At 37.2% G+C, this 144,179-nt stretch overlaps 8 protein-coding genes and 3 pseudogenes across 8 annotated transcripts; all 11 read right to left on the bottom strand.

The window, feature by feature from the left end:
• Positions 1-8,730: 8,730 nt before the first annotated feature.
• On the bottom strand, positions 8,731-9,691 carry LOC101672434 (annotated as a pseudogene).
• An 11,905-nt stretch (positions 9,692-21,596) lies between these two features.
• Positions 21,597-22,535, bottom strand: LOC101684532 (olfactory receptor 52A1). The gene has a single exon (XM_004779030.2). The coding sequence runs from the start codon at positions 22,533-22,535 to the stop codon at positions 21,597-21,599; it is 939 nt and encodes a 312-aa protein (XP_004779087.2).
• An 18,362-nt stretch (positions 22,536-40,897) lies between these two features.
• LOC101684243 (olfactory receptor 52A1-like) lies at positions 40,898-41,836 on the bottom strand. Its single transcript, XM_004779029.2, has one exon. The coding sequence runs from the start codon at positions 41,834-41,836 to the stop codon at positions 40,898-40,900; it is 939 nt and encodes a 312-aa protein (XP_004779086.1).
• A 1,898-nt stretch (positions 41,837-43,734) lies between these two features.
• On the bottom strand, positions 43,735-53,591 carry LOC101672146 (olfactory receptor 51I2-like). Its single transcript, XM_045071358.1, is given in 5 exon segments — positions 43,735-43,822; positions 44,094-44,287; positions 51,149-52,064; positions 52,679-52,712; positions 53,516-53,591. Coding segments are annotated over 5 exon segments (1,308 nt in total).
• Positions 53,592-61,477: 7,886 nt separating this feature from the next.
• Positions 61,478-62,449, bottom strand: LOC123389588 (olfactory receptor 52Z1-like). The gene has a single exon (XM_045071499.1). The coding sequence runs from the start codon at positions 62,447-62,449 to the stop codon at positions 61,478-61,480; it is 972 nt and encodes a 323-aa protein (XP_044927434.1).
• A 12,193-nt stretch (positions 62,450-74,642) lies between these two features.
• Positions 74,643-75,581, bottom strand: LOC123389594 (olfactory receptor 52A1-like). Its single transcript, XM_045071510.1, has one exon. The coding sequence runs from the start codon at positions 75,579-75,581 to the stop codon at positions 74,643-74,645; it is 939 nt and encodes a 312-aa protein (XP_044927445.1).
• A 6,596-nt stretch (positions 75,582-82,177) lies between these two features.
• Positions 82,178-83,149, bottom strand: LOC106004341 (olfactory receptor 52Z1-like). The gene has a single exon (XM_013049234.2). The coding sequence runs from the start codon at positions 83,147-83,149 to the stop codon at positions 82,178-82,180; it is 972 nt and encodes a 323-aa protein (XP_012904688.2).
• An 11,650-nt stretch (positions 83,150-94,799) lies between these two features.
• On the bottom strand, positions 94,800-95,738 carry LOC101683950 (olfactory receptor 52A1-like). Its single transcript, XM_004779028.2, has one exon. It carries the CDS (start codon positions 95,736-95,738, stop codon positions 94,800-94,802), a length of 939 nt encoding a protein of 312 aa, XP_004779085.2.
• Positions 95,739-103,450: 7,712 nt separating this feature from the next.
• Positions 103,451-104,422, bottom strand: LOC106004340 (annotated as a pseudogene).
• A 5,524-nt stretch (positions 104,423-109,946) lies between these two features.
• On the bottom strand, positions 109,947-110,885 carry LOC101683676 (olfactory receptor 52A1-like). Its single transcript, XM_004779027.2, has one exon. It carries the CDS (start codon positions 110,883-110,885, stop codon positions 109,947-109,949), a length of 939 nt encoding a protein of 312 aa, XP_004779084.2.
• A 6,740-nt stretch (positions 110,886-117,625) lies between these two features.
• Positions 117,626-118,586, bottom strand: LOC106004342 (annotated as a pseudogene).
• Positions 118,587-144,179: the final 25,593 nt, after the last annotated feature.

The following is a 144,179-nucleotide window of genomic DNA, read 5'->3' as shown; positions in this document are numbered from 1 at the left end:
CCTACTGAAGCTGTTTCAAAAAATAGAAACAGAAGGAAAACTTCCAAATTCCTTCTATGATGTCAGCATTACCCTGCTCCCACAACCAGGCAAAGATCCCATTAAAAAGGAGAACTACAGTCCTTCATCCCTAATGAACATGGATGCCAAAATATTCAAAATACTATCCTATCTGATAGGATCCAACAGTACATTAACGGATTATCTATCATGACCAGGTGGGATTTATCCCTGGGATGACAAGAGTGGTTCAATATTCATAAATCAATCAACATAATAGGGCACATTATTAAAAGAAAAGACAAGAACCATATGATCCTCTCAACTGATGCAGAAAAAAGCATTTGACAAAATACAGCATACTTTCCTGATTAAAACTCTTCAAAGTGTAGGGATAGAGGCAGCATATCTCAATATCATAAAGGCCATCTATGAAAAGCCCAAAATGAATATAATTCTCAATGGGGAAAGCTCTTAGCTTCTAAGGTCAGAAACATGACAGGGATGTCCAATTTCACCATTATTGTTCAAAATAGTACTAGAAGTCCTAGCCTCAGCAATCAGACAACAAAAAGATTAGGGGAAAAAAAAAAGGAAATTGGCAAAGAAGAAGTTAAAATCTCTCTCTCAGATGACATGATACTTTATGGGAAAACCAAAAAGACTCCACCCCCAAACCAGAACTCATACAGCAGGATACAAAAAGAATGCATAGAAATCAGCTGCATTTATATACACTAACTGAAAAAAAGAGAACTTAAGGAATCAATTCCATTTATGATAGCACCAAAACCATAAGATACCTAGAAATAAACCTAACCAAAAAGGTAAAGGATCTTCACTCTGGAAACTACAAAACACTTATGAAAGAAATTGAGGAAGACACAAAAAGATGGAAAAATATTCCATGCTCATAGATCAGAAGAATAAGTATTCTTAAAATGTCTATGCTGCCCAGAGCAATCTACACATTCAATACAGTCCCTATCAAAAGATCATCAACATTTTTCACAGAACTGGAACAAATGATCTTGAAATTTGCATGGAACCAGAAAAGACCCCAAATCCCCAGGGGAATGTTGAAAAAGAAAACCAAAGCCAGGGACATCACAATGCCTGACTTCAAGCTACATTACAAAGCTGTGATCATCAAGACAACTTGGTACTGGAACAAAAACAGGCACATACATCAATCGAAAAGCATAGAGACACCAGAAATGGACCTTTAGCTCTATGGCCAACTAATCATTGGCACATCAGAAAAAAATATCCAATGAAAAAAAGACAGTCTCTTTAGTAAATGGTGCTTGGGAAAATGTACAGTCACATGCAGAAGAATCAAATTGGACCATTCTCTTACACCATACACAATGATAAACTCAAAATGGATGAAAGACTTCAATATGTGACAGGAATCCATCAAAATCCTAGAGGAGAACATGGGTAGCCTCGTCCACATCAGCCACAACAACTTCTTTCAAGATGTGTTTCCAAAGGCAAGGGAAACAAAAGCAAAAATGAACTTTTGGGACTTCATCAAGATAAAAAGCTTCTGCACAGCAAAGGAAGCAGTCAATAAAACAAAGAGGCAACCCACGGAATGGGAGAAGATATTTTCAAATGACACTACAGACAAAAGGCTGATATCCAAGATCTATAAAGAACTTCTCAAACTCAACACCCCAAAAAATACATATTCAAGTTAAAAGAATGGATAGAAGACATGAACAGACACTTCTTCAAAGCAGACATACAAATGGGTAACAGACACATGAAAAAATGCTCCACTTCACTTGTCATTAGGGAAATACAAATCAAAACCAGAATGAGATACATACAACCTTACACCAGTTAGGATGGCAAAAATTAACAAGGCAGGAAACAACAAATGTTGACGAGGATTTGGAGAAAGGGAAACCCTCTTACACTGTAGGTGTAAATGCAAGCTGGTATAGCCAATCTGGAAAAGAGTATGGAGGATCCTGAGGAAGTTAAAGATAGAGCTACCCTATGACCCATCAACTGCACTTTGGGTATTCACCCCAAAGATACAGATATAGTGTAAAGAAGGGACACCTTCACTCCAGGTTTCATAGCAGTAATGTCCACAAGAGCCAAACTGTGCAAGGAGCCATGATGTCTTTCAACAGATGAATGGATATGTGGTTGTGGTTCATATATACAATGGAATATTACTTAGCCATCAGAAAAGATGAATACCTACCATTTACATTGACATGGATGGAACTGGAGGGGATTATGCTAAGTGAAATAAGTCAACTGGAGAAAAACAATTATCATATGGTTTCACTAATATGTGGAATATAAGGTGTAGCTCAGAGGACCATTGGGGAAGAGAAGGAAAACTGAAGGATAAAAAATCAGAGAGAAACAAACCATGAGAGACTCTGGACTCTGGGAAACAAATTGAGGGTTACAGAAGGGAGGGGAGTGTAGGATTGTGGTAGCCAAGTGATGGGTATTAAGGAGGGCATGTGTTGTGCTGAGCACTGAGTATTATATGCAAATATGAATCATTGAACACTCCATTGAAAACTAATGATGTACTATATATTGGCTAAATGAGCATAATAAAAAAACTAAAAAAATACATATTAACATTTTCTTCCAAGTGCAGATAAACAATTTTTTAACTACAAACAATTGCTCCTTTGGAAAAATGGAGTTAGAAGTATCTTGAATAGCCAATAATCTGAATGAAGTCACTATGTAAACAAACAAACAAACAAAAACATTGCTTTTTAAAAATTGCATATATTGAATCAAGAAATTCTCAAGCTGTAAAAGAAAGAAATTGTTAGACTGTTAAAAAAAAAATTCAGTTATGCTTTCCTAGACTCTCTAAAACTATTGCTTTATGTCAGCAACTTCAGGATCATCTAATCATATGCTGAATATCACCAAATATGCCAATAATGCAGGAAGAGTTGTGATTTCTGTGACTGAATCTCAGATGAAGGAACCCAGTCAACAAGGACCATTCTATGAAGAGAGTTTGTGTTAGCAGATATATATTTAGAAAAGACCAGTTAGTCAACCAAATCCCTGATTTTCAAAGCTTTGCTCCTCAGTGTTCCATTCTACAGGTTCATAGATCATGGATTGTTTCATTAACTTTTTCTTTCTACATTAATCAGAATTAGAATAGGAATCCTTTAGTAAAAAATCACATCGCTTGACTTATTTAAGAGAAAGGAGCTGCCATGGGAGTAGTACCTGACAGGTACAGATGGTGGTAAGGTAGGTAGAAGAGGACATATATGAGTACAGGGGAGGTGGGATGATGTGCCTATCTTTGGAAAAGCTGGTAAAGAAACAGTATGGGGTAAACTTAGGGATAGTGAGACTTCCTCATCCTTTGTTGTTGGGAGCCAGTTCTGCTCTTACCAGACACCTGGAGACCATTGTCAGTCTTCATAGCACTACCCCTCATTGCTTACCTCTCATCCACCTTTATTCCTCCTGAGATTCTGGTCTTGTTTCCTGGTATCTTGTGCTGGGCAATGACCCCTCTTTCTGTTTGTACCCTCAGCAACAGCCTTCATCATTGTCAATATCATGAACTCTGATCCATTTGTTGCTGGGCCATCTGCCAATATGTGGAGATCTCTGGGATAGCCTTTCCTGCTTTTCTTCCATCCCTGAAAAAACAGCCTTGCTCCCTCTACTATATTTCTGTCTGAGATCAAGTTCGTGTGTTCATCTCTAACAAGATTTGTAGCAAAGTCAGTATCATGCTGAGGCAGTAGCATAAATTTATTGAGCTTGATTGTAGAAGAAAATTGCTGGCCACCAATTGTAATGTTCCCCAGTGAATGTGGAGGAGGAGAGGATCTGAACATGGACTAAGAGATTTCCTTGCCACTAGCCCAAGGCCCCAGGGACTCAGGAGCTCAGAATGATGCCCTCTAGGGACCTTACACACTCAATGTCTCAGAAATAATTTCTACAACTGGCACATTGCTCTCTTCTTTTCTCCCTCCTCTCTTCTTTTCTCTTCCCCTCCAAAGTAAAGGCAGACAAATTCATATATATAAATTATATTTTGATGAGTTCAGTTTGTTTTCTGCTGTACTCGCTTAGAGATCATGTAAAGCACATGTAAAAGTAGACATGTTCCATTGCCATGAGATCTATGTAATAAACATCCTTGTGACCCTTTTTCACTGAGTCTCAAAAGAGAAACTGGTTTATACAATTCTCTGATATCCTTCACATTTCATATTAAATGGTTTTCATTTTCCAGTTATGAGACCACTGGTTATATAGCTGCTTAAAAATCAGTTTTTAATTGGACTGTCAAGTTTTGCATCCAGATTCTTCCACTACTAAGCTCTGTACTGGGGACATTACACTTGGTTTCTCCATGTCTCTGTTTCCATATCTCAACCTTCAGATACTTGTTCTGTGGATAAGAGATCTTCACCTATAAAATTACTCGGTACGGTACACTGGATAAAGCTTTTGTGAAACAAATATATAACTAATTATTGATGTTTTTGAACTTAAAATTAGGATGTAGAGCTATTGCTGTCAATAAAATATAATGTGGTTAAGTTATTTGAAGTAGTTAATAAAATGTGATGTCAGTAAGTTATTTGAGTTTGGAACACCTCTTCCTCTACTTGTTCTTCCAACTGGAAAATTTGGAAAAAATGCTATTGTGAGACTTAATGTTTATTTATTATGGGAGTTGAAAAAGTAATGTGTATTTGTTCTCTCATTCCTTCATTCAATATACATTTATTACTAAAATGTGTTATGTGTTATCCAGGTCATGAGCACAGAGAAATTTCACATGATCTAGGGGGAAGAAGCAGTTGCATAAAGAAGAAATGGAAGGGTAAGTGTATGTGATATCTGTTGTGAAAGTTTTAGAAAGGGTATGCAAAATGAAATAAATTATCAATGTTACTTAATAAAGGACATTCTTCACTAAATTCTAAAAGTTTAACAGCAGTTTGGTTAGCAAAAATGCATACATGTTAGCATACACAATAGAAGAGTCTGCAGATGCATTAAACACTTATTTTCTATTAAAAAGGCAAGAAATTTAAAACAACTTGAAAATGATTTTTACATAATATACAAATGACAGACTAGTTTTAAAATTTAGAAAGCTAATTTTCATAACTTTCAGAATTAAGACATATAAAAGAAATACCAATAAAGGTATCATGAAAAATACTTTATTTCTCATAAGATTTCATGAAAGATTAAAATAGGAATAAGTACTGATATAAAAAAGAGATCATATTCTGGGATTAATACACAGTCTCTAGGATTGGTAATGGAGTATGTCTACAGTAGAGCCCAACAACAGAAGCAATGATTATATTTCTGGAATGGACTAGTAAGTAGGTGTTGTACACTTTCTTGAATTAAGAAAATTTTCAACAATGCTGTTTTTTGAAAAGTTTTAGATTGCTATAATTTGAAATGTACGGAATTGTGCAAGAATCATTCAAGGAAATCCCTTATAACATCTACCCAGTTTTTTATATCATTTCCAGTTGGCCCCATTTTGTTTTATGATTTGCTAGATAATGTCTTTGTGCAATGTTTATGAGTATCTTGTAGAAATGGATTACTCCTAAATTATTCTACGTTCTGGACCAAGGACATGGACATTCTACTGCATAACTATTATAATCAAGATCGGGGCACGCAATATTGAAATTATACTATCACTTAATCTGCAGTCCATGTTCACATTTAGACAATAATCCAAAGAAGGACTTTTCCAAGGTAAATTTTTTCTTACCCAGAATCTGATCCAGAATTCCTAGTGCATTTCATATTAACATCTTTGGGGATCCTTTCATGTTCAATGAATATTATTATATCCTTTTCTTCTTTTTCTTTTGTTTCATGTTGTTACTGAGCAATTATTTACTTATTTTGAAAATCTTTTACCAAATTCTAACATACAAACAAAAATCATTTCATAAATATATGTTTATAAAAAATTAATTTAAAAAAAAGAAAAATTAAAAAAAATCATATGTTGTCCAGCTTAAATAATTGTCAGGAGGTAAACATAAATCACTAAGCCCCTGAATGAGGACTTAAAGCTTACTTGTACCCTACAATGAAACACCTCTCCCTAGTCCTTAATAGTCTCCTTCACAGTCATCCTTTCTTCGAGGAAAATGACTCCCATGACATTTTTTTTTAAATTGTGGCTTAAAAAACAAAAAATCAGCTGTATGCTGCAGCTTATCCAATTTGTGGGCATATTGCCTTTCACCAAGGTCTCTTAAGAGTGTGTGTGTGTGTGTGTGTGTGTGCACGCACACGTGTGTGTGTGCTCTCAGTTGTAATGTCTCCTTTTTTACTTATGATGTACTTATTTCAGTCTTGTCTCTCTTCTTGGGTTTAATTAAAGGTTTGTCAACTATGTTAATCTTTTCAAAATAAACAACTTCTTACTTCTGTTGTTTCTTCTCCATTGTTTTTTCATTCTCTATTATGTTTATTTCTGCTCTAATCTTATTTCACTTCTGTTAATTTTGGTTTAGTTTGTTCTTCTTTTATTAGTTCATTGGTGTAAAGTTAGATTATTTATTTAAGTTCTTTTATCTTTTGAATGTAGATATTTATTCTTATTAAATTCCAACTTAAGTACTAATTTTGTTGCATCCCATAGGCTTTTAGTTTGATGTGTTTCCATTTCATTATTCTTTTTTTAATTAACATATAATGTATTATTTGTTTTAGGGGTACATGTCTGTGATTCATCAGTCTTACACAACACCCAGTAGTCACCACAACACATAACCTCCCCAACATCCATCACTCAGCCACCTTATCCCCGACCACTCCAGAAAATCTGTTTGTTTGGTAAGATTAAGAACCTCTTATGGTTTGTCTCCCTCTTAGTTTCATCTTGTTTCATTTTTTCTCCTATGATCCTCTGCTGTGTTTCTTAAATTCCGCATATCACTGAGATCATATGATAATTATCTTTCTCTCATTGACTTATTTCACTTGGCTTATACCCTCTAGTTCCATTCCTGTTGTTGCAAATGGCAAAAATTCATTTACTGATGGCTGTATAATATTCATACATATATGAATATTGCATATATTAAAAAAATATCTTGGGGAGCCTGGGTGGCTCAGTCAGTTAAGCACCTGCCTTGGGCTCAGTCATGATCCTGGGGTCCCGGGATCGAGTCCCATGTTGGGCTTCCTGTTCAGCAGGGAGCCTGCTTCTCCCTCTCCCTTTGCCTGTCACTCTGCCTACTTGTGCATGCTCTCTCTCTGTAAAATAAATAAATTAAATCTTTTAAAAAAAATCTTCTTTATCCATTCACCTGTCAATGGACATCTGGGCTCTTTCCTTAGTATACATAAACATTGGGGTGCATGTGCCCCTTTGGATCACTACATTTGTATCTTTGGGGTAAATTCCCAGTAATGCAATTTCTGCATCATAAGGAATCTTTATTTTCAAGCTTTTGAGGAACCTCTATACTGTTTTCCAGAGTGCATTCCCACCAACAGTGTAGAAGGGTTCCCCTTTCTCCACATCCTTGCCCACATCTGTCATTTCCTGCCTTGTTAATTTTTGTTAATTTTCTGACTGGTGTGTGGTGGTATCTCACTGTGGTTTTGATTTGTATTTCTCTGATATCAATTGATGTGGAGCACTTTTTCATGTGTCTGTTGGCCATTTGGATGTCCTCTTTGGAGAAAGGTCTGTTCATGTCTTCTGTCCATTTCTTGATTGGATTATTTTACTTTGGGTGTTGAGTTTGATTAGTTCTTTATAGATTTCGGATACTAGACCTTTATCTGATATGTCATTTGCATATATCTTCTCCCATTCTGTCTGCTATTCTTAAGAGATTTTCTAATCGCCCCTTGTGTTTCTTCTCTAAGCTATGAGCCATCAGTTCTTCAATAAATAAATACACATTTATTTATGAATATTTTTCTTAAGTTTTTCTTCTGCTATTGATTTCTATTTTCATTATATTGTAATCAGAAAAGATACCCAGTATTATTTCAATCTTCTTAAATATTTAAGACATTCTCTGTGATCACATATGTGATCTATCCTAAAAAGTGTTTCTTGTACACTAGTGAAGCATGTTGATGTTGTTGGGGAAATATTCTGTATGTACATGTTAGATCCCTTTGGTGCATATTGTTCAAGTCTCCAGTTTCTAACTGAACTTCTGCCTGCATGTTCTATCCATTGTTGGAAGGAGAGTACTGAACTCTCCTACTATTTTTGTGTTGCTGTCTATTTAGCCCTTCAGTTGTATTAACATTTGCTTCACATATTTGGGTACTCTGATACTGAAAATGAGACCAACTAGAATTGTAGCTATGTTTTGGGTTAGCAGTTGAAGAATACTGAGGTGTGACTTGGCCCTTGGAAATTACAATCAAGTGATGTTTTTTCATTTTATTTCTGTGTAGATCTGTTGCCAGAGAGGAACTTCAAAATTTAAGCAGACAGACAGAAACAGAAGAAAAACTGCAACTGCTTGAAATGTCAGCATAAGAGACTTTTGTTCTTTTGTAAGTGGCAAACCATATTTCTTATGTATTTAATGATTTTTTTAAACCTGCTTCAGTTATGAGCATCTGAGAGTGAAAGTTTTTTTTTGAATATACATATTCAGAGAAGATTTAACTTTTACTATGTTCATGTTGCTACTCTGAATCAACTTAAAATGCCTGTACAAGGAGCTACTAGTGATTAAGAATTGTTTTGGAAAACAATATTTTCAGGACATGGTCACGAATTTGTTTGGTCTTCACACCACAGACTATAGGGTTGAGGAAAGGAGGGACTAACAGGTACAGGTTTGATAAGAGGATATGAACATATGGTGGTATGTGAGCACCAAACCTATGTGTGAAGAAGGAGAAGAAGGCAAGGAGGTAGAACTGTAAGAAGACACAGATGTGAGCGATGCAGGTATTAAAGGCCTTGAATCGTGCCTCCTTCTGTGGCAACTGAAACACAGTGATAAAGATTTGAATGTAAGACAAGGTGATGAAGATTATGTCAAACCCTAAGATACTGAAGGCAACAAAAAGACCATATATCTTGTTGATGCGGACATCTTCAATGGCCAGCTTTACGATGGCCATGTGTTCACAATAAGTGTGGGAGATCACTGTGGTTCGGTAGAGTTTAAGACGACATTTGATGAGCACCAGGCATGGTGCTACAAGAATACCAGCCCTTAGTGTCACCGCAACTGCAATGTGAATCAAGAGTTGTTGGGAGAAGATGGTGGTATGTCTCAGGGGGTCACAGATGGCCACATATCGATCTAGGGCCATTGCCAGTAGGATGCCTGATTCAACTGCCTGGAATGAGTGAATAAACCACATTTTTTTGTAAAAGGCAGGCTTCAAAGGATATCTCTGGCAAGTGGAACCAGAAGATGCCTAACATTTTGGGAAGAATGCAGGTGCTAAGTGCAATGTCCGTGGCCCCCAGCATGGCCAAAAATATGTACATGGGCTTATGGAGGCTGTGTTCATATTTGATTATCCCTAAAATTAGGGAATTCCCAATCACAGCGATGAAATACATGACACAGAACGGAATCCCAATCCAATGTTGCACTGATTCCAGCCCAGGAATGCCAGTGAGTGTCAGGACAGGGGGCATGAAGACAGAACCATTGGGTATGAGCATGATTATTTGGTCTGTAGAATCAAGTAGTGGTGTTGCTGTTTCATCTTCTATTCCTCATCAAGACTACGAGAATAAAAAAATAAAGAGAAATTACTTAGCAAAGTATACTTTAATTAAGTAAAGCATATTCTATCTTCTCCTTCCTTTTATCAAAATTAAAAATAAGACTACATGCTTTATTTTATCAAAGCATAATTTATTTAGATAAAGCATGGTAGTCTCATTACTTTATTTATTATTGAATTATAGGTTACATTGAACATCTTTTAAGCTTAAGGTACAACATGTTGATTTGATACGTCCACATATTGCAATGTGAGTGTCATTATAGTTTAGCTAACACTCTATCACATCACATAATTCTGTTTCTTTTTTGTAGTAGAAATATTTAAGGTCTAGTCTCTTAGCAAGTTTGATGCTTTTGATATAATATTATTATTTGTAGTTACCATCCTGTACATTATATCTCTAGGACTTATTTATCTACTAGTAAAATATCTCCTGTGTTTCCCCACCCTTCAGCCCCCAGTACCCACAACTCTATTTTTATGAGTTTGGCTATTTGTTGTTAGTGAAATGTAGTTGATAAATGATAATATTTTAGTTTTAGATACACAACTAGTAATTCAACAAGTCTATACATATACTATGCTGTGCTCACCACTAATGTTGCTACTACATGTCATCATACAACCTATTACAAACCACTGAGTATAGTCCCTATCCTGTACTTTTTATCCATGTAATTTACTCATCCCATCATTGCAAACCTGTGTCTCCCACTCTCCTTCACCAAATTGGCCACCATCAAAATCCTGCCTCTCTAACAACCATCAGTTAATCAGTTAATTCTCTGTATTTGTGGATCTGTTTTTGCTTCTTATTTGTTTATGAATTTGCTTTGTTTTTTTTAATCCATATATGTGGAATCATATGGAATTCAGCTGTTTTAAGATTACGCTTACATATAAGTGTTATCATACATTATTTGCCTTTCTCTCTTTGATCACACAGCATATGTACTCAAAGTTTATTACTATTGTCAGAAATAAGAGGATTTCCTTCTTTCTCGTGTCTAAATAAATTAATAATCTGACAAATATAAGTCAATACCACAATGTGATATCACTGGACTCCTGTTATAAGACCTATCATTAAGAAATCAAGAGATAATAAGTAATGGGGGGATTTTATGAGAAGAGAACCATTGTGCTTAGTTGGTGGGAATGCAGCCACTATAAAAAGCAATATCAAGGATCAGTGAAAATTTTTTAAAAAGGGTCTACATATAACCTGGCAATTCCATTTCTGGATATATGTCCAAAGGACAGAAAAACAGAATATTGGAAAGACATATGCAATCTAGTGTTTATTGCAGCATTATTTACCAAGATATGAAAACAACAAGATATTGCAGCATTATTTCCAAGATATGGAAACAACCTTGTGATGTGCCCATCAGCATATGAATGGAGAAAGCAGATGTGCTATATATGTGCAATGGAATATTATCCATCTTGTTTTATCCCTTAAGGACTCCTTTCAAATTTTCTTTTTTCATAAAGTCATTGTAAGAACAACCATCAGGTTCTGTGATTCTGCATTCATTGATCATTTTCAATGACAAATATTAAATGGATCGGATGGTTTCTTTCTAGTCTGTGTCTAGTGGACCAAACAGATACTTTTTATCTTATGTTTATCCCTCATCACTTGTGCTTATTTTGTGACCTGAAAATTGGCATTGAGGAAAACAAAAGTTAATACAGAGAATACACATTTTAAGAACTGGAATAAATATATTATACATCTTCTCTAATTACTAAGTGGGCTAACATAAAGCATCCACAACGCTGGTAGAAATGCAGCAACTCATAATCAGAAGACGAATTTGACCAGAATATTTTTCAGTTTTGCACTCACCAGGCTTGACTTCTCAGGATAGTGTATTCATAGTCTAATTCTTCTCCAATAATTTCAGAATGTTTCCAACTTAATTTGTCAAAGTTTCTATGTTTTTTCCCCCAAATTCATCCATATATTATACGAATTTTCTAATTTATTCTCTCTGAAGATAAGTCAATCCTGACTATTTTCTTTGTCAGTCCCCATCAGATCTTGTTCACATCCTTTATATTTTCACATCTTTTATATTTAATCTCAAGTGCCAATTTGTGTTCTCTGCTCTTCTCTCTCCCTATTAATAACAATCATTACCTCCCTAAGCCTGAAAAAGCACTGCCTCTTAAATATTTTATATAACAGAGATTATCTATGAATTTAGATTATCTCTAACCATGTAAGTTTACCTAGAATGCAACTCAGGTCAACTGCAGATGCATTCCTTTTCTTCAAACGTATTCAACTCTAAGAGAGGCTTTCCTTTCTGAGACCGTTTGTTTCTGAATTCTTCTTTTTAACAAATATACAGTGTGCCAAACTAGATCTTCCTCAAATCTTCCTCAAATAACATTACGATCCAAAAATCAGAAGTTTATATCCTAATGATTTCAATCAATACACAATAATTAAGGATTTACTATGTTCCAAGTATTTCTGAAGTAATTAGAGAATATGTATAATATATTTATTCCATATTTTTGAAGAATCTAAATCTTGATGAGTGCCTAAAATTCAAAACTAATACCAACCATTTATTAAATATGTACCATATTATTCATCTTCATAAAATCTTCAGACATTTTATAGTATTTTATCTTGTTAACCTATGATATTGATGTTATTACCCTATATTATATTAATGAAAAACTAAGACTTTTTGTTGTAATAGGTTAATATATATACTTGGATCTAAATTCCATGGCACTTTGATGCAGAAAGAACAAAAAATAGTGTGTGTTATCTGAGATTTTATCATTACACTTTAGTAGGAATATGGAATATATAGCAGTGTTTAACTACATCCAAAAAGTTGTACAAAAACATACAGCAAATTTTAATCAGTGTCTGTCTGTTTAAATTCTGATGGAAAAAAGTCTCCATATGCCTTCCATATTTTTGTCAATAATTATAATACATACATTACATACATGTTTAAAATATGCTACGTGTCTGATATAAGACCACATTTTTAATGCCATATCATCCATACACTGGCTAACAGTCTCTGAAATTTGGCTCAAAAGTGTTTGCTACTGCCTATCAAGAATATTCATTTGGGAGACTTAACAGGGTCACGTGGGTCAGAGTTGCCCTAGAGAATCCTCACAGCATAGTGTGCAAACTGAAGCTTGACAGCAGTATACATCATAAGTAATCAGATGGAGAGCAAGAAAAGAGGAAGAAAGAAAATAAAGAGCAGGTTAATAAAAATAGAAAAGCATGCCTTCAACCAAACAGAAGAAAAAAACATGTGAAAAAGGTGGTTACTTTTTTTAAAAAAATATTTTTATTAATATATAATGTATTATTTGCCCCAGGGGTACAGGTCCGTGAATCATCAGGGTTACACATTTCACAGCACTCACCATAGCACATACCTCCCCAATGTCCATAACCCAACCACCCTAACCTTATTCCTCCATTCCCAAGCAACCCTCAGTTTGTTTTGTGAGTTTAAGTATGTTTTATGGTTTGTCTCCCTCCCAATCCCATCTTGTTTCATTTTCCTGATAGTTTTATATTCCAACTTCATAGGTCTATTTGATACTCTTCTAAAGAAGATTTTCTCCTTCTCAGTATAACTGGCATTTTTTAGTCAGACAAATTTTGTGTCCTGGGGCAATTCTCTATATTGTAGGAGACTTAGCAGCATCACTTACTCCACCCATCAGATGGCAGTAGTTCTTTCTTGTCATGGAAATAATAAATGTCTCAGGTATTGCCAAACATCACTTGCATGTGTGGGTAGGTATAGTCTTCAGTTAAATGAGAACCAACATTTTGTAGCTTTATTCAAAATAGGCAGGATAAATCTGGCTAAAACGGGTAATCATTCTTCTATGGGTCTTAGCCAGATAAAATAGGTGGAAGGGCATTCCCAGAGGAAATACTTTGGACAAAATCAAAGAAGCTTGAAATGTACAGTGGGATTGCAAATCAACAAGTAATTTTCATATATGAAATGTTACATAAGAAGAGATGATGGCTGTTGAGGCTAATAAAAAGGGAAGAAAAACAAATTTAGGTTTCAATTTTATAATAATAATTTCAAAATCTTAGATGGGATAATAAGGAATTTTTTTTTTTTTTGCCTCTAAAAATCCACTCTGCTAGCAGATTGATAAATGGTTTAAAAAGATGAGAGTTGGCATAGGAAGATTAAGTTAGAAGGATACTTGTGATAGTCCTGATGGGATAGGATGAAGTAACCTGGCCACATCAGGAGATTAATAAGGGAGCAGTATCTATGCTGCTTGCTTACTTGATGGAGGGGAAATCATGGGAGGTGAGACAAAGATCTTCTTGGCTGAATACGACATTGAATGACAAGGATAAGTTTGAAACAACTGTGTGTACAGATACATAAATTTTTATAAGAGGGAGAAGACATAACTTAAACCCTTGAAGTTCATGGGCCAGGAAAAAAAATCATGGGTGTCATATTCAGCATCAACCCTGAACCATTAATGTTCCTTGTAATTCTTATTCTGACTCATACTGATTCCTAGAACCTAAAAAAATTAAGGAATTTAGGTCTAAATCTATTTTCCCTACAATCTTAGGAAATCTTTCCCTGCACAATGTCTCTGGTATTCACCCTTTGATATTTGCCTCAAGCCCAGAGGGAGAGACTCTCAAAAACAAAGTTTTTTATATGTTTATTCGCCTAGATCCTTTTCTAGCATCTTCCTCGTATTAGGCCTACTTTAAAATCTATTACCCATTGTGTGAATAACTGATTCAGAAACATTCTAAACAGCAACCATGAAACAAAATATTCTTCATGTTTGAAAAATCAGCTACTATAAGACTCTCTTGCTTTTTTATCATCCTGCCATCTTCTTGGATCATAAAAGTGTGTTTTTCCTCCATTTTCCTACACTCAGTAGAGAATCTAAGGCTCAAAGACTTACCCAGAATCATCTGTGGTAACATATGTAGAAGCCACAGAGTGAAAGTCTTTTGGTGTTTCAGATAGTGAAGATGGCTGTCTTGTACTATAGGAGCCACCTGGGTGATTTTTTGCACCAGTTGCTGATGAGATTTAAATTAGCCTGGGGTAAGGTTGGCACAATATGGTTTGAAACCCAGGAGAATTTGTCTCATAGCAGATATGCATCTAATAAAAACTCTCAAATCCTGGTGTCCTTGGGGATTAGGAGACAAACTGACCATCCTTTCAAAAACTTCTAAGAAAAGACCATGTCCCAAGATAACACAGTCAATGATAATTTTATACAAAATAATGAGCCAATGAAGGGAATGAAAACATCTCAAGTTATTCAGACTATTCAGTATAGACATGCTGACCAAGAACCAAATGGAGTATTTCTATGTGGTATTGAAATTAAATTCTCTTACACTGTTGGTGGGAATGCAAGCTGGTACAACCACTCTGGAAAACAGTATGGAGATTCCTCAAAATGTTAAAAATAGAGCTACCCTATGACCCAACAGTTGCACTACTGGGCATTTACCCCAATGATACAGATGTAGTGAAATGAAGGGGCATCTACCTTCCAATGTTCATAGCAACAATGTCCACAATAGTCAAACAGTGGAAGGAGCTGAGATGTCCTCCAACAGATGAATGGATGAAGATGTGGTTTATACAGACAATGGAATATAACTCAGCCATCAGAAAGGATGAAGACCTACCATTTGCACTGACATGGATAGAACCACAGGGTATTATGCTAAGCAAAATAAGTCAATCAAAGAAATAAAATTATCATATGGTTTCACTCATATGTGGAATATAAAAAGTAGTTCAGAGGATCATAAGGGAATGGAGGGAAAACTGAATGATAAATCAGAAAGGGAGACAAACCATGAGACACTCTTAACTCTGGGAAACAAACTGAGGGTTGCTGAAGGGGCGGTGGGTGGGAGAATGGGGTAAATGGGTGCATTAAGGAGGACACATATGTGATGAGCACTGGGTGTTATATGCAACTGATGAATTATTGAACACTACATGTGAAACTAATGATGGACTGTATGTTGGAAAATTGCATTTAAATAAAAGAAGAAATTGTCCTATTCATTTAGGGTTCTCATGAAATGATACTATGCATTTTCAGATTTTAGTGCCAGTCACTTTATATATATCAACTTCCCACCTATGAGCTATTTATGGCCAGTATTCATTTAGTTAACAAAAAAGGGGCAGGTTTGGGATTTTAAGCTTTGGTATCAAGACAAAAGGAAAAGATTCGGAATCTGTGTGGTGTAAGAAAAAGTCTAACAAGAAGGCATTACCACACATCTGCCTGAGAGATATGATGGACTTAGAGTTACATGGTTTTTGTCCTGTGTCATTGCATCTGGCATTATTTAGCAGACATGTTCTTTATGCATTGAAAGACTCTCTGACTCCCGTTTTGCCTTTAAACTGCCATAAAATTATCTTCATCCTAGAATATGGCTGCTTCATGTGCTAAGTTACTTCACAGTGGCTTAGAGGAGTTGGCTGTTTCTCTTTCCAGCTCTGCACTCAGTGACATCACATGGTAGATTGAAATCAACCACAGCACAAATAGGTAAATCAGAAAACAATGTATATCACAATGCCAACCACCCCAAAGAGGAACACCAGATGAACTCAAAATAAAACATTTTCAGAGAAAACAGAAGAAATAGTTCTCAGATTATTAAGTAGGCTGAGGTGAGGTAAGCAGGTTCTAAAATTGATGCAATACTCTCTATGTAGATAATTATAATATAAACATATTGAATGACTCACAAGATACCTTTGGGAAATGAAAAAAAGTTTTGAACCTCATAGAATCATAATGCTATTGAATATTAAAGACAAAATTATTCTTAGATACTGTTTAGTTAAAACCTGTGAGAGCTAAAGGGGAATACAATTTTTTTTAGAAACAAAGTGACTCCTTATTTGGTGACAGACACAATTCCTTAGAACTCCTATATTAATTGAAATAATTACTTAGGAGTAATGTAATAGGAGGTACAGAGTACAAATTTTCAGAAGTGGCTTTTCATTCTACATATGTCCTAGAGAAAACCAGAAACAGAAATTTGATTTTTATTATTTTTAAAGATTTTGTTTATTTATTTGAGAGTGAAGTGAGAGAGAGAGAGAGAGAGAGAGAGAGAAAGCATGAGATGGGAGAGGATCAGAGGGAAAAGCAGACTCCCTGCTCAGCAGGGAGGCCGATGCAGGATATATCCCAGGATCATGACCTGAGCCAAAGGCAGCTGCTTAACCAACTGAGCCACCCAGGTGCCCAAAAGTTTAATTTTTAATACAGCAGTGTTAGAAATGAAGTTGAATAGCTTTTACTGCAATGGTTGATAAAATTTATCAAGAGAGAAAATACAGTCTGAATGAATTATGGAAAATACAAAATAGAAGGACCTGGCCATGACTATACTATTTGTGGAATTGTAATTTAAAATGGGGGTTTTTACCATATAGTGGAGAAGATCTTGTGGCCAGAGTCTTGACTGCCAGGTGCAAGAGTAGACTCAGATATATATGTGCAATGACATTCCAATCACTAAAAATAAAAGGAAGTTCTGATATGCTACAACATAGCTGAACTTGAAAACTTTATAGCATGCGAAAGAAGCCAGATATAAAAGGCCATGTATTATATGATACACTTTCTTGAAATGTCCAGACTAGTGAAATCCATAGAGTCAGTAAGTATGTGAGTTTCCATAAACTGGGGACAGAATGAGTGGCTAGTGCCTGATGATGGAATGGGGTTTCTTTATGGGACCACAAAAATGTTATGGAATTAGAGAAGAGACAGTAACACAAATTTTTTGAATATACTAAAAACCAGTGTCTTGTACATGTCAAAGGGTGAATTTACAACAGTCATTGGACACTTTTCTACCAAGAAGAAGAAGGGTGGAGAAGGGCCAATGTTGCAAATTACTCTGCCCAAATTGAACATTTAGATAAGAGCTTACAAAAAATTTAAAGGATCAATGCATTATTGCTCCTTAGTCTGAAAGATAACACCAAGCGTGAAAGTCAACTCCAGCACCTGATGTGTCAAAACATCAGGTTTTATTATATTATGAAAACCCCTTTCTGCTTCTGAAATCACTCTTGAGGAATAAAACCCTTGAGAATGTTAATTCGATATATTTTTATCAGATTTTAAAAACACGAAGAAAAAATTAACACAAATCAGAAAATGATCAAAGGAAACAATAAAGTAATTCAACAAAAGGATATATGTGGGGAGCCAGTACAGGAGGCCTACTATAAGAGCTGTAAGGGACTGAATATGATTGGCTGTTCATTTAGGTCCACTCACACCGGAGGTGCATGAGCACTGCAGTGATTGGCTAGGCGGGCTAAGCTGCCGGTGCATATATGCTTGAATGTACTTGTAGAGGGGTGGGCCCCCCGGGAGCCAGGCCACACCGCGCCCCGCGGGCCGGAGGGGGCCGCAGCCCGGACCATGGCGGCGGAAGCGGCGGCGGCGCCCGAGCAGGGCGGCGGGAGCTGCGTGCTGTGCTGCGCCAGAGGGGGAAGGAGATATAAAGAAGCCATTAAAGAAGTTTGCCTCCACGCAAGAAGTTTGCCTCCACGCGTGTCTCCGTGCCGTTCTTGCTGGCGAGAGCGACAGATATACAAGTGGAAAAGCAGCGTTTATTGCACTCTTTATTAATGCTAATTATAAAGAGAAGGGTATTTTACTCAGCAGACTGTCAAAGTTTAAAAAGCTCAATCATGGGGGTGGGATTATGGACATTGGGGAGGGTATATGCTTTGGTGAGTGCTGTGAAGTGTGTAAACCTGGTGATTCACAGACCTGTACCCCTGGGGATAAAAATATATGTTTATAAAAAATAAAAAATAAAAAAAAAAGCTCAATCATAACCAGTGTTTTAGGATTCAGACATATAAGTGCTATGAGTCATAGTTATAACTGATGTAATCTCTTTTGAAAGATCACTTTGAGATTTCTAGAAATCACTAAAGTTAGCATTTACAAAATATATTTTTCTTTTTCAGGCAATTTCCCATTCAAGAATATATTCTATAATTGTCCTTGCCCATGTATGGGAGGATGTAGAATCCTGATTATCCTCTTGTCCTTGCAAAGGCCCATTTGTTCTCCCTTTTTTCCTCATCAGGTCTCAGATTGAGCTGGTCCTGATAATTTGAAGGTCACAATAATGGGACAGTCTGGACTCTGGAATGGATACACCATATTGACAATTGACGCTGGTTGAAATAATTTCCAGTTTCACATTGCGCTTCCCCATTGGTTTCCTATTCCCATTAATTTTAGGATCACCATTAGGTCTAGCAATTGTTAGATATATTTTAAACGTTTCCAGATAAGCTTTGAATTAGAGTGGACCACCCTATGCTGGCCTGCTGTCTTTGTATATCCGACTAGCTAACAACAGCTTTTACAGATGAATTCTTGAGATTGATGTGATGATAGAAAAAGTCAGACTCTCAGCCTCACTTAAGCAGAATGTTATCCCCCGGGGGAGAGGGGGAAATGAATTCCATTCTTCTACTTTGGGCTAAATTATAGAAAAATGACACAATTATGATTATTATTGTTATTATCATCATTATTATTATTAGATTTTGAATGTCATTAAATATTTTTGTGCAAAGTTGTTTTCTCTCCTGTTATCCAAATACCTACTTAATAATTTTGAATTGTCTCTTCCCACAAAGCCTAAGCTATGTATTTGTTCCTTTTCATAGAAGGTTGTTGAACCCTGGCTAAAACATTAAGAAATTACTTCTGACGATATCTCAGTTTTCTTTCTTTCTTTTTTTTTTTTTCAGTTTTATTTCTAAAGAAACTATGTTATCTAAAAACAACAGCCCTATTGATAATCCATTATAATAATGTCACATATTATTTATATAACAAAAATTGACATGGAAAATATTTTTCAGAGGATTTCCCAAGACATCCCCTAGATATACAAATAGTCATCCTCAGCAGTCATTGATAATGTGATGAGCCCGAATCCATTAAACAAGACAGAGTATCACCCATTTATACAACATGCAGTCTATTTTATAGATGCATTGATTTTAATGTCATAAATCAAATTATGGACATATGCACACATATGTATATTTTCCATCATCATTCAGTATATGACCTATGAGTTGGAGTTTTCAGGAACAGTCCACTAGCCTTAAGCTCTGAAGTCATTAATCTTAGTTAAAATACTCCATTTCTTCATTAATTTAATAGCCTTGCCTGATTAAAAAGCAGGGTATCTTATATCCACTGAGAAGATACACCCTCACATTCCTGATACACACACACACACACAAAGACATTTACACATGCACACACAAAAACATTTGTTTACCTTATGGAGAAAGCCTCTGATGACAAATAATAGTGCTCAGAATAAAGTTCAACATCTTTGCAGAGTGTCCATGGCCATTCCTTTTTTTTTTTCTTTTTTTAATTTAACTTGGAGTATAGCTGACATACGTGTTACATTATTTCCAGGGGTACAGAATAGTGATTCAACTCTAAACACTATAGTGTGCTAACAGCAAGTGTAGCTACCATTTGTCACCATACAAAGTTAATAGAATACCCTTTACTCTGTTCCCTATGCTGTACTATGTCTTATTCATCCTGCTCCCCTTTACCCGATTTGCCCTCCATGGCCATACTTGATATCCATAGTATCCATGTCTCCCCAAATCGTATCTTACATTGGAAAAAAAAAATCTGTGCTCTTACATTAAGCACATTCTCTAGTTCAGGTCACCTCTATCATCTACCTGGCATATTGTGCCCTTCCTTACTGAACCAATCATTCATTATTCCTCAGGAACCAGGCTTATTAATAAAAAAAATAAATAAAAATAAATAAACAATAAAAGAAACAAAGAACATAACTCTCCTGCCTGCGGCTTTCAGTTGGATTTCAATGTTTCCTTACCTTGCACTCAGTGCCTACCCCTACAACTTCTTGTTCCTTTCCCTTTCTCTTTGTTTCTCTCTTCTTCCCTCCCAGAAATACAAGGAAACAAATCCATGAAACTTATGCCATGTGTCCAGTTTACCACTCTGCCTCTATTCCCTCATATAATATTTAATATATTGTGCTTTAAAAATGCTTGGCAAAGTAATAAAGATATAACTGGTGTTGTTGGCAGAAAAAGTATGGATTTGTAAAATGGAGCACTTTATTTCTTATGATTTTTGCATCTGGAAACTCATGAATGACTCTGGAGATACACCAGAATTTTTATATTATTATCTCATTACATCTATAACTGTTTGGATTTTGTTTATACATTTGCTTGTTTGTTTTGACACAATATGCTTAAATCGCATCTTTTTTTTTTTTAAGAGAACTAAAACATTCAAGACCTACCAACATCTTGTTTTTATTGAGTACATGGACACTCTAGAACAATGGGTTTGGGTGCACTTAATTCAGTAATAGATGTATATTTGTGAATCTTTCTGGAGAAGAATCCATAGAAAAGGAAGCTGAATTAGGAACTAAAAAATAGAAGATAAAATGAAACATCATCTCTTCACTATCTTGTTCTTTGTGTTTCTTCCTATCATTATGCAGTAGCATCCGGAAACCCACTGAGTGCTTGTTACCACAGAGTATGATGATGTGAAAACAATCTAAAATGCAGGCAGATTTCACAAGAAAATTAAATAGAAAACGATGCCACCTCAATTAATGTTGTTTTTGAAATATTTTATGTAGTTTTGTGATATTATTATTATTACATGAAGTGGAAGGCTTCAGGTGTTAATTACGGTGGATTTTATGAACACAACATTTTTACCACATGAATGCGGATCTGCTTGGTCTTGGCACCATAGACAAGTGGATTGAGAAAAGGGGGAACCAGCAAGTAGAGGCTAGAAAAGAGGATATGGATATAAGGGGGAACGTGAGCACCAAACCTATGTGTGAAGAAAGAGAAGAAGGCAAGGAAGTAGAATTGGAGGAAGACACAGATGTGGGCAATGCAGGTATTGAATGCTTTCCACCGAGCCTCCTTCTGGGGCAAACGAAAAACTGTGAAAAAGATCTGTATGTAGGACAAAGTGATGAAGGTGAGGTCAAATCCTGCAACAGTGAATGCCACAAACAAGCCATAGATTTTGTTGACCCGCACATTTTCTGCAGCCAGCTTCACAATGGCCATATGCTCACAGTAGGAGTGGGAGATGATGGTTGTGTGGTAAAATTGAAACCGGCACTTTATCAGTACTAGGCATGGGGCTACTAGAATGGCAGCCCTGAGTGTTACCACAGCCCCTATTTGGGTGACCAGCTGGTAGGTGAAGATGGTGCTGTGTCTTAGTGGATAACAGATGGCCACATAACGATCCAGAGCCATGGCCAAGAGGATGCCTGACTCTATGCACTGAAATGAGTGAATGAGCCACATTTGAAGCAAACAAGAATCAAAATAAATCTCTGGTACATGAAACCAGAATATGCCAAGCATTTTGGGCATAATGGTGGTTGCAAGTGCAATATCTGTGACTCCTAGCATGCCTATGAAAATGTACATGGGTTCATGGAGGCTGCGCTCTGACTTGATGATGATCAGAAGTATAGAATTTCCAATCATAGCAATGAGATATATGACACAGAATGGAATCCCGATCCAGCACTGCACAGACTCTAGGCCTGGGATCCCTATTAGTGTCAATACAGAAGGCATGAAGACTGTAATGTTGGAGATTGACATAATGTCTTTGGGTCTCAGAAGCAAATGAAAGGAGTATCTCAGTCAGTTGTACTTTCTCTTCTATTCTTATTTTAATCCAAGGTCATCATAGTGAGTTCCTCTGATTTTGACTGAACTCTAAGATTATATCTTCCATCTCATTTATATTATTGAAGGAAAATATCCATAGATAAACTCCACTGTTTTCAGGAAGGGCATCCAGAGCACTGTAGCACAATGATTATGTGCATGGCAGGTCAGCTGCATTGGAACCAGCCAGGTCACATGGGTACGGGACTAAACTGGTGATCTGTCTGTTATCTCATTCTGGACCTGTGGACAAAATGATTAGACTTGTTTATTTTGTTTAGAAAGGGTGTTTGAGTCAGGGTATAATGAATTTCTCCATATCCCAAATTCCGGCTACTTAATAGTACTTATTTTCCACTGTTTCTGGGTCCAGAACTGACGATTTGGACCAGCAAATCCTACTCTGACCAGTATATTAGTAGAAAAAAACTGCCTATGAAAGAGAAGAGAGAAAGAGCTGACACCCAAGAGCATGATATATTTAGCTACCTTTATCTATCTATAATATTTGTACCTATGTAATATCAGATGTCCTTTCAAAGGAAAGTAAAGGAAGAACTTTGGAAAGGGTCATCCAAATCCTGCACTTTTGGCAAGAATGGGTCAAAATATCAGCTATTTCTACATATCCAGTATGACTGTATTTTATTTTTCCTATATACTAAGAAGTGAATTCCTGAAAATTATTTGTGTGCTTAAAATAGCTGACATTCTGTGAAACACCTAGGGGAGAAATCTCTAGAAGGCAAGAAGTTCAGCATGACAAAATATACAGGCAAGAGGACTCATTCTAGATAGCTACTGGGTATAAGAAAATGAATAAATTGTTTATTCGTGGATACAGGCTAGTTCTTGGGTTTGAACTGTTCAAACCCATTAACATGAGATTTGGCCAAATTATTTTTATTTTTTATTATTTTTATTTTTTTTTAAAGATTTTATTTATTTAACAGACAGAGATCACAAGTAGCTGGAGAGGCAGACAGAGAGAGAGAGGAGGAAGCAGGCTCCCTGCTGAGCAGAGAGCCTGATGTGGGGCTTGATCCCAGGACCCTGGGATCCCAGAGGCTTTAACCCACTGAGCCACCCAGGTGCCCCGGCCAAATTAGTTTTATTAATTCTTAATCATTTGAACACTTTTAAATCATTTTGTGAGGTCAGTCACAGGAAATGAATAGAAAGTTAAGGGGCACATATGGACCATATCTTCTTTATCCATTCATCCGTTGAAGGACATCTGGGTTCTTTCTACAGTTTGGCGACTGCGGCCATTTCTGCTATGAACACTGGGGTACAGATGGCCCTTCTTTTCACTACATCTGTATCTTTGGGGTAAATACCCAGTAGTGCAATTGGAGACTCATAGGGTATCTCTAGTTTTCATTTCTTAAGGAATCTCCACACTGTTTTCCAGAGTATTATGTCTCCATCAGAAAGGATAAATACCCAACTTTTGTATCAACATGGACAGGACTGGAGGAGATTATGCTGAGTGAAATAGGTCAAGCAGAGAGAGTCAATTACCATATGGTTTCACTTACTTGTGGAGCATAAGGAATAACACGGAGGACATTGGGAGATGGAAAGGTGAAGGGAGTTGGGGGAAATCAGAGTGGAAGACATACCATGAGAGACTGTGGACTCTGAAAAACAAACCGAGGATTTTGGAGGGGAGTGGGGGTTGGATGAGCCTGGTGGTAGGTATTAATGAGGGCATGTATTGCATGGAGCACTGGGTGAGGTGATAAATAATGAATTTTGGAACACACACAAATAAAATAAAATTCAATTTAATCTAAAAAAAGAAAGCTAAGGGGTGAAAGGATAGGTTCCCCAACAGAAGTCATATATAAAAGTACAAATACAAGACAGAGAGTAGACTTGGGATAGTAGAAAGATTCAGGAAAGGGCTAAAGCAGCTAATGAAAATTTAACCACCTCAGTTGACTGATGACTGAATTTTCTGAAAACTGGTCTCTTAGTCCTTATATGAGAGTTCTTCTCTGATAAAGATCAATGTTTATAAAAATTACATATCTGGGGGGCACCTAGGTGGCTCAGTGGGTTAAGCCACTGCCTTCGACTCAGGTCATGATCTCAGGGTCCTGGGATCCAGCCCCGCATTGGGCTCTCTGCTCAGCGGGGAGCCTGCTTCCTTCCTCAATCTCTGCCTGCCTCTCTGCCTACCTGTGATCTCTCTCTGTCAAATAAAATCTTTTAAAAAAATTACATATCTGGGGCACCTGGATGGCTCAGTCAGTTAAGCATCTGCTTTTGGCTTAGGTTATGATCAGGTCCTGGTATCAAGCCCAATATCAGGTTCCCTGCTCAGCATGGAGTTTCCTTCTCCCTCTGTCGCTCCCCTCCCTGTTTGTGCTCTCTCTCTCTTTCAAATAAATAAATAAATAAATACTCTAAAATTTACAAGCCTAAAATCATGAAATTCTCAAGTTGTACAATAGAAAAATATTTGATATCCTGTAGAAAACAGAGTTCAGTTATTTCATTCTTTTCTAGACTCTCCAATATTGTTGCTTTATGTCAGCAGCTCATGATCACCTAACCATACACTGTGTGTCACCAAATATGCCAGTAGTTCAAGAATAGCTGCAGCTATGCAGCTAAAACTTTAGTGAAGGACTGTAGTCAGAAGGATTGTTTATGAAGAAAGGCTGTGTTCAGCCAACATGTATTTAGAATGGACTAGTCCGTTAGCTAAGTTTTGATTTCCATGGTTTTGCTCTTCAGTGCTTCATTCTACAAATCCATAGGTCACAGATCATTTCTCATAGGGTTGAGTTTTTCCTTCCTCATAGTTAATCAGAATTAGAATAGGAATCCTTTAGTAATAATCCCATTGTCTGATTTATTCAAGAGAAAGGAGCTGCTGTGGGAGCATTAATTGACAAGTACAGATGGTACAGATGGTGGGGAGGCAGGTGAGAGAGGACATAAGTACAAAGCAGCTGGGAAGGAGTGCTTATCATTGGAGAAACTGGTAGTGAAACATTAAGGGGTAAACTTCCTTTCACTTTGTTGTTGGGAGCCAGCTCTTACCAGACACCTGTAGACCATCAGCAATCTTCACAGCGTCATCACTCATTGTTCTGCTGCCATCCACTTTTCATCCTTCTGAGATTCCTATCTCATTCCCTTGTGGTTTTTTTGTTGGTAATTCCCCTTTCTTCTACCTGTACCTTCTAGAACAGCCCCTGGTAAACATAATGAACTCTGATCCATTTATCACTGGGGCTATCTGCCAACATGTGGACATCTCTGGGATATCCTTTCCTGCTTTTCTTCTATCCCTGCAAAGCAGACTTGCTCTTTCTTCTATAAGTCTGTCTGAGATCATGTGGGTGAGTTCATCATCCAACAAAATACAAAGCAAGGTCTATAATTTGCTAGACACAGCATAAATTTACTAAACTTAAAGTGGTCACCAATTATAATGTTTCCCAGTGAATGTGGAGAAGGAGAAGGTCTGAACATGCAATTTCCTAGCCACTAGCCCAAGCCACTAGGGACCCACTAGCTCAGAATGAAGCTCTCTTGGGTCCATCTACAGCTAATATCTCTGAAGTCAATTTAACAACTTGCAGAGTCAACTTGGTCTCCTCATTTCTTTTTCCCCAAAGGGTAAATGCAGAGAAATTAATATACTCAAGTTATATTTTTTACTTCCTTAGAAGATAAGGAAACTTGTAAAAATTAAGTAATAAACCTTACTTTTGTCAGCTTTTTTTTTTTCCTGCTGTCCTCATTTGGAGAAAAATCTAATGAAAACTTCAATATAGGCATGTTACTATGCTAATGGTTTCTATATAAATTAGTATCCTTGTGATCCTTCTTTCGCTGAAACATTTCTGGAAAGAAAAGCTGCATCCACAATGACTCTTTATCACACATTTAACTCATTCTCTTGCAGTATTATTCCTCAGATTTTTATCTTATTGATGCTATTTTTGTGAATTCAGTAATATTCTCAGAATGACTAGTTATGATGGACATTTCTAAATCCTTCTGTACTGAGCTTTGAAGCATTTACTGCACGTTTGATGAAAATTTTCTCCATCCTTCCATTTATACCTTCCTCCCTCTTTTCTTCCACTCTTCCTTCAGAACGCAGATGTTTTATGCTTCATAGATGTGGAGGAATAATGCCATTTGCTCTTAATGCAAATAAAAAGAAGATATGATAAGTGCATTACAATTTTTAGAAATATGGGGAGAAGAATTAGTGTATCTTTTATAATAAGAACAAATGATAAATTCAAAGAAACACATAGTACTGATGCACATAGTACTTTCTCTTTGACATGATTCACCCCATTTCTAGACTTTGTATGCTGCTAACCTTAAGATGTACTTGAGGTAATGTTGAGATGTTGGCAAATTTAAGAAGTAAACATTCTTCAATTACTGAGATTCAATTTCTTTGCTAGTTTTAGTCTGTTCAAGTTTTCTATTTATTCTTGTTTCAGTTTTGGTAGTTTATATGTTTCTAGGAACTTAGACATTTCTTCCAGGTTGTCCAATTTGTTGACATACAGTTTTTCATATTTTCATAATATTCTTTTATAATTATGTGTATTTCTGTGGTCTTGGTTATTATATCTCTTCTATGGTTCATGAATTTATTTATTTGGGTCCTTTCTCTTTTCTTTTTGATAAGTCTGCCTAGAGGTTTATTGATTTATTAATTTTTTCAAAGAACTAACTCCTGGTTTCATAGATGTGTTCAATTGTTTTCTTAGTTTCTGTATCATTCTGTATCATCTGATTTGTCATTATTTCCTTCCTTCTGCTAGCTTTAGGCTTCACCTGTTGTCCTTTTTCTTGATCCTTTACATGTAAAAATAGGTTTTTGGAGATTTTTCTGGCTCCTTGGGTATACACCTTTGTTGCCAAATACTTCCATCATATGACCACTTTTGCTGCATCCCAATGGTTTTGGGCCATTGTGTTTTCATTTTCATTTGTTTCCATGTATTTTTTTTTAATTTCTTCTTTGATTTTTGTGGCTGCCTATTCATTTCTTTTTATTATGTTCAGTTAGCCAACATAATACATCATCAGTTTTTGATGTAATGTTCAATGATTCATTAGTTGGGTATAACACCCAGTGCTCATCAACACACCTGCCTTCCTTAACACCAGCACCTAGTTACCCCATCCCTTCATCGCTCCCCCTCATGTAACCCTCAGTTTGTTTCCTGAAGTCCAGAGTCTCTCATGGTTTGTCTCCTTCTCTGATTTCTGGTTCTTCATGCTATCCCTTATGTTCCACATATTAGGGAAACCATATGATACTTGTCCTCCTCTGTTTGACTTACTGCACTTAGCATAATCCCTTCCAGTTCCACCTATGTTGATGCAAATGGTAGGTATTCATCTTTTCTGATGGCTGAGTAATATCCCTTTGTATATATGAATCAAATTCATTTTTTAGTAACATGTTGGCTGACCTCTGCATCTATGTGGTCTTTATCATTTTTTTTTAAATTTTTTATTTTTTATAAACATATATTTTTATCCCCAGGGGTACAGGTCTGTGAATCACCAGGTTTACACACTTCACAGCACTCACCAAAGCACATACCCTCCCCAATGTCCATAATCCCACCCCCTCTTCCCAAACCCCCTCCCCCCAGCAACCCTCAGTTTGTTTTGTGAGATTAAGAGTCACTTATGTTTTGTCTCCCTCCCAATCCCATCTTGTTTCATTGATTCTTCTTCTACCCACTTAAGCCCCCATGTTGCATCACCACTTCCTCATATAATTTTTTTCTTGTAGTTGACTTCTAGCTCTAAACATTGTTGTCAGAAAAGGTGTATGGTATGATCTCAATCTTTTTTGCATTTGTTGAGGCGTGTTTTGTGCCCTCATATGTGATCTATTCTGGAGAATGTTCCACGTGCACTTGAAAAGAACATGTATTCTGCTGTTAGGATGGGATGTTCTGCATATATCCATTATGTCCATCTGGTCAGTAGGATGAAGGAAGGCATTTGCAATTTCAGGTAAAAAAAAAAAAAGGAGATAGATAAAAAAGAACAAAGGACCTTAAATGTTTTTCCCCCCCCAAGGATTTTATTTATTTATTTGTTTGTTTGTTTTTAAAACTTTTCAGCATAACAGTAATTGTTGTTTTTGCACCACACCCAGTGCTCCATGCAATCCGTGTGCCCTCCCTAATACCCACCACCTGGTTCCCCCAACCTCCCACCCCTCGCCCCTTCAAGACCCTAAGGTTGTTTTTCAGAGTCCATAGTCTCTCGTGGTTCACCTCCCCTTCCAATTCCTTAAACGCTTTTTTGGGAATTTTTTGTATAAAGGAGAGAGATACAATGGTACTGATTCATGTTGGATGGAATTGATTCAGAGGTCAGATTTACATGTGAGCTAATAATCACCTTATTCTTGAGTCACAAATGAATAATTTAGAATAGTTCATAATTTCCTACCTTGTTCTTCTCTTCTATGGATTTTATTTAAATTTTGACACTCCCAAAGTTTTCTCCTGGGTTCTTTTTTTTTTTTTTTTCAGACCACAGCATCTGTTTGTTTTTACTTTAAAAAACATATATCATTATGCCAGGTGATGGGTATTAAGGAGGGCATGTGCTGTGATGAGCATTGGGTGTTATACACAACTAATTAATCATTGAACACTACATAAAAAAGTAATGATGTACTATATACTGGCTAGCTGAACATAATTAAAAAATATAATTATTAGAAAAAATTAAAGTTATGCTTGTGGCTCATAATGTATTTCTATTGGTCAATACTGTACTATAATTACTTTTTACCCTCAAATTATATAAATTTGCTTTTAATTCTATTCACTCTACATAATGTAGTTATCAACTTCTTTATGGCAACTTCTTATTTTTTAAGATTTATTTATTTATTTGTCTGACAGAGAGAGAGACAGAGGGAGAGAACACAACCAGGGGGAGTGGGAGAAGGAGGAACAGAATTCCCACTGAGCAGGGAGCCCAAAAGGATGAATATCCAACTTTTGTATCAACATGGACAGGACTGGGGAGATTATGCTGAGTGAAGTAAGTCAAGCAGAGAAAGTCAGTTATCATATGGTTTCACTTACTTGTGGAGTTTATGGCAACTTCTATAGCAACATTCCAATATGAATTTTCTCACTACATTTATTTTGTTCCAGATACATTGGTTCAATATATATTATCCAATATCATTTCATGCTGTAAATACTTTGAAAAACTGTCCCTGACCACATCATTTAGTAACACAATGGGTAAAAAATACTTTTCCACTTTATCATAATTTTTGGAAGTAACTTGAAACCTAGATCAATATTTGATGTATTTTCTACTTCTTTATTTTTCCCCCTTTCTTTCTCCTTTCTTCCTTTCCTCCTTTTTTGGTTAGGCTAGTGAATATTATCCTAAATTAAATAATGATCATCATCATATCTTGTTTACCAAAAATGTATGTAATTATTATGAAACATATCAATGTGGCAATCCATGTCTTCAGCAGAGTAAAATCAATTAAACCCAATATAAGTTCATCTCTTCTTTTAACAAAACTACAGTTATTAAAAGACTCATGTTGCCAAAATCACTGATGGATTATATGGAATATAGAATCAACAAAATAACATTAGTGTTACTCCCATGAAATAAAATATTATAGCCTGATGTTTTTATTTAATGCACTATTTAATTACTCACTATGTTCCAGGTATTTTTTGGAAACAATTGAAGAATAAGAAATATATATTTATTTCATGTCTTGAATAATCTAGATTGTGTTGAGAGCTTGAAATTCAAAACTAATATTCACCATTTATTAAATACCTACTATATCTTACACCTTCACAAAATCTTTGGACATTTTAGGGTATTTTATCTTAATGTATGGTATTGACATTATTAGCCTATATTATATTAATAAAAACTAAGACTTTTTGCTATAATAGGTGAATCTACTTGGATCCAATTCCATGGTAAACTGATGCAAAAAAAGCTTTATGAAGCTTTATAATGCAAAAAGAAACAAAAATAATTTGCATCATCTGAGATTTTACAATTATACTTCAGCAAGGATATGGGATATACATCAGTGGATAACTGTATCAAGCAGAATTGTACAAAAATATACAGCAAATTTCAATCAGTTTGGGAGCACCTGGGGGACTCAGTTAATTAAACATCTGCCTTTGGCTGAGGTCATGGTCCAAGGGTCCTGGGATGAAGCCCCATGTCATTGGGCTTCCTGCTCAGCAGGGATTCTGTTTCTCTTTCTCTCCTGCTCTTCCCTACAGCTTGTGTTCTCTCTCTTTCAAATAAATAAAAAATATCTTTAAATTTTTGTTAAATCAGTTTGTGCCTGTTTAAATTCTGATGGGAAAAAATTCCCATATGCCCTCTATATTTTTACCAAATAATTATATACCAAATAATTATTTTTACCAAATAATTATTTACCAAATAATTATAGTACACACATTACACATGTTTACAATATGTTATGTGTCTGATATAAAACCACATTTTCAATGCCATATCATCCATATACTGGCTAACTCTCTCTGAAATTTGCTCAAAAGTGTGTACTACTGTCTATCAGGAATATTCATTTGGGAGACTTAACATGGCCACATGGGTCAGAGTTGCCCTAGAGAATCCTTACAGGATAGTGTAAACAAGGAGCAGGTAAATAAAATAGAAAAGCATGCCTTCAACCAAACAGAAGAAAAATCATGTGAAAAACATAGTTACTTTTCTTCCTGATAGTTTTATATTTCCAACTTCAAGGGGCCTAATTGATATTCTTCTAAAGAAGATTTTCTCCTTCTCAACACACTTGGTGCTTTTAGTTAGAAAAATTTTGTGTCCTGGGACAATTCACTATATTGTAGGAGACTTAGCTGCATCCCTGACTCCTACCCATCAGGTTCCAGTTGTTTTTTCTTGTCATGAAAATAAAAAATGTCTCAGACATTGCCAAATGTCACCTGCATGTGTGGAAAGGGACATAACATACCTGGTTACTGACCATTGTTCTAGGGTCTTACATTGGAGAAGAATAGTCTTTAATCAAATAAGAATCAATGTAGAATAGTTTTTAACCAAATGAGAAACATTTGTAGTTTTATTCAAAATAGGCAGAATAAGTCTGGCTAACAAGGGAAATCATTTTTCAATAGGTCTTATACAGATAAAGGAGAAGGAAGGACATTCCCAGAGGAAATACTCTGGACAAAATCAAAGAAGCATGAAATATACAGTGGGATGGCAAATCAACAAGTAACTTTCATATAAGAGTTGTTTCATAAAGAGATGATGGTTGTTCAGGCTAAGGAAAAAGGAAGAATAACAAACATAAGCTTCCAATTTTAAGCAAAATAATTACAAAAACCTAGGTGCCCTCTATATTTTTACCAAATAATTATATACCAAATAATTATTTTTACCAAATAATTATTTACCAAATAATTATAGTACACACATTACACATGTTTACAATATGTTATGTGTCTGATATAAAACCACATTTTCAATGCCATATCATCCATATACTGGCTAACTCTCTCTGAAATTTGCTAGGTGGAATAATAAGTTTTTGGTTTTGTTTTGTTTTTGCCTCTAAAAATCCATTCTACCCTTCAACAGATGAATGGATAAAGAAGATGTGGTTCATATATACAATAGAATATTACTCAGTCATTAGAAAGGATGAATACCAACTATTTACATTGACATGGATGGAACAGAGGGGATTATGCTAAGTGAAATTAGTCAAGTAAAGAAAGGCAATTATCATATGGTTTCCTTCATATGTGGAACATAAAGAATAGCTCAGAGGACAATAGGGGAAAGGAGAGAAAACTTAATGGGAAGAAATCAGAGAGAGAGACAACGACAAAACACTCTGGACTCTGGGAAACAAACTGAGGGGTACAGAAGGGAAGGGGATTAGGGCATGGGGTAACCAGGTGATGGTATTAAGGAAGACATGTGTAGTGATGAGCACTGGGTGTTATATACAACTAATGAATCATTGAACACTACATCAAAATGATGTATTATATGTTGTGTGTATAAATTAAATGATGTATTATATGTTGGCTAATTGAACATAATAAAAAAATAAACATAGACTCTGCTAGCAGATTGTTAAGTAGCTTAAAAGATGAGAGCTGACATAGGGAGATGAAGTTAGAAGAATACTTGTCATAGCCCAGATAGGATAGGATGAAGTGACCTGGCCACATTGAAGAGTAACATAGAAACAATATTTATGCTGCTCAATGACTTGATGGATGGAAATAATGGGAGGTGAGACAAAGATGTCCTTGGGTTGAGAGTAACAACACTGAATGAGAAAGACAGTTTCTGGAAACATTTCCCTCTACAAGGTCTCTGACCTTCACCCTTTGATCTCTGCCTCACATCCCCAAGGAATAGACTATCTTTGTTTCTGTGATAGCTTGTCCATTTTAGGACAGCTCCAGTTGTCAGACAAGTCTTCTTTTTAGTGAGCCTCAAACTGCCTTCCTCTTCATTTCTCATTAAAGTCCTCAATCAACCTTCTGAAGAACATATCAGCCATGGGACATGGTGGTTAATTAGTGGATCTGAAGTCAGGAAATTTTAAATCCCTGGGATACTCCTTAGCTTTGTATGCTCTTCAGACAGTTCTAAAACTTGTCATTGTCTCAATTCTTTATTAGTGAGGCAAAGTTAACTGGTAGAAACACACTTCATGGTAACTATGAGGATGAAATGATGTAATGCATTTAAAATATTTAGATGTTATGCATTTAAAATGCATTTTTCAATGTATTTTATTTTAATGTATTTAATGTAATTTTAAATGTATTTTATTTTAAATGTAAATGTATTTTCTGCCTAAATGAAGTTACCGTGTCCTCCATGTGACTAAGTTCAGTTAGTTGATGAGCATGTCACCAGGTGAGATTTCCCCTGAATGATTTGAGGGCATCATTGCTACTAAATCTCTTCCAGTCTAAATATGTATAATTTCCTGACCTTTAATCAAAAAGCTTTCTGTGCATTGATCAGCCCTGATCCTCCTCTAGGATGCTCCTATGTGTCAAACTCACTTTAAAATTTGTCACCTACTGTGTGATTAATTGACTCAAAAATATTCTGAACAGCCTGAGACAAAAATCTTCACATTTGAACAGTCCACTACTATAAGATTTTTTTTCATCCTGCCATCTTCTTGGATCACATAGGTTATATGTTCTCTTTGAAACTAATATACTATTTCCCCACATTCAGTGCAGAATCTCAAGCCCAAAAATTTACCAGGGATCATCTGTGGTATCATACATAGAAGTCCCAAATTGGGAATCCTGGTGGTTCAGCTACAGAGGATGACCATTTTGTACTAAAGGAGACAGCTGGGTGATTGGTTTTCACCAATGGCTGGTGAGCCTTTAGGTTTGTGAAAAAAGAGGAACAATATGGCTCAGAACTTGGAAAATTGATTATCTAAATGCAATTCTGCATCTTTAAAATTTTCAAAGTGGTCTTTCTTTGGGATTGGGAACAAAATGACTCTCCCTTTGAAGCTGCCTCAAAGAAGACAGTGCCCCAAGACAACACAAAACAAGTCAATGACACATGAAAAACAATGAGCCAATGAAAAGAAAATAAAACATCCTGCGATACTTAGACATCAGTTTAGGCAAGCTGACAGAAATTAAATAATTATTTCTGTAATCTAATTACAGCCAGAGAAAGATTGATTTCTTATTTAGGCTTCATAAGGGGGGCTGAACTAGGAAAGTTCACTTCAGAGCTTCCATAGTCTTTTACTTTCTGAGTTTCTCCCACATGAACTTTAGTGACACCAATCTTTCCTTTCTCAAACGAGCTCATTAAATTGTCCCAGTGATGTTCAAAATTCTAATTAAATTATGATACTCATTTTTTAAAAATTCAGTGTCATTCACAATACCTATATCAACTTCCCAGCTGGGAACTATAATTCATGGCCATTATATTTAGTTGAAAGAATGTTGATGCCTTATAAAATGGATATAAGTTTTATTGTCAAGTAGAAAGAGAGATAATATTCCCTTCCTCTGCATAGTACCAGAGCAAGCATCACAACACTGTATTACATGCATCTGCCTGAAAGACATGATGGTCTTACTTGGGAGTCACACTGGTTTTTTTCCCCTGTGTCATTGAGTGTGAGCCTATTTAGTAGACCTGTTCTTTCTGCACTGAAAGAGTCTCTGACTCCCAACTTGTCATTAAGCTGCCATAAAATTATATTCATCCTAGAAAAAATAATGGTACAGATTGAGAGCATTGTGTGCTGGGTCAGTTCACACTGGCTTAGGAGAGATCATTGTGTACATCTCTTCCCAGTTCTAGAATCAGTGATGTCATATGGTTGTTTGAAATCAGCCATAACTGGAGACCTTGCACCAGAAAAAGAAACAAACAATGTATATCTAGGTGCCAATGACCCGACAGAGTAACAACACGTGGGCTCAAAATAAAATAAAATGTTTTCAGAGAAAATAAAATGAGTAATTTTCAGATGGAATATGAAGTATGCTGAGGTGTGGTCAGCAGGTTCATGAACACTGTATACTACTGTTTATAAAGAGTATAGGTAACAATGTAGACTTACTGAGTGAATGCAAAGGTGCTTTTGGAATCGTGCAAAAAAAGCTTAAACCTCATGGACTCATAATGTAAACTTCATAGACTCTTAATGTTATATATGTTAGGGACAAAAATCTTGTTAGAGACTATTTGGTAAAACCCATTAGGACTCTAGAGGAAAAAGATGTTTTAGAAAGAGTACAACTCCTTATTTCTGGCAGATATAGTTCCTTAACTCTCCCAATATATAAAATAGAAATAATTACCTTTGTAAGTATCTTAATGGAGCTTTATCTCTCCAGGAAATGCAATAGAAAATACAGAAATAAAATTTTTATTTTATTTTATTAATTTTATTTTTATTTATTTATTTGACAGACGGAAATCACAAGTAGACAGAGAGGCAGATAGAGAGAGAGGGGGAAGCAGGCTCTTTACTGAGCAGACAGCCCTATGCGGGCCTTGATCCCAGGACCCTGAGATCATGACCTGAGCCAAAGGCAGAGGCTTTAAACCACTGAGCCACCCAGGCATCCCAGAAATAAAATTTTTAGAAGAAGCTCTTATTTCTGCATGTTATCCAGAGAAACTCAGAAATAAAACACCTAAGCTTTTAAAATAACAGTTAAAAATCCAAGTTGACGGGTGCCTGGGTGGCTCAGTGGGTTAAAGTCTCTGCCTTCAGCTCAGGTCATGATCCCAGTCGAGCCCCGCATCAGGCTCTCTACTCAGCAGGGAGCCTGCTTCCCTCTCTCTCTGCGTGCTTCTCTGCCTACTTGTAATCTCTGTCTGTCAAATAAATAAATAAAATCTTTTAAAAAATCCCAGTTGAATAGTTTTTACTATGATGATTGATAAAATCAATCAAGTGAGAAGAAGTAAATGTACATAAAAAATGGAAAATACAAAATAAAAGGAGAGTGGCCATGATTATATTATTTGTGGAATGTCTGAATTAAGATGGGAGTCCTTACAACACAGAGAGGAGACAGATCATTTAAAAGCTTGTGCGGCCAGAGTTTTGTCCTATCGGGTACCAAGAGTAGACTTGGGTACATGCAGTGGAATTTCACTCAAACATAAAAAAGTGAATTTCTGATTAATGCTACAACATGGATGAACCTCAAAAACTTCATACTACATGGAAGAAGCTAGACACAAGATGCCATATAATTTACGATCTACAACTTGAAATGTATATATATATTTATAAAAATAAGCATCTTAACAATATTGAGATTAACAATTAACAATAAATTAACAATATTGAGATTTTCAATCCCAGAACATGGTATAGGTTTCTATTTCTTTATTGTTTGCTTTCTCTCAACAATGTTTTGTAACTTTCATTAGAGAACCCTTGCAGGTCTGACTAATAGGGGTTCTCACTAATTTTAGGAATTACACAAAAAGTGGTAGATGGAAGACAAAACATCATTTCTTTCAAGTTTTTATTTAAATTCTAGTTAGTTAAAATATAGTATAATATTTGTTTCAGGAGTAGAATTTAGTGATTCATCACTTACATAAAACACCCAGTGCTCATCTTAAGGGCTCTCCTTATTGCCCATCTCCCATTTAGCCTGTCCCCGACTAACCTCTCCTCCAGCCATGTTCAGTTTGTTCTCTATAGTTAAGAGTCTCTCTTATGGTTTGCCTCCCTATGTTATACTGTTTAAATATAAGTATACACTTCAGTATGAAGGCCAAATGGACCTGCTAACTAAATCCCAAATGTGGCTGATTTACTCATCAAGTGTCAGCATGGCATCCCTACCCTGGAGTAGGAACTACTCCAGGAAGGTCAACTCAAGAGGCCTGCAGCTTAGGGGATGTTCTCTACAGAGGAGAAAGGAGGAGACAGGCAAATGTTGCAAGTTATTCTTCCCAAATTGAATGTTTAGATAAGGAACGGCAAAAAGCCAGAAGCATCAATGCATTATTACTCCCTCACCTGAAAGCCAACTCTGGGAGCAAGGGTCAACTCCCACACCTGATGTGTCAAAACTCACCATAATAAAGACCTCCTTCATTTTCTGAAATGATTACTTGGGAAATATCCACGGCATAATCAAGGGCTCTTGTGAAGTCCTGAAGAAAAAGTCCTTCAAAATATTAATTCAATATTTATTCCCCAGATTTTAAATGGAAGATGAAAAATATCAGGCATGATCAAAGGAACAGTAAAGTGCTTCATAAAAGGATATGCTAATGGAAAAGCCAGTAAGTATTCTTTAAGTGCTAATTGTTAAGAAAATCATATTTTAGCTATGAAGTTAAAAATGTCAACCATAACAAGTGTTCTTGAAAATTCAGCCAAACAAGTTACTTTGGTCATTGTTGAAATTAATGCAATCCCCTTGAAGATTAATTGTGAAACTTCTAGAAATCATTAAAATTACCTTTTACAAAAGACCTTTGTATTTTTATTTTTCAAGCAGTTTTATTTTAAGAATTTATCCTCTAATTGTCCTGGCCTATGTATGGGAGGATAGAGAGTCCTGGTTTTCCTTTTCTTCGTACAAAGATCAATTCTTCCCCCTCTTTTCCATTTTTAATTCTTAACTTGGAACTGGTGCTGGTAATTTAAAAACCAAAAATAACAAATAACATGAAGGACAAGGGGAGTTAGAGAGGAGAAGGGAGTTAGGGGAAATTGGAAGGGGAGGTGAACCATGAGAGACTATGGACTTTGAAAAACAATCTGAGGGGTTTGAATTGGTGGATGGGTGGGAGGTTGGGGTACCAGGTGGTGGGTAGAGAGAGCACCAGGGAGAGAGCACAGATTGCATGGAGCACTGAGTGTGGTGCAAAAACAAGGAATACTGTTATGCTGAAAATTAAAAAAAAAAATAACTGAATAATCTAGACTCTAAGCTAGACATTTTATGGAATATTATAACAATTGAATATGGTGGAAATATCTCCTACTTTCACTTTCTGCCTCTAGGCTGGTCTTATATCATACATATTTTCAGGAAAACTGCCAGAAGTAGTGATTTGGGGCATACTTCAAAATTCCACAAATAAACTTAGAATTTAAGTGAACTATCCAAAGCTGATCTGCTGCCCGTTTTTGTATAGCTCAGTAGCTAAGAGGAATGGGTTTTACAGATGAATTTTTGTAATCAGTTTGATGGTAGGGAAAATCTAACTTTCAGCCACACTTTAGCAGAATGTTATCCCCTAGAACATTCTTCTAATTGGTAGACTTTCATTACAGAAAACTAACAAGTGTGTTTATTGGTAGTAGTATTGCCCATTATAAATGATACATCATCACATACAATTTCACCAAAATTTTTGTGGAAATATGCTTTGTCTCTTCTTAGCTAAATACCTAAAAAATACTCTTTGCTTCTTTGCCCCCATGGTCCAAGCTATTTAATTGGCCCTTTTCATAAAAGGTTGTTGAACTCTTGTTAGAACATTAAGAAATTACCTCTGAGACTCTTAATCACAAGAAAAAAACAGGGTTACTGGAGTGGTGGTGAGTGGGGAGGTGGGTAACTGGGTGGTGGACATTAAAGAAGTCATGTGATGAAGTGAGACTGATCGCGATGCAAATAAGATTGATGAATCACTGAACTCCAGAGATTACTAATACATTGTATGTTACTTAATTGAATTTAAATTGAGAAGAAGAAAAAAAGAAATAATCTCTGATTTTTTTTTAGTTTCTTTTATTCCAAAGACACTGTTATCAAAGAAAGCAGCCATTACTGGTAATCCAATCTCATCCTATTTAAATAAATACTGACATTTAACAGCCTCAAAAGATGCCTCAGGATAACCTCTACATTTATAGAGTAATTATCTTCAGCAGTCATCTGATAAAGTCCAGTCCATAAAACAAGCCAGAGTACCCACATCCATGAGACATGCAAGAATCTAGTATTTCTACATATACATTGGTTTTAATGTCATAAATCAAAGCATGGAGAGATGTACACATGCAAATATTTTCCATAACCTTTAAAAATGTGATCTATGAGCTGAGGTTTTCAAGAATAACCCACAGGCCATAAGTTCTCGAGTCATTAATTTAGACAAACACTCTATATATTCATTAATACAATAGTCTTGAGTGATTAAAGAGCATAATGTTTTATGTCCACTGAGAAGATATGCTGCCAAATGTCAAGTAGGTACACACACACACACACACACACACACACACCTTTCTTACAGTAAAAACTCACCCATGACATATGATAACTTTCAGAATAAAGTTCAACAAGTTGGCATGGTGTCCACAATCACTCTTGCTATTTGTATGTGTCTTATCTGTACGAATTGTACATTACACTGAAAAAAAAAAAAAAAACAAACCCTGCAGTTTCTTGATTCTCTGTTTCATCTCCAATATCATCTACCTGTCACAAATGCCTTACCTGCTTAGCCATTCATTTGTCTTTCCTTAAGAATCAGATGCCTTGCAGAGAAAGACAAGTACTATATCACTTCATTCATATGTGGAGCTTAATAAACCAAACAAACAAGTGAAGGGATAAAATAGGAGAGAGGTAATTCAGGAATGAAACTTTTAACAACAGAACACAAACTGATGGTTACCAGAGGGGAAGTGGGTGTGGGGGAATGGGTGAAATAGTTGATAGGCAATAAGGAGTATACTTGCTGAGAGGAGCACACAGGGATGTATACAAGTGTTGAATACCATATTGTACACCTGAAGCTAACATAACACTGTATGTTAAATAACTGAAATTAAAATTAAAAAAAAAGAAAAAAATCAGACTCCTATTAAAAAGACAAAGAAAATAAAAGTAGCTCTACAGACTGCTACCTTCAGTTGAATTTCAGTGCTTCACTCTTTTTGCTAACCCACATTCTATTGGTACCTCTACCACCTTTCTCTCATTTTCCTCTCTCTGTCTGGAAATATAAAGCTATGGTAGCTATAAAATCAAAAACAGAAACACTGTGTCAAATTTACCATTATGCTTCTATTCTTCACTATAGCATTTATAATATTGTAGGTTTTTTATAACTCTTGATCAGTTAATAAAGAAGTAATGGTGAGAGTGCAGAACTCTCAAGAGTGGTCAGGATTTTTGCATCCTAATGCCCTGAATGACACAATAAATGTTGCAATTTGAAGACTATGTCTAATTAGATACATGTAGTTTTTGCTTCTTTGTTTGGGATTTTTGTTTGTTTGAATAAGAATTAAAAAAAAAAACTTCTCCTCTTTTTGAAGATGATTAGGATGGTCAAGAAACAAACAGAATCAATGATTTATTTTCACTGACCCAGAAAGTTACAAACCATGAGACATGGTTGCATTTAATTCATTGAGAGATTTGTGTTTGTTAATCATTCTGGAAAATGATACTTAAAGGAGAAAGTTTAATCAATAATTAAAAATGAAGAAAAAAGGAACTAATATATTTTGTTTTTTCTACATTACTCATTCTCATTTCCCAGTAGGATCTAAACCCTATGACCAATAGGTATCATGGACTATGATGTGAAAACCATCTAAAAAGCAGGAAAATTTCACAAAAGAATTAAATTGAAAACTCAAACATCACAATTAACATGGATTTTTGCTGTTTTATTTAATTTTGAGAGATAATTACTTACTATTGTATAAAGGGAAAGACTGCAGGTATTAATCACATTGGATTTTAGGAACATAGCATCTTTACCACATGAATGCGGATCTGCTTGGTCTTGGCACCATAGACAAGTGGATTGAGAAAAGGGGGGACCAGCAAGTAGAGGCTAGAAAAGAGGATATGGATATAAGGGGGAATATGAGCACCGAACCTATGTGTGAAGAAGGAGAAGAAGGCAAGGAAGTAGAGCTGGAGGAAGACACAGATGTGGGCGATGCAGGTATTGAATGCTTTCCACCGAGCCTCCTTCTGGGGCAAACGAAAAACTGTGATAAATATTTGTATGTAGGACAAAGTGATGAAGGTGAGATCGAATCCTGCAACAGCAAATGCCACAAACAGGCCATAGATTTTGTTGACCTGCACATTTTCTGCAGCCAGTTTCACAATGGCCATGTGTTCACAGTAGGAATGGGAGATGATGGTTGTATGGTAAAACTGAAACCGACACTTTATTAGGACTAAAGAAGGGGTTGCTAGAATGGCAGCCCTAAGTGTTACCACGGCCCCTATTTGGGTGACCAGCTGGTGGGTGAAGATGGCACCATGTCTTAGTGGATAGCAGATGGCCACATAACGGTCCATAGCCATGGCCAGGAGGATGCCTGACTCGATGCACTCAAACATGTGGATGAGTCCCATTTGAAGCAAACAAGAGTCAAAATAAATGTCTGGCATATGAAACCAGAAAATGCCAAGCATCTTGGGCACAATGCTTGTGCCAAGTACAATATCCGTGACTCCAAGCATGCCTAGGAAAATATACATGGGTTGATGGAGGCTACGCTCTGAAATGATGATGATCAGAAGCACGGAATTTCCAATCAAAGCAAAGAGATACATGGCACAGAATGGAATCCCAATCCAGCACTGCACAGACTCTAGGCCTGGGATCCCTATAAGGGTCAACACAGAAGGCATGAAGACTGTAATGTTGGAGATGGACATAATGTCTTTGGGTCTCCAAAGGACATGAAAGGAGTATCTCAGTCCGTGGTACTCTTCTTCTCTACTCCTTTTTATATCCAAAGTTGTCATAGTGTGTCTCTCTGATTCTGGCCAAAATAGAAGGTCATATCATTCATTTCACCTATATTGTTAATGGAAAAAAGACTGGCCATTGATGCATATCACTGTTTTAAGGGAAGACATCCCAAAACACTAGTTTATAATAAGAGGTGCTTTGCATAGAAGGGCAAATGCATTAGAACCACCAGATCATTTGAATAAGGGAATCAACTGCTGCTCTTTCTGTTATATCTTTCTGGATCTGTGGACAAATAATAATGTTTGCTTATTTTGTTTGCAAATTGTACATTAATCTGATTTTCATAAATCTCTCCCTACCCTAAATTGCAGCCAATCCTTAGGACTTTATTTTTCTCTCCACTGTCACGGAGTCAGGAAGTGATAGTTTAGGCAAGCAACTAATCAAAAGCTTCTTATGAAAGAGAGGAATAATAGAAATGGCTCTACCCAAGAGCATAACATACTTAGATATCTATATTACATATCTACATAAGAATGGAAGTCCATTCAAAAACCATAAGTGACTCTTAATCTCACAAAACAAACTGAGGGTTGCTGGGGGGAGGGGGTTTGGGAGAAGGGGGTGGGATTATGGACATTGGGGAGGGTATGTGCTTTGGTGAGTGCTGTGAAGTGTGTAAACCTGGTGATTCACAGACCTGTACCCCTGGGGATAAAAATATATGTTTGTAAAAAATAAAAAATTAAAAAAAATATATTACTAAGGCTGGCAAAAAAAAAAAAAAAAGTGAGGTAGAGCTTGAGAAAAAAATGATTCAAATCCTAGTAATTTTTACAGCCTGGATCAAAGTTCCATGCTATTTTTTTCCATTATTAGTAAAACTGTATTTTATTTTGTCTTTATTGCTAACATGGGATTCCTTAAAATGAGCAGAAATACTTAAAATAGCAGAAATTCTGTAACACCCGTTTCAGAATACCTAGAGGCAAGAAACATCTAGGAGGCAAGGAAATCCTGAACAACAGTGTGGAGGCAAGCAGACTTGTCCTTGCTTCCCATAGGACATAGGTAAATGGGTAGTTTAGCCAGAATAGAGGTTATTTTCTAGGGTTAAAGTGGTCAGAGTTACCATTAGCAAAAGATTGGTAAATTTAGGCTTGTTGATGTTTAAGAATATATATACACATCATTTAAATGCTTTGATCATTTTGGAGCTCAAGAATCAAAAATAAATAGAAAATAAAGGGGTGAAAAGATAGGTTCCTTTAAAGGGACTCCCTTAAAAGGGAGTCCAATCTAGAAGTAGAAAGGGAAGACAGAGGGCAGACATTGCAATACCAGAAATGATTCAGGAGAGGGCCATAGAACAACTAATGATAATTTGATCACCACAATTCACTGATGACTAAATTTTCTAAAAACTTGAGGTCTTAGTCCCCAAATGAGAGTTCTCTGATAAAAGATCATTGCTTTGAAAATTGCATATCTAGAATCATGAAATTCCCAAGATGTACAATAAAAAAAATTGCTGTCCTTAAAAAACAAAACAAAACAAAACAAAACAACAACAATAAAAAAAACAAACAGCGTTCAGTCATGTCATTCTTTCCTAGACTCTCCAACACTGTTGCTTTATGTCAGCAAGTTCATAATCACCTAATCATATACCGAATGTCACCAAATATGCTAGTTATTCAAGAACAGCTGTGGTTTATGCTGCTAAAACTCCAGTGAAGGATCATACTCAGAGGGATCATTTATGAATAAAGACTGTGTTCAGCTAACATGTATTTAGGATAGACTAGTCAGTCAACCAGCTAAGTCTTTGATTTCCACAGCTTCGTTGTCCAGTGCTTCATTCTACAAACCCATAGGTCACAGATCGTTTCTCATAGGGTTGACTTTTTCCTTCCTCATAATTAATCTGAATTAGAATAGGAATCCTGTAGTAACAATACCATTGTCTGACTTATTCAAGAGAAAGACGTAATTACCTGACAGGTACAGATGGTGGGAAGGAAGGTGGGAGAGGATGTGAGTACAGGGCAGTTGGGATGGAGTGCTTATTGTTGGAAATGCTAGTAGGGCAGCATTATGAGGTAAATCTGGGGATAGTGAGACTTCCTTACCCTTTGTTTTTGAGAACAAGTTCTGTTCTTACTAGGCACCTGAAGACCATCCTCAGTCCTCATAGCACTATCCCTCACTGCTTACCTCTCATCCATCTTTCTTCCTCCTGAGATTCCGATCTCATTCCCTGGCATCATGTGCTGGGAAGCACCTCTTCTTCTGTCTACACCCTCAGTAACAGCCCATGTGAAAGTCATGAACTCTGATCCATTTGCTGTTTGGGCCATATCCAATATATGGACATCTCCATGATAAACTTTCCTGCTTTTCTTCTGTCCCTGCAAAACAAATATGATCCTATTCTGAAAGACTTTCTGAGATCATGTTGGTGGGTTCATCCTCCAACAAAACTCACAGCAAGGTCTGTATCATGCTGAGGCAGCGGCAGGTTAAATTTATTGAGCTTGAATTGTAGAAGAAAACTGCTGGCTACCAATTAAAATATTCCCCAGTGAATGTGGAGAAGAAGGAGGTCTGAATATGACCTGAGAGATTCCCTCACCACTTGGCCAGTCCAGGAGGTTCCCAGGAGCTCAGAATAATACTCTTTTGGGTCCATCCACAGATAATGTCTCTGAAATCATTTCTATAGCTTGCATACACTCATAGTTACTCTCTTTTCTCTTCCCCCACAGGGTAAATGTAGAGAAATTAATAAACACAAGTTGTATTTTTATGAGCTTGCTTCCTTTTCTGCTGTCCTCATTTGGAAAAACATTTATTTGCAAATGACATATCAGATAGAGGGCTACTGTCCATTATCTATAAAGAACTTGTTAAACTCAAAAACCAAAGAACAAATAATCCTATCAAGAAATGGGCAGAAGACATGAACAGATCTTTCTCTAAAGAAGATATATAAATGGCTAACAGATACATTAAAAATTTTGCTCAATATCACTCAGTGTCAGGGAAATACAAATCAAAACCACAATGAGATACTCTTTCACACCAATCAGAATGGCTAAAATTAACAAGTCAGTAAACAACAGATGCTGGCAAGGATGTGGAGAAAGGGGAACACTGTTGGTGGGAATGCAGGTTGGTGTAACCACTCTGTAAAACAGTATGGAAGTTCCTTAAAAAGTTGCAAATAGAAGTATCTTATGACCCAGAAATTGCACTACTGGATATTTACTCCACAGATGCAAACATAGTGATTGGAAGGGGCAACTGCATTCCAACGTTTATAACAACAATGTCCACAATAGCCAAACTATGGAAAGAGCCCATTTTGTTTACACACACACACACACACACACACACACACACACACAAAATGGCATACTACTCAGCAAACAACAACAACAAAAAACTCTTGCCATTTGCAATGATTGGATTGAATTAGAGGGTATTACGCTAAGAAAAGAAGTCAATCAGAGAAAGAAAATTATATGATCTCACTGGTATGTGGAATTTAAGCAACATAGGATCATAGGAGGACATGAGAGGTAATGAGCATTGGGTAATATATAAGACTGATGAATCACTGACCTCTACCTCTGAAACAAATAATACATTATACATTAACTAACTGAATTTAAGTTTTAAAAAATGGAAAAAATAAAAAATAAAATAAAATATTAAAAAAATCTTAAAAAAACACAAATCAGAAATCAAACAAACAAAAAAACAACAAAGTGGTTATAACATTTTACACTCTCATTAGTACCATATGGAAAAACATCTAAAGAACACTTAGATGTGGGCATGTTCCTATGCCATGAATTCTGTAATATCCTTAGGACCCTTCTTTCACTGAGACACTTCTGGAAAAAAGAAAAAGTATCCACAATGACTCTTTACCACACTTTAACTCTCATTCTCCTGCAGTCTCATTTATCAGATTTTTATTTTATTGAAGCTATGTTCATAAATTCAGTAATATTTTCAGAATGTCTAGCTATGATGGACATTTCTAAATCCTTCTGTACTAAGCTCTGGGCGGGTTGTTGGCCATTAGATGAAATTTTTCTCTATCCCTCCCTTTATACCTTCCTCTTCTTTACCTCCCCCCTTCCCTCAAAATGCAGGTGTTTAATTCCTCGAAGACGTGGAGGAATCATGTCATCTGCTCTTGAGGCAAGTAAAGGTGAAGATAAACATGCTTTCAAATTTTTAGAAATATAGGAAAAATAATTCATATATCTTTTATCATTAGAATAAATGATTAATTCTAAGATATACTTATGCACATGACATTCTCCTTGACATCATGCACCTGGTGTATGCTTTTAACTTAAGAGGTACTTGAGGTAACAGAGATGCTGGTAAATTTAGGAGGAATCCTTTCAGTAGGATGGAGGAGGCATTCAAAATGGATTTTGGGGAGAAGAGATAAAGATAAAAAGAGGACCTTAGATGCTCTTTCTCGAATTTCATCTATGAAGGAGACAGATACAATGATACTGATTCATGTTGAATAGAATTGATTCAGAGGTCAGACTAGCACATGTTAGCTAATCATTAGCTCAGTGTTTTCTGGGGGGAGGGGAATGATTGTTTTTTAATTAACATATAATGTATTATTTGTTTCAGGGGTACGGGTCTGTGATTCATCAGTCTTACACACTTCACAACACTTACCATAGCACATACCCTCCCCAATGTCCATCCCCCAGCCACCCCATCCCTTCCACCCTCCTCTCCAGCAACCCTCAGTTTGTTTCCTGAAATTAAGAATCTTATGGTTCATCTCCCTCCCTAGTTTCATCTTGTTTCAATTTTTCTTCCCTTCCCTTATGATCTTCTGTCTTATTTCTCAAATTCCTCATATCAGTGAGATCATGTAATAATTGTCTTTCTCTGATTGACTTATTTCACTTAGCATAATACCCTCTATTTCCATCCACATTGTTGCGAATGCAAGGTGTCAGTTTTTTAATGGCTGTATAGTATTCCACTGTATTTATATACCACATCTTCTTTATCCATTCATCTGCTGATGGACATCTAGGCTTCTTCCATAGTTTAGCTTTTGTGGACATTTCATTTGCTCATTCTTGAGAATGAGCACTGAAGAACTATTTACACTAGCTTGTCTTTTGTTTCTCTCCTCTTCTATTCTACTGATTTTATTTAAATTTTGGTGCTGCTTCCCCAATATCCCATCTTGGTTCCTTTTCACTCTCAAACTATACAATATTGCTGGTAATTGAATCTCTCAAAATAATTGGGGTATAAATTTTATTATGCCAACTCTTATAACAATATTTTCAGTACATATCCTGATTCTGTTCCTGAGTTGGCATGTCATATCCAAATTTCAGTTCATGTTAAACATACTTTGAAAGACTATCTTGACCTTTTCTTTTGTCTGTAGAAAGGAAAACTTTTTCCCACTTTATTGTAATATCAGGAAATAGTTTCACAAATAGATCAATATCTATTAATTTTCACTTTTCTCTCAATTTTGTGGGTTTTTTCAGAGGGTAGGCAAATGAATCATCTTTAAAAGATCATCATTCCAAATTTTTTCTCAAAAATATTGTTATGTGTTCATTATGAAGCATATATTGATATTGCAATCAGGTTGTTTAGCAGAGTAAAATCAATTACATTTATTTCCTGTCCATCTTTTTTTTTTGAGTAATCTAGTCATTAAGTGACTCATATTGTCAAAATCACTGATAAATCCTATGGAATTGAGTCATGAAATTAATGTCTATGTATGGGGTCAATTGATTCTCAAAAACAATATCAAGGTTGTCCAATAGAGAAAATCTAGTCTTCTCTACAAATAATGCTGAATCAACTTGATATTCATAACCAAAAATATCAACAATTTTCTATATAACAATTAACTTAAAGTGGATTATAAGCCTAAACAAAATATCTAAAATTTTAAAATTGCTAGAAGATACCAGAACATTTTTGTGACCTCATAATTAGGCAAACATTTCTTAGAAAGGATAAAAAAGCATAAAATAAGAGAAATAACTGATAAATTGGACTTTATTACCATTTAAAAATACATTATTCTTTCAAAGATGCTATTAAGAAGATTAAAACAAGCCACGAACTGAAGAAAATACTTGTAAAACACATATCTAATCAATTATTTGTACCTAAGACAGGTAAAAACATTTTCAATAAAAAAGACAATTTTTTTTTTCTCTAAACTCTCTCTTTAGTAACTCTTTAAAGCTATTTTCTCATTATCCCATGATATTGGTAGCACAGCTGAGAGCATATTGCTAAGACAGGCTTATCATCTCAAAATGAAACATGTAGAGACAAACTAACTTAAATTTTATTTATGAAGCCAGAAATATTTAGTCTATTTAAATATATTTAGGTGGGGCCCCTGGGTGGCTCAGTGGGTTAAAGCCTCTGCCTTCAGCTCAGGTCATGGTCTCAGGGTCCTAGGATTAAGCCCTGAATCAGGCTCTTTGCTCAGCAGGGAGCCTGCTTCATCCCTATCTCTCTGCCTGCCTCTCTGCCTACTTGTGATCTCTGTCTGTCAAACAAATAAATAAAATATTTATATATATATATATATATATATATATATGTCCAAAAGATTCGAAGTCACTGCACATACCCACACAGAAAGATAACGAATGGGCAATAAGCTCATGAAAATGGTCTCAGCATGTTCAGTCATTAGAGAATGCTAACGAAAATCACAAGGAGGTGGGGCACCTAGGTGGCTCAGTCAGTTAAGGGTCTGCCTTTTGTTTAGGTCATGATCTTGGGGTCCTGGGATTGAGCCCCACATCTTTAGGGCTCCCTGCTCAACATGGTGTCTACTTCTCCCTCTGCCCCTTCTCACTGCTTGTGCTTTCTCTCTGAAATAGGTAATAAAATCTTTTTAAAAAATCACAGTGAGATATATCTACACACCAGCTACAACAGACGAAATTAAAGACTGATTTTGCTGAATACTGTGGAGCATCTGGAATTCTCACATACTGCTGATGGTAATGTAAAATTGTGGAGCTACTTAGAAAGTGGTTTGGAATTTGTTTTAAAAGTTATCCTTACATATAGCCTAAGACCCAGCATTCCCACTCCTGGTACTTACCCAAGAGCCATAAAAATACTAGCTTGTACAGGATTTCCACCCTAATCATCATAACAATATTGTTCACAGCAGCATAAAATAAAAAAAAAAATAAACTTTTAAAAAATGAGTTAACATTGGACTTTTATTCCTAAAAGATAAAAGTTGTCTGGAACTGAATGGTATCTGCTTTCTTCATAAGGGGAAATATCTCTTCATTCTACTTCTGTCCTCACTAGTCTCTATTGTTTTATATCTCATCTGTTTCATTTTTGTGATGTTTCTGGGCCTGTTAGTATTTTAGGTGTTTTTGTTTTGTTTTGTTTTGTTTGTTTTTATCCTGGCTTTTCAGATTGGGGTGATAACATAATTTTGGCATCCTGTTTCCTCTGTGCCACTGAGAGTATCTTATGCTGCAAACAAGTTCAGTAAATTTCTGATATAATTATTTCCTTTTTCCTGTCAGACCTTGATGGTATATTCACAATCACACACTCATGCTGTTTACCAATATTTCTTGGTTTCCTTCTCTTCTCCTCTTTACATCTGTAATTTTGTGGCTTTTCAACATCCTCTGCATAAGTGAATATGAGCACAATTGGTGTGTCACTTATAGATAAAAGCATTAACATTCTGGTGCTTACTCACCTTCTTTTTGTTTACAAGCAACATCTATTCTAAGAGCTTCATATTGAAATGTTAAGAGGCTCCACCAAATTCTCTTACTGATACTTAAATGGTGCATGAATTCACCCTCCACCCTCTATCTACACTGTAAATGTAGCTGAGAGAGGAAAATTTTATGTTTAGTCCCTTGAGATTTGGGTGCTATTTTTTACTGTAGCATGAATTAGCCTAAACTGATTTGTACAACAATGAGATGAGGCAGATTCTTGCTGTGATCCTCAGAGTGAATTAAGTCTGTCACCTGCAAGGACTAAAGTCACAAGGAATGACATGTAATAAAACATTACAAATAAAATTGAGTTGCTGTTTTCAACAATTCTTTATCATCAGTGTAAGAATGAAAGTTTGACCCATAGTATCATGGGTGATGTTTCTGGTGGTTGTGGGGAATAAAGAAGAGAATTCCTTGGAAGCCAGACTATTTTAAGTGGAGCCCCATTGTATAAATATTCCCTTGAAGAAATATTTAGGTGTCATCATTACAGACTATAATTAGTTAATTATAATTAATTATATTTGAATTTTATGATATGGAACCAACTCATAATACTATTTGTTGAAAATTTAGTTTTTTGTGTTGTCTAGTTTAGAATCCAGATTCTGCCACAGGCTAACCGTGATTTGGAGAATTATACCTGACTTCTCTATGTTTTCATTTCCATATCTGCATGATGTAGAAAATACTGAAAATAGCTTCATATACCTGTTCTATGAATTAAATGATCTTCATTTAATTGTAAGTGATGTAAATCACTTAGTATGGTACGCCATATATAGCTTCTGTCAAATAAACGTGGAACTCCATAATCTGGCACTCTGGTTGTAGTGTCCATCTGTATAACCTGCTGCTCTAGATATAACACTGCTTCACAACATACATTCAATGAATACTTAATCTTAAGATTCATTTGTACACAGTATGTTTTTAAATTTTTATTACAAAAGCTTTTACTTATTTCAAAACGAACGTAATAATGAAACTCCATCCACCCATCATCCAGCTTCTATAATTCTTTTTCTATGTTGTTTTTCTATCTCCCACACTCTATACTCCCATACTATACATACTCTTTTGTGTCCTCACAAAATGTATGACAAATATGTATCACTAAATTGTATGTACTTGGAAATACATACCTCCCTAGGACCATTCTACCTATTTCCAAGGGGAAAAAACAAATGAATCATGTATTTAAGTACTGAATAGTTGAGCAAGATCTTTACCAGGTTAAAGCCTGGGGACTGTGTCTCCTTCTAGAAGCTTACATCAAAGTAATCACATTCTGTATTTTCAGAGAGAAAGGGTGAGACTATTTTTCATTTCTCCATCTGCTAAAGCCCACAGCTTTCTCCTAAGCAATAATAAATTACGGAATTTTTCCCATTTGCTGAAGTAATATCCAGGCAATAAGGTCTGATCCAAATTTCTACATTCTTAAGATATTACCTGTCTGGAATAGACCCCATGCCTCTTTCTAGTCAGTGTACGAACAATGCTATTGCGAATTTCCTTAGTTTTTATACTATAGACGATGGGGTTGACCACGGGTGGGAAGAAGAGGTAGGCATTGGCCATGACAGTCTGGAGGAGTGGAGGTAAGTGTCACCCAAAGCGATGAAGCAAGGAGAGGCTGATCATGGGCCCATAATACATAAGAACAGCACAGATGTGTGACACACATGTGTTGAGTGCCCTCCACCTCCCAGTTCCAGAAGCTATTCCTAGTACAGTGTGAAGAATCAACACGTAAGAAACCACAATGAGCAATGAGTCCAGCCCAAATGTGGAGGTAATGACAAACAGACCCAGGATGCTACTGGGGTGGGTGTCTCCACAGGGTAATTTGATGAGATCTGAATGGAGGCAATAAGAGTGTGTGAGGTTATTGTGGCCACAGAAAGGCAGACCCTTCAGGAGGAAGAGCAGTGGGAACATGAGCACCACACTTCGAAAGGCAATAGTGGCACCCATCCCAATGATGCGGGGGATTGTCAGGATGGTTGTATAGTGTAGAGGGCTGTAGATGGCCACAAAAAGGTCTACAGACATAGCCAGAAGGACACCTGACTCCATGATGGTAAAAAAGTGCATTGAGAACATCTGGAGCAGACCACCACCAAAACTGAGATCATTAATTCCACAGAGGAAAATTCCTAACACAGTGGGCATGGTGGAAGCAGAGACCCTAAGTTCAACAAACACTAGCATGGCCAAAAAGAAGTACATGGGTTGGTGCAAAGCAGGATCAATCTGGATAATATGAAGAATGATGCCATTTCCTAGGAAGATGATGATGTATAAAAGGCAGAAAGGGATGGATACCCAGATGTGCTCTGCCTCTAGTCCTGGAATGCCAACAAGAGTGAATGTCGCAGGTGTGAATGCAAGGGACCCATTGAAAACGTCATGGTGAGACTTCTTTGGAAGACACAGGGAAGCACATGGGGTCTGGAGAATATAAATCTCTGGTCAGTTATTATACATCAAATTTCAATCTCTTGATAGTCTTATTCAAAACACTTTCTTGCCAAAGAGATGGGAAACTTATTTCTGAAACATCCTGTGTGGAAGAGAAATCTGTTTAGACATGTAGAAGAGTGTATCTCCATGGGCTACACACCAAACACAAAAGGCATGAACAGAAATCTCCACTGGGCCATATATGGCAGTGAAAGCCAGTGATAATAAGTATGGAAATGACAGCTTTCCATGGAAATTGAAGACTGAAGAAAGATCTGGTAATTTTCTGCCGTTTGTAGAGGAGTGAATATAAGTAGCAAAAGGAATATAACACAGTAATAAAGAAAATTCATGATTCTAAAACTTAATAGAATTGCGATCTTGGGATATCTGAGATCCAGATATTTGATATAAACACAATAATAGTTACATAGGATAATGTATGTAAGTTGTTTGTCATATTTGGAACAGTAAACACTCAACCCAGGAAATAAAAGGAACAGTTAAGTATTAGAAAACAGGGCTAGTTTCTCCAAGTTTTTAGTATTTTCTTTTTTTTTTAATATTTCATTTATTTATTTGACAGAGATCACAAGTAGGCAGACAAGCAGGCATAGAGAGAGAGGGGGAAGCAGGCTCCCTGCCGAGCAGAGAGCCCGATGTGGGACTCTATCCCAAGACCCTGGGATCATGACCTGAGCCAAAGGGCAGAGGTTTTAACTCACTGAGTCACCCAGAAGCCCCAGTTTTTAGTATTTTCTAATGTCCTTTTTTAAACTTACCAGTTCACTCTTTCTCCACCTACTACCCATGGATGATGGGGAAAGTTGCTCTGTATTTTGTAGAAGGGTAAGTGTCTCCTGCTGGAACCTGGGGTCCACAACCTTCAGGATCTCACAAGCTGAATATGATGGCAAGGATGGAGGTTAGGGCTAGAGTTCATTATTTGGAAATAAGTTCATTAACACTTAACTCTACAACCTGTAGCAGAGCGTTGGGTGTAAAGGTGAGGAACCAGATGTGGAATTCAGGATGAAGCTTGAGATAGAGACAGTGCATGAAGGTGAAGTCTTCTTATCATAGTGGGTTGGTGCTCTTGGTTAGGTATAACCAGTGGAATGCTAATAAATGTTTAAAAAACAACTCTCTGCGTAAAATGGCCTGATCTGTACCAGTTGCCAATTTCTTGAGTTTAAATACTGACACTATGAGCAAATTTCAAGATACAAATGTGATGCCTCTGAATGCAGAGCTGAGTTGTTAATAAGCAGCTTTTCCAACCTGGTGCAAGGCAGTTACCAGGAGAGCATTAAAAATAACTCAACTGATCCTATTTATCAGATACTTTCTTACCAGGTGAACTGGCAGCAGACACATCAATCCATGCCTCCCCTTCCTTGCTGTTTCCTTCTAACCAGGCCATAAGCATTGTTAGTACTTTCTTTTATATGATTTTTAACTGATCATCATGGGAGGCAGGGTGAGACAGAATACTTCAGGGAGCAATTAACTAAGAATAATTATCCTTGGAAACTTCTTCAGAATTCCAGAGGAAGAGAGAACACAAGTCCTGCTGATAGGCTTGGCCAGAAATATATGTAAGGGTATAAAGATACAAAAGAAGAAAAAGAAAGAACAAACAATTTTATCATTAATTATTATTTAAATATAGAAAATTTGTTTACTTTTTTCATTTTTTTTTAAATTAATACATAATGTGTTATTTGTTTCAGGGGTACAAGTCTGTGATTCATCAGTCTTACATATTTTTTTAATTTTTTATTTTTGATAAACATATATTTTATCCCCAGGGGTACAGGTCTGTGAATCACCAGGTTTACACACTTCACAGCACTCACCAAATCACATACCCTCCCCAATGTCCATAATCCCACCCCCTTCTCCCAAACCCCCTCCCCCCGGCAACCCTCAGTTTGTTTTGTGAGATTAAGAGTCACTTATGGTTTGTCTCCCTCCCAATCCCATCTTGTTTCATTTATTCTTCTTCTACCCACTTAAGCCTCCATGTTACAAGAACCATATGATACTCTCAATAGATGCTGAAAAAGCATTTGACAAAGTACAACATCCCTTCCTGATCAAAACTCTTCAAAGTGTAGGGATAGAGGGCACATACCTCAATATCATCAAAGCCATCTATGAAAAACCCACCGCAAATATCATTCTCAATGGAGAAAAACTGAAAGCTTTTCCGCTAAGGTCAGGAACACGGCAGGGATGTCCATTATCACCACTGCTATTCAACATCGTACTAGAGGTCCCAGCCTCAGCAATCAGACAACAAAAGGAAATTAAAGGCATCCAAATCGGCAAAGAAGAAGTCAAATTATCACTCTTCGCAGATGATATGATACTATATGTGGAAAACCCAAAAGACTCCACTCCAAAACTGCTAGAACTTATACAGGAATTCAGTAAAGTGTCAGGATATAAAATCAATGCACAGAAATCAGTTGCATTTCTCTACACCAACAGCAAGACAGAAGAAAGAGATATTAAGGAGTCAATCCCATTTACAATTGCATCCAAAACCATAAAATACCTAGGAATAAACCTAACCAAAGAGGCACAGAATCTATACTCAGAAAACTATAAAGTACTCAGTCTTACATTTTTAATATGTTTTTTTCTTTCCACTATCTTTTGATTTTATTTTTGTCCTATAATATGTATGTGGCATACATAATTTTTATGTAGTAAACATTTTTTCTTTATGACAAATATTTTTATTCTTAAACAGCTATTCCATACACAAATTCAAAAATAGATACACTTATAGAGATATAGATATAGAACTGCAGATGGAGATGAGAAGTGATCTAGACAGTGATAGAGAGACAATAATAGTAATGGAGACTTTAAAAGAATTGAGAGAAAGTGAGGAGAGAGGAGAGAACTTTATTCAATCTAGAATTTGTTTGGGGGACATGGGTAACTAAGGGTTTCATCTAATTATTCACAAATGTAGAAACCATTTTTTCCAATACAAGTATTGATAGATAATCTGGTGCTTCCTCAACCATTTTGAAGGAATATATGTTTTAGTTTAAATTTGTATATAAATATGGAACTATATCTAGACTCTGTATTCTGCCTTTGGTTCTAAATGTCTATTATGTCATATTCATGGTGCTACAATTACTGTTTTTATAATATGTAAGTTCCTATCTATCTGGTCAAGTAATTTTTAAAAATTTTTTTACGAATGTCTGTGTTTCTTCTTTTAAATAAGCAGTACAACCCAGGATGTATAAAAATAGAGAAATGATACATATATAAACATTAAAACCATAATATAAGCCAGACACAAAACATAAATATATATTATTCCACTTATACAAGTAAGGAAATTTATAAAAATGTAAAGTAGACCAGAGGTTACCAGGGGGAGGAAGAATTATTGGTTAAGAGGTATAGTTTCCCATAACAATCTGATCTGTCAATCAAAGAAAGACAAATAGCATATATTTTCACCCATATGTTGAATTTAGGAAACAAAGCAGATGAACGTGTGGGTAGGGAAAGAAGAAGGAGGAGGAGGAGGAGAAGAAAGAGGAGAAAGGAGAGAGGAGGAGACAAACTATAAGAGACTCAATGATAGAGAACAAACTAAGGATTGATGGAAGGAGGTATGTGGGGGATGGGCTGGATGGGTGATGGGTATTGAGGAGGGCACTTGTAGTGATGAGCACGGGTATTATATGTAAGTGATGAATCACTGAATTCTACTTCTGAAACCCATTTGCAGTGTATGTTAACTAGCATTTAAGTAAAAATTGGGGGGGAAATAAAAAAAATTTGAGTGTTCCTCTGTTTTAATAAAAATGTATTTCTTCCCTCCAACCCCCCCAATAGAAAAAGAAGTATAGAGTTTCTATTTTGGGTGATGAAAAATTTTGGAATTGGTGGTGATAATTATATAACAATTCTAAATATTATTAATTTCACTGAATTTTATACTTAAATTATCATTATAACAAATGTTATGGCACATATATTTCACCACAATAAAAAAAGAAAAAAAAATCAGTATACAAGTAATCAAATAGATTAGCATTTAATTGGGATTATGTTGAATTTGCAGATTATTTTAGGGTCAATATCATTACAACAAACAATATGCAATGAACATTTCCTACATTTATTTTAGGCACACTTTGTTACCAGATCATTTTATTTAATTTATTTTTTATTTTTTAAAGATTATATTTATTTATTTGAGAGAGAGAGAGTGGGCAAGAAAGAGAACATGAGCAGGGGGTGGGGCAAAGGGAGAGGGAGAAGCAGACTAACCCTGAGCAGGGTCCCCTGACACAGGGCTCCATCCCAGGACCCTGAGTTCATGTACTGACCTGGAGGCAGACACTTAACCAACTGAGCCACCCAGGTACCCCTTGTTTACCATTTTAATTAACATAATTTTCTATTTAATTTTTCCATTCATTATAGCTGCTATACAACAGTATTGACTTTCCTCCAGCTTTATTGAGGTATAACTGACGATCAAAAATCACTTATATTGGATGTGTGTTACTGATGGCCCTATATAGGTGTATATTATGAAATATTCACCAAAACCAAGCCAATTAACCTATCCATCACTTCATACCTGTACCACTTTCTTAATTTTTTCTCTTTTGCCATGAGAATACCCAAGATCTATCCTCTCAGCAAATTTCAAGTACACAATGCAGTATAAAAATTTATGTATTTGTATGATGCATTTATGGAATTCCATTAACTTTCCTATGCTTTATAAAGCCTAAGAAAATAAGTAAATAAATAAACAAATAAAAATCAATTGATAAAATCTAGAATTTGTCTTTTTTCTTTCACCAATTCTTATACTTCTTTAACTTGTATTAACTAAAACGCCAATTATAATATGATATTTTCTAACAGTCTTTACACTGGGTATACTAGTCTCTTTAGCCTCTTCATGCTTTGGGATACATTTTCTTGATGCCATATTCTTTATGTCACAGAGTTTCACCATGGCTGAAACCATTTAGGGCAGAGCAAAAACCATAAGAAGGAAGATTTATTCTTCTGACTCTGTAGTCTCCAAATCTACGTCTAGAGAAAGGTATTGCTCAGCTACCTAAATAACATATTCTTTAGTTCTCTAGGTCTCAGAGTCTGATATTAAATTACCCAGCCTCTTCCTGTTATGAAAGACTGTTCTCAACTTAACAACCTTTTAGAGTCCTGTTTGTTTAATTGCATCTGCAAGAGTATGTCAGTTTTCTCTAAGCTCCTCCAGAGCTCTCCATCTCTACCTTGTGTGCTATTCCATCTTTTTTAGTCATTGTTACCCAGCTGATGATTTAGTGGTCAGGAGACAGTAGGATATGGAGCATCACCTTCAAAATCTCCAGGGCAATGGCTCAGGAACCGTGCCTCCAGCAGGTAAGCACAGACAGAGGTCTCCTAGCTCCTTCAATATCTACACATGCCTGAGCCCTCAGCCTGAAAGTTTCTTAAAATTAAGGCTGTCGGGGCACCTGGGTGGCTCAGTGGGTTAAGCCTCTGACTTCAGCTCAGGTCATGATCTCAGAGTCCTGGGATTGAGCCCTGCATTGGCCCTCTGCTCGGCAGAGAGCCTGCTTCCCCACCTCCCCTCTGCCTGCTTGCTTGTGATCTATCTCTCTGTCAAATAAATAAATAAAATCTTTGAAATAAAAAGAAATCAACTCAATCATTATTTATCTTATTGTATTTCATAATTCTGGGAGGGAAATTGGCATATTCTTAGTTTCCTACTGCCGAAATCACACATTAAAAATTCTTCTTCTTTAAAGCTCACTTAAACCACTCATTTAAGAAAATATTTTGTCAGCATATTGTCATCTATTTACTCTCCACCTCCCCATCATTCCTTGGAGAACCTGCACTTGAACCAAAATCCTATTGGCTGCAACTTTTTGTCAACCTTTTCTGTGACTTCCATATCTAGGATAATGACCTGTTCCAACCATTTTCTACAAATTATTATTAGCAGGATTAGGTTCAGTTTGGTGGATTGGGTTAGTGTCTTTGTTCAGAGAAATTACCATCATCATCAAAATAAAATCTATACTTACTAAATGCCAAGTACATCATCTGTCATATTTCATTTAATTATGAATCCAATAAAGAAGGTACTAAAATAATTCCATTTTACCACTCAAAAACCAATAGTTACATATCAGGGCAATTTTATAAAGTTAGTGTGGGGTTGGCAAAAAAGGATTTCTTTTTTTTTTTTTTTTTTTTCTTTCTAAATCTTTAATTTTTTATTTTTTATAAACATATATTTTTATCCCCAGGGGTACAGGTCTGTGAATCACCAGGTTTACACACTTCACAGCACTCACCAAAGCACATACCCTCCCCAATGTCCATAATCCCACCCCCTTCTCCCAAACCCCTCCCCCCGGCAACCCTCAGTTTGTTTTGTGAGATTAAGAGTCACTTATGTTTTGTCTCCCTCCCAATCCCATCTTGTTTCATTTATTCTTCTTCTACCCACTTAAGCCTCCATGTTGCATCACCACTTCCTCATATCAGGGAGATCATATGATAGTTGTCTTTCTCTGCTTGACTTATTTCGCTAAGCATGATACGCTCTAGTTCCATCCATGTTGTTGCAAATGGCAAGATTTCATTTCTTTTGATGGCTGCATAGTATTCCATTGTGTATATATACCACATCTTCTTGATCCATTCATCTGTTGATGGACATCTAGGTTCTTTCCATAGTTTGGCTATTGTGGACATTGCTGCTATAAACATTCGGGTGCATGTGTCCCTTTGGATCACTACATTTGTATCTTTAGGGTAAATACCCAGTAGTGCAATTGCTGGGTCATAGGGCAGTTCTATTTTCAACATTTTGAGGAACCTCCATGCTGTTTTCCAGAGTGGCTGCACCAGCTTGCATTCCCACCAACAGTGTAGGAGGGTTCCCCTTTCTCCGCATCCTCGCCAGCATCTGTCATTTCCTGACTTGTTGATTTTAGCCATTCTGACTGGTGTGAGGTGATATCTCATTGTGGTTTTGATTTGTATTTCCCTGATGCCGAGTGATATGGAGCACTTTTTCATGTGTCTGTTGGCCATCTGGATGTCTTCTTTGCAGAAATGTCTGTTCATGTCCTCTGCCCATTTCTTGATTGGATTATTTGTTCTTTGGGTGTTGAGTTTGCTAAGTTCTTTATAGATTCTGGACACTAGTCCTTTATCTGATATGTCGTTTGCAAATATCTTCTCCCATTCTGTCAGTTGTCTTTTGATTTTGTTAACTGTTTCCTTTGCTGTGCAAAAGCTTTTGATCTTGATAAAATCCCAGTAGTTCATTTTTTCCCTTGCTTCCCTTGCCTTTTGCGTTGTTCCTAGGAAGATATTGCTGCGGCAGAGGTCGAAGAGGTTGCTGCCCGTGTTCTCCTCAAGGATTTTGATGGATTCCTTTCGTACATTGAGGTCCTTCATCCATTTTGAGTCTATTTTTGTGTGTGGTGTAAGGAAATGGTCCAATTTCATTTTTCTGCATGTGGCTGTCCAATTTTCCCAGCACCATTTATTGAAAAGGCTGTCTTTTTTCCATTGGACATTCTTTCCTGCTTTGTCGAAGATTAGTTGACCATAGATTTGAGGGTCTATTTCTGGGCTCTCTATTCTGTTCCATTGATCTATGTGTCTGTTTTTGTGCCAGTACCATGTTGTCTTGATGATGACAGCTTTGTAATAGAGCTTGAAGTCCGGAATTGTGATGCCACCAACGTTGGCTTTCTTTTTCAATATCCCTTTGGCTATTCGAGGTCTTTTCTGGTTCCATATAAATTTTAGAATTATTTGTTCCATTTCTTTGAAAAAGATGGATGGTACTTTGATAGGAATTGCATTAAATGTGTAGATTGCTTTAGGTAGCATAGACATTTTCACAATATTTATTCTTCCAATCCAGGAGCATGGAACATTTTTCCATTTCTTTGTGTCTTCCTCAATTTCTTTCATGAGTATTTCTAATATAAAAGTATTTTTTTTAATTCCTAAAATAGACTTCCTTGCTGAAATTCAGGAAGTGAATATAACATATATTTCAATCCAATTTAATTATTCAGGATTCCAAAGGTCAAGGAAACAGCCTTTCATTTCTCACATTGACACTATACATACATAAATGTGTGTATATGAACATATACTATATATGCATAATGGAAAAACAAAGAAAAAGACTAACTCAGAGAAGTTTGTAAATGTTCAAGAAAATGTTTCCAACTTCATTTTTTGTTTTCTTCAATTGTAAATAAGATCAGATTTCACATGTCTGTCCAGATTTTTCCCCCCAGTATATTCTGTGTAGGATCATGATGGGCCTTGAGGAATGAGAGATTGTAAAAATACTTACTTTTTCAGATAAAAATATCTTCTTGAATGGAGAAATGAAGATAGTCTGGAGACAAATTATAGAATATTATGTTTGGTGGGACAAAAGCCTTTTTATGTAAGATTACCTGTAAACATCCTATTTAATCTTTTACTGCCTTTTAATTTTGGCCTGGGTATGGAATTTTTAATCTTTTATTTCCGCCCTCAGTGAAGTTTTTTTTGATACCAAGATGTTTTGTTGATGATTTGGGTCCGAAGCCCCTGAAATACAGGGAAGGAAGTGTTAAGCTTTAAGGTGTCTACATTGTCTCAGATGGGCTCATTTAATTTGTTACTTGTTTTAATTCAATATTATCTGTTCATACAATACAGCTATACTCTGTCTATTCCATTGAGTAGACTCTCTATAAATAAATCATAAAATAACATTAAAGAATTCACATTTTAATTTAAGAAGAAAAGTTGTAGATAATTTATTTTAGTGGCTTTGTGTTACTGGCCCAAGTGTTTCCTGAATGCAGGAGTGTTTCATATTTCAGCAAAATTTCAACAGTCTCCACAAAAGCAAGGCAACTCACCATTTTCATTCCCCAGCTCTACCCAAGAAAGCTCCATTTAGGTTGAACCCTAAAATGTATTCCTCTTTACTCAGAGTTCTCTTATGTTTGCTTAAGAAGAAGCTACAATGCAAGATAATAGCATGTCTAGGAGAATTCAGAATATCTTTTTTTTTTTTTCAAAGTTTTTAAGTGCTTTAGGGAAATGCATTGGTAACTTTGGCATTTACTGTCCTTTTTTTATGAGTGTTGAGGATTATTTATGGACTTTCTTTATTCCCATTAGTCATTCAAATTGTATGTGTGTATGTGGGTGAGTGTGTGTGTTTTATTGAGAAATATCCAGCATTAGGCATTAATCTTCATTTTAACAACATGTGGTGATGCGGGAGTAAAGGAGAAATACTCGGTCTTGAATCTGTTTGGTCTTGACCCCATAAATGATGGGGTTTAGCATAGGGGGCACCACCACATAGAGGTTGGCTACTAGGATGTGGACATGATGAGGGATGGTTTCCCCTCCAAAACGATGGGCAAAAAATGAAAAGAATGCTGGGGCATAAAACATAAGGATGACACAGATGTGGGAAGCACATGTGTTGAGGGCCTTGAATCTGGCAGCCCAGGAAGGTATCTGAAACACTGTGCAAAGGATCATGGTGTAAGACATAATGATGAACACAATGTCCAGTCCTGTGGACAGCAGGGCCACAGTCAGCCCATAGATGATGTTCACCCTGATATTGTCACATGCCAATCTAGCAATGCCCATGTGCTCACAGTAGGAATGGGGAATGATGTTTCTCCCACAATACCTAAGTCTGTGTACCAGGAAGGTGAATGGAAGGCAGATGATGAAGCTCCTGACCATAGCTGCTATGCCAATCTTCCCAATTACCGAAGAGGTTAAGATTGTGGTATATCTCAGGGGGTGACAGATGGCCACATAGCGGTCAAATGCCATGGCCAGGAGAATAGCAGATTCCACCGCAAAGATGAAATGTATGAAGAACATCTGGGACACACAGCAAGCAAAGGATATATCCATGGACTGGAACCAGAAGATAGCCAGCATCTTTGGGGCTGTGGCTGTGGAGAGCAGCACATCTGCTGAGGCCAGCATGGAAAGGAAGATATACATGGGCTCATGGAGACTGCGCTCAGTCACAATCACGAAGATCAAGAACACGTTGCCTACGACAGCCAAAACGTACATGGAACAGATAGGGATGGAGATCCAGGTGTGAAAATCTTCCAGTCCTGGGATTCCAATCAAGACATACCACATATCCTGGGGACTGCTGTGATTATAAGAGGAGGGAGGCATCTGTGGCAGCATATTCCAGACCTAGTACCTTTAATAAAAGCCACAGGGCTGAGTCATGATTGAGGAACACCTCATTAGGTGGAATGATGGCTGACCAGATTTTTTTCCCCCAATATATTCTTCTCTGTGGGAGGACAGCAAGATATATTAACTAGCCTACAATTGAAATCTGACTCTTTCCGTGGAAGAATTAAAATATATCTTGAGTAAAGTAGTTAGCATTTAATAAGTGTTTACTATGTCTAATGGAACATTCCAAATACAGCTCTTTAATCTTCACAACAGACTGTTGAAAAGACCTTTATAATAATCCTTGATATGGATACTATAATTATTCTGATAGATTTAAAAAAGTCCCACAGACTTTCAGCTTCTTGACCTAAGTCCCATGGAATCAAAACCAGGCAACATAAATTTTAAAGCTTTGATCTCAGTCACCATCCAATACTGCCTATAGAAATAACACTAGATACAAAAACATGTCATCACAATTTTCACTGATGATATCACTGAGTAAAATAGATACATGTGAAGTTGATCTCACTTCTTAAGAGAGAAGGAGGAACTAAGGTTTTACCAAAATAAATTCCCAGCATTATAACCAATAGGCCCTGTTCTTCATTGATTGACCACTGAACTGATTCTAATGGCCAGGCACTGAGGATTTACAGGTAATTCACTGATTCTGGTCTGCAAATCAACATGTTTCTTAAAATTAAAGGATGAACAGTAAAATCCTAAACTACATACAAATATTAATGTTTCACATTATGAGATAGATGGGAAGGAGGGTAAATTACTGATTATTCTTTTTTTGTCATTCCAAAAGTTGTGGATAAAAGCAGGAGAAATCTTGAGTGAAAAGCAGGCTCGGAGATGTAACATTGGAATGGGATGTGTGTATGAGGGTTGTACACATAAGCAGGCACATGTAATCAGGGATAGAGACATGGATGCAAACAAGTGGACGACAAGTAGCTTCCAACCTCCCGTAATCCCCATTCTCAAGTAAAAGCTAGATGACAGCATTTGCTGAAGAGGGATATGGACTTAAGGGATGTTTGCCTTTATCCCTTGGTCTCACTGGGGTCAGATCATTGCACACTATCATTTTATCATTTTACCTTTTATTTTTCATTAAGTGGTCAATATTCTGGCACTTCATGTCATAGGATTGAAATATGTGGAGAACATTTCCTTTTTTTCTTTGTTTTTTTTTTTAAGATTTATTTATTTATTTATTGGACAGAGAGATCACAAGTAGGCAGAGAGGCAGGCAGAGAGAGAGAGAGAAGCAGACTCCCTGCTGAGCAGAGAGCCCGACGCGGAACTCGATCCCAGGACCCTGAGATCATGACCTGAGCCGAAGGCAGCGGCTTAACCCACTGAGCCACCCAGGCACCCTTTTTCTTTGTTTTTATTGAAGTATAATTTATATACAATATTCCATTAGTTTCACTCTACCACATACCATGATTGGACAAGTCTATGTGCTTTGTTTTACTGGCCATAAGGATACTTCTCGTAGGTCACCATGCAATGTCTTTGCAATACCACTACTATATTCCCTATGTTTGCCTTTTATTTCTGTGACTTATTAATTCCACAACTGGAAGCTTTTATCTCCCCCTACTCTTTACCCATTGTACCCATCTCTGCCCCCTGCCCCTCTGGCAGCCACTAGTTTGTTCTCAGTAGTCCATTGGACCTTTTGTTTCAATAGAGATTAGAATATATAATGCATAAGTGGTGACCCCATTAGGCCTTTCCTTAAGGTGATATGGGATTCTTTGAAAATGCTGTAAGAAAATGTTGAGATGCTTAAGTGTCTCTATCTCTTTTGATTACATATACCAATTATTTAACCATTTCATATAGAGCTAAAATTAATCCTTGAAAACTTATTTTAAATGGGGTTGTGGGGTTTAGAGGGTGAGAGAAAAGATTAATGTGGGAGTGTGCCTAGCCCAGACCTATACCAGAGCCATGTATGTGAGTCAAGTGCAGTTATGGGGACCGGATATGCAGTGAGCAGGCTTTCATAATGACATCAGAAATGGGAGAGAGGAGAGTCTAAGTGTTGGAAGAAACACGGAAATAGAGGTCAAAGAGAAACAAAACAAAACAAATTTTGCAGATGTTCTTCTGATCTTTTGGGACACCAGTGATCTGGTTTATCTTATTTGGTTTTGTTTGGGCAAAGCATTATCACCAGCAGCTACCTAACTTATAGCTTTGGGGCACCCTGAAACATTTCTTCCCAATATTCCTATTGGCCTATTCTAACTGAATCATAAATGCATGCATGGAGGCAGTGTGTGTTGAGTAGGGACAGTGTAACTCTGGGCTCATAGATTAGATTTAAATACTGGGTGAGACTAATTCTCACTGCATTATCATTAATGGAGAGGAAAAGGGAGCTGAGGGAAATTGGAAGGGGAGGTGAACCATGAGAGACTATGGACCCTGAAAAACAATCTGAGGGTTTTTCAGGGGCAGGGGGTGGTAGGTTGGGGGAACCAGGTGGTGGGTATTGGGGAGGGCACGTATTGAATGCAGCACTGGGTGTGGTGCAAAAACAATGAATACTGTTACGCTGAAAAGAAATTTTTAAAAAATTCAATTAAAAAATATCTTAATTCAAAGCTTAGTCTTCATATATAAAATACCCCAAATAAACATCAATTAAAAAGTGAGCAAATTCTGAACATAGTATTTATAGATGGTTGTGACATAAATCAGACCTATTTTTATCCTAACCACAGATGAAATTAGGGGACTTCCAAAATGGCCATCATTAAGATCAAAATCATTTTTACTATGAACTAAGTTTACGTTTTTGGACAACAGGCTTATGCTCCACTGGACAAGGATGGGACTGGTTTAGAGCAACCACATAGGTCAAGACATACCATCTCACACTAGACACACGACATTCACTGTAATTTTCACCTCTAACCCGTCATGTTAGTTTTATAAGGTGTAGGCAGTTCAGCACAGGGAATGTAATGGGCTTAGAAACAGAGTTTTAATCTTGCTCCAGTGCTAGTGTAACATCATTGTTATATAAGGAGCCTCAGCTTCTTACTCTGTGCTAAGCTCAGCGCCTGCTATATGGTGAATATCCAGTGAACTCTTTGGAAAAAAGGCATGCATGGGTTTGTGTATAGACACATATACATGGTCTTTAACTATTAGGCTTGTTTATCTCCTCAGCCCAATCCTATTACTGGACATTACTACAAATTTGGTGCACATATGCCCAACATTCAGGGCCATATATCAAAGGTAGACAACCAGTGCATAAACATATTCAAAAATACATATATATATATATATATATATATATATATATACTTGTGCTCTTTGTAGACAATTCATTTAGGAAGATAGCCCAAGCCCAAGAGACACTACTACAATTGCCCAGGCAGTCCAGTCACAGCCACACAGTACCTCAAAGATCAGGCATGAGAGAAACGCAAGATGATCAAGTTCTAGGAATCCTGAGCAGCTTCTGTGTTTTTCTAAGATTTCGTCCCCTTCCCTTCCCTTTCCTTTCTTTTTTTTCTGATGTCTTTTTTTAAATGTCCTAGCTAAGCAAAAATCAGCTTCTTACCTGTACTTTCTAGGATCCTAAAGATACTTAGCTAGTAGAATGAAAAAAAAAAAAAAAAGAAGAAGAAGAAAAGAAGAAAGAAAAGAAAAGCCGACAATGTTTACAACATGGTGAGGAAATGGGGAGCTGGGTATTTATAGCTCCTCTGGGCATCTCTCGGGCTCAAGATTGTCAAACCCAGAGGACTGAACTCCTCTCACTCCTGGAAGGAGAGGGCCACGCTGGCCTCAGGGAGAACCACCGCAACCCCGTCCTTTCCATGTACCCCATGTGCAGGTTGTCCTTTGCACAGCACTCTTGCACACCCAGGTTAACACACACTTGCCATTAAATGTGCACTTCTCATTTGCGTGGCAAAGACTCCTGCTAGTGCCTTCACAGCCTGTTTCCACAGAGCCGTCTGCAAATGTTTACAACATGGTGAGGAAATGATCAAGGTGGTCAAGGCCACATGTGGAAGCATTGTATGCTTTTTAGAAGGTGGCTAATACTGAATTCTGGCCTCTTATCTACCTGAAATTTTAAGGCTCCTTGGCTTTCTGTCTCTTCCATGGGTCACATGGTAGAATTAGCATCAGAGGGTTCAAGAAATGTCACTAGCTACTATAGATTTTTATTTGGATTTTTTAATTTAAATTCAATTTAGACAATATACTACATCAGTAGTTTCAAAGCTACTGTTCCTTAATGTCCATCACCAATTTATTCAGATTTTTATGTAGCTTTTTTAATTTCTCTGATGGAATTTTTTTTCTTTTTTTTCTATTTCTTTTTCTTTTTAAACTTTCTCAGTTTTTATGACTCTTCTCTAAATGCATTGGGATTGTTTTATTGTTGGGTTTTGCTCTTATTACTTTTCAGAGAATGCTTTCATACATGTATGCATAAAACCTTTTTGTTTTTTCTCTATCACTGACCTTTACACTACTCTTTTCTGTCTTGGTTATTAAGATTTCTGAATTCCTACTCCAATATTTGGACACAACACTTCTGAGAAGCTGACTGTAATCATATCCTTTTCCATGGGTGCAGGCCTCTGCTATCATTTGAAGGCAAGCCCATGTCTCCTCTCCTTCAACCTGGGATGACAGGTGTTTTGACCAATTAAGTAGCAAGAATGATGGTGGTGCTTTCAGGTTACTGAGCCAAAGTTAATAAGTCTGGGAACTTCGACCTTATTTTTTGTTCAAAGCCTGTCACCTGTGTTAGGACTAGGACCACAATGGGGTTAAACCAATAACATGAAGAAGCTATCCCCATGGTGATAGTATGACTATGTACATGAGCACAAAGGCACCAGGCATGGGAAAGCAATCTGTGGACCTTGCAACTCAATGGAGTTCCAAGCCAAATGCTGCCCTGCTGAGTGACCACAGCCTTCTCCTTGAGGAAACAACCATACAGTCAAACTCAAACTGGATTGTTGACCCACAAAATTGTGAGAAAGGATAAATCAATGTTATTTGAGGCAATGTGTTTTGAGGTGGTTTGTTACGCAGCAGAAAAGAATAAAAATGTAGTATATTTCTGAAATGATTTTGTATTTTTCTTTCTATCCTGACTTCAAACAGTTCTTTAATCATATGATCTATTTCTTGTCTATTTCTTTTCTGTCTTTATTTTCTTATTTTATGCCCATATCTACAAATTATTCCTAAAGATAGATTGGAGAGAGATACTTTCTCTATGACACATGTGTGTGTGATTGTGTTTATGTGTTTTCAGGTAAGGGAGTTGGAAGGTTTATCAGCAGAAACATTTTTATTTTAATTATATATCTTCTATAAATATTCTTTATTGGAAAAGTCTCACGATTTCCTGGAATGTTAAACACAGGTCATTATAAAAGAGTCAGGGATTCTAGTAGAGTAAGGTGGTTTACAAGTTTATTGTCTACATTAACTGACATCCATTTCTTTAAAAAAAAAAAGAATTATATGTTTATTTATTTATTTCAGAAACAACGGGGTGAATACATGAGTGGGAGAGGGGCTAAAGAAGGAGGGAGAATCTTCAAGAATTCTCCTTGTTTGGGATTGGGAGGGAGACAAACCATAAGTGACTCTTAATCTCACAAACAAACTGAGGGTTGCTGGGGGGAGGGGGGTTGGGAGAAGAGGGTGGGGTTATGGACATTGGGGAGGATATGTGGTTTGGTGAGTGCTGTGAAGTGTGTAAACCTGGTGATTCACAGACCTGTACCCCTGGGGATAAAAATATATGTTTATAAAAAAAAAAAAAGAATTCTCCTTGTTGAGTACAGAACCTAGCTCAGGGCTCCATCTCATCCCTGAGTTCAGGACCTCAGCCAAAATAAAGATTCACATGCTTAAAGGACCATACCACCCAGGCACTCCTGACACCCACTTCTGTTATCATTTATCCTGCCACAAAATCAACAATTTCTTAAGACTGTTTTCAAGGCTGTTTCCCTGGACCACAATTCTTCCTTTAATTTCCCCTCTTGAGGAATGTCTGACTCAAAATGAATGTTCTCACTCTTTTACACCATGGGGTAGACTCTCTTTTTTGGCATGTGTGTTGGGGGCCTAGAATTTTCAGCGTTTCACTAACAGTAAGCTACTGCACCCCAATCTTCTTCCCCTAAGCAGTCGTTTTCTAGTGGGGCTTCTAGAGCTGTTTGATTTTGCTTATTTCCTTACACATGAAAACATGGCTATGTTTGAACAAACATACAAGAACAAACACATGGTACGTTTGTTCTTCTTCTTGCTCCTCATGAGTTGAGAGAAGGAAAGAAGTCTGTGGCCATATTTACATGAAAATGACTACCATTACCATCATGAACTCAGTGGTTTCCCTCAATATTGTGAAGGGACTTTATGCTATCTTCCAGATTCCCACATTGCTGTGATAATCAGTGCCATTCTGTTTCTAGACATTCAGGTATTGGCTGTTTGTGACTGCTTTTTTTTTTTTAAGATTATTTATTTATTTATTTATTTGAGAGAGAGAGAGAGAGAGAGAGAGAGTGCAAACAGAGGGAAAGGGAGAAGCAGATTCCCTGAGCAGAGAACCAGAAGTAGGGCTTGATCCCAGGTCCCCAAGATCACAACCTGAGCCAAAGGTCAATCCTTAAATGACTGAACCACCCAACTGCCCCTGTTTTTTACTGCCTTATTCATTTTCCTTTCAAAGCTACCTAGTGTGTTTTCTTGGCTCACTATAATTTGTTATATTAAAATTAAAAAAAAAATTCAATAAGTGACTGTCAGATTTTGTTAAACAACTGAACCAGTATTGGTGTGTTATTATTAGCCAAAGTCCACAGTTTACATTAGGGATCACTCTTGCTGTCTTCAGTTCTATGCTTCTGACAAGTACATATTTCCTCCCCACTATCCAAAAGTAGAGCATTCTTATGAAACCTTTCCTGAGCCATAATGGCACCAAACAAGAAACATGCACCATGAATTCACATGGAAAATTGGTTGAGCATTTCTAGACCCCAAAATAACTGCCCTTAGATTTTCTGGTATTTAGGACATATCTTGCTAACAGATGTTCAAAATCAATCAGGATAAAGCACAGATGCTCACTGACACTGTGTGAAACTATGAGGTTTTGATACAGTGATGTGGAGTGTTCTTCCTGGGAGAGGAGCTTGGTGGAGCTGCTCTCGCTGCCTCTGCAATGGATCAATGCAAAACACACACTGAAAGCTAGTTTTGATTTTCATCTCTTTTATAGAATTGGAAATACTCTTCAGATTTCTTTCAGGTGCTGAAAACAGGTACTAATGTAGGTCTTTCATGAGAGCTAAATGGCATAACATGAACTTTCAAAAACCAGGAGTTACCCATATACAGTGTCATGTATCCATCATTACTGTATCACCCAAAAGAATTTTGTTAGCTTAAAAATTCACTGTTCTCCCTCCATTCATGTCTCCCTCTCTCTTCTGAACCCTTGACCTAATGATATTTATGCTATTTCTGTAGTTTTGTCTTTTCTGGAATGTTATGCTCTTGTAGTCATATAACTATTGAACCTTTTCAGGATGGCTTCTTTCATGTAGAAATATACATTGAAGGTTTTTCCATGTCTTTTCATAGCTTGATAGTTTTCTTTTTTTTGTCTTTTTTTTTTTAATCAAGGAATAAATAGCATTACATTTTACAGCAATACCAGAGTTTCTTTATCCATTCATCTTACATTCTTCCAATTATGGCAATTAGAAAGAAACCTGATATAAAGATTCATGTTTATGTCTTGACGTGGACATATGCCTTCAACTCATTGGGTCAAATATCTGGGAGTGCAAGACCACATGGTAAGAGTACGTTTAGTCCTATGAGAAACTCTGAGACACTTCCAGAAAGGCTGTAATTTGCATTTTCACCCACAATGACTGTGAGTCCCTGTGACTCTTGTCCTCACCAGCATTTGGTGTTGTCAGTGTTTTTAGGTTTTAGCCATTCTCATTGGTGTTAGTGGTATCTCAATGTTGTTTTACTTAGAAATCTTCATGGCAAAATTATATTGAGCACCTTTTCATGTGCTTAATGTTACTTGCATGTCGTTTTGGTGGAAATACCTTTTCAGATGTTTTGCCCAAGTTTTAACTGACTTCATTATTTCTTTGTGGTTGAGTTTTAAAAATTCTTTGTATATCTGGTGAAATATGTCTATTACAAATATTTTCTGCCTGTCCATGTCTTACTTTTCATTTTCTTAACTTACTATGCAATTATATTTTTTTCTCTCTTCTTTGTGACTATGCTCAATTTGGACATTTTGTCATTTTTTTCCTTGAAAAAATCTTGAATAATTTTCTAATAAACTCCTAATCCTAATACATCCCACTTATCATTTTAAATTCCCCGATTTTCTAGAACACCTACTAGTGATGTGTTGGTGTCTTGGATGAACCCTATATTCCTTTTCCTCCAAGTCCCCATATTTAACACTTGTTCTTTTGTTCTGCTTTCTTAAATCTAGCTTCTGAGAGTTCTGTTGGTTTTTCTTTAATCTCTCATATTGTTCTTTAATTTACAAATAAACTTTTATGTTGTCTATGTATTTCTTATTAAAAGTATTCTGTTATTCTATCAAGGATCTAGTATCATGTATTATTTCACTAAGAGTATTAACTAGGGGTTGATTTTTCTTTTTAAGTCATAGTCACTGAACTGAATAAACTCTGCTCCACCTGATTCTATTTTTTTTTCATTAATTTTGGTATGTGATTTTGTATTGGTGAATTTAATCTCACCTTTGGTATATATTTGGCTGTCCATTCATATGTCATGGTGAGGAACCATGAATTTAGTAGGGATATCCATGCACATGGTGGGATGTGACCTAGTCAGTGACATTGTAAGTCCCGAAGTAGGAGGCTAGCCAAGTCAGTGAGTAAGTACTCAAATAGCAGTACCTCTTAATATTTGCTTTGAGACTTTTTTTCCTTTTTTTTAAATTTTTTATCTTTTATAAACATATATTTTTATCCCCAGGGGTACAGGTCTGTGAATCACCAGGTTTACACACTTCACAGCACTCACCAAAGCACATACCCTCCCCAATGTCCATAATCCCACCCCCTTCTCCCAAACCCCCTCCCCCCAGCAAGGGAGACAAACCATAAGTGCTTTGAGACTTTTTTACAGAGAATCATCCTAAAATCACATGACAATGAAATATCAGGCTGGCTGGTGTTTTAGAAGATGAATGTTGACAAGTTTTCTATGGGCTTCAATATTCAATAGGCATTATTTTAGACAACCCCTCTCTATTATATGACCCCTCATTCCAGCATCCTTTGTACCCAGTGCTGCTTTCTCTGGATCATTATTGATTCTGTCACCACAGAGACCAATCATTTGGCTGGAATTGAAAATGGATACTTTCCAGATGCTTCAGTTCAGAAACCTTACACATACTTTCACCTTTTCCTCCATTTTCAGTGCACCTCAGCGCTAATACCTGTATAAATTCCTGTGTTTTTCTGGAATTGCGATGTACAGACCATTTTCTCCTCATGGGTATCTTCTTCAGTGGGCACCTAGGTCTCAGAGTTATCTATCCCAGTTGCCTTTTGGGTATAGTTTAGTGTTCCATATTTATTCAATTTGTCTGAATACATTGCCACTATTTCACAATATCTCTGTGTGTGCACCATGGTTTTAGTGAACTTTAGAATGTAGCAGAAATGAAAACATTCTCCATCAAGGAAATTTATCTGTTTTAATACTTTTCCTATGTTTCAGACACTATAAGACACTTAAGGTAAAAGTCAGATATAATACATGTCAAACACTGAATGAAAGATTAAGACTAAGTAGAAAGGCAGAAATGGGAAGTAAATCTCTCTTTAATGATACTAAAATAAGGAGCTAAAGTCTTGAGGATAAATACTTGAAGTGTTACACACATTTTAAATTGTCCTCTGAAAATTACAGAAGAGGCCAGGACGATCTAATTGAGCAGGATCCTTCTAGGAAATGCAGGACTGGAATATACACTGCTAGGCTCCTGCTGTTCTCCAGGGTATTTGGATGCCTTCAATGTGGCCGCCAGAATCTCCTTCTTCCTTACTGCTCTTGTTCTCTCATCTTCTGTGAAGAAGAACAGCTTGGTAAGCAATAAAAAATATATATACTGCTATATTAAACCAGTAAGGTCTTCAGAAAAAGACCTAGAAAACTGGTGGATATGAAATGGACTTATAGTTACATGTAGAATTAAGATTTATTCATGGAAGTTTATGTCCATGATCATCTTTACATGTTTTTTTTTATTTTATTTAGTTAATTAATTAATTAATTAATTTGACAGAGAAAGAGAGAGAGAGAGACAGCAAGAAAGGGAACACAAGCGGGGGGGGAAGGAGAGGGAGAAGCAGGCTTCCCGCTGAGCAAGGAGCCCCAAGTAGGACTCTAACCCAGGACCCTGGAATCATGACCTGAACCAAAGGCAGCCACTTAATGACTGAGCCACCCAGGTGCCCCCATCTTTACATGTTTAACAGAAGTGTTATTACCAAAGAAAATTTGAATTCATACATGTTAATTTCCAATTCTATCCTCCTCATAGAAAGAGGCTATAAGAAGTCAGTTAGTTCTTCCAATTGCCCGTGCTTCATTCACAACACAGAAAACACTACGGTGTAGTTTTTTGATTCTATACCTAATCTGTAACATCATCTACCTGGCATGATATGTCATTACTAGCTAATGATTAATTTGTTCTTCATTAAGAGTCAGACTCCCTAAAGAGAAAGAAAAATGACAAATGATTCTAATCATTAAGAAACAAAACAAAAGAACAAAAGGGAAGGGCACCCAGGTGATTCTGTTGGTTAAGTCTTAGACTCTTGGTTTCAGCTCAAGTCATGGTCTCAAATTCCCGAGATGGAGAACCACATTGGGCTCTGTGCCAGTAGACTCTGCTTGAGATTCTCTCCCTATCATTCCACTGTCCCTCTGCCTGTCATCCTGCTCCTGTACTCTCTCTCAAATAAATAAATAAATAAATAAAAACTTTATTTAAAAAAAAAAAGATGAAGAAGAACCTGGTGATGAGGAGTAAGGAGTACACGTCTCCTGATGAGTACAGGGTGATGCATGGAGGTGTTGAATCACTACACTGCACACCTGAAACTAACATAAATACAACAGAAGTTATATTAAAAAAATAAAAAAGAATCAGACTCCCTAATTAAAAGGAAAAAACAAAGATAATAAAAATGACTACAGACTGCTGCATTCAGTTGAATTTCACTGCCTCACTCTTTGCTAAACCACATTCCATTGGTACCACTACTGCTTCTCTGTCCTTCTCTCTCTCTCTCTCTTTCTCTTTCTCCCAGAAATATAAAACCATAATTTCTATAAACTCAAAAAATGTAAAGACTCTCTCAAATTTCCCATTATGTCTCTGTTCTTCACTATAGCATTTATAATACTGTAGTTGTTTTTATAATACTTGATGAATGAATAAGAAATTGGTGAGGGTACAGAAAAAGTAGTGATCATTAACATGGAACATTGGATTTCTCGTGATTTTTTATATCTTAATGTCCTAAATGGCACAAGAAATGTTGAAAATTAAAGACAATGTCTCATCATATATATATATAGTCAGGTTTTTAATTTTAATTTCTTTGCATAAGAATAAAAAAAACTTCCTCTCATTTTTAAAGATAATTAGGGTGATCCAGAAACAATAACTTGTTATCAGTGAGTACCTGGACAATCTAACCAATGAATACTGGGTGCATTTAAATTCATTGAGAGACACATATTAGTTAATCTTTCTGGAGAAGGATAATTAAATGAGAAAGTTTAATTAGGCACTAAAAATTAAGAAAAAAGGAAATAACACGTTCACTATTTGGCTCTTTCTACATTTTTCATTCTCATTAACCAGTAGATTCTAAATCCCATGACAAATACGTGTCATGGGCTATGATGTGACAAACATTTAAAATGAAGGAAAATTTCACAAGAGAATTAAATAGAAAACGCAAGCATCACAATTAGCATCCATTTTTGTTGTTTTATTTAGTTTTGAGAGATCATTATGATTGCATAAAGGAGAAGGCTATAGATGATACAAGAGTGGATTTTATGAACACAATATCTTTACTACGTGAATGCGGATCTGCTTGGTCTTGGCACCATAGACAAGTGGATTGAGAAAAGGGGGGACAAGCAAGTAGAGGCTAGAAAAGAGGATATGGATATAAGGGGGAATATGAGCACCGAACCTATGTGTGAAGAAGGAGAAGAAGGCAAGGAGGTAAAATTGGAGGAAGACACAGATGTGGGAGATGCAGGTATTGAATGCTTTCCACCGAGCCTCCTTCTGGGGCAAACGAAAAACTGTGAAAAAGATCTGTATGTAGGACAAAGTGATGAATATCATGTCAAATCCTGCAACAGCAAATGCCACAAACAAGCCATAGATTTTGTTGACCCGCACATTTTCTGCAGCCAGCTTCACAATGGCCATATGCTCACAGTAGGAGTGGGAGATGATGGTTGTATGGTAAAACTGAAACCGACATTTAATCAGTACTAGAGATGGGGTTGCTAGAATGGCAGCCCTAAGTGTTACCACGGCCCCTATTTGGGTGACCAGCTGGTGGGTGAAGATGGCAGTATATCTTAGTGGATAACAGATGGCCACATAACGGTCCAGAGCCATGGCCAGGAGGATGCCTGACTCGATGCACTGAAATGTGTGGATGAACCCCATTTGAAGCAAGCAGGAATCAAAGTAAATCTCTGGTATATGTAGCCAGAAAATGCCAAGCATCTTGGGCACAATGCTTGTGCCAAGTACAATATCTGTGACTCCTAGCATGCCTAGGAAAATATACATGGGTTGATGGAGGCTACGCTCTGAAATGATGATGAGCAGAAGCACAGAATTTCCAATCAAAGCAAAGAGATACATAACACAGAAAGGAATCCCGATCCAGCACTGCACAGACTCTAGGCCTGGGATCCCTATTAGGGTCAACACAGAAGGCATGAAGACTGTAATGCTGGAGTTGGACATAATGTCTTTGTGTCTCCAGAACCAAATGAAAGAAGTATTTCATTCAGTGGTTTTCTTCCTCTCTACTCCATTTTTATCGAAAATCATCATAGTGAGCCTCTCTGATTCTGGCCGAAGCCTAAGGTCATATCATCCACTTCATCTATATTGTTAACAGAAAAAAGACTGACCCGTTGACGCACATCACTGTTTTGAGGGAGGACATCCCCAAGTACTAGTCCACAAGAAGAGATTAGGTGTGTGGCTGGTCAAATGCATTAGAATCACCAGATCATCTGAATAAGGAAATCAACTGCTGACCTTTCTACATGTCCTTCTGGACCTGTGGACAAAATAATGATGTTTGTTCATTTTGTATGCAAATTGTACATTAATCAGATTTTCATAAATCTCACCTTATCCAAATTTGCAGGTAATCCTTAAGTAAACCCACTGTCTCTGAGTCAGGAACTGTTAGTCTGTACAAGCAAATAGTCAAATTCTATCTAGTATATTGTTATCAAGGGCTCGAATGAAAGAGAAGAGAGATAGAAACAACTTCACCCAAGAGCATAATATACTTAGGTATCTATATCTATCTATACATTATATATCTATATATCTATGTATGAATGCATGTCCTTTCAAAAGGATGTGAGGTAGAGCTTGAGAAAAGATTCAAATCCATGTAATTTTTACAATCTGGATCAAAGTTCCATATTATTGTTTTAGAGATAATATTTTTTCAATTTATTTTTTTAATTCCAGGCATAGTGATAACTTTTTTCAATTTTTTAAAACTCCAATATAATAGGCATAGTGTTGTATTAGTTTCAATTGTCCAATATATTGATTCAACAATTCCATACATTACTCAATGTTCATCAGAGTAAATGTACCTCTTTTTTCTCTTATGTTATGTTATGGTAGTCACCATACAGTACGTCATTAGTTTTTGATGTAGTGTTCCATGATTCACTGTTTGTGTATAACACCCAGTGCTCCGTGCGATATGTGCCCTCCTTAATACCCATCACCAGGCTAACCCTTTGTCCTACACGCTCACCACTAAAAGCCTGCTTGTTTCTTAGAGTCCATGGTCTCCTACGGTTTTTCTCCTCCTCCAGCTCTGCCCTTCCCTTCATTTTTCCTATCCTTCTCCTAATGTTCCATGCTTTTTTTTTTTTTACATTACTAACAAAACTCTATTTTATTTAATCTCTATTACTAACATGGAATTCACTAAAATGAGTTGTATATGTAAAATAGCAGAAATTCTGTAATACCCATTTCAGAATAACTAGAGGCAATAAATATGCAGGAGGCAAGGAAATCCCGAGCAACAACGTAGAGGCAAAGGAACTCATTCTTCTTTACTAAAGGACAAAGATAAATGGGTGCCGTAGCGAGAATAGAGGTTAGTTTCTAGGGTTTCATAATTTTTTGATTTACCGATAGCAAAAGATGGGTACATTTAGGCCTATTTATTCTCAATAATACACACATCACGTGAATACTTTGATCATTTTGGAGCTCAAGCATCAAAAATAAATAGAAAATAAAGGGTGAAAATATAGGTTCCTTAAAAGGAACTCCAACCTAGAAATAGAAAGAAGACAGAGGGCCGACTTTGGGATACCAGAAATGATTCAGGAGAGGGCTGTGGAGCAACTAATGATAATTTGATCACCACAATTCCCTAATGACTGAATTTTCAAAAGATTTGGGCTTTTAGTCCCTATACGAGAGTTCTTCTCTGATAAAGATCATTGCTTTGAAAAATTGCATAATCATGATATTCTCAAGTTGTACATTAGAAAAATAATTGCTGTCCTTTAAAAAAAAAAAAACACGGTTCATTTATGTCATTCTTTCCTAGACTCTCCACAACTGCTGTTTTATGTCAGCAATCTCATAATCCCCTAACCATCTACTGAATAGGAATCCTTTAGTAACAATCCCATTGTCTGACTTATTCAGGAGAAAGGAGCTGCCATGGGAGCATTACCTGACAGGTACAGATGGTGGTAGACAGGTAGAAAAGGTTGGATATTTGCTGCTTGGGCCATATCCAAAATATGAGCATCTCTTTGATAACATTTCCTGCTGTTCTCTGTCCCTGCAAAACAAATTTAATCCTATTCTGTAAGGCTTTCTGAGGTCATGTTGGTGGATTCATCCTCCAACAAAATTCACAGCAAGGTCTGTATCATGCTGAGGCAGCAGCATGAATTTATTGACCTTGAATTGTAGAAGAAAGCTGCTGACTACTAACTAAAATATTCCCCAGAGAATGTGGAGAAGGAGGAGGTCTGATTATGACCTGAGAGATTACCTCACCACTAGGCCAGTCCAGGAGGCTCTCAGCAGCTCAGAATAATGCCCTTTGGGGTCCATCCACAGCTGGTGTCTCTGAATTCATTTCTATAACCTGTAGAATCTAACTGCTCTTCTCTCTTCATTTCCCCCACAGGGTAAATGTAGAGAAATTAATACACACAAGTTGTATTTTTATGAGTTCAGTTCTTTTTCTATCATCCTCATTCGGAAGAACTTCTAAAGAACACTTAGACCTGGGCATGTTCCTATGCCATGGATTCTATAAATGTCCTTAGGACCCTTTGTTCACTAATGCACTATTGGAACGAAAAGTCTGTATCCACAATAGCTCTTTCTCACATATTTACTCTCATTCTCCTACAGTCTCATCCTCAGATTTTTTTATTTTATTGAAGCTATTTTTGTAAATTTTGAATGACCAGTTATGATGTATATTTCCAAATCCTGCTATACTAATTTTAGAAGTATTTGTTCCAGCACTATTAAAAATGTGGATAGTGGGGCGCCTGTGTGGCTCAGTCAGTTAAGTGACTGCCTTCGGCTCCAGTCATGATCCCAGGGTCCTAGGATCAAGCCCCACATCGGGCTCTCTGCTCAGCAGGGAGCCTGCTTCCTTCCTCTCTGCCTGCCTCTCTGCTACTTGTGCTCTTTCTCTCTGTCAAATAAATAAATAAAATCTTAATAAAAAATGTGTATAGTATTTTGATAGGGGTACCATTGATTCTGTAGATTTCTTTAGATAGCATTTTAACAATCTTTATCCTTCTAAATCATGAGCAATAATTATTTATCCATTTCTTAGTCTTCCTCAATTCTGTAGTTTTTGTTTTGTTTTGTTTTAAGATTTTATGTATTTATTTGACAGAGAGAAATCACAAGTAGATGGAGAGGCAGGCAGAGAGAGAGAGAGGGAAGCAGGCTCCCTGCTGAGCAGACTCGATCCCAGGACCCTGAGATCATGACCTGAGCTGAAGGCAGCAGCTCAACCCACGGAGCCACCCAGGCTCCCCCAATTATTCTGTAGTTTTTAGAGTATAGATCCTTTACCCCTTTGGTTAGGTTTATTCCTAGGTATCTTATGGTTTGGGTGCAATTGTAAATGGGGTTAATTCCTGCATTTATCTTTCTTCTGTCTCATTGTTAGTGTATAAAATGAAACTGATTTCTGTACATTGATTTCATATCCTGCCATGTTCTTGAATTCCTGTAGGAGTTCTAGCAGTTTTGGGTTGGAGTCTTTTGGGTTTTTCACATAACACATCCTGTCATCTGAGAAGAGTGAGTGTTAGACTTCTTTACCAATTTGATTTTTTTTTAATTTCTTTCCATTGTCTGATTGCTGAGGCAAGGTTTCTAGAACTATGTTGAAGAATAGTGGTGAGAGTTGGCAACCTTGTCCTGATCCTGGCGTTAGGGGAAAAGATCTCAGTTTTTGTCCAATGAGAATGATGTTTGCTGTGGGATTTTCATAGATGGCTTTTATGACATTGGGGCATGTTCCTTCTATCGATGTAGTTGGAACTGGAGGGTATTGTGATGAGCAAAATAACTCAATCAAAGAAAGGCAAGTATCATGTGGTTTCACTCTATGTGGAATATTAGAAACAGCAGAGACAATCATAGGGGAAAGAAGGGAAATCTGAATGGGAAGTCATCAGAAAGGGAAAAAGCCAAAAGAGACTCTTAATCATAGGAAATAAACTGAGGGTTTATTGGCAGAGGGTTTATTGGCAGAGGACCTTAGATGTTCTTTGTAGAATCTTGTTTGTGAAGGAGACAGATACAATGGTACTGATTCATGTTAAATAGAATGGATTCAGAGGTCAGATTGGCACATGTTATCTAATCATTAGCTCAGTCTTGAGTCACCAAGGAATAGTTTAAACTAGCTTATCTGTTTTTCCACTCCTCTTCTTCTCTTCTACTCATTTTATTTAAATTTTGTTGTCTTCTAATCTAGTATCCTGAGTCTCTTTCACCCTTAAACTATACATTGTTGCTGGGAATAGTATCTTCTCAAAATAACTGGGGTATCAATTTTATTATGCCAACTCCTATAACAAAATTTTCAGCACATATCCTGATTTTGTTCCTGATTTGGCATGTCATATACCAAATTTCAGTTCATGTTGAACATACTTTGAAAGACGGTCCTGACTTTTCTTTTGCCTGTAGAATGGATAAGCAACTTTTTTCTACTTTATTGTGAAACCAGGAAATACTTTCACAAATAGATAAATACCTATATGTTCTCCTTTCTTCCCAGAGTTTTGTAGGGCTTTGGGGGGGGGGAAGTTAATGAAACATCTTTAAAGTATCATGATTCAAAACTTTTCTCAAAAAAATCATATGTATCATTATGAAGTGTACACCAATCTGGCAATCCACAATTTTAGTAGTAAATTGATTTAGTACTAATTGATTTAGTAGTAAAATTTAGTAGTAAAATTTAGTAGTAAATTTTAGTAAAATTTAGTAGTAAAATCAATTTAGTAAAATTTAGTAAAATTTAGTAGTAAAATCAATTACCTCAATTTCTTGTCCATCTTTTAGTTTAAGAAAGTTACAATCATGAAGAGACTCATATTGCCAAATCAATGATAAATCATATGGAACACAGAGTTAGGAAATTAATGTCTACCTATGAGGTCAATTGATTCCAAAAGCAATATCCATTGGGGAGGGTATGTGCTATGTGAGTGCTATGAAATGTGTAAGCCCGATGATTCACAGACCTGTACCTATGGGGCAAATAATACATTATATGTTAATAAAAATAATTTAAAAAATAGTAAAAGCAAACAAACAAACAAAAAGCAATATCAAGGTTGTTCATTAGAGAAATCATAGTCTTCTCTACAAATAATGCTGAAATAACTGGACATCCTGGCCAGGTTCAGTTTGGTGTGTTGGGTTCTTTATTGTCTCTGTTCATGAAAATTACCATCATCAAAATAAAATTTTTAATTTAATGCCAAATACATCTTATAGCATATTTCATTCAATTATCAAGCCAATACATATGGTACTAAAGTGATTCCATTTACTAGTCAAGAACCAGTAGTTAAACAACAAGATAGTTTTATACAGTTAGTGTGGGACAAGCAAATAAGGATTTCTAGTATCACAGGGTTTATTTTTAACTCCTAAAATAGATTAACTTGCTGAAATCCAAGTGACTATATCATATATTTTAAGCCAAGGTGCTTATTCAGGATTCCAGGGATCTAGGAAACAGCCTTTCATTTCAGTTTCACCATACACACACACACACACACACACACACACATACACACACACACATTACCTTATATGTACATTAATGTGTATATACACACATGCATGGTATATACATAACAGAAAACAAGGAAAAAAGTCTAACCCTGGAAAGTTTGCAAATGTTCAAAGTATAGCTTCCAAGTTCATTTTTTGCTTTCTTCAAATGTAAATAAGGTCAGATTTCACATTCTCATAGCATGTGCTAGGCTTTGAGGAAGGAGAGATTGTAAAAGTATTTTCTTGAAATTGAGAAATGAATCTGAAGACAAGCTTATGAAAATTATATTTGGTGTGACTACAGACTTTTTATGTAAGATTATGTGTCAGCATCCTATGTAATCTTTCCTGTCTCTATCTATGGCCTGGGTATGGCATTTTTAATCTTTTAGTCCTTCCCTCAGTGAAATCTCTGTTAAAAGGATGCTTCATTGATGATTTGGGCCAGAGGTCACCAATATGTAAGGAAGAAAGGATTAACTTTGAAGGTGTCTGTGTTGTCTCAGATGGGACGTTATATCAGCAAATATGAAAATATCTCATCTTAGTACTCACATTTTAATTTAAGAAAAAGATGAGGATAATTAGAGTTTATTAGCTTCATACTACTGGCCCAAGTGTTTCCTGACTGCAATAGGAGAGTTGCATATTTCCTCAAAATTTCAACAGTCTCTACCCAAGAAAGCTCCATTTAGGCTGAACCCTAAAATGTATTCCTCTTTACTCAGAGTTCTCTTATGTTTGCTTAAGAAGAAGCTACAATGCAAGATAATAGCATGTCTAGGAGAATTCAGAATATCTTTTTTTTTTTTTTCAAAGTCTTTAAGTGCTTTAGGGAAATGCATTGGTAACTTTGGCATTTACTGTCCTTTTTTTATGTGTGTTGAGGATTATTTATGGACTTTCTTTATTCCCATTAGTCATTCAAATTGTATGTGTGTATGTGGGTGAGTGTGTGTGTTTTATTGAGAAATATCCAGCATTAGGCATTAATCTTCATTTTAACAACATGTGGTGATGCGGGAGTAAAGGAGAAATACTCGGTCTTGAATCTGTTTGGTCTTGACCCCATAAATGATGGGGTTTAGCATAGGGGGCACCACCACATAGAGGTTGGCTACTAGGATGTGGACATGATGAGGGATGGTTTCCCCCCCAAAACGATGGGCAAAAAATGAAAAGAATGCTGGGGCATAGAACATAAGGATGACACAGATGTGGGAAGCACATGTGTTGAGGGCCTTGAATCTGGCAGCCCAGGAAGGTATCTGAAACACTGTGCAAAGGATCATGGTGTAAGACATAATGATGAACACAATGTCCAGTCCTGTAGACAGCAGGGCCACAGTCAGCCCATAGATGATGTTCACCCTGATATTGTCACATGCCAATCTGGCAATGCCCATGTGCTCACAGTAGGAATGGGGAATGATGTTTCTCCCACAATACCTAAGTCTGTGTACCAAGAGGGTGAATGGAAGGCAGATGATGAAGCTCCTGACCATAGCTGCTATGCCAATCTTCCCAATGACTGAAGAGGTTAAGATCGTGGTATATCTCAGGGGGTGACAGATGGCCACATAGCGGTCAAATGCCATGGCCAGGAGAATAGCAGATTCTGCCACAAAGATGAAATGTATGAAGAACATCTGGGACACACAGCAAGCAAAGGATATATCCATGGACTGGAACCAGAAGATAGCCAGCATCTTTGGGGCTGTGGCTGTGGAGAGCAGCACATCTGCTGAGGCCAGCATGGAAAGGAAGATATACATGGGCTCATGGAGACTGCGCTCAGTCACAATCACGAAAATCAAGAGCACGTTGCCTACGACAGCCAAAATATACATGGAACAGATAGGGATGGAGATCCAGGTGTGAAAATATTCCAGTCCTGGGATTCCAATCAGGACATACCACATATCCTGGGGACTGCTGTGATTATAAGAGGAGGGAGGCATCTGTTGCATCATATTCTGACCTAGTACTTTGATCAAGTCACGATTGAGGAACACTCCATTAGGCTGAATGATGTCTGATTAGATTTTTTTTCCCCAAATATATTCTTCTCTGTGGAAGGACAGTGAGATGTATTACCTAGCCTAAAATTGTACTCTGACTCTTTCCATGGAAGAATTAAAATATACCTTTTTAAAAAGAGATATTAATTTTTTATTTGATGGAAGACACAGTGAAAGAGGGAACACAAGCAAGGGGAGTGGGAGAGGGAGAACTAGGCTTCCCACTGAGCAGAGAGCCCCATGCAGAGCTGGATCCCAGCACCCTGGGACCATGACCTGAGCTGAAGGCAGACGCTTAATGAGTGAGCCACCCAGGCGCCCCTGAAATAGATCTTGGAAAAAAAAAATAGTTAGCATTTAATAAGTGCTTCCTATATCTAATGGTACATTTCAAATACAGCTCATTAAAAACTTTGCAATAGACTATTGGAAAGACCTTTACAATAATTTTTGACATGGATACTACTATTATTCTTATAGATGAAAAAATACCGAAGACATTTAGCTTCTTGACTTAGGTCTCAGTGGATTCAGAATCAGACAGGCATAAATTTGAAAGCTCTGATCTCAGCCACCATCTATTACTGCCTATATAAATAACACTAGATATAAAAACACGTCATCAAAATTTTCACTGATGTTATCCCTGAGTAAAATAGATACATGCGAAAATGATCTCATTACTTATGAGAGAAGGAATGAATGAGGTTTTCCCAAAATAGATTTCAGGCACTATAACACATTAGCCCTCTTCTTCATTGATTGACCACTGAACTGATGCTGAGGTCTATGCCAGACATTTAGGATCTACAGGTGAATTCACTGATTCTGGTCTGCAAATCAACATGTTTCTTAAAATTAAAGGATGAACAGTAAAAACCTAAACTACATAGAGTGTCAAATTCAGTTAAATTCTTAAATGGATATGTCCTGCATGTGATAAGGAAAATATTCTCTCCCTTTTGGGTCACTGATTAAAAATGAAACAACATAGAGGCTCCTGGGTGGCTCAGTGGGTTAAAGTGTCTGCCTTCTGCTCAGGTCATGATCCCAGGGTCCTAGGATTAAGCCCTGAATCAGGCTCTCTGCTCAGCAGGGAGCCTGCTTCCTCCTCTCTCTCTGCCTGCCTCTCTGCCTACTTGTGATCTCTGTCAAACAAATAAATAAAATCTTTATAAAAAATTAAACAACATATTTATTATTTCAAAATACCTCCACAGCAGCAAATATTAAAGTTTCACATTTTGAGATAGAGGTTCCCAGTCCTTCAATAAATGGGAGGGAAGATAATTTACTGGTTACCATTTTTCTGTCGTCCCAAAAGAATATAGATAAAAGCAGGAGAGATCTTGTGTGAAAAGCAGGCTCGGAGATGTAACATTGGAGTGGGATGTGTGTATGAGGGTTTTACACACATAAGCAGGTACATATGAACAGGGATAGAGACATGGATGCAAACAAGTGGAGGACAAGTGGCTTCCAAACTCCCCTAATCCCCATTCTCAAGTAAAAGCTAGTTGACTGCATTTCTGAAGAGGAACAAGGACTCGGGAAATGTTTGTTTGCCTTTTATCCCTTGGTCTCATTGGAGTCAGATCATTGCACACTATTATTTTACCATGTCTACTTTTATTTTTCATTAAGTGGTAAATATTCTGGCACTTCATGTCATAGGATTGAAATGTGTTGATGCCATTTCTTTTTCTTCTTTTTTTTTTTAATTGAAGTATAATTTACATGCAATATTCCACTAGTTTCACTTTACCACATACCATGATTGGACAAGTCTATGTGCTTTGTTTTACTGGCCATAAGGATACTTCTCGTAGGTCACCATGCAATGTCTTTGCAATACCTGTGACTTATTAATTCCACAACTGGAAGCTTCCATCTCCCCCTACTCTTCACCCATTGTACCCATCTCTGCCCCCTGCCCCTCTGGCAGCCACTAGTTTGTTCTCAGTAGTCCACTGGACCTTGTGTTTCGATAGAGATTAGAATATATAATACATAAGTGGTGACCCCATTAGGCCTTTCCTTAAGGTGATATGGGATTCTTTGAAAATGCTGTAAGAAAATGTTGAGATGCTTAAGTGTCTCTATCTCTTTTGATTACATATACCAATTATTTAACCATTTTATATAGAGCTAAAATTAAACCTTGAAAATTTATTTTAAATGGGATTTTGGGGTTTAGAGGGTGAGAGAAAAGATTAATGTGGGAGTGTGCCTAGCCCAGACCTACGCCAGAGCCATGTATGTGAGTCAAGTGCAGTTATGGGGAGAGGATGTGTAGTGTGTGGGGCTTCATAAGGACATCAGAGATGGGGGAGAGGAGAGTCTAAGTGTTGAAAGAAACTCAGAAATAGAGGTCAAAGAGAAACAAAACAAATTTTGTAGATGTTCTTCTGATCTTTTGGGACACCAGTGATCTGGTTTATCTTATTTGGTTTCGTTCGGGCAAAGCATTATCGCCTGCAGCTACCTAACTTACAGCTCTGGGGCTCCCTGAAGCATTTCTTCACAATACTCCTACTGGCCTATTCTGACTGAATCAGGAATGCATGCATGGAGGCAGTGTGTGGTGACAGGGACAGTGTAACTCGGGCACTTAGATTGGATTTAAATACTGGTTGAGTCAAATTCTCAAAACATTGCCACTAAAAATGTCCTAATTCAAAGGTTAGTCTTCCAATTTAAAATACGTGAAATAAATATTTTATTTTAAAAGGACTGGTTTAGAGTAACCACAAAGACCAAGACTTATTGTCTCACACCAGACACATAATTCCCACTGTAATTTTCACCTCTAATCTGTTATGTTAGTTTTATAAGCTATAGGCAGTTCAGCACAGGGAATGTAATAGGCTTAGAAAAGGAGTTTTTTTCTTGCCCGAGAACTAGTGTAACATCATTATTGTATAGGGAGCCTCAACTTCTTACTCTGTGCTAAGCTCAGCGCCTACTATATGGTGAATATCCAGTGAACTCTTTGGAAAAAAGGCATGCATGAGTTTGTATATAGACAAATATACATGGTCTTTAACTATTAGGCTTGTTTATCTTCTGAGCCCTATCCTATTACTGGACCTTACAACAAATTTGATGCATGTCTGCCCAACATTCAGAGCCACATATCAAAGATAAGCAACCAGTGCATAAACATATTCAGAAAGAAAAATACATACTTGTGCACTTTGCAGACAATCCGTTTAGGAAGAGACTCTGAAGAGTCATTACAATTGCCCAGGCAGTTCAGTCATAGCCGCACTGTACCTCAGGGGTCAGGGATTAGAGAAACCCAAGATGATCAAGATCAAGGAAGACTGAGCAGCTTCTGTGGTTCCTATGATTTTCTTCCTTTCCGTTGCTTTCCTTTCCTTTTTGTTTTTCTGATGTCTTTTTTCTACATGTCCTTGTTGAGCAAAAATCAACTTCTTACCTACATTTTCTAGGATCCTGAAGATATTTAACTAGTTGAGAGGGAAAAAAAAAAAAGAAAAAAGACATACGATGTTCACGATGTGGTGAGGAAATGGGGAGCTGGGTATTTATAGCTCCTCTGGGCATCTCTCGGGCTCAAGAGTGTCAGCCCCCAGTGAGTGTCACTCCACTCACTCCTGGAAGGAGAAGGCCCAGGTTGGCTTCAGGGAGAAGCGCCTCCACCCCATCCTTCCCATATACTGCGTGTGCAGGTTGTCCTCTGCACAGCACTCTCGCATGACCCAAGTTAACACACACTTTCCATTAAATATGCAGTTCTCCTTTGTGTGGCAGAGGCTCCTGCTAGTGCCGTCACAGCCTGTTCCCATGGAGACATCTGCAAATGAAGATGGTCAAGGCCACATGTAGAAGCATTGTATGCTTTTTAGAAGGCGGCTAATACTGAATTCTGGCCTCTTATTTACCTGAAGTCTTAAGGCTCCTTGGCTTTCTGTCTCTTCCATGGGTCACCTGGTAGAATTAGCATCAGAAGGGTCAAGAAATGTCCTTAGCTACTATAGACACTTATTTGGATTTCTTAGTTTAAATTCAATTTGGGCAAAATATAGTGCATCAATAGTTTCAGAGCTAGTGTTCCTTAATGTCTATAACCCAGCTTATTTGGATTTTTATGTAGATTTTTATGTTCTCTGTTGGACTTTTTTTTTCTTTTTCTTTTTTTTTTTTAACTTTCTAGTCTTTATAACTCTTCTCTAAGTGCATTGGGATTTCTATTTTGTTTGTTTGTTTGTTTTACAAAGGTTATAATTATAACCTTAGTTTCAGTTTGATTTTATTGTTTGGTTTTGCTCTTATTACTTTTCAGAGAATGCTTTCCTACATGTATGTGTAAATATTTTTCATTTTTCTCTATCAATAGACCTTTACACTACTTTCTTCTCTCTTGCTTATTATTCTTTGTGAATTCCTATTACAATATTTGGACACTGTGGAAGGTAATCTGAGAAGCTGACTGTAATCACACCCTTTTCTATGGGTGCATGCATCCGCTATCATTTGAAGGCAAGCCCATGTCTCCTCCCCTTGAACCTGGGATGACAGGTGTTTTGACCAATTAAGTAGCAAGAATGATGGTGATGTTTTCAGGTTACTGAGCCAAAGTTAGTAAGTAAATCTTGGAACTTCGACCTTATTTCTTTTTTTTTTTTTTAAGATTTTATTTATTTAACAGACAGAGATCACAAGTAGGCAGAGAGGCAGGCAGAGAGAGAGAGGAGGAAGCAGGCTCCCTGCAGAGCAGAGAACCCGATGTGGGGCTTGATCCCAGGACCCTGGACCTTGCAACTCAGTGGAGTTCCAAGCCAAATGCTGCCCTGCTGAGTGACCACAGCCTTCTCCTTGAGGAAACAACCATACAGTCAAACTCAAACTGGATTGTTGACCCACAAAATTGTGAGAAAGGATAAATCATTGTTATTTAAGGCAATGTGTTTTGCGGTGGTTTGTTACACAACAGAAAAGAATGAAAATGTAGTAAATATTTCTGAAATGATTTTGTATTTTTCTTTCTATCCTGACTTTAAGCAGTTCTTAAAACATAGGATTTATTTCTTGTCTATTTCTGTTCTGTCTTTATTTTTATTTTATGCCCATATCTACATATTATTCCTAAGGATAAATTAGAGAGGGATAATCTACTTTCTCTATGACACATGTGTGTGTGTGTGTGATTGTGTGTATGTGTTTTCAGGTAGGGGAGATGAAAGGTTTATCAGCAGAAATATTTTTATTTTAATTATACATCTTCTAAAGAAACTCTTTATTGGAAATGTCTCATGGTCTCCAGGAATGTCAAACACAGTTCTTTATAAAAGGGCCAGAGATTCTAGTAGAATAAAGTGGTTTACAAACTTCACATACATTTCTTTAAAAAAAAAAAAAAGAATTATATGTTTATTTATTTATTTTAGAAACAGCAGGGGGATTACATGAGCAGGAGAGGGGCTAAGGAAGAAGGAGGGAGAATCTTCAAGCATACTCCCTGCTGAGTACAGAGCCTAGCTCAGGGCTCCATCTCAATGCTGAGATCAGGACCTTAGCCAATACCAACATTTATATGCTTAATGGACCACACCACCCACACACCTCTGACACCCATTTCTGTCATTGTTTGCCCTACCACAAAATCAACAATTTCTTTTTTTATTATTTTATTTATTTATTTATTTGACAGAGAGAGAGATCGAGATCACAAGTAGGCAGAGAGGCAGGTGGGGGGGGGGGAAGCAGGCTCCCTGCTGAGCAGAGAGCCCGATGTGAGGCTCGATCCCAGGACCCTGAGATCATGACCTGAGCCGAAGGCAGAGGCTTTAACCACTGAGCCACCCAAGTGCCCCAAAATCAACAATTTCTTAAGACTGTTTTCAAGCCTGTTTCCCTGGGCCACAATTCTTCCTTTAATTTCCCCTCTTCAGGAATGTCTGACTCAACATGTATGTTCTCACTATTTTATACCATGGGGTGGACTCTCTTTTTTGCATGTGTATTGAGGGGCTGGTGTTTCCACTGTCTCACTAACAGTAAGCTACTGCTCCCCAACCATCTTTCCCTAGACAGTCTTTTTCTGGTGGGGCTTCTGTTTGATTTTGCTTATTTCCCTACACATGAAAACATGGCTTGTTACGTTTGCTCTTCTTCTTTCCTCAGAAGTTGAGGAAGGAAAGAAGTCTGTGGCCATATTAACCTGAAAGTGACTACTATTATCATCAGGAATCCAGTAGTTTCCCTCAACATTGTGAAGGGACTTTATGCTATCTTCCAGATTCCCACATTGCTGTGGTAATTAGCAGTGCCATTCTGTTTCTAGACATTCAGTTATTGGCTGTTTGTGACTGCCCTTTTTTTTTTAGATTATTTATTTATTTGAGAGAGAGGGAGTGCAAACAGAGGGAGAGGGAGAAGTAGATTCCCCACTGAGCAGAAATCCAGAAGTAGGGCTTGATCCCAGGTTCCCAAGATCACAACCTGAGCCAAAGGTCAGCACTTAACTGACTGAGCCCAGAGCTGCCCCTGTTTTTTACTGCCTTATTCATTTTTCTTTCAAAGCTACTAGTATGTCCTCTTGGCTCCCATGTTATATTAAAATTCAATGAGTGCATGTTAGATTTTGTTAAACAACTGAACCAGTATTGATGCGCTATTAACCAAAGTCCACAGATTACATTAAGGATCACTCTTGCTGTCTTCAGTTCTATGCTTCTGACAAGTACATGTTTCCTCTCCACTATGTAAAAGTAGAGCATTCTTATTAAACCTTTCCTGAGTCATTATGGCACCAAAGAAGCAATCAACATGAATTCGCAAGGAAAATTTGTTGAGCATTCCCAGACCCCCAAAATAACTGCTCTTAGAGTTTGCTGATACTTTGGGACATATCTTATGAACAGATGTTCAAAATCAATCAGGATAAAGCACAGATGCTCACTGACACTGTGTGAAACTACGAGGTTTTGATACAGTGATGTGGAGTGTTCTTCCTGGGAGAGGAGCTTGGAGGGGCTGCTCTCGCTGCCTCTGCAATGGATCAATGCAAAACACACACTGAAAGCTAATTTGATTTTCATCTCTTTTATAAAAGTGGAAATACTCTTCAGATTTCTTTCAGGTGCTAAAAATAGGTACTAATGTAGGTCTTTCATGAGAGCTAAATGGCATAACATGAACTTTCAAAAACCAGGGGTTACCCGTACATAATGTCATGTACCCACCATTAGAGTATCATACAGAACACCTTTGTTATCCTATAAACTCTCCGTGTTCCCCCTATTCATGTCTCCCTCCCTCTTCCTGAACCCCTCATTACACTGATCTTTATACTATTTTTGTTGTCTTGCCTTTTCTGGAATGTCATGTCCTTGTAATGTTATAACTAATTAACCTTTTCAGGATGGCTTCTTTCATGTAGAAATATACATTGAAAGTTCTTCCATGTCTTTTCATAGATTGATAGTGGTGGTGTTTTTGTTTTGTTTTCTTTAAATCAAGGACATTTTGAATGCCTTCATTGTGGCCACCAGAATCACTCTCTTCCTTAATGCTCATGTTCTCTCATCTCACTTGTGGAGAAGAACAGCTTGATCAGCAATAAAAAAAAATACATACTGCCATATTAAATCAGTAAGGTCTTCATAAAGAGACCTAGAAAACTGGTGGATATGATATGGACTTATAGTTATTTGTAGAATTAAGATTTATTCGTGGAAGTTCATATCCATGATCATCTTTAGGTGTTGACAGAAATGTTATTACTAATTAAATTTTGATTTCATACATTGTATGTGTTAATTTCCAGTTCTGACCTCCTCTACAGGAAGAGGCTAAGGAGAAGTCAGTTAGTTCTTCTAACTGTACCTGCTCCCTCTGCAACAGACACAGCCGTATTGTGAAGTTTTTGATTTTATATTTAATCTTTAATATCATCTACCTGGCATGATATATTGCTACTTCCTAGCCATTCATTTGTCCTTCATTAAGAGTCTGACTCCCTACAGAGAAAGACAAATGACATATGATTCTACTCATTAAGAAATAAAACAAAAGAACTATGGGGATGGGCACCTGGGTGATTCAGCTGGTTAAACTTCAGTCTCTTGGTTTTGGCTCAAGTCATGATCTCAAAGTCTTAAGATGGAGAACCACATTGGACTTTGTGCTCAGTGGAGTCTGCTTGAGATTCTCTTCCTGTCCCTCCCCTGCCCCTCTGCCAATCACCCTGCTTTTGTGCTCTCTCTCTCTCCTTCTCTCTCATATAAGTAAGTAAGTAAGTAAATAAATAAATAAATAAAATCTTTATTAAAAATAATAATTAGAAGAAGAATAAACTGGTGATGAGGAGTAAGAAGTTCAGGTCCCCTAATGAGTACAGGGTGATCCATAGAAGTGCTGAATTACTACATTGCACACCTTAAACTAACATACATATGATTGAAATTAAAATTAAAAAAATTTAAAAAGGATCAGAATCCCTAAATTAAGGCCTTTATTTCCTTGTTGATCTTTTGCTTGGATGATCTGTCCATTTCAGTGAGGGTAGTGTTAAAGTTTCCTACTAATTATCGTATTATTGTCAATAAGTTTCTTTGATTTTGTTATTAATTGGTTTATATAGTTGGCTTTCCCATGTTAGGAGCATAGATATTTAAAATTATTAGATCTTCTTGTTGGACAGACCCTTTGAGTATGATATAGTGTCCTTCCTCATCTCTTATTATAGTCTTCGGCTTAAAATCTAATTGATCTGATAGAAGGATTGCCACCCCAGCTTTCCTTTGATGTCCATTAAAGGTGGAAAACAACCCCCTCATTTTAAATCTGGAGGTGTCTTTGGGTCTAAAATGAGTTTCTTGTAGGCAGCATATTGATGGGTTTTTGTTTTTTTTTATCCATTCTGACACCCTGTGTCTTTTGATTGGGGCATTTAGCCCATTTACATTCAGGGTAACTACTGAGAGATATGAATTTAGTGCCATTGTACCTATAAGGTGACTGTTACTGTATATTGTCTCTGTTCCTTTCTGATCTACTACTTTTCAGATCTCTCTTTGCTTAGAGGACCCCTTTCAATATTTCCTGTAGAGATGGTTTGGTGTCTTCAAATTCTTTAGGTTTTTGTTTGTCCTGGAAGCTTTTTATTTCTCCTTCTATTTTCAATGATAGCCTAGCTGGATATAGTATTCTTGGCTGCATGTCTTTCTCGTTTAGTGCTCTAAATATATTATGCCAGTTCTTTCTGGCCTGCCAGTTCTCTGTGGTTAAGTCCACTGCCAATCTAATATTTTTACCATTGTATGTTACAGACTTCTTTTCCCAGGCTGCTTTCAGGATTTTCTCTTTGTCACTAAGACTTGTAAATTTTACTATTAGGTGATGGAGTGTGGACCTATTCTTATTGATTTTGAGGGGGTTCTCTGCATCTCCTGGATTTTAATGCTTGTTCCCTTTGTCATATTAGGGAAATTCTCTCCAATAATTCTCTCCAGTATACCTTCTGTTCCCCTTTCTCTCTTTTCTTCTTCTGGAATCTCAATTATTCTAATGTTGTATCGTCTTATGGTGTTACTTATCTCTCAAATTCTCCCCTCATGGTCCAGTATTTGTTTGTCTCTCTTTTGCTCAGCTTCTTTATTCTCTGTCATTTGGTCTTCTATATCACTAATTCTTTCTTCTGCTTCATTTATCCTAGCAGTAAGAGCTTCCATTTTTTATTACACCTCATTAATAGCTTTTTTAATTTCAACTTGGTTAGATTTTAGTTCTTTTATTTCTCCAGAAAGGGCTTTTACCTCTCCAGAGATGGTTTCTCTAATATCTTCCATGCCTTTTTGAGCCTGGCTAGAACCTTGAGAATCAACATTCTGAACTCTAGATCTGACATATTACCAATGTCCATATTGATTAAGTCCCTAGCCTTTGGTACTGCCTCTTGTTCTTTTTTTTGTGGTTAATTTTTCTGCCTTGTCATTTTGTCCAGATAAGAAAATATGAGGGAGCAAATAAAATACTAAAAGGGTGGCAAAGACCCCAGGAAAATGTGCTTTAACCAAATCAGAAGAGACCCCAAATCGTGCTGGGGAGAAAGGGGATAAAAAGTTCAGAGAAAAAAAAAATTGAAAAAGAAAACAAATAAAGAAAAAATATAGAAAAGAAAAATATATGTGTGTATATTAGAATGGTGACTAGAACAGGGTCACCCCCTTAATTTGGGGAGTATTTTGGTCTCTTAGAAGAGACTATCTCCCCAAATTTTAAAGAATGAAAACCATATATGAGGGTAAACACAATGAAGGGATGGAATATGCCTATAAAAATGATTTTTTTATTTTTTATTTTTAGAAAAGGAGTTGATAAAGTAAGTTGGTTGGGAGAATAAAGAAAAATAAAGTGGAGAGAATTTGCTTGGGCTGGAGACTAGAACAAGCCCAGAGCTAGATTTAGGGTATATTTTGATCTATTAGAAGAAGTTGTACCCCAAATTTTTAGAAGAAAAAAGCCCTATGTGTATACAGAAAATAATGGTAGATACAATGAAGGATAAAATATGACTATAAGAATGAAGGTTCAAAAAAAGATTATTGTTTGTTTGTTTTTTATGAAAGGTATTGTTAAGATAAACTAGCTGAAAAACATTAAAAGAGGAAAGGGTAAAAGTTTAAAAAAAATTAAGCAGTAGAAAGAAAATACAATTAAAAAAAATTAACTGCAAGACAAAAGAATCATGGGAAGAAAGCCATGAATTCCATGCTTTGCTTTCTCCTCCTCCGGAATTCTGCTATTCTCCTTGGTAAGTGGACTTGGTCTTGGCTGGATTTCTTGTTGATCTTCTGGGGGAGAAACCTGTTGTACTGATTCTCAAGTGTCTTTGCCTGAGGCAGAATTGCACAACCCTTACCAGGGGCCAGGCTAAGTAATCCGCTCGGGTTCGCTTTCAGGAGTTTTGTTCCCTGAACGCTTTCCATAGAGTTCCGGCGGATGGGAATGAAAATGGCGGCCTCCCAATCTCCAGGCCAGAGGAGCCCAGAGCTCCTCTATCCTCAATCTAAACAATGAGTCCTGGGTGCATTTAAACTCATTGAAAGACACATATTTGTAATCCTTCTGAAGAAGGATACTTAAAGGAGCAAGTTTAATTGGGAACTAAAAATAAAGAAAAGGGGAAATGGTGCATATTCACTATTTTGATCCTTCTACATTTCTCAATCTCATTACTCAGTAGAATCTAAATTCCATGACTGATAGGTGTCATGGGCTATGATGTGACAACCATTTAAAAAGCAGGTGACTCAGTGGGTTAAGCCTCTGCCTTCAGCTCAGGTCATGTTTTCGGGTTCCTGGGATTGAGACCCCATCCAGCTCTCTCCTCAGCAGGGAGCCTGGTTCCCCCTCTCTCTGCCTGCTGCTCTGACTACTTGTGATCTCTCTCTCTGTGTCAAATAAATAAATAAAATCTTTTTAAAAATATAAAAGGCAGAAAAATTCACAAAAGAATTAAATAGAAAACTCAAGCATTACAATTAACATGCATTTTGTTATTTTATTTAGTTTTGAGAAATTGTTACTATTGCATAAAGGAGAAGGCTGCAGGTTATAAACTCATTGGATTTTATGAACACAACATCTTTACTACGTGAATGCGGATCTGCTTGGTCTTGGCACCATAGACAAGTGGATTGAGAAAAGGGGGGACCAGCAAGTAAAGACTAGAAAAGAGAATGTGGATATAAGGGGGAACGTGAGCACCAAACCTATGTGTGAAGAAGGAGAAGAAGGCAAGGAAGTAGAGCTGGAGAAAGACACAGATATGGGCAATGCAGGTATTGAATGCTTTCCACCGAGCCTCCTTCTGGGGCAAACGAAAAACTGTAATAAATATTTGTATGTAAGACAAAGTGATGAATATCAGGTCAAATCCTGCAACAGTGAATGCCACAAACAAGCCATAGATTTTGTTGAACCGTACATTTTCTGCAGCCAGCTTCACAATGGCCATGTGTTCACAGTAGGAGTGGGAGATGATGGTTGTATGGTAAAACTGAAACCTACATTTAATCAGTACTAAAGATGGGGCTACCAGAATGGCAGCTCTAAGTGTTACAACAGCCCCTATTTGGGTGACCAGCTGGTGGGTGAAGATGGCAGTATATCTTAGTGGATAACAGATGGCCACATAACGGTCCAGAGCCATGGCCAGGAGGATGCCTGACTCGATGCACTCAAAAATGTGGATGAACCCCATTTGAAGCAAGCAAGAATCAAAATAAATCTCTGGCACATGAAACCAGAAAATGCCAAGCATCTTGGGCACAATGCTTGTGCCAAGTACAATATCTGTAACTCCTAGCATGCCTAGGAAAATATACATGGGTTGATGGAGGCTACGCTCTGAAATGATGATGATCAGAAGCGAGGAATTTCCAATCAAAGCGAAGAGATACATGGCACAGAATGGAATCCCGATCCAGCACTGCACAGACTCTAGGCCTGGGATCCCTATTAGGGTCAACACAGAAGGCAGGAAGACTGTAATGTTGGAGATGGACATAATGGTTTTGGGTCTTCAGAACCAAATGAAAGGAATATCTCTGTCAATGGTATTCTTCTTCTCTACTCTTTTTTTTATCCAAAGTCGTCATAGTGAGTCTCTCTGATTCTGGCAAAAGTCTAAGGTCATATCATCCATTTCACCTGTATTATTGATGGAAAAAAGACTTGATCATTGATGCACATCACTGTTTTGAGGGAGGACATCCCCAAGCACTAGTCCAAAAGAAGAGATTGGGTGTATGGCAGGTCAAATGCATTAGAACCACCAGATCATCTGAGTAAGGGAATCAACTGCTGGGCCTGTGGACACAATATGTCCTTCTGAACCTGTGGACAAAATAATAATGTTTGCTTATTCCGTTTGCAAATTGACCATTAATCAGATTTTCATAAATCTCTCCCTGTCCCAAATTGCAGGTAATCCTTAGGACTATTTTTTCCCCCACTGTCTGAGTCAGGAACTGTTAGTCTGTACAAGGAAATAATCAAATTCTATGCAGTATAATGTTATCAAAGGCTCATATGAAAGAGAAGAGAGTTAGAAACAACTCCACCCAAGTGCATAATATACTGAGATAGCTATATCTGTCTATATATTATATATCTACATATGAATGGATGTTCTTTCAAAAGAATGTGAGGTAGAGCTTGAGAAAAGATTCAAATCCATGTAATTTTTACAATCTGGATCAAAGTTACATATTATTTTTTTAGAGATAACATCTTGCAATTTACTTATTTTTTAAATAAATAAATTTTATTTATTTAAAAAAATAAATTTAATAAAATAAATTTATTTTTTAAAAGATTTTATTTATTTATTTGACTGACAGAGATCATAAGTAGACAGAGAGGCAGGCAGAGAGAAAGGGGAAGCAGGCTCTCTGCTCAGCAGAGATACAGGCTCAATCACAGTGTCCTGAGATCATGACCTGAGCTGAAGGCAGAGGCTTAACACACCGAGGTACCCAGGCACCCCTTCAATTTATTTTTAATTCCAATGTAATAGTCATAGTATTATATTAATTTCAATTGTCCAATATAGTGATTCAACAATTCCATACATTACTCAGTGTTCATCAAAGTAAGTACTGTCATTTTTTTATTATTATGTTATGTTATATTGGTCACCATACAGTACATCATTAGTTTTTGATGTAGTGTTCCATGATTCATTGTTTGTATATAACACCCAGTGCTCCATGCAATACATGCCCTCTTTAAAACCCATCACTGGGCTAGCCCATCCCCCACCTCCTCCCCTCTAAAACCCTCATTTTGTTTCTTGGAGTCCATAGTCATAGCTTCCTATGGTTTGTTTCCCCTTCCAACTGCCTCCCCTTCATTTTCCCCATCCTTCTCCTAATGTTTTCCATGCCATGTTTTACATTACTAGTAAAACTGTATTTTATTTTGTCTCTATTACTAACATGGGATTCACTAAAATGAGTTGTATACTTAAAATAGCAGAAATTCTGTAATACCCATTTCAGAATAACTAGAAGCAAGAAATATCTAGGAGGCAAGGAAATCCTGAGCAAAAATGTAAAGGCAAGAGGACTCATTCTTGCTTACTAAAGAACATAAGCAAATGGGTAACTTATCCAGAATAGAGGTTAGTTTCTAGGGTTTAAAGTGTTTTCATTTACCAATATCAAAAGATGGGTACATTTAGGCTTACTGATTCTCAATAATATTCATATCACTTAATGCTTTGATCATTATGGAGCTTAAGCATAAAAAATGAATAGAAAATAAAGGGGTGAAAGATAGGTTCCTTAGAAGGGAGTCCAATCTAGAAGAAGAAAAGGAACACAGAGGGCAGACTTTGGGACACCAGAAATGATTCAGGAAAAGGCTGTAGAGCCATTTAATCATAATTTGATCAACACAGTTCACTGATGACTGAATTTTCAAAAGACTTGGGCTCTTAGTCCCATATCAGAATTCTTCTAGAATAAAGATAGTTGTTTAAAAAATTGCATATCTAGAATCACGACATTCTCAAGTCATATAATAGAAAAATATTTGTTGTCCTTCAAAAAAAAAAGGGTTCAGTTATGTCATTCTTTCCAAGACTCTCCAACACAGTTGCTATATGTCAGCAAGTTCATGATCATTTAACCATATGCTGAATAGAGATCCTTCAGTAGCAGTCCCATTGTCTGACTTATTCAAGAGACAGGAGCTGCCATGGGAGCATTACATGACAGATATGGATGGTGGGAAGGCAAGGGAGAGGATGTGAGTGAATACAGGGCAGGTGGGAAGGAGTGGTAATCACTGGAGAAGCTGGTTGGTAATCACTGGAGAAGCTGGTAGTGAAGCATTATGAGGTAAATCTGGGGATAGTGAGACTCCCTCACCCTTTGTTATTGGGAACCTGTTCTGCTCTTACCCAACACCTGAAGACCACCATCAGTCTTCATAGCCCTATTCCTCATTGCTTACCTTTCATCCGTCTTTCCTCCTCCCGAGATTCTGGTCTCATTCCCTGGTTATCATGTACTGGGCAGTGCCTCTTCTTCTGTCTCCACCCTAAGTAATAGCCCGTGTAAAAGTCATAAACTCTGATCCATTTGCTGCTCGGGCCATATCCAATATATGAACAACTCTGCAATAGCCTTTCCTTTCTTCTGTCCCTACAAAACAAATTTGACCCTATCCTATTAGTCTTTCCAATATCATGTTGGTGGATTCATCCTCCAACAAAACTCACAGCAAGGTCTGTATCATGCTGAGGCAGCCACATAAATTTATTGAGCTTGAATTGTAGAAGAAAACTATTGACTACCAATTAAAATATTCCCCAGTGAATGTGGAGGAGACAGTCTGAATATGATCTGAGGGATTTCCTCACCACTAGGCCAGTCCAGAAGGCTCCCAGCAGCTCAGAATGATACCCTTTTGGATCTATTCACAGCTAATGTCTCTGAAATAATTTCTATAACTTGCAGAATTGCACTAATCTTCTCTTTTCTTTTCCCCCACAGGGTAAATGTAGAGAAACTAATATACACAGGTTGTATTTTTATGAGTTCAGTTCCTTTTCTGCCATCCTCATTTGGAATAACTTCTAAAGAACACTTAGATCTGGGCATGTTCCTATGCCATGAATTCTATAAATGTCCTTAGGACCCTTTGTTCACTAAGGCATGTCTGGAAAGAAAAGTCTTATCCACAATAGCTCTTTATCACACATTTACTCTCCTTCTCTTGCAGTCTTAGTCCTGAGATTTTTATTCTATTGAAGCTATTTTTGTAAATTTAATGTTATTCTCACAATGACCAATTATGATGTGTATTTCCAAATCCTACCATACTAATTTTAGAATTATTTGTCCAGCTTTGTGGAAAAAAAAGTGGATTGTATTTTGTTAGGGATAACATTGACTGTGTAGATTGCTTTGGGTAGTATAGACATTTTAACAATATTTATACTTCCAATCCATGAACATGTAACGTTTTTCCATTTCTTTGTCTTCTCAATTCTTTCATAATTGTTCTGTAGTTTTTAGAGTATAGATCCTTTACTCCTTTGGTTAGGTTTATTCCTAGATATCTTATGGTTTGGGGTGCAGTTGTAAATGGGGTTGGTTCTTTCATTTTTCTTTTTTCTGTCTCATTGTTAATGTATGAAATGAAACTGATTTCTGTGTATTTATTTCATATCCTGCCATGTTGTTGAATTCCTGTATGAGTTTTAAAATTTTGGGGTGGAGTCTTTTGGGTTTTTCACATAAAGTATCCTGTCATCTGAGAAGAATGAGCATTTGACTTTTTTTTTTAATTTATTTTTTATTTATTTTTAGCATTACAGTATTCATTGTTTTTGTACCACACCCAGTGCTCCATGCAATCCGTGCCCTCTCAGGTTACCTACCACCTGGTTCCCCCAGTCTCCCACCCCCCCACCACTTCAAACCCCTCAGATTGTTTTTCAGAGTCCATTGTCTCTAATGGTTCACCTCCCCTTCCAATTTCCCTCAGCTCCCTTCTTCTAACTCCCCATGTCCTCCATCCTATTTGTTATGCTCCACAAATAAGTGAAACCATACGATAATTGACTCTCTCTGCTTGACTTATTTCATTCAGCATAATCTATTCCAGTCCCATCCATGCTGATACAAAAGTTGGGTATTCATCCTTTCTGATGGAGGCATAATACTCCATAGTGTATATGGACCACATCTTCCTTATCCATTTGTCCGTTGAAGGGCATCTTGGTTCCTTCTACAGTTTGGCAACCGTGGCCATTGCTGCTATAAACATTGGGGTACAGATGGCCCTTCTTTATAATTTGATTTTTTTTTAATCTTTTTTTGTGGTCTGATTGCTGAGGCAAGGTTTCTAGAACACAACGGTGGTGAGAGTTGGCACTCCATCCAGTTCCTGGCTTTAGGGGAAAGGTCTTAGTTTTTGCCCACTCAGAATGATGTTTGCTGTGGGACTTCCATAGATGGTTTTTATGATATTGGAGTGTGTTCCTTCTATCGAGGTAGGTGGAACTGGAGGGTATATGATGAGCAAAATAACTCAATCAATGAAAGACAAGTATCATATGTTTTCCCTCTATGTAGAATATAAGAAACAACAGAGATGATCATAGGGAAAAAGAGGGAAAATTGAATGGGAAGTCATCAGAAAGGGAAGAAACCAGGGGAGACTCTTAATCATAGGAAATAAACTGTGGGTTGATAGAGGGGAGTAGGGTTAGAGGATGGGGTAACTTGGTGATGGACATTGAGGAGGGCATGTGATATGATGAGCACTTCTTGTTATATACAACTGATTAATTATTGATCAGTGATTGATCAATGATGTTCTATAAGTGGGCTAATTGAATTTAATAAAATTAATTAATTAGTTAATTAGTTAGTTGGTTAATTCTACCATGCAGAATCCTGAGCTAGTTGTTGACCATCTGGTGAAATTTCTCTCTATTCCTCCTTTTTATACCTTTCTTCCTCTTTTTTTCCACTCTTCCCTCAGAATGCAGGTATTTTATGCCTCATAGATGTGGAGAAATCATGTCATCTGCAAGGAAAAAGAAGATAAATATGCTTTCAAATGTTTAGGAATATAGGAAGAATTCATATGTCTTTTATCATTAGAACAAATGAATTCTAAGAAATACTTATGCACATGGTACCTTTCTTCTTGACATGATTCACCTGGTTTCTAGACTTTCTCTGCTAACTTAAGAGGGACTTGAGGTAATACAGATGCTGGCAAATTTAGGATGAATCCTTTCAGTAGGATGGAGGAGGCATTCACAATAGATATTGGGGAGAAGAGATAGAGATAAAAAGAGGACCTTAGATGCTCTTTCTAGAATTTTGTCTGTGAAGGAGACAGATACAATGGTACAGATTCATGTTGAATAGAATTAATTCATAGGTCAGATTGGCACATATTAGCCAATCATTAGCCAAGTTTGGAGTCACCAAGGAATAGTTTAAACTAGCTTATCATTTTGTTTCCCTCCTCTTCTTCTACTGATTTTATTTAAATTTTGTTGTCCTCCAATCTTCTATCCTGAGTCCCTTAAACTTTACATTATTGCTGGGAATAGTATCTTCTCAAAATAACTGGGGTATTAATTTTATTATGCCAACTCTTATAACAATATTTTCAGCACATATCCTAACTCTGTTCCTGATTTGGCATGTCATACTCTAAATTTCTGTTCATGTTGAACTTACTTTGAATGATGGTTCTGACCTTTCTTTTACTTTAGAATGGATAAACACCTGTTTTCCACTTTGTTGTAATATCATGAAATACTTTCACAAATAGATCAATAACTATATGTTTTCCTTTTTTTCTGAGTTTTTGGGTTTTGGGGGTAAGTTAATGAATCATCTTTAAAGGATCATCATTCAAATTTTTTCTCAGAAAAATTGATATGTATTCATTATGAAGCATATGCCAATCTGGCAATGTTTTTAATGGAAAATTGACTTAGTAGTAATTGATTTAGTAGTAAAACCAATTACCTCAATTTCCTGTCCATCTTTGATTTTAAGAAGGCTACAGCCATGAAGGGACTCATATTGCCAAGTCACTGATAAATCATATGTAATAGAGTTAAGAAATTTATGTCTACCTATGAGGTCAATTGATTCCCAAAAACAATATCAAGGATGTTCAATAGAGAAAACATAGTCTTCTCTACGAATAATGCTGAAACAACTGTACATCCTGGCTAGGTTCAATTAGGTGCGCTGGGTTCTTTAGTGTATCTGTTCCTAAAAATTACCATCATCAAAATAAAATTTATATTTTAATGCCAAATACATCCTATAGCATATTTCATTTAACCATCAACCCAATAAATATGGTACTAAAATAATTCCATTTACCAGTCAAAAACCAATAGTTACACAAGATAGCTTTATACAGGTAGTGTGGGACAAACAAACAAGAATTTCTAATATCACAGGGCTTTTTTAACTCCTAAAATAGATTAACTTGCTGAAATCCAAGTGACTACATCATATATTTTAATCCAAGGTAATTATTCAAGATTTCAAGGATCTAGGAAATACCCTTTCATTTCAATTTCACTATATATATACATATATAGTGAATATACATATAATAAATATATATGCATATATATAAACAAGGAAACACATATATGTATATATATGCATACATATAAAAATGGAAACATATATATGTATATATACATATAGGAAAAAGACTAACCCTGGCAAGTTCACAAATGTTCAAAGTACAGCTTCTGAGTTCATGTTTTGCTTTCTTCAAGTGTAAATAAAGTCATTTCATATTCTCATAGCATGTGTTAGGCCTTGAGGAAGGAGAGATTGTAAAAGTATTTTCTTGAATGAAGAACTTAATCTGAACACAAGCTTATGAAAATTATATTTGGTATGATTATAGAATTTTTATCTAAGATTATGTATCAGGATTCTACATAATGTTTTACTGCCTTTATCTGTGGCCTGGATATGGCATTTTTAATCTTTTACTCCCTCTCTCAGTGAAGACTCTGTTAAAGGGAGGGTCATTGATGATTTTGGCCAAAAGTTGTCAAGATGTAGGGAAGAAAGGATTAACTCTTAAGGTGTCTACATTGTCTCAGATGGGTCAATATAATTTATTATTTGTTTCAATTCACTATTACCCATTCATACAATAAACATATACTCTGTGCCTATTCCATTGAGTAGACATTTTATCAGTGAATGAGAAAATCTCATTTTAGAACTCACATTTTTATTGAAGAAAAAGGAGAAGATAATTAGTTTATTAGCTTCATGCTACTGGCACAAGTGTTTCCTGATTGCAGTAGGAGTATTTCATATTTCAGCAAAATTTCAATGGTCTCTACAAAAGCTATGCAAATCGCCATTTTCACTTCCCAGCTCTATCCAAGAAAGTTCCATTTGGGTTGAATACTAAAATGTATTTCTCTTTACACAGGGTTCTCTTATGATTGCTTAAGAAGAAGTTACAATAATAGCATGTCTAGGAGAATTCAGAATATCACTATTTTTTCAAAGTCTTTAAGTACTTTAGGGAAATGCATTGGTAACTTTGGCATTTACTGTCCTTTTATGTGTGCTGAGGATTATTTATGGATTTCATTTATTCCTATTACCCATCAAATTGTATGTGTGTATGTGGGTGAGTGTGTGTGTTTTATTGAGAAATATCCAACATTAGGCATTAATCTTCTTTTTAACAACATGTGGTGATGCAGGAGTAAAGGAGAATTACTCGGTCTTGAATCTGTTTGGTCTTGACCCCGTAAATGATGGGGTTTAGCATAGGGGACACCACCACTTAGAAGTTGGCTACTAGGATGTGGACATGATGAGGGATGGTTTACTCCCCAAAACAAAGGGCAAAAAAAGAGAAAAGAATGCTGGGGCATAGAACATAACACAGATAGCATATAACACAGATGTGGGAAGCACATGTGTTTAGGGCAACCCAGGAAGGTATCTGAAACACTGTGTAAAGGATCATGTTGTAAGACATAATGATGAACACAGTGTCCAGTCCTGTAGACAGCAGGGCCACAGTCAGCCCATAGATGATGTTGACCCTGATATTGTCTCATGCCAATCTGGCAATGCCCATGTGCTCACAGTAGGAATGGGGAATGATGTTTCTCCCACAATACCTAAGTCTGTGTACCAAGAGGGTGAATGGAAGGCAGATGATGAAGCTCCTGACCATAGCTGCTATGCCAATCTTCCCAATGACTGAAGAGATTAAGATCGTGGTATATCTCAGGGGGTGACAGATAGCCACATAGAGGTCAAATATCATGGCCAGGAGAATACCAGATTCTGCTGCAAAGATGAAATGTATGAAGAACATCTGGGACACACACAATCAAAGGATATATCCATGGACTGGAACCAGAAAATGGCCAGCATCTTTGGGGCTTGTGGTGTGGAGAGCAGCACATCTGCTGAGGCCAGCATGGAAAGGAAGATATACATGGGCTCATGGAGACTGCGCTCAGTCACAATCACAAAGATCAAGAAAAAATTGCCTACAACAGCCAAAATGTACATGGAACAAATAATGATGGATATCCGGGTGTGAAAAATCTTTCAGTCCTGAAATTCCAATCAGGACATACCACGTATCCTGGGGACCGCTGTGATTATAAGGGGATGGAGGCATCTGTGGCATCATATTCAGACCTAGTGCCTTGATCAAAAACCACAGAGCTGAGTCAAGATGGAGGAACACCCCATTAGGCTGAATGATGTCTTATCAAATGGGTTTTTTTGCCCAAATATATTCTTCTCTGTGGAAAGACAGCAAGATGTATTATTTAGCCTACAACTGAAATCTGACTCTTCCCATGGAAGAATTAAAATATATCTTGATAAAAATAGCATTTGCTAAGTGCTTCCTATGTCTAATGGTACTTTCCAAATATGGCTCATTAAATCTTCACAACAGACTGTTGAAAAGACCTTTATAATAATCCTTCACATAAATTCTATTATTATTCCTATAGATGAAAAATGTCCCACAGACTTTCAGTTTCTTGACCTTGGTCCCACTGGATTCAGTGTTAGCACAAATTCAAAAGCTCTGATCTCAGCCACCAACCAAAACTGCCTATAGAAATTACACTAGATACAAAAACATGTCATCAAAATTTTCACTGATGATATCCCTGAGTAAAATAGACACATGTGAAGTTGATCTCATTCCTTAAGAGAGAAGGAGGGAATGAGGTTTTACCAAAACAGATTCCAGGCAGTATATACACATAGGTCCTCTTCTTCATTGATTGACCACTAAAGTGATGCTAAGGCCTACGCTGGGGATTGAGGATCTACTGGTGAATTCACTGATTCTGGTCTGTGAATCAACATGTTTCTTAAACTTATACAATGGACATTAAAAACCTAAACTATATGCAGTGCCAAATTCAGTTAGATTCTTAAATGGATATGGCCTGCATGTGGTAAGGAAAAATATTCTCTCCTTTTTGGGTCACTGACTTAAAATTAAACACCATATTTATTATTTCAAAATACCTCCAGAGCAGCAAATATTAATGTTTCACATTATGAGATAGAGGTCCACCGTCTTTCAAAAAATGGGAGGGAGGTTCATTTACTGGTTTCTTTTCCTGTCGTTCCAAAGGAATGTAGATAAATGCAGGAGAGAAGCTGAGTGGAAAGCAGGCTCGGAGATGGAACATTGGGAGTGGGATGTGTGTATGAGGACGGTATACATATAAGTAGGCACATGTAAACAAGGATAGAGACATGGATGCAAACAAATGGGCAAGTGGCTTCTATTCTCTCCTAATCCCTATGCTCAAGTAAAAGCAAGTTGACTGCATTTGCTGAAGAGGAACATAGACTTAAGGGATATTTGCCTTTTCATACCTTGTTTCCACTGGAGTCACTATCATTTTACATTGTATACATTTATTTTTCATTAAGTGGTCAATATTCTGGCACTTCATGTCATAGAATTGAAATGTGTGGATGCCATTTATTTCTTTTCTTTTTTTTTAATTGAAGCATAATTTATATACACTGTTCCATTAGTTTCACACATAACCCTCACCATGATTGGACACGTCTCTATGCTCTATTACACTGGCCATAGGGTACTTCTCACAGGCCACCATGCAATGCCATTACAATACTACTGACTATATTCCCTATGCTTGCCTTTTATTCCTGTGATTTACTAATTCCACTTTGGGAGCTTCTATATCCCACTGCCCTTCATCCATTATACCCATCTCTGTCCCCCTGCCCCACTGGCAGCCATTAGTTTGTTCTCAATAGTCAATTGGACCTTGTGTTTTGATAGAGGTTAGAATGTATAATACGTAAATCATCACCCCACCAGGCCTTTCCTTAAGGTGATATGTGATTCTTTGAAAATACTGTAAGATAATGTTGAGATGCTTAAGTGTCTCTATCTCCTTTGATTATATATATCAATAGTTTAACTATTTCACGTAGAGCTAAAATTAATCCTTGAAAATTTATTTGAAATGGGATACCAGAGTTCATAGCAGGAAAGAAAAGATTAATGTGGGAGTGTGCCTAGCCCAGACCTATGCCAGAGCCATGTATGTGAGTCAAGTGAAGCTATGGGGAGAGGATGTGTAGTGTGTGGGGCTTCATAAGGACATCAGAGATGGGGGAGAGGAGAGTCTAAGTGTTGAAAGAAATTCAGAAATAGAGGTCAAAGAGAAACAAAACAAATTTTGCAGATATTCTTCTGATCTTTTGGGACACCAGTGATCTGGTTTATCTTATTTGGTTTTGTTTGGACAAAGCATTATCACCTGCAGCTACCTAACTTACAGCTCTGGGGCTCCCTGAAGCATTTCTTCACAATACTCCTACTGGCCTATTCTGACTGAATCAGGAATGCATGCATGGAGGCAGTGTGTGGTGACAGGGACAGTGTAACTCGGGCACTTAGATTGGATTTAAATACTGGCTGAGTCAAATTATCAAAACATTACCACTAAAAATGCCCTAATTCAAAGGTTAGTCTTCCAACTTAAAATACGTGAAATAAATATTTTATTTTAAAAAGACTGGTTTAGAGTAACCACAAAGACCAAGACTTATTGTCTCACACCAGACACATAATTCCCACTGTAATTTTCACCGCTAATCTGTTATGTTAGTTTTATAAGCTATAGGCAGTTCAGCACAGGGAATGTAATAGGCCTAGAAAAGGAGTTTTATTCTTGCCCAAGCACTAGTGTAACATCATTGTTGTTATACATTGTTATATATTATGTTATACATAATGTTATACATTGTTATATAGGGAGCCTCAACTTCTTACTCTGTGCTAAGCTCAGCACCTGCTATATGGTGAATATGTGAATATCCAGTGAGCTCTTTGGAAAAAGGCATGCATTGGTTTGTGTATAGACACATATACATGGTCCTTTTTTTTTCAATTTATTTATTTTCAGAAAAACAGTATTCATTATTTTTTCACCACACCCAGTGCTCCATGCAATCCGTGCCCTCTCTAATACCTACCACCTGGTACCCCAACCTCCCACACCCCCACCACTTCAAACCCCTCAGATTGTTTTTCAGAGTCCATAGTCTCTCATGATTCACCTGCCCTTCCAATTTACCCCAACTCCCTTCTCCTCTCTAACACCCCTTGTCCTTCATGATATTTGTTATGCTCCACAAATAAGTGAAACCATATGATAATTGACTCTCTCTGCTTGACTTATTTCACTCAGCATAATCTCTTCCAGTCCCGTCCATGTTGCTACAAAAGTTGGGTATTCATCCTTTCTGATGTAGGCATAATCCTCCATAGTGTATATGGACCACATCTTCCTTATCCATTTGTCCGTTGAAGGGCATCTTGGTTCTTTCCATAGTTTGGCGACTGTGGTCATTGCTGCTATAAACATTGGGGTATAGATGGCCCTTCTTTTCACATCTGTATCTTTGGGGTAAATACCCAGGAGTGCAATTGCAGAGTCATAACTATTAGGCTTGCTTATCTCCTGAGCCCTATCCTATTACTGGGCCTTACTACAAATCCATTGCATGTCTGCCCAACATTCAGAGCCACATATCAAAGATAAACAATTAGTGCATAAACATATTCAGAAAGAAAAATATATACTTGTGCTTTTTGCAGACAATCTATTTAGGAAGAGAGCCCAAAGAGTCACTACAATTGACCAGGAAGTCCAGTCACAGCCATACACAGTACCTCCAAAGTTGGCTTAAGTTCTAGGAATACTGAGCAGCTTCTGTGGTTTCCTAAGATTTTCTCCTCTCCTTTCCTTTTTTTTTTTTTTTTTAAATTTCTTATGTCTTTTTCTACATGTCCTTGCTGAGCAAAAATCAGCTTCTCACCTGTATTTTTTAGGATCCTGAAGATATTTAAGGACTTTTTTAGGATCTTGAAGATATATTAGTTGAGAGGAAAAAAAGAAAAGCCATATGATGTTCACAACATGGTGAGGAAATGGGGAGCTGGGTATTTATATCTCCTCTGGGCATTTCTAGGGCTCAAGAGTGTCAGCCCCCAGAGGACTGAACTCCACTCACTCCTGGAAGGAGAGGGCCCAAATATAATTTCCAGTTCTGTCCTCCTCTATAGGAAGAGGCTATAAAAATAAGTCTGTTAGTTCTTCCAATTGTTTCTGCTTCATCCATAAGAGAGAAAGCACTACTGTACAGTTTTTTGATTCTATACCTAATCTCTAATACCATCTACCTAGTTAGTTAGATTAAATTCATTTGTTAATTTGTTAGTTAAATTCATTTGTCCTTCATTAAGAGTCAGACTCCCTACAGAGAAAGACATATGGCATATGATTTTATTCACTAAGAAACAAAACAAAAGAACAAAGGGGGAGGGCACTCTGGTGACTCAGTTGGTTAAGTCTTAGGCTCTTGGTTTCCACTCAAGTCATGATCTCAAAATCCTGAGATGGAGAACCACATTGGGCTCTGTGCTCAGTGTACTCTGCTTGAGATTCTCTCCCTATCCCTCCCCTCCACCTCTGCCTGTCACCCTGCTCCTGTGCTCTCTCTCTCCCTCTCTCTCAAATAAATAAATAATATATTTATTAAAAAGAAGAAGAAGAAGAAGAAGAAGAAATTGTTGATGGGGAGTAAGGAGTACAGGTCTCCTGATGAGTACAGGGTAATGTATGGAAGTGTTGAATCACTACAATGCACACCTGAAACTAACGTACATATAAATGAAATTAAAATAAAAAGTTAGAAAGTAATCAGAATCCCTAAATAAATAAAAATACAAAGATAATAAAAATGACTCTACAGAGTGCTGCTTTCAGTTGAATTTCAGTGCTTTACTCCCTTTGCTAAACCACATTCCATTGGTACCTCTACTGCTTCTCTGTGATTCCCTCTCTCATTCTTTCTCCTCAAAATATAAAACCATTATGTCTATAAACTCAAAAATGTAAACACTGTATCAAATTTCCCATTATGTCTCTGTTCTTTACTATCGCATTTATAATATTGTAGGTTTTTTTTTTTAATAATACTTGAAGAATGAATAAGGAAGTAAGCGGTGAAGGTGCAGAAAAAGTGGTGATGGGTAACATGGAACACTGGATTTATCATGATTTTTTATGTCTTGATGCCCTAAAAGGCACCAGAAATGTTGAAAATTGAAGACTATGTCTTCTCATATAAATATTCATGGGTTTTTGTTTGGTTGTTTTCAATTGTTTGTAGAGAAATTAAAAAAAAGTCTTCCTCTCATTTTTTAAAGATAATTGGGATGATCCAGAAAGAACAGAATTGACAACTTGTTATCAGTGACTACCTGGACAATCTAACCAATGAGTCTTAGGTGCATTTAAATTCATTGAGAGACGCATATTTGCTAATCCTTTTGGAGAAGGATACCTAAATGAGGAAGTTTAATCAGGCACTAAAATTTAAGAAAAAAGAATATATGTTCACTATTTGGGTCTTTCTACATTTCTCATTCTCATTACGCAGTACTATCTAAATCCCATGACTGATTGGTCATGGGCTATGATGGGGCAACCATTTAAAATGCAGGAAAATTTCACAAGAGAATTAAATAGAAAATGCAAGCATCACAATTAGCATCCATTTTTGTTGTTTTATTTAGTTTTGAGAGATTGCTACTATTGCATAAAAGAGAAGGCTGTAGGTGATAATCACACTGGATTTTATGAACACAACATCTTTACTACGTGAATGCGGATCTGCTTGGTCTTGGCACCATAGACAAGTGGATTGAGAAAAGGGGGGACCAACAGGTAGAGGCTAGAAAAGAGGATATGAATATAAGGGGGAATATGAGCACCGAACCTATGTGTGAAGAAGGAGAAGAAGGCAAGAAGGTAGAACTGGAGGAAGACACAGATGTGGGCGATGCAGGTATTGAATGCTTTCCACCGAGCCTCCTTCTGGGGCAAACGAAAAACTGTGAAAAAGATCTGTATGTAGGACAAAGTGATGAATATCATGTCAAATCCTGCAACAGTGAATGCCACAAACAAGCCATAGATTTTGTTGACCCGCACATTTTCTGCAGCCAGCTTCACAATGGCCATGTGTTCACAGTAGGAGTGGGAGATGATGGTTGTGTGGTAAAACTGAAACCGGCACTTTATCAGTACTAAAGAAGGGGCTACCAGAATGGCAGCTCTAAATGTTACGACTGCCCCTATTTGGGTGACCAGCTGGTGGGTGAAGATGGCAGTATATCTTAGTGGATAACAGATGGCCACATAACGGTCCAGAGCCATGGCCAGGAGGATGCCTGACTCGATGCACTGAAATGTGTGGATGAACCCCATTTGAAGCAAGCAGGAATCAAAAGAAATCTCTGGTATATGTAGCCAGAAAATGCCAAGCATCTTGGGCACAATGCTTGTGCCAAGTACAATATCTGTAACTCCTAGCATGCCTAGGAAAATATACATGGGTTGATGGAGGCTACGCTCTGAAATGATGATGAGCAGAAGCACAGAATTTCCAATCAAAGCAAAGAGATACATAACACAGAAAGGAATCCCGATCCAGCACTGCACAGACTCTAGGCCTGGGATCCCTATTAGGGTCAACACAGAAGGCATGAAGACTGTAATGCTGGAGTTGGACATAATGTCTTTGTGTCTCCAGAACCAAATGAAAGAAATATTTCAGTCAGTGGTTTTCTTCCTCTCTACTCCATTTTTATTGAAAATCATCATAGTGAGCCTCTCTGATTCTGGCCGAAGTCTAAGGTCATATCATCCATTTCAACTATATTGTTAATAGAAAAAAGACTGACCCGTTGACGCACATCACTGTTTTGAGGGAGGACATCCCCAAGCACTAGTCCACAAAAAGAGATTAGGTGTATGGCAGGTCAAATGCATTAGAATCACCAGATCATCTGAATAAGGAAATCAGCTGCTGACCTTTCTACATGTCCTTCTGGACCTGTGGACAAAATAATGATGTTTATTTTGTATGCAAATTGTACATTAACCAGATTTTCATAAATTTCTCCTTATCCCAAATTGCAGGTAATCCTTAGGACTCTATTATTTTCCCCACTGTCTCTGAGTCAGGAACTATTAGCCTGTACAAGCAAATAGTCAACTCTATCCAGTATATTGTTATCAAGAGAAGAGACATAGAAACAACTCCACCCAAGAGCATAATATACCTAAGTATCTATATCTGTCTATACATTATATATTTATGTATGAATGCATGTCCTTTCAAAATGATGCGAGGTAGAGCTTAAGAAAAGATTCAAATCCATGTAATTTTTACAATCTGGATCAAAGTTCCATGTTATTTCTTTTTAGAGATAACATTTTTTCCATTTATTTTTAACTCCAATATAATAGGCATAGTGTTGTATTAGTTTCAGTTTTCCAATATAGTGATTCAACAATTCCATACATTGCTCGATGTTCATCAGAGTAAATGTACCGTTTTTTTTTTCTATTCTATTATGTTATGTTAGTCACCATACAGTACGTCATTAGTTTTTGATGTAGTGTTCCATGATTCACTGTTTGTGTATAACACCCAGTGCTCCGTGCGATACGTGCCCTCCTTAATACCCATCACCAGGCTAAACATTTGTCCCACTCCCTCACTTCTAAAAGCCTCAGTTTGTTTCTTAGAGTCCATGGTCTCTACAGTTTTTTGCCTCCCCTAATTCCCTCCCCCCTTCATTTTTCCCATCCTTCTCCTATTATCCTCCATGCTATTTTTTACATTAATAGTAAAACTGTATTTCATTTAGTCTCCATTACTAACATGGAATTCACTAAAATGAGTTGTATACTTAAAACAGCAGAAATTCTGTAATACCCATTTCAGAATAACTAGAGGCAAGAAATATCTAGGAGGCAAGGAAATCCCGAGCAACAATGTAGAGGCAAAGGAACTCATTCTTCTTTACTAAAGGACATAGATAAATGGGTGCCGTAGCGAGAATAGAGGTTAGTTTCTAGGGTTTCATGATTTTTGATTAACCGATAGCAAAAGATGGGTACATTTAGGCCTATTTATTCTCAATAATACACACATCACGTGAATACTTTGATCATTTTGGAGCTCAAGCATCAAAAATAAATAGAAAATAAAAGGGTGAAAATATAGGTTCCTTAAAAGGAACTCCAACCTAGAAATAGAAAGAAGACAGAGGGCCGAATTTGGGATACCAGAAATGATTCAGGAGAGGGCTGTGGAGCAACTAATGATAATTTGATCACCACAATTCCCTAATGACTGAATTTTCAAAAGATTTGGGCTTTTAGTCCCTACACGAGAGTTCTTCTCTGATAAAGATCATTGCTTTGAAAAATTGCATAATCATGATATTCTCAAGTTGTACAATAGAAAAATATTTGCTGTCCTTTAAAAAAAAAAAACAGGGTTCACCTAAGTCATTCTTTCCTAGACTCTCTAAAACTGCTGTTTTATGTCAGCAAGCTCATGATCCCCTAACCATCTACTGAATAGGAATACTTTAGTAACAATCCCATTGTCTGACTTATTCAGGAGAAAGGAGCTGCCATGGAGCATTACCTGACAGGTACAGATGGTGGGAAGGTTGGTGGGAGAGGATATATATTTTCTGGTCAGGACATAACCAAAAATGAACATCTCCATGATAACCTTTCCTTCTTTCTTCTGTCCCTGCTAAACAAATTTGACCCTATCCTGTAAGGCTTTCTGAGGTCATGTTGGTGGATTCATCCTCCAACAAAACTCACAGCAAGGTCTGTATCATGCTGAGACAGCAGCAGATTAAATTTATTGAGCTTGAATTGTAGAAGAAAGCTGACGACTACCAATTAAAACATTCCCAAGTGCATGTGGAGGAGGAGGTCTGATTATGACCTGAGAGATTTCCTCACCACTTGGCCAGTCCAGGAGGCTCCCAGCAGCTCAGAATGATATCCTTTTGGGTCCATCCACAGTTAGTGTCTCTGAATTCATTTCTATAACTTGAAGAATCTCAGTACACTTCTCTCTTCATTTCCCCCAGAGGGTAAATGTAGAGAAATTAATACACACAAGTTGTATTTTTATGACTTCAGTTCTTTTTCTGCCATCCTCATTTGGAAGAACTTCTAAAGAACACTTAGATGTGGACATGTTCTTATGCCATGAATTCTGTAAATGTCCTTAGAACCTTTTGTTCACTAAGGCACTTCTGGAAAGAAAAGTCGGTATCCACAATAACTCTCTATAACACATTTACTCTCATTCTCCTACAGTCTCATCCTCAGATTTTTTATTTTATTGAAGCTATTTTTGTAAATTTAGTAATATTCTCAGAATGACCAGTTATGATGTACATTTCCAAATCCTGCTATACTAATTTTAGAATTGTTTGTTCTAGCACTGTTGAAAATATGGATAGTATTTTAACAGGGATAACATTGATTCTGTAGGTTGCTTTAGATAGCATAGACATATTAACAATATTTTTTCTTCTAATCCATGACCAAGGAATGTTTTCCACTTCTTTGTCTTCCTCAATTTCTTTCACAATTGTTTTGTGGTTTTTAGAGTATAGATCCTTTACGCCTTTGGTTAGATTTATTCCTAGGTATCTTGTGGTTTGGGTGCAATTGTAAATGGGATTGACACCTTCATTTCTATTTCTTCTGTCTCATCATTACTGTATAAAATGAAACTGATTTCTGTGCATTGATTTCATATCCTGCTATGTTGTTGAATTCCTATAGGAGTTCTAATAGTTTTGGGGTGGAGTCTTTTGGGTTTTTCACATAAAGTATCCTGTCATCTGAGAAGAGTGAATGTTAGATTTCTTTACCAATTTGAACTTTTTTTAAAAAATTTCTTTCCATTGTTTGATTTCTGGGGCAAGATTTCTAAAACTAGGTTGAACAATAGTGTTGAGAGTTGGCAACCCTGTCCTGTTCCTGGCTTTAGGGGAAAAGATCTCTGTTTTTGTCCATTGAGAATGATGTTTGCTGTGGGATTTTCATACACAGCTTTTATGATATAGGGTATGTTCCCTCTATCGATGTAGATGGAACTAGAGGGTATTATGATGAGCAAAATAATGCAATCAGAGAAAGACAAGTATCATATGGTTTCACTCTATGTAAAACATAAAAAACAGCAGAGATGATCATAGGGGAAAGGAGGGAAAATTGAATGGGAAGTCATCAGAAAGGGAAAAAGCCAAAAGAGACTCTTAATCATAGGAAATAAACTGAGGGTTGATAGAGGGGAGTAAGGTGGGAGGATGGAGTAGTCCAGTGCTTGGCGTTGAGGAGGACACATGATGTGATGAGCACTGCTTGTTATACACAACTGATGAATTATTGAATACTACGCCTGACTTATGATGTGTGATAAGTTGGCTAATTGAATCTAAATTAATCAAATAAATAAATACATAAACACATAAATTTTACCATGCAGAATCCTGATCCAGTTGTTGACCATCTGGTGATATTTCTCTCATTCCTCCCTTTTATACCTTTTTTCCTCTTTTCTACCACCCTTCTCTCAGAATGCAGATATTTTATGCCTCATAGATGTGGAGGAATCATGTCATCTGCTCTTGATGCAAGTAAAAAGAAGACATATATGCTTTCAATTTTTTAGAAATATAGGGAGAAGAATTTTTTTATCATTAGAACAAAGGATGAATTCAAGAACACTTATGCACATGGTACCTTTCTCCTTGACATGCTTTGCCCGGTTTCTAGACTTTCACTTATGCTGCTAACTTAAGAGAGATTGAGGTACACAATGGATTTCAGGGAGAAGAAGAGATAGAGATAAAATGGCAGAGGACCTTAGATGTTCTTTGTATAATCTTGTTTGTGAAGGAGACAGATACAATGGTACTGATTCATGTTAAACAGAATTGATTCAGAGGTCAGATTGGCACATGTTATCTAATCATTAGCTCAGTCTTGAGTCACCAAGGAATAGTTTAAACTAGCTTATCTGTTTTTTCCCCCTCCTCTTCTCTCTTCTACTCATTTTATTTAAATTTTGTTGTCTTCTAATCTAGTATCCTGAATCTCTTTCACCCTTAAACTATTCATTATTGCTGGGAACAGTATCTTCTCAAAATAACTGGGGTATCAATTTTATTATGCTAACTCTTATGACAATATTTTCAGCACATATCCTGATTTTGTTCCTGATTTGGCATGTTATATACCAAATTTCAGTTCATGTTGAACATACTTTGAAAGATGGTCCTGACTTTTCTTTTGCCTGTAGAATGGATAAGCAACTTTTTTCTACTTTATTGTGAAACCAGGAAATACTTTCACAAATAGATCAATATGTTCTCTTTTTTTCCCAGAATTTTGTAGGGCTTTGGGGGGGGGGAGTTAATGAAACATCTTTAAAGGAACATCATTCAAAACTTTTCTCAAAAAAATTATATGTATCATTATGAAGTGTACACCAATCTGGCAATCCACAATTTTAGTAGTAAATTGATTTAGTACTAATTGATTTAGTAGTAAAATCAATTACCTCAATTTCCTGTCCATCTTTTATTTTAAGAAAGTTACAATCATGAAGAGACTCATATTGCCAAATCAATGATAAATCATATGGAACACAGAGTTAAGAAATCAATGTCTACCTATGAGGTCAATTGATTCTCAAAAGCAATATCCATTGGGGAGGGTATGTGCTATGGTGAGTGCTATGAAATGTGTAAGCCCAATGATTCACAGACCTGTACCCGTGGGGCAAATAATACATTATATGTTAATAAAAATAATTTAAAAAATAGTAAAAGCAAACAAACAAACAAAAAGCAATATCAAGGTTGTTCATTAGAGAAATCATAGTCTTCTCTACAAATAATGTTGAAATAACTGGACATCCTGGCCAGGTTCAGTTTGGTGTGTTGGGTTCTTTATTGTCTCTGTTCATGAAAATTACCATCATCAAAATAAAATTTTTAATTTAATGCCAAATACATCTTATAGCATATTTCATTCAATTATCAAGCCAATACATACGGTACTAAAGTGATTCCATTTACTACTCAAGATCCAGTAGTTAAACAACAAGATAGTTTTTTACAGTTAGTGTGGAACAAGCAAATAACGATTTCTAGTATCACAGGGTTTATTTTTAACTCCTAAAATAGATTAACTTGCTGAAATCCAAGTAACTATATCATATATTTTAAGCCAAGGTACTTATTCAGGATTCCAGGGATCTAGGAAACAGCCTTTCATTTCAGTTTCACCATACACACACACACACACACACACATACACACATTACCTTATATGTACATTAATGTGTATATACACACATGCATGGTATATACATAACAGAAAACAAGGAAAAATGTCTAACCCTGGAAAGTTTGCAAATGTTCAAAGTATAGCTTCCAAGTTCATTTTTGTTTTCTTCAAATGTTAATAAGATCAGATTTCACATTCTCATAACATGTGCTAGGCTTTGAGGCAGGAGAGATTGTAAATGTAAAAGTATTTTCTTGAAATGAAATTAATCTGAAGATAAGCTTATAAAAACTATATTTGGTGTGACTACACATTCTTTTTATGTAAGACTATGTGTCAGCATCCTATGTAATCTTTCCTGTCTCTATCTATGGCCTGGGTATGGCATTTTTAATCTTTTAGTCCTTCCCTCATTGAAGTCTCTGTTAAAGGGATGCTTCATTGATGATTTGGGCCGGAGATCACCGGTATGCAAGGAAGAAAGGATTAACTTTGAAGGTGTCTGTGTTGGCTCAGATGGATCAATATAATTTATTATTTGTTTCAATTTAGTATTATCTGTTGATACAATAAACCTATACTCTGTGCCCATTCCATTGAGTAGACTTTATATCAATGAGTATAAACTATCTCATCTTAGAACTCACATTTTAATTTTTAAAAAAAGGTGAAGATAATTAGAGTTTATTAGCTTCATACTACTGGCATAAGTGTTTCCTGGTTGCAGGGGAGAGTTGCATATTTCAGCAAAATTTCAATGTTCTCTACAAACCTAGGTAACTTGCCATTTTTACTTCCCAGCTCTACCCAGGAAAGTTCCATTTGGGTTAAATCCTAAAATGTATTCCTCTTTGCACAGGGTTCTCTTATGTTTGCTTAAGAAGAAGTTACAATGCAAAATAATAGCATGTCTAGGAGAATTCAGAATATCATTATTTTTTCAAAGTCTTTAAGTACTTTAGGGAAATGCATTAGTAACTTTGGCATTTACTGTCCTTTTTTTATGTGTGTTGAGGATTATTTATGGATATCATTTATTCCTATTACCCATCAAATTGTATGTGTATATGTGGGTTAGAGTGTGTTTTTTATTGAGAAATATCCAACATTAGGCAGTAATCCTCATTTTAACAACATGTGGTGATACGAGAGTAAAGGAAAATTACTCGGTCATGAATCTGTTTGGTCTTGACCCCATAAATAATGGGGTTTAGCCTAGGGGGCACCACCACATAGAGGTTGGCTACTAGGATGTGGACATGATGAGGGATGGTTTCCCCCCCAAAACGATGGGCAAAAAAAAATGAAAAGAATGCTGGGGCATAGAACATATGGATGACACAGATGTGGGAAGCACATGTGTTGAGGTCCTTGAATCTGGCAGCCCAGGAAGGTATCTGAAACACTGTGCAAAGGATCATGGTGTAAGACATAATGATGAACACAGTGTCCAGTCCTGTAGACAGCAGGGCCACAGTCAGCCCATAGATGATGTTGACCCTGATATTGTCTCATGCCAATCTGGCAATGCCCATGTGCTCACAGTAGGAATGGGGAATGATGCTTCTCCCACAATACCTAAGTCTGTGTACCAGGAGGGTGAATGGAAGGCAGATGATGAAGCTCCTGACCATAGCTGCTATGCCAATCTTCCCAATGACTGAAGAGGTTAAGATTGTGGTATATCTCAGGGGGTGACAGATGGCCACATAGCGGTCAAATGCCATGGCCAGGAGAATACCAGATTCTGCCGCAAAGATGAAATGTATGAAGAACATCTGGGACACACACAAGCAAAGGATATATCCATGGACTGGAACCAGAAAATGGCCAGCATTTTGGGGGCTGTGGCTGTGGAGAGTAGCACATCTGCCGAGGCAAGCATGGAAAGGAAGATATACATGGACTCATGCAGACCATCATAAAGATCAAGAACACATTGCCTACAACAGCCAAAACGTACATGGAACAGATGGGGATGGAGATCCAGGTGTGAAAATCTTCCAGTCCTAGGATTCCAATCAGGACATACCACATATCCTGGGGACCGCTGTGATTATAAGAGGAGGGAGGCATCTATGGCAACATATTCCAGACCTAGTGCCTTGATCAAAAACCACAGGGCTGAGTCAAGATTGAGGAACAGCCCATTAGGCTGAATGATGTCTGATTAGACTTTCTTTTGCCCAATGTATTCTCCTGGAATACAGTGGAAGGACAGTGAGTTGTATTATCTAGCCTACAAGAGTCAGGAAATCTGACTCTTTTCATGGAAGAATTAAAATATATCTTGAAAAAAATAGTTAGCATTTACTAAGTGCTTACTATGTCTAATGGTACTTTCCAAATACAGCTCATTAAATCTTCACAACAGACTGTTGAAAAGACCTTTACAATAATCCTTGATACGGATACTAATATTATTCCTATAGATAAAAGAAAATCCTACAGACTTTCAGCTTCCTGACGTAGGTCCCACTGGATTTAGAATCAGACAGTATGAATTTGAAAGCTTTGATCTCAGCCACCATTCAATACTGCCTATAGAAATAACACTAGATAGAAAGACATGTCATCAGAATTTTCACTGATGATATCACTGAATAAAACAGATACATGTGAAGTTTTCCTCACTTTTTATGAGAGAAGGAGGGAATGAGGTTTTACCAAAATGGGTTCCAGGCAGTATATGCACATAGGTCCTCTTCTGCATTCATTGACCACTGAACTGATGCTAAGGCCTGTGCTAGGAATTGAGGATCTACAGGTGAATTAACTCATTCTGGTCTATGAATCAACATGTTTCTATCTCTCTCTTTTTTTTTAAGATTTTTTTCATTTATTTGACAGAGAGAGATCACAAGTAAGCAGAGAGGCAGGCAGAGAGAGACAGGGAAACAGGCTCCCCACTGAGCAGAGAGCCTGATTCAGGGTTTGATTCCAGGACCCTGATCCATGACCTGAGCCGAAGGCAGAGGCTTAACCCACTGAGCCACTCAGGAGCTCCAAATCAAAATGTTTCTTAAAATTATATGATGGACATTAAAAACCTAAACTGCATACAGTGTCAAATTCAGTTAGATTCTTAAATGGATATGCCCTGCATGTGGTGAGGAGAAATATTCTCTCCCTTTCAGGTCACTGACTAAAAATTAGACAACATATTTATTATTTCAAAAAGCTCCATAGCAGCAAATATTAATACTTCACATTATGAGATAGAGGTCCACCATCTTTCAAAAAAATGGGAGGGAGGTTCATTTACTGGTTATTCTTTTCCTGTCATTCCAAAGGAATGTAGATAAATGCAGGAGAGAAGTTGGGTGAAAAGTAGGCTAGGAGATGTAACATTGGAGTGGGATGTGTGTATGAGGGCTGTATGCACATAAGCAGGCACATATAATGAGTGTAAAGACATGGGTGCAAATAAGTGGACGACAAGTGGCTTCAATCCTCCCCTAATCCCCATTCTCAAGTAAAGACTAGATGACAGCATTTGGTGAAGAGGAACACAGACTTAAGGGATATTTGCCTTTTATCCCTTGTTTTAACTGGAGTCAGATCATTGCGCACTTTCAATTTATCATGTAAACTTTAATTTTTCATTAAGTGGTCAATATTCTGGCACTTAATGTCATAGAATTGAAATGTGTGGATGTCATTTATTTATTTTCATTTTTATTTTTTTTTTAATTTTTTATTTTTTATAAACATATATATTTTTTTTAATTTTTTATTTTTTATAAACATATATTTTTATCCCCAGGGGTACAGGTCTGTGAATCACCAGGTTTACACACTTCACAGCACTCACCAAATCACATACCCTCCCCAATGTCCATAATCCCACCCCCTTCTCCCAAACCCCCTCCCCCCGGCAACCCTCAGTTTGTTTTGTGAGATCAAGAGTCACTTATGGTTTGTCTCCCTCCCAATCCCATCTTGTTTCATTTATTCTTCTTCTACCCACTTAAGCCTCCATGTTGCATCACCACTTCCTCATATCAGGGAGATCATATGATAGTTGTCTTTCTCTGCTTGACTTATTTCGCTAAGCATGATACGCTCTAGTTCCATCCATGTTGTTGCAAATGGCAAGATTTCATCTCTTTTGATGGCTGCATAGTATTCCATTGTGTATATATACCACATCTTCTTGATCCATTCATCTGTTGATGGACATCTAGGTTCTTTCCATAGTTTGGCTATTGTGGACATTGCTGCTATAAACATTCGGGTACACGTGCCCCTTTGGATCACTACATTTGTATCTTTAGGGTAAATACCCAATAGTGCAATTGCTGGGTCATAGGGCAGTTCTATTTTCAACATTTTGAGGAACCTCCATGCTGTTTTCCAGAGTGGCTGCACCAGCTTGCATTCCCACCAACAGTGTAGGAGGGTTCCCATTTCTCCGCATCCTCGCCAGCATCTGTCATTTCCTGACTTGTTGATTTTAGCCATTCTGACTGGTGTGAGGTGATATCTCATTGTGGTTTTGATTTGTATTTCCCTGATGCCGAGTGATATGGAGCACTTTTTCATGTGTCTGTTGGCCATCTGGATGTCTTCTTTGCAGAAATGTCTGTTCATGTCTTCTGCCCATTTCTTGATTGGATTATTTGTTCTTTGGGTGTTGAGTTTGCTAAGTTCTTTATAGATTCTGGACACTAGTCCTTTATCTGATATGTCGTTTGCAAATATCTTCTCCCATTCTGTCAGTTGTCTTTTGATTTTGTTAACTGTTTCCTTTGCTGTGCAAAAGCTTTTGATCTTGATGAAATCCCAGTAGTTCATTTTTTCCCTTGCTTCCCTTGCCTTTTGCGTTGTTCCTAGGAAGATGTTGCTGCGGCAGAGGTCGAAGAGGTTGCTGCCCGTGTTCTCCTCAAGGATTTTGATGGATTCCTTTCGTACATTGAGGTCCTTCATCCATTTTGAGTCTATTTTTGTGTGTGGTGTAAGGAAATGGTCCAATTTCATTTTTCTGCATGTGGCTGTCCAATTTTCCCAGCACCATTTATTGAAAAGGCTGTCTTTTTTCCATTGGACATTCTTTCCTGCTTTGTCGAAGATTAGTTGACCATAGAGTTGAGGGTCTATTTCTGGGCTCTCTATTCTGTTCCATTGATCTATGTGTCTGTTTTTGTGCCAGTACCATGCTGTCTTGATGATGACAGCTTTGTAATAGAGCTTGAAGTCCGGAATTGTGATGCCACCAACGTTGGCTTTCTTTTTCAATATCCCTTTGGCTATTCGAGGTCTTTTCTGGTTCCATATAAATTTTAGAATTATTTGTTCCATTTCTTTGAAAAAGATGGATGGTACTTTGATAGGAATTGCATTAAATGTGTAGATTGCTTTAGGTAGCATAGACATTTTCACAATATTTATTCTTCCAATCCAGGAGCATGGAACATTTTTCCATTTTTTTGTGTCTTCCTCAATTTCTTTCATGAGTACTTTATAGTTTTCTGAGTATAGATTCTGTGTCTCTTTGGTTAGGTTTATTCCTAGGTATCTTATGGTTTTGGGTGCAATTGTAAATGGGATTGACTCCTTAATTTCTCTTTCTTCTGTCTTGCTGTTGGTGTAGAGAAATGCAACTGATTTCTGTGCATTGATTTTATATCCTGACACTTTACTGAATTCCTGTATAAGTTCTAGCAGTTTTGGAGTGGAGTCTTTTGGGTTTTCCACATATAGTATCATATCATCTGCGAAGAGTGATAATTTGACTTCTTCTTTGCCGATTTGGATGCCTTTAATTTCCTTTTGTTGTCTGATTGCTGAGGCTAGGACCTCTAGTACGATGTTGAATAGCAGTGGTGATAATGGACATCCCTGCCGTGTTCCTGACCTTAGCGGAAAAGCTTTCAGTTTTTCTCCATTGAGAATGATATTTGCGGTGGGTTTTTCATAGATGGCTTTGATGATATTGAGGTATGTGCCCTCTATCCCTACACTTTGAAGAGTTTTGATCAGGAAGGGATGTTGTACTTTGTCAAATGCTTTTTCAGCATCTATTGAGAGTATCATATGGTTCTTGTTCTTTCTTTTATTGATGTGTTGTATCACATTGACTGATTTGCAGATGTTGAACCAACCTTGCAGCCCTGGAATAAATCCCACTTGGTCGTGGTGAATAATCCTTTTAATGTACTGTTGAATCCTATTGGCCAGTATTTTGTTGAGTATTTTCGCATCTGTATTCATCAAGGATATCGGTCTATAGCTCTCTTTTTTGGTGGGATCCTTGTCTGGTTTTGGGATCAAGGTGATGCTGGCCTCATAAAATGAGTTTGGAAGTTTTCCTTCCATTTCTATTTTTTGGAACAGTTTCAGGAGAATAGGAATTAGTTCTTCTTTAAATGTTTGGTAGAATTCCCCCGGGAAGCCGTCTGGCCCTGGGCTTTTGTTTGTTTGGAGATTTTTAATGACTGTTTCAATCTCCTTACTGGTTATGGGTCTGTTCAGGCTTTCTATTTCTTCCTGGTTCAGTTGTGGTAGTTTATATGTTTCTAGGAATGCATCCATTTCTTCCAGATTGTCAAATTTATTGGCGTAGAGTTGCTCATAGTATGTTCTTATAATAGTTTGTATTTCTTTGGTGTTAGTTGTGATCTCTCCTCTTTCATTCATGATTTTATTTATTTGGGTCCTTTCTCTTTTCTTTTTGATAAGTCGGGCCAGGGGTTTATCAATTTTATTAATTCTTTCAAAGAACCAGCTCCTAGTTTCGTTGATTTGTTCTATTGTTTTTTTGGTTTCTATTTCATTGATTTCTGCTCTGATCTTTATGATTTCTCTTCTCCTGCTGGGCTTAGGGTTTCTTTCTTGTTCTTTCTCTCCAGCTCCTTTAGGTGTAGGGTTAGGTTGTGTACCTGAGACCTTTCTTGTTTCTTGAGAAAGGCTTGTACCGCTATATATTTTCCTCTCAGGACTGCCTTTGTTGTGTCCCACAGATTTTGAACCGTTGTATTTTCATTATCATTTGTTTCCATGATTTTTTTCAATTCTTCTTTAATTTCCCGGTTGACCCATTCATTCTTTAGAAGGATACTGTTTAGTCTCCATGTATTTGGGTTCTTTCCAAACTTCCTTTTGTGGTTGAGTTCTAGCTTTAGAGCATTGTGGTCTGAAAATATGCAGGGAATGATCCCAATCTTTTGATACCGGTTGAGTCCTGATTTAGGACCGAGGATGTGATCTATTCTGGAGAATGTTTCCATGTGCACTAGAGAAGAATGTGTATTCTGTTGCTTTGGGATGAAATATTCTGAATATATCTGTGATGTCCATCTGGTCCAGTGTGTCATTTAAGGCCTTTATTTCCTTGCTGATCTTTTGCTTGGATGACCTGTCCATTTCAGTGAGGGGAGTGTTAAAATCCCCTACTATTATTGTATTATTGTTGATGTGTTTCTTTGATTTTGTTATTAATTGGTTTATATAGTTGGCTGCTCCCACACTGGGGGCATAGATATTTAAAATTGTTAAATCTTCTTGTTGGACAGACCCTTTGAGTATGATATAGTGTCCTTCCTCATCTCTTATTATAGTCTTTGGCTTAAAATCTAATTGATCTGATATAAGGATTGCCACTCCTGCTTTCTTCTGATGTCCATTGGCATGGTAAATTCTTTTCCACCCCCTCACTTTAAATCTGGAGGTGTCTTCGGGCTTAAAATGTGTTTCTTGGAGGCAACATATAGATGGGTTTTGTTTTTTTATCCATTCTGATACCCTGTGTCTTTTGACAGGGGCATTTAGCCCATTCACATTCAGGGTAACTATTGAGAGATATGAATTTAGTGCCATTGTATTGCCTGTAAGGTGACTGTTACTGTATATGGTCTCTGTTCCTTTCTGATCTACCACTTGTAGGCTCTCTCTTTGCTTAGAGGACCCCTTTCAATATTTCCTGTAGAGCTGGTTTGGTATTTGCAAATTCTTTCAGTTGTTGTTTGTCCTGGAAGCTTTTAATCTCTCCTTCTATTTTTAATGATAGCCTAGCTGGATATAGTATTCTTGGCTGCATGTTTTTCTCGTTTAGTGCTCTGAAAATATCATGCCAGCTCTTTCTGGCCTGCCAGGTCTCTGTGGATAAGTCAGCTGCCAATCTAATATTTTTACCATTGTATGTTACAGACTTCTCTTTCCCGGGCTGCTTTCAGGATTTTCTCTTTGTCATTGAGACTTGTAAATTTTACTATTAGGTGACGGGGTGTGGGCCTATTCTTATTGATTTTGAGGGGCATTCTCTGAACCTCCTGTATTTTGATGCTCGTTCCCTTTGCCATATTGGGGAAATTCTCCCCAATAATTCTCTCCAGTATACCTTCTGCTCCCCTCTCACTTTCTTCTTCTTCTGGAATCCCAATTATTCTAATGTTGTTTCGTCTTATGGTGTCACTTATCTCTCGAATTCTCCCCTCGTGGTCCAGTAGCTGTTTGTCCCTCTTTTGCTCAGCTTCTTTATTCTCTGTCATTTGGTCTTCTATATCACTAATTCTTTCTTCTGCCTCATTTATCCTAGCAGTTAGAGCCTCCATTTTTGATTGCACCTCATTAATAGCTTTTTTTATTTCACCTTGGTTAGATTTTAGTTCTTTTATTTCTCCAGAAAGGTCTTTTATATCTCTCAAGAGGGTTTCTCTAATATCTTCCATGCCTTTTTCGAGCCCGGCTAGAACCTTGAGAATTGTCATTCTGAACTCTAGATCTGACATATTACCGATGTCTGTATTGATTAGGTCCCTAGCCTTCGGTACTGCCTCTTGTTCTTTTTTTTGTGTTGAATTTTTACGTCTTGTCATTTTGTCCAGATAAGAGTAAATGAAGGGGCAAGTAAAATACTAAAAGGGTGGCAACAACCCCAGGAAAATATGCTTTAACCAAATTAGAAGAGATCCAAAATCGTGAGTGGGGAGAAAGGGGATAAAAAGAGGTTCAAAAAGGAAGAAAGAAGAAAAAAACAAAAAGAAAAGAAAAAGAAAAAAAAAAGAAAATAAAAGAAAAGAATTTTGTAAAAAAAAACAACACCTAAGAAAAATGTAAAAAATATATATATATATTAGGTAAACTAGTAAAAAATCGTTAAAAAAGAAAAAGGTAACAGTTAAAAAAAAAATTTTACCCGAAGGCGAGAAAAAAAAAAAATGAAAAAGAAAAAATTAAATTAACTGCAAGACTAAAAAAAATCACAGGAAAAAAGCCATGAGTTCCGTGCTTGGCTTTCTCCTCCTCTGGAATTCTGCTGCTCTCCTTGGTATTGAAACCGCACTCCTTGGTAGGTGAACTTGGTCTCGGCTGCATTTCTTGTTGATCTTCTGGGGGAGGGGCCTGTTGTAGTGATTCTCAAGTGTCTTTGCCCCAGGCGGAATTACACTGCCCTTACCCGGGGCCGGGGTGAGTAATCCGCTCGGGTTTGCTTTCAGGAGCTTTTGTTCCCTGAGCGCTTTCCGTAGAGTTCCAGAGGACGGGAATACAAATGGCGGCCTCCTGGTCTCCGGCCCGGAGGAGCCGAGAGCCCAGGGCCCCACTCCTCAGTGCGCCCTCAGAGAACAGCGCTCAGTTACTCCCGTCTGCCTGACCTCCGGCCGCGCTCCGAGCTCACCGAGCCTGCGACCGGTTCAAGGTAACACGGAGTTTCGAGCTTACTGTCAGCTCTGTCTCTGTAGCTGGCTTTCCCGTTCCAATACCCGCAAGCTCTGCGACACTCAGACACCCCCGATCCTTCTGTGACCCTGCGGGACCTGAGGCCACGCTGACCCCACGTGGGCTTCGCCCCGGTTTAGCCTCTGGAACGATGTCCCTCAGCGGAACAGACTTTTAAAAGTCCTGATTTTGTGCGCGGTTGCTCCGCCGCTTGCCAGGAGCCGGCCCCTCCCCCCGGGGTCTATCTTCCCATCGCTTTGGATTCACTTCTCCGCCTGTCCTACCTTTCAGAAAGTGGTTGTTTTTCTGTTTCCAGAATTGCTGTTCTTCTTCTCTTCGATCTGCCGATGGATTTTCAGGTGTTTGCAATCTTTAGATAAGCTATCTAGCTGATCTCCGGCTAGCTGAAGCAGTCTCAGCTTGCTACTTCTCCGCCATCTTGACTCCTCCCCCTAAGGTTTGCATCTTTAATACAAAATATATATTGAGGGACACCTGGTTGGCTCAGTTACTTAAGTATCTGCCATTTTGCTTGGGTCATTGACCTCAGGATCCTGGGATGGAGATCCTAAGATGGAACCCTGCCTTATTTTCATTTTTAAATTGAAGTATAATTTATATACAATATGCCATTAGTTTCACACGTACCACACATCATGCTTGGACAAGTATATGTTTTGTTCTAATGGCCATAAGGATACTTCTCTCGCAATGCCATTACAATACCACTAGTATATTCCCTATGCTTGCTTTTTATTCCTGTGACTTATTAATTTCACAATGGAAGCTTCTATCTCCCACTGATCTTCACCCATAGTACCCATCTCTGTCCCCCTGCCCCTCTGGCAGCCATTAGTTTGTTCTCAATAGTCAATTGGACCTTGTGTTTTGATAGAGTTTAGAATATATAATACATAAATGGTGACCCCATTAGGCCTTTCCTTAAGGTGATATGTGATTCTTTGAAAATAGTGTAAGAAAATGTTGAGAAGCTTATGTGTCTCGATGTCCTTTGATTACATATATCAATAGAATAACCATTTCACATAGAGTTAAAATTAATCATTGAAAATTTCTTTTAAATGGGGTTGCAGGGTTGTGAGAGAAAAGATTAATGTGGGAGTGTGCCTAGCCCAGACCTATGCCAGAGCCATGTATGTGAGTCAAGTGAAGCTATGGGGAGGGGATGTGTAGTGAGTGGGGCTTCATAAGGACATCAGAGATGGGGGAAAAGAGAGTCTAGGTGTTGAAAGAAACACATAAATGGAGGTCGAGGAGAAACAAAACAAATTTTGCAGATGTTCTTCTGATCTTTTGGGACACCAGTGATCTGGTTTATCTTATTTGGTTTCGTTTGGGCAAAGCATTATCACCTGCAGCTACCTAACTTACAGCTCTGGGGCTCCCTGAAGCATTTCTTCACAATACTCCTACTGGCCTATTCTGACTGAATCAGGAATGCATGCATGGAGGCAGTGTGTGGCAAGTAGGGACAGTGTAACTCTGGGCCAATAGATTGGATTTAAATACTGGCTGCGTCCAATTCTCACAACACTACCACTAAAATATCTTAATTTGAAGATTAGTCTTCCAATTTAAAATACGTAAAAAAATATAAATTTAAAAAGTGATTGAAGTCGGAACTTAATATTTAAAGATGGTTGTTAAATCAGACACATTTTTATCCCTGCCATGGATGAATTTAGGGCACTTCCAAAATGGCCATCATTAAGCTCAAAATCATTGTTACTGTGAACCAAGTTCAGGTTTTTGGACAACGGGCTTATGCTCCACTGGACAAGGATTGGACTGGTTTAGAATAAACACATAGGCCAAGACGTGCCATCTCACACTAGACAAACAACACCCACTGTAATTTTCACCTCTAATTCGTCATGTTAGTTTTATAAGCTGTAGGCAGTTCAGCACAGGGAATGTAATAGGCTTAGCAAAGGAGTTTTATTCTTGCCTGAGCAGGAGTGTAACATCATTGTTTTATAGGGAGCCTCAGCTTCTTATTCTGTGCTAAGCTCAGCACCTGCTATATGGTGAATATCCAGTGAACTCTTTGGAAAAAAGGCATGCATGGGTTTGTGTGTTGACACATATACAAGGTCTTTAACTATTAGGCTTGTTTATCTCCTGAGACCTATCCTATTACTGGGCCTTACTACAGGTTTGGTACATGTATGCCCAACATTCAGAGCCACATATCAAAGATAAACAATCAGTGCATAAACATATTCAGAAAGAAAAATATATACTTGTGCTTTTTGCAGACAATCCATTTAGGAGCAGAGCCCAAAGAGTCACTACAATTGAATAGGCAGTCCAGTCACAGCACACTGTACCTCAGGGGTCAGGGTTGAGAGAAATGCAAATAATCAAGGAAGACTGAGCAGCTCCAGTGGTTTCCTCAGACTTCCTGCCTTGCCTTGCCTTGCCTTGCATGCCTTGCCTTGCCTTTTTTTCCTGATGTCATTTTCTTTTTTATTAATTTCATTTTTTATTTTTGTGTAAACATATAATGTATTTTTATCCCCAGGGGTACAGGTCTGTGAATCACCAGGTTTACACACTTCACAGCACTCACCATAGCACATACCCTCCCCAATGTCCATAACCCCACCCCCCTTCTCTCAACCCACCTCCCCCCAGCAACCCTCAGTTTGTTTTGCGAGATTAAGAGTCTCTTATGGTTTGTCTCTCTCCCAATCCCATTTTGTTTCATTTATTCTTCTCCTACCCCCTTAACCCTCATGTTGCATCTCCACTTCCTCATATCAGGGAGATCATATGATAGCTGTCTTTCTCAGCTTGACTTATTTTGCAAAGCATGATACCCTCTAGCTCCATCCACGTCATCGCAAATGGCAAGATTTCATTTCTTTTTTATGGCTTCATAGTATTCCATTATGTATATATACCACCTCTTCTTTATCCATTAATCTGTTGATGGACATCTAGGTTCTTTCCATAGTTTGCTATTGTGGACATTGCTTCTATATATACTCCACTACGTTTGTATATTTGGGGTAAATACCCAGTAGTGCAATTTCTGGGTCATAGGGTAGCTCTATTTTCAGCTTTTTGAGGAATCTCCATGCTGTTTTCCAAAGTGGTTGCACCAGCTTGCATTCCCACCAACAGTGTAGGAGGGTTCCCCTTTCTCCACATCCTCGCCAGCATCTGTCATTTCCTGACTTATTGATTTTAGCCATTCTGACTGGTGTGAGGTGATATCTCATTGTGGTTTTGATTAGTATTTCCCTGATACCGAGTGATATGGAGCATTTTTTCATGTGTCTGTTGGCCATCTGGATGTCTTCTTTGCAGAAATGTCTATTCATGTCTTCTGCCCATTTCTTAATTGGATTATTTGTTCTTTGGGGGTTGAGTTTGCTAAGTTGTTTATAGATTTTGGACACTAGCCCTTTATCTGATATGTCAATTGCAAATATCTTCTCCCATTCTGTCAGTTGTCTTTTGGTTTTGTTAACCGTTTCCTTTGATGTGCAAAAGCTTTTGATCTTGATAAAATCCCAGTAGTTCATTTTTACCCTTGCTTCCCTTGACTTTGGCGATGTTCCTAGGAAGATGTTGCTGTGGCTGAGGTCGAAGAGGTTGCTGCCTGTGTTCTCCTCAAGGATTTTGATGGATTCCTTTCTCACATTGAGGTTATTCATCCATTTGGGGTCTATTTTCATGTGTGGTGTAAGGAAATGGTCCAGTTTCATTTTTCTGCATGTGGCTGTTCAATTTTCCCAACACCATTTATTGAAGAGGCTGTCTTTTTTCCACTGGACATTCTTTCCTGCTTTGTCGAAGATTAGTTGACCATAGAGTTGAGGGTCTATTTCTGGGCTCTCTATTCTGTTCCATTGATCTATGTGTCTGTTTTTGTGCCAGTACCATGCTGTCTTGATGATGACAGCTTTGTAATAGAACTTGAAGTCTGGAATTATGATGCCACCAACTTTGGCTTTCTTTTTCAATATTCCTCTGGCTATTGGAGGTCTTTTCTGGTTCCATATAAATTTTAGGATTATTTGTTCCATTTCTTTGAAAAAGATGGATGGTACTTTGATAGGAATTGCATTAAATGTGTAGATTGCTTTAGGTAGCATAGACATTTTCACAATATTTATTCTTCCAATCCAGGAGCATGGAACATTTTTTCATTTCTTTGTGCCTTCCTCAATTTCTTTCATGAGTACTTTATAGTTTTCTGAGTACAGATACTTAGCCTCTTTTGTTAGGTTTATTCCTAGGTAACTTATGGTTTGGGGTACAATTGTAAATGGCATTGACTCCTTAATTTCTCTTTCTTTTGTCTTATTGTTGGTGTAGATAAAGGCAACTCTTTTCTGTGCATTGATTTTATATCCTGACACTTTACTAAATTCCTGTACAAGTTCTAGCAGTTTTGGAGTGGAGTCTTTTGGGTTTTACACATATAGTATCATATCATCTGCAAAGAATGATAGTTTGACTTCTTCTTTGCTGATTTGGATGTCTTTAATTTCCTTTTGTTGTCTGGTTGCTGAGGCTGGGACTTCTAGTACTATGTTGAATAGCAGTGGTGATAATGGACATCCCTGCCATGTTCCTGACCTCAGCGGAAAAGCTTTCAGTTTTTCTCCATTGAGAATGATATTTGTGGTGGGTTTTTCATAGATGGCTTTGATAATATTGAGGTATGTGGCCCCTATCCCTACACTTTGAAGAGTTTTTATCAGGAAGGGATGCTATACTTTGTCAAACGCTTTTTCAGCATCTATTGAGAGTATCATATGGTTCTTGTTCTTTCTTTTATTAATGTGTTGTATCACATTGATTGATTTGCAGATGTTGAACCAATCTTGCAGCCCTGGAATAAATCCCACTTGGTCGTGGTGAATAATCATTTTAATGTACTGTTGAATCCTATTGGCTAGTATTTTGTTGAGTATTTTTGCATCTGTGTTCATCAAGGATATCGGTCTATAGCTCTCTTTTTTGGTGGGATCCTTGTCTGGTTTTGGGATCAAGGTGATGCTGGCCTCATAAAATGAGTTTGGAAGTTTTCCTTCCATTTCTATTTTTTGGAACAGTTTCAGGAGAATAGGAATTAGTTCTTCTTTAAATGTTTGGTAGAATTCCCCCGGGAAGCTCTCTGGCCCTGGGCTTTTGTTTGTTTGGAGATTTTTTTCATGACTGTTTCAATATCCTTACTGGTTATGTGTCTGTTCAGGCTTTCTATTTCTTCCTGGTTCAGTTGTGGTAGTTTATATGTTTCTAGGAATGCATCCATTTCTTCCAGATTGTCAGATTTGTTGGCGTAGAGTCGCTCATAGTATGTTCTTATAATTGTCTGTATTTTTTTGGTGTTAGTTGTGATTTCTCCTCTTTCATCATGATTTTAATTATTTGGGTCCTTTCTCTTTTCTTTTTGATAAGTCTGGCCAGGGGTTTATCAATCTTATTAATTCTTTCAAAGAACAGCTCCTAGTTTCGTTGATTTGTTCTATTGTTTTTTTTTTTGTTTCTATTTCATTGATTTCTGCTCTGATTTTTGTGATTTCTCTTCTCCTGCTGGGTTTAGGGTTTCTTTCTTGTTCTTTCTCCAGCTCCTTTAGGTGTAGGGTTAGGTTGTATAGCTGAGACCTTTTATGTTTCTTGAGAAAGGCTTGTACCACTATGCATTTTCCTCTCAGAACTGCCTTTGCTGTGTCCCACAGATTTTGAACCATTGTGTTTTCATTATCATTTGTTTCCATGAATTTTTTCAATTCTTCTTTAATTTCTTGGTTGACCCATTCATTCTTTAGAAGGATGCTGTTTAGTCTCCAGTATTTGGATTCTTTCCAAATTTCTTCTTCTGATTGAGTTCTAGCTTCAGAGCATTTTGCTTTGAAAATATGCAGGGAATGATCCCAATCTTTTGATACCAGTTGAGACCTGATTTAGCACCGAGGATGTGATCTATTCTGGAGAATGTTCCATGTGCACTAGAGAAGAATGTGTATTCTGTTGCTTTAAGATGAAATGTTTTGAATATATCTGTGATGTCCATCTGGTCCAGTGTGTCATTTAAGGCCTTTATTTCCTTGCTGATCTTTTGCTTGGATGATCTGGCCATCTCAGTGAGGGGAGTGTTAAAGTCCCCTACTATTATTGTATTATTGTTGATGTGTTTCTTTGATTTTGTTATTAATTGTTTTATGTATTTGGCTGCTCCCATGCTAGGGGCATAGATATTTAAAATTGTTAGATCTTCTTCTTGAACAGATCCTTTCATTATGATATAGTGTCCTTCTTCATCTCTTATTATAGTCTTTGGCTTAAAATCTAATTGATTTGATAGAAGGATTGCCACCCCAGCTTTCTTCTGTTGTCCATTAGCATGGCAAATTGTTTTCCACTTCTCACTTTAAGTCTGGAGGTGTCTTCGGGTCTAATATAAGTTTCTTGTAGACAGTATATTGATGTTGTATGTGGTTTTTTTTTGTTGTTGTTTTGTTTTGTTTTGTTTTTATCCATTCTGATATCCTGTGTCTTTTTATTGGGCATTTATCCCATTAACATTCAGGATAACGATTGAGACATATGAATTTAGTTCCATTATATTGCCTGTTAGGTGACTGTTACTGTATATTGTCTCTGTTCCTTTCTGATCTACTACTTTTCAGGTCCCTCTTTGCTTAGAGGACCCCTTTCAATATTTCCTATAAAGCTGGTTTGGTGTTTGCAAATTCTTTCAGTTTTTGTTTGCCCTGGAAGCTTTTTATCCCTCCTTCTATTTTCAATGATAGCCTAGCTCGATATAGTATTCTTGGCTGCATGTTTTTCTTGTTTAGTGCTCTGAATATATCATGCCAGTTCTTTCAGGCCTGCCAGGTCTCTGTGGATAAGTCTGCTGCCAATCAAATATTTTTACTATTGTATGTTACAGACTTCTTTTACCAGGCTGCTTTCAGGATTTTCTCTTTGTCACTAAGACTTGTACATTTTATTATTAGGTGACAGGGTGGACCTATTCTTGTTGATTTTGATGGGGGCTCTCTGCACCTCCTGGATTTTGATGCTTGTTCCCTTTGCCATATTAGTGAAATTCTCTACAATAATTCTCTCTAATATACCTCCTACTCCCCTCTCTCTTTCTTCTTCTTCTGGAATCCCAATTTTTCTAATGTTGTTTTATCTCATGGTGTCACTTATCTCTCAAATTCTCCCCTCATGGCCCAGTATTCGTTTGTCTCTCTTTTGCTCAGCTTCTTTATTCTCTGTCATTTGGTCTTCTATATCACTAATTCTTTCTTCTGCCTCATTTACCCTAGCAGTCAGAGTCCATTTTTTATTACACCTCATTAATAGCTTTTTTGGTTTCAACTTGGTTAGATTTTAGTTCTTTTATTTCTCCAGAAAGAGTTTTTATCTCTCCAGAGATGGTTTCTCTAATATCTTCCATGCCTTTTTCGAGCCCGGCTAGAACTTTGAGAATCATCGTTCTGAACTCTAGATCTGACATATTACCAATGTCCATATTGATTAGGTCCCTAGCCTTGGTATTCCCTCTTGTTCTTTTGTGTGTGTGTGTGTGTGTGGTTAATTTTTCTGCCTTGTCATTTTGTCCAGATAAGAAAATATGAGGGAGCAAATAAAATACTAAAAGGGTTGAAAAGACCCCAGGAAAATGCACTTTAGCCAAATCAGAAGAGACCCCAAATCATGAGGGGGAGAAAGGGGATAAAAAGAAGTTAAGACAAAAAAATTAAAAAAAAAAAGAAAACAAATTTTTAAAAATATAAAAAAGAAAATATATATATTCGACTGGTGACTAGAACAGGGTCACCCACTTAATTTTGGGAGTATATTGGTCTCTTAGAAGAAACTACCTCTCAAATTTTTTAAAGAATGAAAACCATATATGAGGGTGAACACAATGAAGGGTTGGAATATGCCTATAAAGATGAAAAAATTTTTTTTTAATTTCTAAAAAAAGGAGTTGATAAAGTAAGTTGGTTGAGAGAATAAAGAAAAAAAAATGGAGGATTTTACTCAGGCTGGAGACTAGAACAAGCCTGGAGCTAGATTTACGGCATATTTTGATCTATTAGAAATTGTACCCCAAATTTTTTAGTAGAAAAAACCCTATGTGTATACAAAAAATAAAGTTAGATAGAATGAAGGATAAAATATGACTATAATAATGAAGGTTCAAAAAATGATGATGATTATTTTTTAAGAAAGATATTATTAAGATAAACTAGTTAAAAAATGTTAAAAGAGGAAAGGATAAAAGTTTAAAAAATTAGAAAAAGAAAAAATAAAAAAAATAAAAATAAAATAAAATAAAAAAGAAAAAGAAAATTTAAAAAAATTAAATTAATGCAAGACTAAGGAATCATGGGGAGAACACCATGAATCCCATGCTTTGCTTTCTCATCCTCTGAAATTCTACTGTTCTCCTTGGTACGTGAACTTGGTTTTGGCTGAATTTCTTGTTGATCTTCTGGGGGAGGGGCCTGTTGTAGTGATTCTCAAGTGTCTTTGCCCCAGGCGGAATTGCACCGCCCTTACGAGGACAAGGCTAAGTAATCGGATCAGGTTCACTTTCAGGAGCTTTTGTTCCCTGAATGCTTTCTGTAGAGTTCTGGAGGATGAGAATGAAAATGGCGGCCTCCTGGTCTCCAGCCAGGAGGAGCCAAAACCTTGGGGCCCCACTCCTCAGTGCGCCCTCAGAGACAAACGCTCAATCACTCCTGTGTCCCTGGCCTCTGGCTGTGCTCCGAGCTCACCCAGCCTGCCACTGGTTCAAGATAACCCCGAGCTGAGAGCTCACTCTATGTCTCTGTGTCTGTAGCCGGCTTCCCCGTTCTAATACCTGCAAGCTCTACGACACTCAGACACCCCCAATCCTTCTGTGACCCTGCGGGATCTGAGGCCAGGCTGACCCTGCGAGGGCTTTACCCCAGTTTAGCCTCTGGAGCAAAGTCCCTCAATGGAACGGACTTTTAAAAGTCCTGATTTTGTGCTCTGTTGCTCTGCTGCTTGCCGGGAACCAGCCCCCCCCCCCCCGGTCTTCCCATTGCTTTGGATTCACTTCTCCTCCGGTCCTACCTTTCAGAAAGTGGTCAATTTTCTGTTTCTAGAATTGTTGCTCTTCTTCTCTTTGGTCTCCTGTTGGATATGTAGATATTCGCAATGGATTGATGAGCTATCTAGCTGATCTCGGGCTACCTAATGTAATCTCAGCGTGCTACTTCTCTGCCATCTTTACTCCTTCCCCCTCCTGATGTCTTTTTCTACATGTCCTTGCTGAGCAAAAATCAACTTCTTACCTGTATTTTCTAGGATCCTGAGGATATTTAACTAGTTGAGAGAAAAAAAAAAAGACATAGGATGTTCATAACATGGTGAGGAAAGGGGGAGCTGGGTATTTATAGCCCCTCTGGACATCTCTTGGACTCAAGAGGACTGAACTCCACTCACTCCTGGAAGGAGAGGGCCCAGGCTGGCTTCAGGGAGAAGTGCCCTCACCCCATCCTTCCTAGTACCGCGTGTGCAGGTTGTCATCTGCACAGCACTCTTGCACACCCAGCTTAACACACACTTGCCATTAAACATGCAGTTCTCCTTTGTGTGGCAGAGACTCCTGCTAGTGCCATCACAGCCTGTTCCACAAAGTCATCTGCAAATGGAGATGGTCAAGGCCACATGTAGAAGCATTGTTTGCCTTTTAGAAGGCTGATAATACTGAATTCTGGCATCTTATTTACTTGACATTTTAAGGCTCCTTGGCTGTCTCTCTCTTCCATGGGTCACCTCATAGAATTAGCATCAGAAAGGTCAAGAAATGTCATTAGCTACTATAAAGATTTTTATTTGGATTTTTTAATTTAAATTCAATTTAGGCAAATATAGTACATCAGTAGTTTCAGAGCTAGTGTTCCTTAATGTCCATCACCCAATTTCCTTGCCTTTTTATTTGGATTTTATGTTCTCTGCTTGACCTTTTATTTTTCTATTTCTTTTTCTTTTTAAACTTTCTTAGTCTTTATAACTATTCTCTAAATGCATTGGGATTACCTCGATTTTTGGCAAAGGTTATAATTACAATTTTAGTTTCAGTTTTCTTTTATTGTTGGTTTTGCTTTTTTTACTTTTCTGCATGTATAAAACATTTTTTTGTTTTTCATCTATCACTGATCCTTATTTTGTTTTATCTCTTGGTTTTCTTTTTCAATTCTTATTACAGTATTTTCATCATTCTCTTTTGGGCACTGTGGAAGGTAATCTGAGAAGATAATTGTAATCACACCCTTTTCTGTTGGTGGATACCTCTGTATAATTCATAGGAGATCCTATGTCTCCTCCCCTTGAACCTGGGATGATAGTTGTTTTGATAAAATAAAGTGGCTGGAATGATGGTGGTGTTTGCAATTTACTGAGCCAAAAGTATTAATCTGGGAACTTCGACATTGTTTCTTGTCACCTGTGTTAGGAATAGGACCACAATGGGGTTAAACCAATAACATGAAGAAGCTATCCCCATGGGGAGAGTATGACTATGTACATGAGCACAAAGGCACCAGGCATGGGAAATCAATCTGTGGACCTTGCAACTCAGTGGAGTGGAGTTCCAAGCCAGATGCTGTCCCCTGAGTGACCACAGCCTTCTCCTTGAGGAAACAACCATATAGTCAAACTCAAACTGGATTGTTGACCCACAGAATTGTGAGAAAGGATAAATCATTGTTATTTGAGACAATGAGTCTTGGGGTGATTTGTTACACAGCAGAAAAGAATGAAAATGTAGTAAATATTTCTGAAATGATTTTGTCTTTTTCTTCCTAACCTGACTTCAAACAGTTCTTAAATCACAGGATTTATTTCTTGTCTATTTCTGTTCTGTCTTTATTTTCTTATTTTATGCCCATATCTACAAATGATTCCCAAAGATAGATTGGAGAGAAATAATCTACTTTCTCTGTGACACATGTGTGCGTGATTGTGTGTATGTGTTTTCATGTAGGTGAGATGGAAAGCTTATTAGCAGAAACATTTTTATTTTAATTATATATCTTCTATAGAAACTCTTCATTGAAATATCTCATGGTTTCCTGGAATGTCAAACATAGTTCTTTATAAAAGGGCCAGGGGATTCTAGTAGGGTAAGGTGGTTTACAAGTTTATCGTCTACTTCAGCTGACATCCATTTCTTTAAAAAAAAAAAAAAAGAAGAAGAAGAAGAAGAAGAAGAAGAATTTTTTTATTTGTTTGTTTATTTGAGAGAGAAGGAGAATATGAGCAGGAGAGTGGCTAATGGAAAAAGGAGGGAGAATCTTCAAACATTCTCCCTGTTGAGTACAGAGCATGGCTCAGGGCTTCATCTCAACCTTGAGATCAGGACCTCAGCCAAAATCAAGATTCAGTGCTTAAAGGACCATACCACACAGGCCCTCTGGCACCTACTTCTGTCATTGTTTGTCCTGCCACAAAATCAATAATTTTTAAGACTGCTTTCAAGACTTTTTTCCCTGGGCTTTCAACACTTCCTTTAATTTCCCCTCTTGAAGAATATCTGACTCAAAAATGTATGTTCTCACTATTTTACGTGGGGGGGGGGGGGCTCTCTTTTTTGGCATGTGTGTTGGGAGCTGGTATTTTCAGTGCTTCACTAATAGTAAGCTACTGCTCCCCAACCTTCTTTCCCTAGATAGTCCTTTTCTCATAGGACTTCTGGAGCTGTTTGATTTTGTTTATTTCCCTACACATGAAAATATGGGTATTTATGTTTGCTCTTCTTGTTGCTCCTTATATGTTGAGGGAAGGAAAGAGGTCCATGGCCATATTTACAAGGAAGTGACTACCATTAGCATCAGGAGGTTATAACTTCCTTCAACATTCTGAAGAGATTTTATGCTATCTTCCAGATTCCTGCATTACTGTGGTAATTAGCAGTGCCATTCTATTTCCAGGCCTTCAGGTATTGGCTGTTTATCACAGCCTTTTTTTTTTTTAAGATTATTTATTTATTTATTTATGTGAGACAGAGTGATGGAGAGAGTGCAAACTGAAGGAGAAGGAGAGGGAGAAGCAGATTCCCCGCTGAACAGAGAGCCAGAAGCAGGGCTTGATCCCAGGACACCCAAGATCACAACCTGAGCCAAAGACCAGCACGTAACTGACTGAGCCACTCAGGTGCCCCTGTTCTTAACTGCATTATTCATTTTCCTTTCAAAGCTGCTAGTGTGTTCTCTTCCTCCCATTTTATATTAAATTCAATGAGTTAATTAAAATTAATAAAATTCAATGAGTGAGTGTTGGATTTTGTTAAACAACTGAACCAGTGCTGGTGCGTTATTATTAACCAAAGTCCACAGTTTATTAGGGATCACTCTATCTTCAGTTCTATGCTTCTGACAAGTACATGTTTTCTCCCCACTATCCAAAAGTAGAGCATTCTTTTAAAACCTTTCCTGAGCCATAATGGCACCAAGCAAGAAACATTCACCATGAGTTCACATGCAAAATTTGTTGAGCATTCCTGGACCCCAAAATAACTGCTCTTAGAGTTTTCTGGTACCTTAGGACATATCTTGCTAACAGAGGCTCAAAATTAATCGGGATAAAGCACAGATGCTCACTGACACTGTGTGAAACTATGAGGTTTTGATACAATGATGTGGAGTGTTCTTCCTGGGAGAGGAGCTTGGTGGGGCTGCTCTCGCTGCCTCTGTAACGGCTCAATGCAAAACACACACTGAAAACTAGTTTTGATTTTCACCTCTTATAAAAGTGGAAATACTCTTCAGATTTCTTTCAGGTGCTGAAATCAGGTACTAATGTAGATCTTTCATAAGAGCTAAATGAAATAACATGAACTATCTAAAATTATGGGTTCTCAGTACATAATGTCATGTAGCCACCATTACAGTATCACACAAAACACTTTTGTTAGCCTACAAATTCACTGGGATCCCCCCATTCATGTCTTCCTCCCTCTTTCTGAACTCCTGGTTACTCTGAACTTTATATTATTTCTGTAGTTTTGTCTTTTCTGGAATGTCATGTCCTTGCAGTCATATAACTAACCTTTTCAAGATGGCTTCTTTCATGTAAAAATATACATTCAAGGTTCTTTCTTATATTTTCATATCTTGAAATCTCTCTCTTATTTTTTTCAAATCAAGGAATAACATTGTATTTTATGGAGATACCAGAGTTTGTTTATCCATTCATCTCACGTGCTTCCTATTCCAGGCAATTAAAAAGAAACCTGATATAAAGATTCAGTTTATGTCTTGGTTTGGGCATATGTCTTCAACTCTTTGGATCAAATATCTGGGGTGGTAAGAATATGTTCAGTCTTCTCCTTTTTTTTTTTTTTTAAGATTTTATTTTATTATTTATTTGACAGACAGAGTTCACAGGTAAGCAGAGAGGCAGGCAGAGAGGAGAGGAGGAAGCAGACTCCCTGCTGAGCAGAGAGCCCGATGCAGGGCTCGATCCCAGGACCCTAAGATCATGAACCTGAGCCGAAGGCAGAGGCTTCAACCCACTGAGCCACCCAGGCACCCAAGAGTATGTTTAATCCCATAAGAAACTCTGAGACTCTTCCAGAAAGGCTGTAATTTGTATTTTCACCAGCAATGAATGCGAATTCCCTGTGACTCTTCATCTTTGTCAGCATTTGGTGTTGTCAGTATTTTTAGGTTTCAGCCATTCTAATAGGTATTAGTTGTATCTCTTTGTTTTATTTAGTAATTTCTTCATGACAAAGGATATTGAGCATTTTTTTCATGCACTTATTTTTATTTGCATGTCTTTTTGGTGGGAAATATCTTTTCAGATCTTTTGCCCAACTTTTATCTGACTTCTTTCCTTTTAGTTGAGTTTTGAAACTTCTTTGTGTATTTGGTCAAATATTATGTTGCAAATATTTTCTGCCTATCTATGGCTTCTTTTTATTTTTCTTAACTTACTATGAAATTATATATATTTTTTTCTCTTTTAAGTACTTTGTTGTTACTTTCAATTTGGACTTCTGTCCTTTTGTTCTGGGAATATCCTGTACAACTTTCTAATAAATTCCTAATCCTCATACATCCCTCTATATATTTTTTAATATTTTATTTTATTTTTATTTGAAAGAGAAAGAGAGCTCAAGGAGGAGTGAGAGGGAGCCCAAGGCATGGTTTGCAAAATCCCAGGACTGTGGGATCATGACTCAAGCTGAAGGCAGATGCTTAACCAACTGAGCCATCCAGGTGCCCCCTACCTATATTTTTATCTTCATCTTCTGAAAGTCCTGTTGGTTTGTTTTTTTTTTTTTTTATCTCTCATATTGCTGTTTACTTACATATAATCTTTTGTGTGTCTATATATTTCTTAATAATAGTATTCTGTTCTTCTCTCAAAGATCTAGTATGATGGAGTATTTCATTAGGAGTATTAATTAGGGGATTATTTTCTTTTTAACTTTTATTCAGTACACTGAATAAGCTCTACTCCACCCCCACTGATTTTCTTTTTAAAAATTAATTTTGGATGTATGATTTTTGCATCAGTGGATTTAATCTCACCCCTGGTATATATTTGGTGTCATATTCTAATGTCATGGTGAGGGACCACGTATCTAGGAGGGATTTCCATGCATATAGTGAGATGTGTAACCTGGTCAGTGACATTGTACTCTCCTGAGGAAGGAGGTTACCAATTCAGTGAGCAAATACTCAGATGTCAGTACCTTTTAGTTGTCTCTTTGGAGGCAGATTTATGAAGACTCATCCTAAAATTGCCTGACAATGGAATATCAGTCTGGCTGGTGTTTTAGAAGATGAGCATCAACAATTTTTCTATGAGCTTCAATATTTGATAGGTATTATTCTACCATAATATGTTATATGACCCCTCATTCCTAGCATCCTTTGTACCCAGTGCCTCTGTCTCTGGATCATTGTTAACTCTGCCACTACAGAGATCAATCATTTTGCTAGAACTCAAATGGGTTCTGGATACTCCAGTTCACAAACCTTACACACACCTTCACCTTTTCCACCATTTTCAGTGCTACCCTGTCTATAATACCTGATACAAAATTCCTGTGTTTGTCCAGGATTGTCATGAACAGACCATTTTCTCCTCATGGGTATCATCTGTTATGCGCACCTAGGTCTCAGAGTTACCTATCCCAGTTACCTTTAGGTATATCTTAATGATCCATATTTATATGATTTGTTTATACATACTCTGCCATTATTTCACAATATCTCTGTGTTGCACCACTATTTTAGTGAACTTTAGAGAGTTACAGAAATGAAAATATACATTCAATCTGCTGGGCTTGCTTGTAAATTGACACTTTCATATTGCTTAACTATATTCCTTAAATTTGTATTTTATTATTAAATGAAACACAGAAAGGTACATATGTAGATACAGCTTGGCTACTTACCACAAACTTGACAAAAGTCTATAACCATCATTCCGACCAGAAAAGAGAGCACACCAGCATCCCCAAAGCCAATATAGATTCTGATTCTATAGGGCTGGACTAGCAAGCTCCCAGATGGTGCTGAGGCTACAGAACCAGAATCTATACTTTCAATAGAAAAGCTTTAGGACATCAATTTCCACTGCAAAGGGATTCTCAACTGGGTTGGTATTATATTTAAATTTCTAAGAGAGTATTCTTAGAACATGGGACAATTTCCATTACTCATCAGGAGATATCTGTTCATTCCACTACCAGATTCCCCCTTTTTGAAGTCACGATTGCAAGTATCCTAGGAATATCCTAGAAATATCCCAGACATAGAATCAAGTAGAAAATTGTCTAAGTCTATTCAACAGTAAAGTTCTGAGAAATCTATGAAAGTTAGCAGGTACAGTATATAGTAAATAATCAGCCCGTGGATTTATTACCAGGAGGTTATTTTCACTAAAAACATGTTTCCTCACTTCTAAGAATCACTAATCTCCCCCTTTCTGGACCTTAGCTTTTTGATGTGAGAACAAAATGAATACCAACGGAGGCTTGACTTTCTTACTTCCCACATCTTGCTTTGGTCACTTCACCCGACCTTTAGCTCTAAATATCCCTTTAGTTAAAGGAGCAGTGGACCATGACATGACAGGCTTCCTGTAAGAAAATCAACACAAAGAAAACATGTGCTTCCCTAAACTCACTGTGGCTGTTTCAATCGTGTTTCCCATCCACGCTGGGTAGTTTAGCATGACGTCTGATCAACTCCTACGAACTTGCTATTTCTCACTGGCTCTTTAGGCCACCACATTGACAAAGACCCCCAGAGACTGTCTAATTCTTGGATAACAAGTTTCTTACTCCTTACAGTTGGCTTTCTGGAAGCTATGGGAGAACCTCTCTCTTGTTTCTAAAAAGGCTACAAAGTGCCAGATGGTGCTTTTAACATCTGTGATAGGTTCATCAATTCTCAATGCCAGAACCTGGGCTGATGACTCTAAAATTGCCTTTCCTCCTAAGAAGGGCTTTGCTTGACTTGTGTTACTGCTCCAAGATAGAGTCTTATGTAAATCAAATGTTCCTAACCTGTTCCTCTCTGTATAAGAGCTAGTAATCAGATGTATTTTCTTCAGCTTCCTTCACTCATTTTCCTTCTTGTTTCCCTCTTCCACTGGGTCATGGATTTTAAACACTTTGAAGGTTTTCACATGTCTCATCCTTATTGTACAAAGAGTTCTAAAGCTAGCTCTTATTTCTGAATGTGTACCAGATATTTTCACATCCACTGTTCATAGCTGTTCTTTCCAAATATTTTGGCCCATATTCTACAAGTTGCCATAATCCGAGATACAGATATTCAGAACATCTGTATGAGTACTAAATCCTAAAGTGAACCTTCCCATTCACCAAATGAAACATGATTCTCCAGCCAATGACTCAATGTGTTACATATGTCACTATTCTCTGAACTCAATGTTAGTTCATATCGGTACTCCTGGCATGCCTGGCTGGCGCAGGACAGATCTCACTGCCACAGAGGCTCCATTGCTTCCCCAAGATTGAGTTAGTGCTGAGGAGAGGTGATGATGCACATTCAAGACCTTGAAGGGAAACTTGTCTAACCACTGAGAGACAGACATGTGCTCTGACATGGTCTGCGAGGCACAACATGACCTCCAAAGTTTCAGCAGCTAGCTACTGTTTTCCTGCTATAACTGGACCATATGACTCTTGTCAAACTGGCATGTTCCTAGATGCTTTGTTTTCTGCAGGAACAATCTGCCCACTTTTAAGCTGTTGGAAAAAAAATCCTAGTCTTTTGCTTTTATACTGACGGCTTAATTGAGTGGAGCACTAAAAAGGAGGGAAAGAGAGAAACACAGGTTTTTTAATGCAAATCTAAAATACATAAGTTGAGGTCTGTATTGAAAGAATATTAAACAATACTTACTTCTTTGATGGAAAATTGCTCTGATGCATTCATTTGTTGAATGCTATTTAGCATTTCCTCCTCCAGTACCTAAGAGATTATAGGAATATTTAACCAACATTCCCCTATATCTCTGTGCAGATAACTGATTTCTTTCTTGCTTTCCTTCTTTTGAAAATTGAACTAAATTTTCTAAATTACTAAGAAGGAAAACTTTATTTTTTTAACTCAGAACCAATCATAAGAATAAAGTTTTATCACTCATAATATTCCACACTTTAGATTTAAAAGCAAAGAGTTTGGAGCAAATTCTTCTTCCAGCTCAATGGCAATGGAGTCTACATATAAAACATAACAAGGGAAGATTCTGATTTTAAGGAAACGGTGAAAATTGAATTCAAAGTCAAATTCTATTATATGTCCTCTTTATACTCTATACCTGCACTGTTCAATATAGTAGTAACTGCTTTGTCCAAGACAATGTCCTTTTAACATTTAAATATAAATTAACTATAGTTAACAAGAATTGAAAATGCACTTCCCCAGTCATATTATCTACATTTCATGTGCTCAATAGCCATATGTAGCTATTCTTATATGTTGGTCTTCATTATTCTGTACT

Source organism: Mustela putorius, unplaced genomic scaffold, assembly GCF_011764305.1.
Source record: "Mustela putorius furo isolate JIRA1106 unplaced genomic scaffold, ASM1176430v1.1 tig00003987_pilon_pilon_pilon, whole genome shotgun sequence".
NCBI classification, from domain to species: Eukaryota; Metazoa; Chordata; class Mammalia; order Carnivora; family Mustelidae; genus Mustela; species Mustela putorius.
The sequence above is the reverse complement of the archived record's forward strand: the minus strand, read 5'-3'. Positions and strand labels throughout refer to the sequence as shown.

What these genes read in the sequence shown, in the direction of transcription:
- LOC101684532 (XM_004779030.2), bottom strand. Translation starts at nt 22,535, where the DNA reads ATGTCAATCTCCAACATTACAGTCTTCATGCCTTCTGTATTGACACTA.
- LOC101684243 (XM_004779029.2), bottom strand. Translation starts at nt 41,836, where the DNA reads ATGTCCATCTCCAACATTACAGTCTTCATGCCTTCTGTGTTGACCCTT.
- LOC123389588 (XM_045071499.1), bottom strand. Translation starts at nt 62,449, where the DNA reads ATGCTGCCACAGATGCCTCCCTCCTCTTATAATCACAGCAGTCCCCAG.
- LOC123389594 (XM_045071510.1), bottom strand. Translation starts at nt 75,581, where the DNA reads ATGTCCAACTCCAGCATTACAGTCTTCATGCCTTCTGTGTTGACCCTA.
- LOC106004341 (XM_013049234.2), bottom strand. Translation starts at nt 83,149, where the DNA reads ATGATGCAACAGATGCCTCCCTCCTCTTATAATCACAGCAGTCCCCAG.
- LOC101683950 (XM_004779028.2), bottom strand. Translation starts at nt 95,738, where the DNA reads ATGTCCATCTCCAACATTACAGTCTTCCTGCCTTCTGTGTTGACCCTA.
- LOC101683676 (XM_004779027.2), bottom strand. Translation starts at nt 110,885, where the DNA reads ATGTCCAACTCCAGCATTACAGTCTTCATGCCTTCTGTGTTGACCCTA.